At 40.3% G+C, this 144,179-nt stretch overlaps 3 protein-coding genes across 4 annotated transcripts; 2 read left to right on the plus strand and 1 right to left on the minus strand.

Annotated features, from left to right (window-relative positions):
* Positions 1-1,307: 1,307 nt before the first annotated feature.
* ABCB5 (ATP binding cassette subfamily B member 5) lies at positions 1,308-87,277 on the plus strand (the record flags this gene model as incomplete). Its single annotated transcript, XM_080665507.1, has 26 exons — positions 1,308-1,349; positions 3,071-3,221; positions 6,859-6,913; positions 11,411-11,602; positions 11,684-11,855; positions 16,049-16,173; positions 16,258-16,435; positions 18,437-18,550; positions 18,832-18,942; positions 20,992-21,117; positions 22,333-22,536; positions 25,984-26,154; positions 42,139-42,300; positions 44,080-44,217; positions 46,549-46,692; positions 47,578-47,682; positions 50,203-50,280; positions 55,431-55,514; positions 66,323-66,526; positions 72,161-72,261; positions 73,293-73,433; positions 78,902-79,058; positions 79,863-80,060; positions 82,577-82,783; positions 85,357-85,503; positions 87,080-87,277. Exons 2-26 carry the CDS (start codon positions 3,104-3,106, stop codon positions 87,275-87,277), a joined length of 3,630 nt encoding a protein of 1,209 aa, XP_080521633.1. The 5' UTR covers positions 1,308-1,349; positions 3,071-3,103.
* Positions 87,278-109,238: 21,961 nt separating this feature from the next.
* On the minus strand, positions 109,239-111,826 carry SP8 (Sp8 transcription factor; the record flags this gene model as incomplete). 2 transcript variants are annotated; one of them, XM_080664618.1, is made up of 3 exons in its annotated part: positions 109,239-110,731; positions 110,890-110,986; positions 111,745-111,765. In XM_080664618.1, the coding sequence occupies 3 exons, from the start codon at positions 111,763-111,765 to the stop codon at positions 109,239-109,241; spliced, it is 1,611 nt and encodes a 536-aa protein (XP_080520744.1). The 2 variants fall into 2 exon arrangements, with proteins under 2 accessions (XP_080520744.1, XP_080520745.1); XM_080664619.1 differs by lacking the exon at positions 110,890-110,986 and having other exon boundaries at positions 109,239-110,735; positions 111,745-111,826.
* A 21,934-nt stretch (positions 111,827-133,760) lies between these two features.
* Positions 133,761-134,318, plus strand: LOC308246885 (nuclear transport factor 2-like; the record flags this gene model as incomplete). The annotated part of the gene is made up of 1 exon (XM_080665214.1): positions 133,761-134,318. The coding sequence occupies one exon, from the start codon at positions 133,761-133,763 to the stop codon at positions 134,316-134,318; it is 558 nt and encodes a 185-aa protein (XP_080521340.1).
* Between the last annotated feature and the right edge of the window lie 9,861 nt (positions 134,319-144,179).

Consider the following 144,179-nt stretch of genomic DNA (forward strand, 5'->3'; position numbering starts at 1 on the left):
ATAAAACAGAAAATAGTAAGTATTGGTGAGTATGTGAAGAAACCTCCTTGTACATGATTGGTAGGAATGTAAAATGATGCAGCTGCTATGGAAAACAGTATGATGGTTCCTTAAGAAGTTAAAAATAGAATTGAAAGCAGAAATTGAAGATATATTTGTACATCCATATTCATAGCAGCATTATTCTTTTTTTTAATATATTTTGTTGATTTTTTACAGAGAGTAAGAGAGAGAGAGAGAGAGAGAGAGAGTTAGAAACATTGATGAGCAAGAAACATCAATCAGCTGCCTCCCGCACACCCCTACCGGGGATGTGCCCGCAACCAAGGTACATGCCCTGACCGGAATTGAACCTGGGACCCTTGAGTCCGCAGGCTGACGCTCTATCCACTGAGCCAAACCGGTTAGGGCCATAGCAGCATTATTCACAGTAGCCAAAAAGTAGAAGTAACCCAAGTGTCCATTGATTAAAGAATGAATGAATTCGTTTTAAAAATGTGGTATATACATACAATGGAGTAATATTCAGACTTAAAAAGAAGGAAAATTCCAACATTTGCTACAAGTTGAATAAACCCTAATGATATGCAAAGAAATAAGCCCATGAAAAAAAGGGCAAAATACTGTAGGATTCCACTTATATGAGGCTCCTGGACTAGTCAGATTCAAGAGACAAAAGTAGAATGGGTCCGCTGGTGTGGCTCAGTGTTTGAGCATTGGCCTATGCACCAGAAGATCCTCGTTTAGTTCCTGGTCAGGGCACATGCCTGGGTTGATCGATGTTAATGTTTCTCTCTAATGGATGTTTCTGTCTCCCTCTCCCTTCCTCTCTCTCTCAAATCAATAAAGACATTAAAAAAAAAAAAAAAAAAAGTAGAATGGTGGTGGCCAGAAGCTGGCAGAGTTTCCGTTTTTCAAGATTCATGGTATTCTGTGGATGGTTAGTGGTGATGGTAACACAACAATATGAATGTACTTGATACCACTGAAAAGTACACTTACAAAGAGTTGAGATGGTAAATTAAATGTATTTTACCACAATAAAAAAAATTCACTCCAGATGTGTATCTTCAGTTGTTACTCTTATGTGACCAGCCAGTGACAACTTATTTTTCCAGGGATTATACTAAAAACCTTTGTATTGTCTGTGATTAAATTTGTTTTTAAAATTGCAGTGTTGGTATAATTTGCTACCCTCGGTGAAATTTGACTCTTCAGCACAATTATAACTAGAATATGTTACAAATTACATTCACATTGTAACGTTACCTTTTAAACATTTACTTTCCAGGAAACTGCCAGAACAACTGCCCAAAGTAAGAAACCAAGTTGTTGGACCTTTTGAGATAGTAAGTAACATCTGTTAGAAAGTATGCATATCAAACAAACTTCAGGGAATTGTCAGTAGTGTATAGAATGTTTGTTTGATAGTTTACATCTATTTTGGGGAAAGAGGAATTTAAAAAAAATTCATCAAAGTATTATTTCCAAAAGGAAAAATATATAATCAACCCAACAGGTCCACAATAAGGCATGGAAAAAACCAACACAAGAACTAGACAATGATTCTAATTTTGAGGGGAGGGAGTGTGTGTGTGTATGTGTGATACATAAATGTTATCAGAGGTTATTTCTGAGTGGTATCCTATATAATAAAGAGCTAATATGCTAATTAGACCAAACAGCAGAACATCCATCTAGACGACCTGACCTTCGGGATGAAGCCGGGCCTGCAAGGGCCAGCCGAGGTAGGCGGGGCTGCAAAGGCTGAGCCCCTTGCACAAATTTCATGCATCGGGCCTCTAGTGGAATTATAAATGACTTTTACTATTTTGTTTACATTTCAATATTTTCCAGTGATATTGACAAAATTTGCTTTTATTTTTAAAGTTGTATAAATCATTTTTAAATAAAAAAATAATTATCTAAATGTTTTGTAAAAGTTATGTATGCATCAGAGTATATTTCAGCACAATTCTTTAGCATGTTGAAGGAAAATTTTCAGAAATGCGTTCTCAAAACAGCTCCTCTGCTTAATCTCTAAATCAACCTATCAGATCAATATCACTAAAAATACACTTGAAACTACCTATTTTTTCAGAAGTCCATTTTTTAAGAAATCTGGGAAGTAGCAGAACATGAGAACTTTATCAAGGAGATAACACACTACTCTGGGGATGGTGGAGGAGCAGATACCCTCTTATCATCTGTAGTAATGAGTACAATGGTATAGCAGTTAATTCATAAATATTTATTAGCTAGTGAATGAATGAAGGGAAAACATTAAGTTTTTTCAGTTTCCACTTATAAAAGATGTACTAAGTTCCTGTTATTCAAATCTAATTTCATTTCAATAACATTATACATTTTATCTTGACCTCTCTCAGTAAAATAAATAATCCACATTTTCAAGTTCATGTTTTGGCTTTGGAATAGTTCAGTTCCTGGTCAGGGCACATGCCTGGGGACTTGCTATAGAATAAAATGTGAAGCAATCAATATTTGACTCTCAGTTATTTCTTTCTTCTAAACACCTTTGCGAATTATTGTAGACCTTAATTTACAGAATAGATGTTGTCCCAAGTAGAAATAAATCTGAGGAATTTAAAATAAGAATGAAAAATATAATGTATTACATTTGGTGAAGGGATTTTTAGTAGGTTCATTGCACTTAGTTTTCATTGCTATGATGTTGATAAGCCTCGGGAATTGAAGATCATTGTCCATCAATCAAGATATTGTCATTGCAGTCTTTTGAAATATCTTAATTTATTCCAGAATTAACCAAATGAAGGAAATTTCTGATTCATATCCACATCTGACCTGACTTGTGTCACAGGTCTACAATATTTACTGATTTTGCTACTTTATATTTTTCAATATACATTGTAATTCCTTTAAATTGATGACTATTTTTTTTTACTTTATAAATACTTTTCCATTGTTTTATTCATTTATTTAGTCAATTAATTTATAAAATGACATTTACGTGGTGGCAAAAACTGTAGGTTGGTTTTGGGTTTTAATTTTTTACAGCAAAATGCTACCCTGTTTTGTTTATTTTCCTCAGTTTCGCTTTGCTGATGGGCTGGACATCACACTTATGATCCTGGGATTACTGGCATCAGTGGTAAATGGAGCATGTCTTCCTGTAATGTCACTGATTTTAGGAGAAATGAGTGATAATCTTCTTAGCGGATGTCTACTCAATAGCAACACAAGTGAGTACAATATTTACTTTTCTGCATTGCTGGAGACTCAGAGGTGTTAAAATAGTGAGCTCATAATACAGATTATTGTATTGTCATACAATATCTACATGGTATGTATTAAAGTCATTTATTTTTCTATGTTGCCAGGGACTAAAGAACCAAAATCTGTATTCATCATTTTTCAAAGAAACAGAACCAATAGGATGAGTGTGTGATTGAACACATACATACACACATTATATGTGTGTGTGTATAGAGACAGAGACACACATATGCACACACACACACACACACACACACACACACAGGATGTCCCCAAAAAATGTATACACACTTTGAATGATTATAAAATCAGTATTTATTAGCATACAGTTCATTTTTAAAATTTAAAAGGATCTACAGAAATGAATAATTTTTCTGTCAATGCCTGTTTTCAAACTGATGACCATTCTGGTCCAGGCACTGCTGATAAAATGAAGCAATGGAATCATTTTATTTAGTATTTGTGCACCCTCAATTTGTCAATTGTTGCTGGTTTTGTGCCATAAACTTTATCTTTTATGTATCCCCATTAAAAAAAAAAGTCTAGTGGCACTTTAGGATAAATTTTCTTTGTTCAAAGCTTAGTCTAGCTTCACCATTATTTCAAATCAGTTAAACCTGAAAACGAGTGAAAATTAAGTGAATTATCAGCTGCTAAAGTGTGCATACATTTTGGGGGACACCATATATATATATATATATATATATATATATATATATATATATATATATATATGGAGAGAGAGAGAGAGAGAGAGAGAGAGAGAGAGAGAGAGATGAAAGATGAGATTTCAAGGAATTGGTTCACTCAATAATGGAAGCTGGCAGGTCCAAAATCTTCAGGGTGGGCCTGCAGGCTGGAGACTCATGAGAGAACCAGTGTTGCAGTTAAGTACGATGGCCATCTATCTGCTCGTGGTATATAAAAATAATCTGAGACTCAGTATAGCTCAGCTTGTCTTTCAAGAATTTCAAATAATTTTCTATCTAAAGTATGGCATACGGAATATAGTCAATCACACTGCAATAACTATGTATAGTGTCAGATGGGTACTACATTTATCAAGGTGATCATTTAAGAAGTTATGTAATGTCCAACCACTGGGTTATACGCCCGAAACAAATATAATATTGTATGTCAACTATAATTGAAAAATAAAAAATTATTTAAAAGGGAAAAAACAGTGATGATTACGTCAAGATTTAATCAAAGGCTTGGGCCATTCCAGGCTATTTATCTGTAATTCAACCTTTAAGAAGAAAAAAATCAAGAATGGCTAAATCTTTCAGAGATCAATTTAGAGTTTCATTAATAGTATATAGACATACATGGCACTATAGAACATACTATAGCCAAGAAGCAGAAAAGAACATGCAGAAAAATTATAGTACTAGAAACAAAAAGCCTGAATAAAGCTAGGAGGGGAATCTAGCAATCAGGTGTGGAAAAAGTGTTTTTGTGCTTCCACAATTATAAATATCCTTCATGTATTGTTACCTTTGTAGAATCCTATTTTAGGGTTGTGTCCTTCAAGGTGACATTCTTTAGATATAATTTCTATCAATTCTCCTATGCACCAAATAGTGAATATCCATTTTTTTTAATCTGGTGGATATTATAAATATTAATAATTCCCTGATATGTTTTCCACAAATTATACAGTAGGTAGTATCCTAATAGCTATCTATATATATAAAGAGGTAATATGGAAATTAGCCAGACGCCGTAAGGCATCAGGACCACCTCAGGAGGCATCTGCATCATGACCGACTCAGGAGGAGCTGCATGCGCAGATGGACGGGAGGGGACTATGTGCCACCTCCAGCCCCAGTGGACACACACCAGGGGTGGGTGGCGGTGGCAGTAGGAGCGAAGCAGCCCGGGTCCTGGGTGCCAGAAGGAAGCCGGTACTGGCAGCCAGGGGAAGGAAGGCCTATTCTTGCACGAATCTTTGTGCATCGGGCCTCTAGTTTATTATAACTAGGATAAATGTCTCAATAAAATCTGACTGTCTTTTAGACATAAGCCTAGTTTTATACAGTGTACTTCCCTCTGTGCCCTATTTGACTTTAAATAATAATTTATAGCCTCTTGTTTTCTACCCGAAGGCTGATCTTTCTAGTGTCCCAATCTTGTTTGAATGGAGTAAAGCCATTGTTTCTACCTCTGTCTTTGCATGTGATGATCTCCTGTCTACACAGTTAATAATTTTTTGATATTTTAATGATAGAAGCTTAATTAAGGATGTCATTCTGTTTGTTAAATAAAAGAAACAGCCAATTCACTGAACAAATATTTATTGATTGCCAACTATGTGTGTGTGTGTGTGTGTCTCTCTCTCTCTCTCAAAATGAGTGAATGAAGGAGAAAAGGAAGGAAAAACCAAGCAACCTAAGGCAGTATCCTTAAGAGTATTTCTTCTGTTAGATCGACTCAATAATTGATCGCCTTACCAACTTTAGATAGGCTGGGCCAAACGTAACTGATTGATATTACTTGAATTTTAATTTTTGTTTTTGTTTAAGGCTTCTCCAGTTTTTCTGAGTTTCATTGTGGAGTATACAGTAAACCTAATATTGATTTTCTCGGGGATAATAGAGGAGGATTATTTGCTCCTACAAATGAAAATATAAATGTAGCTATTATTGATCAGGGGCCCATTTTTGTTCCAACACTGAGCTTTTGTACATGCTATCTCTATTAATATAATCTCCAAAATGAGATGATGCCATTTTTATGTGTTTCTGGGTACCACTTCTAGAAGTGTTTGTTATTTTTATTAATTGAGTTAATCTCATTAAAACTTTATACTGGTTTTTGATACTTATATGTCAATTCTGAAATTTGGAATAGCTGCTTTAAAATTGTTTCCTGCCATAATTTTATAAATAAAATGAGAGGAAAATGGTTGTTTGCATATAAATAATGATCATAGACAAGCATTATTACATTTTGGTTATGTAAGAGATGAAGAGTTATGATGTTTGTAATTCACTTTAAATTTTTATTATAGAGGTTTAATAGTAAATATTGACCACTGTTTTGTGCTGTTGGTGAAATCATGATCTTGGTATACTAATTAATGTTTGATATATTTTTTACCAGATGACATAAATAAAAGTTTATATAGCAAACTTGTAACTCAAGGAGTATTTTAAATACTGATTTATTATGTTGCTATCCTTGTTATACTCAACATATTTCAATGAGCTTTATTTACATTTTTCCCATGACTACTGCTTCTAGAACTTTTATGTGTTCTTGCTTTTCTTGGACTTTCTAAATCATTCCTTGGGGTATCTCAAACTGAATTCTAAATGCGTGATCTCAGAAATAAAGGAGAGCTTTATTACTATTAGTTACACAATTGTTCTCTGAAATCAAAGATGTCCTAAAGAATTCTTTCCAAGTATGAGTTTCATGGTTAATATTAACTCATAATTTTTCACATTGCATGAGCATTTCTTGAGACCAGAGGTAATTATTTCAAATTTTATCTTAAAGTCATTAAGTTTCTTTTCTTAAGAATGCACTATACTTGGTTTGGAGAGTATGGCCAATTATAAATTAATTGCTTTTATAATTTTAAAAACTTTTTTACAGCAAATTATCGGAACTGTACTCAGTCTCAAGACAAGCTGAATAAAGACATGATTGTGTAAGTCAAAATGAAATGTTAATATCATGGACATTGCATGCTGCTTTATTCAATACTTATGAGGAAAACTGAAAAGTTTGATCATCAACATGACATATAAGGGATTAAAGCAAACATATCCTCTGATTTTTTAGGTATATAAAATATTATTACATATTTTTTCTATTTGAAAGTTATGTAGGTTCATATGCTTTAAATTTTATTTGACAAAATTGCCATCAATAGAAAAGTTGTTTTAGGATTTGCATTTTTACACAAATTTTGCCTCCTAGAACTGAAGGTACATATCCTAGAGACTAAAGACTTGTTTTTCCTTTTTTAAAAAATTATTTTTCTTAAAAATCTTATAAAAAAGAATGTCACTTCTATAGAGTTTTAAAAAACAAAAAGAAGTGTGCAAAAAATAGTAAAAATAGTTGTAAAATGGTAAAATTTTATTGACTAATTTTAGAGACTATTTCAGATTATTATAGTTCTTTTTAGACTAAAAATTGTAAAGACTGAAATAAGTAAATTTAAGGACATTTTTTGTTAGTAGTTTTATGTACTAAACAGCATGCTTTCCTCTCTCACATACAGGGTGTCCCAAAAAATGTATACACACTTTGAATGATTATAAAGTCAGTGTTTATTAACATACAGTTCATTCTCAATATTTAAAAGAATCTACAGAAATGAATAATTTTTTTGTCAATGCCTGTTTTCAAACTGATGATCATTCTGTTCCAGGCACTGCTGATAACTCAACACAATGGATTTGTAAACATCAAGGATCATTTTGTTCTGTATTTGCAAGCGCTCAGTTCGTCAACTGTTGCCATAAACCTTATCTTTTATGTATCCCCATAAAAAAAACCTAGTGGCACTTTAGGATAAATTTTCTTTGCTCAAAGCTTAGTCTGGTTTCATCCATTATTTCAAATCAGTTAAACCTGAAAAAGAATGAAAATTAAGTGGATTATCAGCTGTTAAAGTGTGTTTACATTTTGGGGGATACCATATTGAGTTCTTTAGTTAAAGAGACACTACTGTACAGGGTATAATCACTGGATTTCAGTAGTATCTCACTAAAACTATGAGTCCTTACTATAGACCAAGGGGATTTCTCATGTTTTCACCCAAGGGTGAAGCCTCTATGTTGCACAACCATAGTGACACCCTCTAGGCCATCATTCTTTTTTTTTTTAATTTTTAAAAACATATGTTTTTGTGATTTTAGAGAGAGAGGAAGGGAGAAGGATAGAGAGATGGAAACATCGATGAGAGAAAAACATCATCGATTGGCTGACTCCTCCACACCCCCTACTGAGGATTGAGCTTGAAACCCGGGCTGATCAGGAATTGAGCCAGTGACATCTTGGTTCATGGGTCAATGCTCAACCACTGAGCTACACTGGCCTGGCATGGCTGCATCCACTTTAGCTAGGCATGTTATCACTCTATCTCTGTCTCCATCTCTGGAATGCCAGTATAACTTTTTCAAATGAAAGTATTAAAAAATTCTGAAAGGAGATACAGGCAGGCCTCGGGTTACGTCGGACTAGACATACATCATTTAGTGGTTATATCACCATCTCCCATTTATTTATATAAAAAAAAAAAGTTCGGTCATTTCGCCATATGTACATATGTGCTTTGTTTTTTATTATTTATGTACCACAAGTAAAGGTCAGGAATTGTTATCTTTCTTTTAAATGTTTTTTACTGTTTCACTTTATTACTGCTGTGTATGTGCTCCATGTGAGTGGCGTAGGTGCTTATGTAGGTGGGTTCCGATTTGCGAAAATCGCGTTATGTCGCACCATAGGGACAGATCTCAGACGTAACCCGAGTACCTACTGTATGTTTAAATACTAATTTCTGCCCTGGCCAAGGTGGCTCAGTTGATTGGAGCATCATCCTGTGCACCAAAAGTTTGTGGGTTTGGTCCCCAGTCAGGGCACATACCTAGGTTGTGGGTTTGATCCTGGGTCGGATACCTATGGAAGGCAAACAATCGATGTTTCTCTCTCTTTTTTCCTCTCTCCCTTCTCCCCTCCCTTTTCCTCTCTCTAAAATCAAGAAAACATATCCTTGGATAAGAATTTTTAAAATACTAATTACTGCTAATAATATGAGAGACATACTCTAGATGTCTTATTAGGGAAACCTAAATTTTTACTTTAGTGCACTTCATTTTTTCTCATGGAGATTTAATTTTGGTTATTTTATAGGTTTTAGCAAAAATTCTCTCAGTCGAGAAGCATCAATTAGACCGTCAAACCTCAGAGGGAAGGTAGGGGAGGGTGGGGGTAAGGGAGAGAGATCAACCAAAGGTCATGCATGCATATAAGCCTAACCAATGGACGGACACCAGGGGGGTGAGGGCATGAGTGGGGGGGGTGGGCAATGGGGGAATCAGGACACATATGTAATACCTTAATCAATAAAGAAAAATAAAATAAATAATTAAAAAATTCTGTCAAATATTGTGATAGGCTATATATATATATGTGTGTGTATATATATATATATGATTAAAAAATTCCAATTTAATAAATTTTGGGAAAGCAAATGTAAAATGACTTGGGATTATAAAACCAGAATTTGCAATTATCTGTGAATAGTCAAAGACAAATCATAAAACCGTTTTGATTACAAATCCAAAGCAATTCTAATGGTTACAGAACCACTTTTATTCCCCGAGTGAGATTACTGTTGTTAAATTGTAAGCATTCCCACTGTTACTCACACTCCTTCAGCTCCTTCTCCTAAGACAGTGTTTTCACACCCAAGTCATATCACACAGACCAGGCACATTTTTCCTTTCACAAAGCTTAGCAAGATAGTTCCTTTTGACTTAGACCAGTGGTCGGCAAACTCATTAGTCAACAGAGCCAAATATCAACAGTACAACGACTGAAATTTCTTTTGAGAGCCAAATTTTTTTAACTTACACTTCTTCTAACGCCACTTCTTCAAAATAGACTCGCCCAGGCCGTGGTATTTTGTGGAAGAGTCACACTCAAGGGGCCAAAGAGCCGCATGTGGCTCGCAAGCTGCAGTTTGCTGACCACGGACTTAGACCAACAACTTCTATTTATAAATAACCCCTATTCCCCCAGTGCCTAAATCCATCCAAGTCTTCATCCTCCATAGGTTGTCTCCCCTTAGTCCCAGTTCCAGTAGGACAGGTCCTCCTCCAAAAGCATCAGTGAGGCCACACCAGTCACACATTGGCTCCTGCCTGCACCAGTGTTGACTGGGGTCCTAGTTGTCTAGCACCTTTATGCCCAAGAAAGTTATTGTGTTCTCCTCTCTCTCTTCCTCATTCTTGCCACTATTCTCCTGCCTTTTCATGACATCTGTGACAACAAGATATATGGTTATTGCTAGTCCTTTCTGTCTTGCACAACCCTTCATTGATAACCAAGTAACTGTAACTATCATTGCAATGCTGAAAATCTCTTGGTCTTTTTCCCTCTCAATCTGTATCTACCTCAATGAAACAGTCTCTTCTAGGAGCCAGGAGTCTTAAACTGTGACTCCTCTCTCCACACGCTCTGCCTCCTAACAGACCTACCTAATAAGAATCTGGAACTTCAAGATGTCCACTGCTCTGCAAGATCTAGTCAGAACACCACAGCCTCTGTCAATTGCAAGTCTGAGGGAAGATGCCAGGCCCATCAATTCTCACCAATCATTTTGGGTTGAATTAAATTAATATAGTACCACACTCTGCTCTTTACTACACTTCTTAACACACATATAACATCCACTTTAGTAGTTTGAGCACAAAGTTCTTGAGAGCTATCTTCCCCCCTTTTTTCAATATGCCTAGACACCATCCCATTGGGGCTAGGAAGCCTGTGCAGGCCTTCTGAGTGTCTCTTAGAACTAAGTATCTAACTGGTTAAAGAGTTACCCACAACTAGTTATGTTTTATGACCTCTGTATAGTATGTGTTGCAGCATCACTCAATTTGCAGTCAGTGAAATTTATCAGGGATCTATGTTCTCTTAAATCTGATTTTAAGTGCTAATCACTTACTAGTATTAAAAATGCTCCACTTTTAGTATGTCTCTGTTAAATGCTCAATGTAGAAGTGCTACTGAGAGAAAACATGGGCTGAAGACCTGTCTCTATTCTCCTCCCCAGTCTTTCAGCACAAATGTGATAGGCTCTTTTTGGTTTGGGGGTGTAGTAAGGAGGTGTTGGGGTTTCTTTGGTGACAAGGGAAAAGTTGTTCTTTTTTTTTTAATATATTTTATTGATATTTTACAGAGAGGAAGAGAGAGGGATAGAGAGCTAGAAACATCGATGAGAGAGAAACATCGATCAGCTGCCTCCTGCACACCTCCCACTGGGGATGTGCCCGCAACCAAGGTACATGCCCTTGACCGGAATTGAACCTGGGACCCTTCAGTCTGCACTCCGACGCTCTATCCACTGAGCCAAACCGGTTTCGGCGAAAAGTTGTTCTTGTATCTCACTAACATTTCTGATCATCTTTTTCAGGTTGACCCTATATTATGTTGGAATAGGAGTTACTGCTTTGGTTTTTGGCTACATACAAATTTCCTTTTGGGTTATGACTGCAGCACGACAGACCAAGAGAATTCGAAAAGAGTTTTTTCATTCCATTTTGGCACAGGACATCAGCTGGTTTGACAGCTGTGGCATCAGTGAACTGAACACTCGAATAACTGAGTAAGAGTATGCATGTATAGCCTATCAACTTTGTTTTCATATCTGACATATAAACAAATCTGCTGCATTTATTTATTTCAGTGACATCAACAAAATCAATGATGGTATTGGAGACAAGATTGCTCTGTTGTTTCAAAACCTGTCTACATTTTCCATTGGCCTGATGATTGGCTTGGTGAAGGGCTGGAAACTCACCCTAGTGACTCTGTCTACATCTCCTCTTATAATTGCTTCAGCAGCCATATGTTCTAGGGTAGGTAAGATGGCTAATGTGTTGACTAGAAGTGGGAAGTGAATGAGGTGTTTTACTGAGTTTGTCAGAAAGGCATTTCTGTGCATTTTTTATGTCTCAAATAGAAAGGGACATTATACATCATAATTACTTTTGATTTTGTTTACTGTTAATCACCATTCTATCCTCAAGTTATTTGGCTATGGTGAGGCTGGTTTTAGTATCTTACTAACATTAAAAAATATTCATCTTCATTTAGCAGCCTAATGCAACTTCAGATGATAGCATGGATAAAGTATTGTGCCTGGATACATCAGATGCTGAGAGTGCCTTTGTCTTCTAAATTCCCAGATAAATGTAGTTTATTTCACTAGAACAGAATGAGAAAATCCTAAAACAGTAAATATTCAAATACTTTCTTATGTCAGCCATTTAAAGTTTAAAATATTAATAAGGCTCTGAATTATATTTAAAACTAGAGGCCCGATGCACGAAATTTGTGCACGGGGGTTGTGTATCGCTCAGCCCAGCCTGCACCCTCTCCAATCGGGGACCCCTCGAGTAATGTCCGACTGCCTGTTTAGGCCCGATCCTGGTGGGATTGGGCCTAAACGGGCAGTCAGACATCCCTCTCACAATCCAGGACTGCTGGCTCCCAACTGCTCGCCTGCCTGCTTTCCTGATTGCCCCTAACTGTTTCTGCCTGCCAGCCTGATCACCCCCTAACCACTCCCCTGTCAGCCTGATTGATGCCTAACTGCTCCCCTGCCAGCCTGTTTTCCCCTAACTGCCCTCTCCTGCAGGCCTGGTCACCCCTAACTGCCCTCTCCTGCAGGCCTGGTCACCCCTAACTGCCCTCCCCTGCAGGCCTGGTCACCCCTAACTGCCCTCCCCTGCAGGCCTGGTCACCCCTAACTGCCCTCCCCTACAGGCCTGGTCACCCCTAACTGCCCTCCCCTGCAGGCCTGGACACCCCTAACTGCCCTCCCCTGCAGGCCTTGTCCCCCCCAACTGCTCTCCCCTGCAGGCCTGGGTCCCCCTAAACTGCCCCCTCCTGCAGGCCTGGTCACCCCTAACTGCCCTCCCTTGCAGGCCTGGTCCCTCCCAACTGCCCTCCCCTGCTGGCCATCTTGTGGTGGCCATCTTGTGTCCACATGGTGGCAGGATCTTTGACCACATGGGGGCAGCCATCTTGTGTGTTGGAGTGATGGTCAATCTGCATATTACTATTTTATTAGATAGGATAGAGGCCTGGTGCACGGGTGGGGGCCAGCTGGTTTGCCCTGAAGGGTGTCCCGGATCAGGATGGGGGTTCCCTTGGGGCGTGGGGTGGCCTGGGCAAGGGGCCTATGATGGTTTGCAGGCTGGCCATGCCCCCTGGCGACCCAAGCGGAGGCCCTGGTATCTGGGGTTTATTTATCTTCTACAATTGAAACTTTGTAGCCTGGAGCGGAGCCAAGCCTTCTGCTTGCTCTGTGGCGGCAGCCATATTTTTTGGATTTATGTATCTTCTATAATTGAAACTTTGTAGCCTTAAGCAAGGCCTGGGCCGGCCAGAGTGAGCTTGACTTCCTCCATCACTGGGGGCAACCCTAGCCTCCTGCTCTTTCCAGCTCTGTGGCTGCCACCATTTCTGTTGGGATTTATGTATCTTCTATCATTGAAACTTTGTAGCCTTGAGTGGAGGCCTAGGCCGGCAAGGGCAGGCGCAAAGCTTGGCTTCCTCCATCGCCGGGGAAACCCAAGCCTGCCTCCTGCTCTCTGTGGCCGTAGCCATCTTGGTTGGGTTTATTTGCATATTCGCTCCTGATTGGCTGGTGGGTGTGGCTTGTTGGCGTGGCTTGTTAGTGTAGCAGAGTGATGGTTAATTTGCATATTACTCTTTTATTAGATAGGATGTTTGCTAATGTCTATTTTTATGTACTATGTAAAGCTCTTTAAATTTTTTAATAAATTATGTAGGTGCATTTTAAATTATAGTTTTAGCACTGTTATACTGTGAGTATACCACAAGATATTAACCTATTTACAGCCAAATCTTGAAACCAATGTTCTTTGTGAAGTCTGAAAACAACCAATATATCCCTAATAGCTCTCTCCAAATCATGTTTTTGGCAAGTCTACCAATGTACATACTCATCTCCTCGATTTGAGGCATAGTGTACTCTTAAGGTTTGGATAGAGTTTTTAATTTTGCAAAGCTAATTATTCATTATGAAAATCAACCCTATAAAATTCACTGAGTGTATTTTCTAGCAATATACAAAGTCACCCAAACAAGAATTTTTAGCAATGATAATATTTTGTGGTTAATAATTCCTTAACAATAGACCCAAATGTTTACATAGCAAATCTTTATTTAGTGTGACTTCGAGTGTTGACCTGGTGACCCTTGTCAAAATTTTATTTGAAATTAGAACCTCTTGGGAGAAAGATTACCCACAGTGTATTGCTAAGATCAAATCTTTAACTTAACTGCCCAGGGAAGTGATGTAGACAAGTTGTTTAAAAGGAATAGCAGTGGAGAATCTAAGTTCTGCTATTGTTGTATTAACTGATTATGAAGAGGAAGCAAGTAAAAGTAAAAGTTATCCAATTGACTAAAGAAGTCAGGTGGATAGTTTCTAGCTTCCTTCAATTTAATTTATTTAGCAAAAATTTATTAAATAAATACACACTATGCCCAAGGCTTTTTGCTGCTTCCCTTCTAGTGATATATCATAGAAATTATAATCTTTTATAATAATTCATAAAATAATGGGTATTGCTCAGTTTATGCTACCTTCTGAGTTTAACAACTGTCCAAGCATGTCTTACATAAAATCAGCTCCAATGATGTGAAATGTACTTTGAAAGTGGATAGATCTGCTATGTGAGTAGGCAGTAGTTAGACTCAGACTCACATCACAGAGGACAAATTTCGTTCCCTTTCATTGTGCTAATTACTAAATTAAATCCTTTACTAATTAAAGGGGTAATAAGTGCAAATAATAGGGAAAAGGGCCCATTCTGATTTTAAAATTTTGGGAAATCACATAAACCTTCCTAATATGACAAAGAGTGATATTCTCCTCTCTTTGTCTATGGAATCTCACCTCTTAGTGTTTGGAGATACAGCATTTTCTTAGAAGGCTGAATTACGCAGTAATAGCTTCTGGGGTCATAACCCAGGCATATGCAGGATCATCTTTTCCTGCCACAACCCTGTGGCCAATGTCCTCTATAAGCCTTGCTTTTTACATAATAACAAATCAAATCAAGTTAAATTAAGCTTACTAATTTCCAGAGTACACCCAAAATAACTGTATTCCTAATATCCTTCTCCAAATCAAGTCTTTATCAATTGTATTATATAAACACCCAAGTTTTTAAAAATACAGAGGAAAAAAACCAGTAAAACTCTACTAGTAGAAAGCAAAAATAGAGATTTAGATTCTAGGTTATGTTAGGTGTAAGATCTTTCACTGCCGTGAGACTTTAAAAATCAATTAAGCCTGGACAGTGTGACTCAGTGGTTGAGTACTGAACCAGGAGGTCACTGTTCAATTCCCGGTCAGGGGACATGCCTGGGTTGTGAGCTCAATCCTCGGTAGGGGAGCATGCAGGAGGCAGCCAATCAATGATTCTCTCTCATCATTGATGTTTTTATCTCTCTCTCCCTCTCCCTTCCTCTCTGAAATGAATTTTAAAAAATCAGTTAATATATCTGGCCATTGGTTTCCTCATTTGTAAACCAGCAAGGTTAGATTAAGTGATATTAAGTACCTTAGCAATAATCCTATATAATAAAAGGCTAATATGCAAATTGATCGAACGACAGAACAACCAGTAGCCATGATGCACACTGACCACCGGGGGCAGATGCTCAATGCAGGAGCTGCCCCCTGGTGGTCAGTGTGCTCCCACAGGGGAAGCGCTGCTCATCCAGAAGCCAGGCTCACAGCTGGCGAGCATAGCGGTGGTGGCGGGAGCCTCTCTCGCCTCTGCGGCAGCGCTAAGGAACAGCAAGCTGGCAGGTGGACATCCCCCTCGGGTCCCAGACTGCGAGAGAACGCAGGCCAGGCTGAGGGACCCCCTCCCCCAATGCACAAATTTCGTGCACCAGGCCTCTAGTAAAATTATGTTTTTCTAGATTCTACCTGAATTAAATGCTCTGTGCATTGTTACTACCCTTGGGTCATTGTTTGGTTAACTGTGGTTATGGTTTATTACAGATAGTCATCTCATTGACCAATAAGGAATTAAATGCCTATTCCAAAGCTGGAGCTGTGGCAGAAGAAGTTTTGTCATCAATCCGAACAGTCGTAGCCTTTGGGGCCCAAGAGAAAGAAATTCAAAGGTCTGTTCCTTTAATTACGACAATATATGCTTGGTTTTATTTTTTTCCCCCAAAGGCTATTATGTTATGTTTTGTCTTTTAAAGATATGCATACAATCTAAAAGATGCAAAGGATGTTGGCATTAAAAAGACTATAGCTTCAAAACTCTCTCTTGGTGCTGTGTACTTCTTTATGAATGGAACCTATGGACTCACTTTCTGGTATGGAACCTCCTTGATTCTGCGTGGAGAACCTGGTTACACCATCGGAACTGTCCTTGCTGTAAGTTGTATGTGAGAACAAAAGTAACTGACCTAGATACATTTTTTATTACTTAAGAGTATAGTAAAAAATTCTCTTTGAATAATATTTAATATTCAAATGTGAATATTTTTAGTAAACATAGGAATACTTGTTTCCTATATAGCTTTAAATTTTACTTATGAATGGTAGGATATATTCATCCAGCATATCTTCCAAAAGCATCACACTTTTAGAAGAATCATAATTTAATTTTCCACTGGGAGATAGAGTTTTCTTAATCTAGTAGTCAAAAAGGCCAGTGTTTAGTGAGACTTTTTCCTTTCAATCTTGCTGAGATAAAATGGCACTCTACATTCACCTTGCTAAATGTCTTCCCTCTGGAAATATTCTATAGATTGGACTCTCCTATCCTTCTCTGTTCTTTCCACATATAGGAATGCTTAAAACAGACTAGCCCTGGCCAGTGGCTTAGTTGGTTAGAGCATTGTCCCATACATGAAGAAGGTTGCAGGTTCGATTCCCAGTCAGAGCACATTCCTAGGTTGTGGATTTGATCCCTAGTCGGGGCGCACATGGGAGGCAACTGATAGATGTTTCTCTCTCACATTGATGTTTCTCTCTCTCCAAAAACAATGAACATATCCTGTGAGCATTTAAACAAACAAATAAAATCAGACTATATAAATAATTCTAAATTGTCCATATCACAATTTAGAATTATTTAAACTCTTAGGGGTTATGCATTAAATTTGAATTTACTCAGTTATCCTCTCTGCTGGACGTTGGGTGTCATTTAATGCCGGTGGTCTTGATCCGGCATCTAGAAGGGTTCTGGAGAAGGGGCTGTGCGTAAATTAAATAAGAGTCCGGAGACAAAACATAACTTTGAGAGGCATAAGGGGGTTGGGGGGGGGGGGGTGGGCAGAGGAGCATGGCTGAAGAAACCAAATTCTCCTTGTCTCAGGACCCTTTGCTTTTTATTAACACAATTTGTCCTAAGGCAAGGTGGAGATATACACTTCAAAGGGTAGGGTTTCCGTACAGAAGCATTGTCAGATTGGGGAATTGCCTTTGGCTGTTCAGGTGTTTGGCCAACAGGAGGCAATAACATGTAGATTAAGATGCTGCTGAGCGATCTGGCAGCAAATAATCAATTTAATGCATCCTTTTCAGGTTTGGGGAAATGCCCTTAGCCATTCCCAGATAATTCAGTCCTTGCTGACAAGCTGGAATTGGCTTCTGGCACCTCCCAAGTTTCAACAATCAACAAATCATTTCAGGATTAAGAACTATTTGTCTTGCTGAACTGAATTGATCTGGTCTATATATCTCAATTTATGTATGGCTGTCCTATTCTATATAGATTTCTATTTTCCTCAGCTAAAATCATCTTCTGAATTTGAGACTTCCATAATAAAGACTTTAAGCTATTCATTTATTTCATATAAATGAAACTTCAGCATGAAGAATTTATGTGTGACTTGGGCAAATGACTTGCTATACTTCAGTTTCCTCATCTATAGGTAGGGAAAATAGCACCTAGCTTGTGAGGTTCTTTCCTTATTTGAATTTTTGCAGAGATGTGTCTGTCTGAAAATGTTCAGTAAGACAAGAGTTCATAAGAGTTTGGACAGAAATAGTATAATGTCTCTAAGTTAGCAAAATCAAACACATCCTTCTCTTTAAAGATCAAGGGGTCGACCAACAAGGAGGGAAGTGCAACTCACCTCCTCACTCAACCAAGTTCAGGTATGGCAGGCACTCCTCTGTAAGCCAATTTTTCTGCTCATACTTCCCTGGTGATAATGACAGGACTATGGGACAATCAAAAGTTGTTCCACATTAGGAAAAGGCCAAATATACTTGGATTAACTTGTTTCCTTTATATTTAACAGCAGCTTCTATCATCTCCTACATAATTTTTCTGATATCTGTCTGAGTCTTAACCAACTATATACTTTGTTCAGTTGTCTCTCTTATATAACTGAGGAAAGATAAATATTATTTTTTTTCTTTTAGGTTTTCTTTAGTGTAATTCATAGTAGTTATTGCATTGGAACAGCAGCCCCTAACTTTGAAACCTTCACTATAGCCCGAGGAGCTGCCTTTAATATTTTTCAGGTTATTGACAAGGTAAGACTTCTCATTGCTTTGAAATGTAACTAGTATTGCTGCAATAAGGAAACAAAACAAAAAGATGGGCAGAATTCATGTTGGGCAATTGACTAGGGAAAAATTGTTTTAATTCTTCTACAAGGAGATTGTTTTATTAAAACCTTCATGTTTAATCAATGCCCTTCAAGCAAAAAGGAAAACATTATAAAAGAAAATCATCTTTAAACTATACTGTAGAAAGTAGTGATTTGTCAACTTATTCCCTTGAAGATTTATAGCATTCTTTTTGTTTTTCTAAGGAACCTGCTATAGATAATTTTTCAACATCAGGTTATAAACCCGCATGCATAGAAGGAACTGTGGAATTTAAAAATGTTTCTTTCAGTTATCCATCAAGGCCATCTGTCAAGGTGGGTTAAAATTAATTACAGAATTGTACAGTTTTCTTATATTATCACCAACTGGCTAAGATCTCTTCTTATAAAATAATCTGGGATCAGTTTGGCTAAAATTAGCCACTTTGTTCAGAGACTTGAAAAGAGAGACAGAGAGAAAGAAGAAAGAGGTGTTGGTGGGGAGGAAGGAAAGAAAGATCAGTAATCGACAGATAACCCTGGATGAACTAGTTAAGTTTTGCAGCCTCTTTTCTATACTCAGTCAGCTGACTAAAGCATTTTCAACTCCCTGGGATTCCTTCACTCTGGATTTGGGAGCACACCAAAATATCTTGGATTGATGGTGCCACCTATTGGTGGTCCCTGGATGTTATCCACCCAGCATAACTCATTTTAATCTAGTTTCTAACCTGGGAGAATTATGCATGGGTTGTGCTTTTCACTTCTCCCTTTCCTAGGGCTTTTACTGCACCAGCATTTGTGCCTCAGTTACTTCCCCTCTCACTTTTACGCACACACAAACACACTCATGTATGCACACGTAGCACAGTTTATCCTTCTTATGTCATTCAGCCTTTGACAAGTTCTTGAGAAAATGTCTCTTCTATTGTTTTCCTCCTTTCATTTCATTGTGAATTTCCCCAAAAGAGTAGTTAAAGAATGCAAAGAGTAACTACTAACAAATACCTGTTTCATAGAAAAAGAACATGATTTTAAGTGAAATTAATAAAATTGCTCGTTATCAAACTATACTAGTAATGCCTTTTAAAGTATGTATACAAATGTCCACTGTATAATTTGCCTCAAAAAAGATCTACCTACTCCTGTTTACTTATTTTTCTCTAACTCTTTGATTGAAATTCTCTTTTCAAAGCTTTTTTTTTTTAATTTCTTGTTACTTAATTACCATTATTACAGTAGTACTGTCTTCTTCCATTTTTCTTAACATAAACAGAGGATTAACTCCATTTTGCAACTACACTTGGGTTGTCTTCCTGGAAACAAGCATCGATTGTGCTATTATATTGCAGAGTAAAGTGCTCTCTGGGTTTTAAGCAACTGTTTTTGAAATGAACTTTCGAAACATAGCTCTGTTCGTTAAGCTGAAGAATTTAAAAAAAGAAAAAGTTCACTCATTTTAAATAAAACACAAATTCTTCTAGGGAAAGAACAGAAACCTACTCTAGAGTAAAAGTGCAGGTGGGGCAGGAGGTCCTCCCTCTGGGGGGTCCTGATTTCTCACCTCCTTTAAAGAATTTTTCTCTGCTTGGCCCTTTGAAGGTTTTATGTTTGGCTATTTAAAGGGTCTGTTTCTTTACAAATGGGGAGATCAAAGTGAGGGAATCCAAAGAAAGATTCCCATACTTGGGGCTAAATACATACAAATGCAAGCAAAGATAGGTGAGAATTTCTCAACAGGATTGCTATTGTCATTTGGGAGGTTTCTCTCAATTTGCAGGTTCTTGGAACACTACCAGTAAATACTGGTTTCAACCCCCAGTCATTGAGAAAATTTTAAAGTGCTTCCCCTAAGCTGAAATGTCTCCATGGGATCCACCACTAGGAGAAGGAGGGTTTCTATTGGTGGAATCTCATTCAGAGGAGTCCCTAAGAAGTTTCAACAGTTGTTTTACTTTGGAATATATTTTGCAATAATGTTAAATATATTCTAAAAAAGAAATTACTTAAATAGCTCACCAAGATATCTGGCAAGATTTCATTCAGTTGTTGCAAATTAAAAGTGAAATTTTCACTAACTTTGTAGTCATGAAATTCATATAAAGTATTTCAGCTGAAAATATAGTTTGCTGTGGCTAGTTAATATTTAATAAGTACTCTTAATTTATATTTCTTCTTTATATAGAGAGATGATGAGAGATTCTTTTACTATTATTTTCCAAAATTATGTAGGTTATTATTATATATGTATGTGAAACAAACAAGATCTAAATTTGTTTTTAAGAGCCACTGAATAATTTGTTTTATATTAAATTTCTGAAAATATGTAAACCATATTTTCATTTAACCTAGTTTTATGGAATTTCTTCCCATTCATTCCAATAGATTCTGAAAGGTCTGAATCTCAAGATTAATTCTGGAGAGACAGTAGCCTTGGTTGGCCCCAATGGCAGTGGGAAGAGTACAGCAGTCCAACTTCTGCAGAGGTTATATGATCCCCAAGATGGCTTTGTAAGTGCACCTACCAATATTATGGACAATCTGCACAGTGAGATTTGGAAATACCACCTATTACAAAGATCTTACAGCTATGCTAACTTTTAATTTTTAACAGTGGAGCTCCAAGAGAAGCAATATTGTTTTCTTTCCTACATATGCATTCATTCAATAAATATTTCTGAGCACTTACTATGTGCCAATCACTATTGTAGGTCCTGGGAATACATTGGTGAACAAAGCACAAAAACCTCTGCCCTCATCAAGTTTACATTCTAATAAGTAGAGACAGACAATAAATATAATAAGTTATATAGTAGGTATTAAATGCTGTAGAGAAAAATAGCATAGTAATTTGTAGTACCCAGAACTTACCAAGAATTTCAGTTTCTCATAACATCCCAGAAGAATGACATCTGTAGAGAATATGCTCTCTCATTTTTTTCTGTCACCCATAATGTTGCACTTAATTTTCTCACCCTTGTACATGGCATATAGAATGAGACTATGATAGTCACAGGACCATAATTTTTAATGCTTCTATTCAAATTTTCAATTGTTCTTTTAAAAAGAAAATCTACTCTCCAATAGCCTGATTTCATTTAAATTTGACTTCTAAGTTAGTCTTCATTTAGAATCTTCAACACCCAACTCATGTATCCATGCTAATGTTGAATAAATTATTGGATAATTCTGTATATAAAGCAGTTGCACAAAATACCAGAGTTGGTGAGAAAGAGAGACTCTATAAGTTATATTTATTAAACATTGGCTTCTGTCATTGGAATATGTTGGGGTAATAGGTAATGGTACTATCTCTGGATAAGACAATTTATTATTTTGCAATGAATGGCGTGTTGAAGAGAAATAAGGAAGGATATTTCCTAGAAAAAAATGAAAGATCACATCAGTCTTAAAATAACAAAACTGAAGTTTGTTACATGTATCTACACAATGACAGGGAATATATCTAGCTTGTGGATCTTAAAATAAAGATATTTAGATGAGATGGCAAGATTTTAAGCTAGTGTTTTTATATATATTCTGTTTGTTCCTATCTACCAAAAAAAGTCTCTTAACAATATAAATGCTATAAATATTTTATCAAAATATAGTCAGTCTTTGACTCCTGAAAAACTGTTCTTCTCAGCTTATGTTTTAGACTAGTAAAAAAGACTAAAAACAGAAGTAAAAGGTATCACCACATGATTCATTCCTTTGGATTGGCAGATCACAATAGATGGGAATGACATCAGAACTTTAAATGTGCAGCATTATCGAGAACATATTGGAGTGGTCAGCCAAGAGCCTGTTTTGTTTGGGACTACCATTAATAACAATATTAAATATGGTCGAGAAGGCGTGACTAATGAAGAGATTGAAAAAGCAGCAAAGGAAGCAAATGCTTATGATTTTATAATGGAATTTCCCAATGTAAGTACATTATATAGCCTGTATCCTTAGCTTAGAGCTAAAGCACTATAATATTCCAGTATGAAATAAAAAAGCAATAACTTCTACAGAGCAGGAAAATGTGATTAATTTTTTAGTTGTCCTAGATGAAACATCTATAAATGAGAAAGCATGGTAACAGCCAAAAAAATGCATCATTGAAATTTTAAAAATCGTATTTTGTTCTAATTGGTTCTCACTGTAAATGAAAATATAAAATAAAGATTATATGAGACAAAGCAGAGAAATGATGTCTCAAAAATGTTGATTTGCAAGGCCATCTTGTGGCTAAGAGTAGGAATGTCACACAAAACGTTCAGATTGGTTCTGTGATTAGGCAAAAGAATAAGATTGTTTTTTAGAAGCACATAGAGCTAATATTGGACATGAAATGTGAAATCATACTTGGAAATAGACATAATTAACTAATATCTTGGTATTAGGACATTTCTTAATGGGTATTTAGAATTGATTGCTGTAAAACCACTTATTTGCATTTTCAAAGTATTTGTTCATCAGTATCACTAAAATTGTTGTGGGGAGTACCCTGTGAAATATGAAAGGATAAGATTTGAAATTAAAATACAGACAAAATTCCACCATCCCTGAAGGAAACAATAACAAAAAAGTGCATTTTAATGAGTATGTTTTACAAACTGCCCTCCATAAATCATCATAATTTTGTTCATTTTTTAATAAAAATTTTTGTTATGCTAGTAAGTACCTCCTATCCCCATTACTTAGTATCATAATTAAAACAAAAAACTCATTAAAGACTTGAGGTCATTCTTTGCCTTATAGTTCAGGAAAACACAGTTTTCCTTTCTTTGACCTTTTGAGATTTACAATGATTTCCTTTTCTCAAAACACCAGTCATCTTCAGTTTCCCACTTGGAATTAGGGAGCTTTCTGGTGCCTCTGAAATTATACCCTGGAAGTTACTACTGTCTTTTACTAAAAGTCTCACAGTTATACAAAAACGTCCCTTGCTATAAATAGAATAGTAAATCCTAAAGATATAATCCAAAGAACAAATTAAAGATATTGGCTTATGATGATGGAAATTAAATTTCACAGCCATGTTAATCCAGAGAAATAAGGATAAGTACAATACTAAACAAAAATTCCAGAAGTGGTTAATTTATATAGGTGAAATATTTGAAAAAGTTATGCTCAAAATAAAACCACATTACTTTTGTGATACTTCTGTGATATACATATATTTTTAATTATTATATTAGGATTAACTAATACTTGCTAGCCTTTTCCAATAAACAAGCATAAGTCTGGCTAAAATAGGACAGTTGTTTCCATGCAATGGATGAAAGGTAGCATAAAACTGTGATTCCTGAGAGAAAGGAAGCTCATGAAGAAAGTCCATGATTTTGCAGCACTCTGCCTGAGAACAAATTTCTGACCCCATCTCTGGGAAGTGGAATCCAGACAGAGCTGAGAGCTCTGTGGAGTTGAGGTGGGGTCAGAGGTCCATGTAGATATCGCTGGGGAATCTTTGTCTGAGTATAAGACTATCCAAGGCTTACCAGAGAGCAGCTGATACAAAGCTGAGAGGAGAATGGAGATGCTAGAAGTTGAGCAGGATGGTGGGGAAGTTGAAAGCACAGCACAGCCAGAATGGAGAGATCACATTAACACCTATTAAATACCTCAGGCATGTAGCTGAGACACCAATAAAAGCTACACCTTAGGAGTAAAGACCACACCTTAGAGTAAGGCTGACTCTAGACCTGCCCTAACAAATTCTAAAACCACGCCATAACAAGATCCCCAGAGTAGACATAACTTGGAGGTTGGGTCCTGCCAAGTTTCAAGACTTATAACAGATTTACTCCGAACAAATCATAAAACCAAGATTACACAAGTTCAAGGTGCTAAATCAATATTTGAATTACCTACTAGAATGAAAATGAACATTTTTTTCACAAAAAACAAATTCAGAGTCTCTCCAACATATGCACAGAATTGAGTAAATGCTTCAAAAAAAACTAGACATGCAAAGAAATAGAAAACTATAATCAACTGGCAAGAAAACATAATTTAAATGTTTATGCACCTCAGAAAAGCTTCAAAATGAATGAGGCAAATATATATATGTATATGTATATATATATATATATATATATATATATATATATATATATATACACACACACACACATACGTACATACACCTGAAAGGAGAAATAGACAAATCCACAATTTTAGCATAAGTCTCCAGTACTTGATAGAACAAATAGACAAAAAGTAAGGATATAGAATGACTGGAGTAATACTGTCAACCAGGTAGATCTAACTGACATTTATAGAATACTCTATCTAATAATTACAGAATGCATTCTTCTCAAATGCACATGAAATGTTCATTGAGATAAACAATATTCTGGGCCATTAAAATAATAATTAATAGCTTTGCAATTTCAAAGACAATATATAAAATGTGCCCATAATAGAATTAATAATAAAAATCCACAAATATTTGAATTTAAATAACCCACCTCTAAATAATCTGTAGCTCAAAGAGGAAATTTAAAGGAAAATTTTAAAAATCTTTTTATCTAAATAAAAATGAAAATGCAGTGTATCAATAGTTGTGGGATACAGTTAAAGCACTGCCTTGGGAGAAACATAGCATTAAATATTTATTTTAGAAAAGAAACAAGATCTAAAATCTATAAACTAAGTTTTCACTTTTAGAAACTAGAATAAAAAAAGTAAGTCAAACCCCAAGCGAGCAGAAGGAGGGAAATAATAAAGATTAGAGCAGCAATTAGTAAAATAAAAAATGGAGAAACATTAGAAGGAATCATTAAAACCAAAAGCTGGTACTTTGATAAGATCAATAATATCAGTAAAACTATATCAGGGCTGATGAAGAAACTACAAAAAAGAAGAGTAACTACCAATCTTGCCAGATTAAATATGTATATACCCCAAAAAAGTAAAAGAAGATGTAAATTGAAAAAAGTTTTGAGGGGAGGTTTATTTTTGCAGTAAACTTTTTCATACTCTTTTTCAGAATATCCAGGACAGAGGTTGTGTGTAATGCATGAAATTGCTAGTAAACATTTTTAATAGTAGTTAAGTATGTTTTTGTATTACAGTGTTCTTTTAAAGATAGCAATATATTCTAAAAATTACCTAAAACTTTGAAAATTCAAATTATTAAAAATCCTTGATATATCATATATTCTCATTTCTTTTATCCATAGTCAAATTTTTCTTAGGTCCTCTCTTTACTCGACTTTTTAATTTAATAGTTGTTTATTTTTATAAAGAATAAATCGAAGGTCAAAACCAGCCAGACTGGTTATTAAGCTGGTATTAAAACATAACTGATTATTTGTCATTTCCTTTTCTAATCATTTGATCATGCTATCCTCTGTTTCTATGCTCTTTCCTATTTTCCATTAGAAATTTAATACCTTAGTAGGGGAAAAAGGAACTCAAATGAGTGGAGGACAGAAACAGAGAATCGCGATTGCTCGAGCTTTAGTTCGAAACCCAAAGATACTGATCTTAGATGAGGCTACCTCTGCCCTAGATACAGAAAGCGAATCCGTTGTTCAAACTGCACTGGAAAAGGTAAGTGAGCAGACATATTTCTGATTTTTATATTCCTGATTCAGCATTGTTTTTAAATACAAGAAAGTATAGTACCATAGTACATTATTTATTAAGTTTAGTACGCTCCTTAACATATGCGTGCAGTTTGTTCACCCTTTTAAACATTTATGTAATGGTTACAGGAAATGATATGGAGAAGAGAAAAAGATGCTATAATTGTTGCTAAAATATATTTGAGACTGATATCCAAGCAGTCATCCTATATAAATCTTCATTCCAGTGGGTCTGCATTTCTACCTCCCCATAGTAATCCCACACCACTACTACCATCATGGTTATAACTATGTTCACCTTTGCCTTTTCCATAAACACTATGGGATTCTCTTCTCTGACAGTTTTTCTTCTTTAGGGCAGCCCTGGAGTATCATTTTAACTTAATTTCACCTCAAGTAGAGTGTGGTTTGACCTGCACTTGAACCATCCTACCCCTACAGCCCTGGGCCCTCACACCTCATACTGACCTGCTTACTACAAGCTGCTGCACATGGTTCATGGCTACAGTGCAGTCATGACTCTTGACCAAATTGTATTGCATCTAGAAGGGTGGTTAGTGGGGGATCAGATAATTTTTCAATGGCCAAACCTTCTTTTTAATCATGGCCTCAAACCCTTCAGAAGGCTCCGTGTCAAATTTTACTTTGACCTTGTTTGAAAACGTGCTGTGTTTTTTTCTCAAGAAAAGGATAAACTTTTCATTTTAAATATTGACTTTGTGGGAGCAGAAATGCTTGTTGGCAGCCAGAGTGCTCACTGCTTATTGAAAAATTTATTACTTACTATTATCAACTTGCAAATCAGATTGTATATGTTTTTAACCCTTGTTTCCATCACATGATGAGTATGTCACATGTTGCATGTGATATTTTTTATTTTCATAAAATAAACAAGTGATAAGGAAATTCATGTTTATTGTGGACACTTTGCTAATTTGGTTCATTTGGGTGAAGAAGAAACAGTGATTCCCTCAAGGGCATGACTAATGCTTATTCATTTTTTATACTTATTATCTAGGACAGGGCTTTTATCTATAGAATGTACTCAAATTATGTTCAGAATTGTTGATGTTTCATTCCTTAGGGCTTGAATGTACTAAAAAATGATTACACTTAACATAACTATCTAAGTTACATAAGAGTTTTTTCCAGGTGTGTTGAGGTATAGTTAACATATATAAGAATTTTAAAAGCATAATAGGCTCTGGAATTGTTAAAAAGTTAAATATCTCCATTGTCTTTTCATCCAGTATATTAATCACTTCAGGCAATCAAAACTTGTTTAAACTTTAGCCCTAGCCAGTGTTCTAAGTAGTTAGAGCAACGGCCCTTGAATCAAAGGGCCATGGGTTCAATTCCGGCTCAAGGGCACATACCTGGGTTGCAGGTTCCATCCCCAGCCCTGGTCAGGGTGTGCGGGAGGCAATCAATTGATGTGTCTCACATCAATGTTTCTCTCTCTTTCTCTCTCCCTCTCTCCCATCCACTCTCTCTAAAAATCAATGGAAAAAAATATCTTCTGGTGAGGATTTTAAAAAAAATTGTTTAAACTTTAAAAATAAATAGTTGCTTGGCAACATGATAAACTAATACACAATTTTTTTCCTTACTGGTTAAAATGAAATCTACATCATAAGTAAAAAGAGAACAATGCAAAATATTTGTAAACTATGATTCCAATTACATAAAATAGTTGTATACGTGAACAAAAATGAAGGCAACATATATGAAAGTAATAACAGTTGAGTGGCAGAATTATGGGTTTTTTAAAGGTTTTTAAAAAATTCATTGCTATTACTGTTTTTCAGTTTATAAAGCACGGTATTAAATCAACATTGTAGAGATGTATACATGTGAAACTTCTTTAATCAGTGTTTGTTCTTTTGTGGGGTAAGGGTAAATGGTAACAAATGTGTTGATGTAGCACAGTAAATTGGATTAATTATATATGCCTCAATTTATTGGAAAATGACTCCTGGCGAAGAGGAGAGTTAAAATGTAGGTAAGTTAAAATATCCCTTCTTACTGATGCATCTCTCCATGCCCAGCCTTCACATATTCCTCCCAACCCTTTCTCTCCATTACCCCATTGTCTTCCTTTTATATGAAGTTCTAGAACCAGTAAAACTAATCTGTAGTGACTTTTAAAAATCATATCATTAGTTTCCTGGAGCAGAAGATGGGTTTTTATTAAAAAGGGACATAAGGGAACTATCACTCTTGATCTCACTAGGATTATTGCAATATCTAACTCTCTGCTTCAGCCCATGCCCACTTCAATCTTTTCTCAACACAGACCCACGTAATGCTATTAATGTGTAAATTTGATTGTGACATGCTTCTGCTTCAAATCCTCCAGTGACTTCTTATCTCACTCTTCACTCTAAATAAAAACCTAACTCCGTACAGTAAGCTACTGTAAGTTCTTTGGAATTAGGTACCACACTCCTTCTGGAAACTCACTTCCCTCCACTCTCCCCCACATTGGCTGCTCCTTAAACATGTCATAGCACTTTTCGTCAGCTAACATACTGTGTATGTATGTATTTATTTATTTTGTTGTCTCTCTTTCCCCACTGGAATGTCAACTTTCTGGTGGCAAAGGCTTTGATTGATTAACTGTATTGTCCCCAGCACTAGAACCATGACTGGCCCTTAGTAGACAGGTAATAAATACTTGTTGAAAGGATTTTGGATGAGTATGATACAGAATAGTTCCAAGACCTGAAGTGCCCTTTTCTGGATTTCTTAATTGCCCCAAACTAGTTTTGATTCATCAATCTTGTTCAAGAAGAGAATCTAGGGCCCATGGATAAAGGTTAATGCCACAGGCTATGGGTTCCACTCTGCTACTGGTTTGGACCATGCCAATGCAGCAAGCTTCCAGGCTGTCCCACTGTGAGGAGGCACAGCATGTATGTCTCCAGATTAATAGGGAAGCAGAGGAAGCCCACACTGGTTTTGGAATAAGACCTGTAAAAGCGCTTTGAAATATTAGAAGTGGAATGCAAATCTAAGGAATAATTATTAAGAAAAGGTCAACTATACCACATCAATGGAGAACCTTTAAAAGGGCCCTTTACTAATTATGAGGGAAGTGTTTTCATCACTGTTTTATTCTTAGAAGAGATAGAACTGCTTCTATTGCAACCTTCTTGGGCTTTTCTTTAAGCCCCAAGAAATGGTTATCCAAAGTTGAAGTTAGCTTAATTATTGTGCACGCGCGGGCATGCACACACACACACACACACACACACATGTTTTAGTGTGTCTACTGTATGTCAGTTACATATTTTGCTATCTATGATATTGAGGATTTTTTAGATATTTTTCTTTCTTTTTTTTCTTTTAACCATTTGTAGCAACACTATAATAATTGGGAACAGAAAGGGGATTTCTGCAAGGGAATTTCCTTGGCTGGAATTTAGCCAGGAAAACAAAAGTAACAAAGAAACTACCTCATTCCCAAAGCATCATGGCATATTTTATAAGCCTACTTAATCAAGCTCACATTTGTAAGGCTTGGTGTTAATTTATAAGCCACTAACTTCTTTTAGGGTAGTGCTTCTTCCTTTTAATAGATCAGTGCCCCACTGAGACTCTTCAGAAAAATCTACAAATGCACTTATACACAGAGCTTTACCAATAATATTGAAGGGTTCATAGATTCCCTGGAGCCATTCATATATCATTATTTTAGGTGTAATAAAGGAATAAATGGATAATAATAGCTAAGAATCCAATGATCCCAGTCAGTGTGGCTCAGTGGTTGAGCGTTGACCTATGAACCAGGAGGTGACAGTTCGAATCCCAGTCAGGGTACATGCCCAGGTTGTGGGCTCAATCCCTAGTAGGGGGAATGCAGAGGGTAGCTGATCAATGATTCTCTTTCTTTCATCAATGATGTTTCTACCTCCCTCTCCCTCTCCCTTCCTCTCTGAGATCAATAAAAATATTTTTTATAAAAAGAACCCAATGAGCCAAAACCGGTTTGGCTCAGTGGATAGAGCGTCAGCCTGCGGACTGAAGGGTCCCAGGTTCGATTCCGGTCAAGGGCATGTAACTTGGTTGCGGGCACATCCCCAGTAGGAGGTGTGCAAGAGGCAGCTGATCGATGTTTCTCTCTCATCGATGTTTCTAACTCTCTATCCCTCTTCCTTCCTCTCTGTAAAAAAATCAATAAAATATATTTAAAAAAAAAAAAGAACCCAATGAGATAAGAACATGTATTCTCCTGCTTTACTGAAGTACACATTGAAGTACATTTGTGCAATAGTGAAGTCAGAACCTGGACCCAGACTGTCAGCCTTCATTCACATAACCACCATGCTATATTGCATCAAAATTATACATCTGCCAGGGACTGAAGCAAAATCTGAATATAGATCACTGTTCAAAACTAGCCTCTTATTAAATACTAGTGGCCTGGTGCACAGATTCATGCACATTGAAAGGAAATTAATTAGAAGAAATATTTTAATAGCGCTATTTGCCCTTTCTCTATAATAGAAGTGTCAGAAATGAAAAAAAAATAGTAAAATGTATATGATAATATATATATAAATTGATTAATAAGTAAACAATAACAACATGATATAACAACAAAGACATGATATAAAAATAACATTGATAAAAACAATGACTGATAAATTGATAAAAACAATGGCTGATAAACTTATTCTAATATCTCCCTGTATACCACATTAAGAGTAAAAACACTTTCAGAGTGTTTGACTAATTTCCCTTGTGATAAAGTATTTACAACTTTAACGTCACACGCTCTTCAAACTTGAGAGAAAGCAACATATAACTGACCATGTCCGAAAACGGGTTCAGGTAGGAATATTCCTACTCTGTCTAGAGTTTGTCCTTGTGATTTATTAATAGTCATCGCAAATGCTGGCATCACAGGAAACTGTCTTCGAATTAATTTAAATGGAAGACCAGTGTCAGACGGGGACAAATCGATTCTTGGAATCAGAACAACCTTTCCTTCTGAAGATCCTGTTAATACTTTAGCTTCGATTATGTTAGGTCGCAATCTTTTGATAATAAATCTAGTACCATTACAAAGATCCCATTTACTATTAAGATTTCTCAGTAGCATGATGATGGCACCCACTTTCAATTTTAATTTATGACACAGCATTCCCAAAGGAGTAACACTATTAAGAAATTCGATGGGGTAATTTTCTTTTTCAGTATCATCCATTGAATTGATGGAATCGTCACTCAAATAGGTGTGAAAATCTCCATCGAGTATATCCAAAATTTCTCAGAATGTCAACAAAACAACCAAATTCACAATCAACAATGATAGATCAAAACACACTCGTGCGATTGGCTCCAGCAAGAGCTTTATATGTATCATGCATGTATGAGTCAATGTTTATTTTTAAATTGCCAGTGCATGTTATTTGTACCGGCCAATCAGTCAGTCAGATGGTTGGATGGCTGGTCGGTCACTTAGCCTTTTATATATATAGATAGAATTACTATATGAACAACAATTTTGTTTCTGGACATATACCACAAAAGAAAAAAAATTGAAAGTAGGGACTCAAACAGGTATTTCTATAACAATATTCACAGTAGCATCATTTACAATGGCCAAAAGGTATAAACAACCCAAATGTCCATCAACAGATGAATGGAATAACAAAATTTGGTGTACACATATAATAGAATGAAATTCTGACACATGCTACAACATGGTTGGATCTTGAGAACATTATGCTAATTGAAATAAGGGGGATGAAGAAAAACAAGTTTGTATGATTATTACTTAATGAGATAGAATAGTCAAATTTATAGTCAGAAATAAAATAGAGGTTACCAGGGGCTGAGAGAAAGGGGGAATAGAGAGTTATGGTATGAAGGGTACAGAGTTTCAGTAAGGGATGAAGAAAAAGTTCTTAAGGTGGTAGTAGTGAATGTACTTAATGCCACTTAATTATACACTTAAAAATGGTTAAAATTTTATGATATGTATATGTTACTACAGAAAGAAAAATAGCTAGCTAAGCCTGAGTATAAAAGAAAAGTGATACAAAAGAAATTAACCTCTCAGATCTGGGAGGACCCTACCATTAAAAATGGTTAGAATCAGAAATTTCATGTTATACATATTTTACCAGCATTTAAAAACAACAACAACAAAACACTCTGCCCTTTTGGGAGAGAAACTCAAGCCATAACCCAAATGAGGCTCTCATGTAGGCTTATAATAGACTCACTTTTATTCCCTTAAGCTGCTTATTTTTTATCGTATTATATATATACTAGAGGCCCAGTGCACGAAATTCGTGCACGGGGGTGGGGGGTGACCCTCAGCCCAGCCTGCACCCTCTCCAATCTGAGACCCTGAGAGAGATGTCCGACTGCCCTCTCACAATCCAGGACTGCTGGCTCCCAACTGCTCACCTGCCTGCCTTCCTGATTGCCCCTAACCGCTTCTGCCTGCCAGCCTGATCACCCCCTAACCACTCCCTTGCCAGCCTGATTGATGCCTAACTGCTCCCCTGCCAGCCTGTTTGCCCCTAACTGCCCTCCCCTGCAGGCTTGGTCACCCCTAAATGCCCTTCCCTGCAGGCCTGGTCTCTCCCAACTGCTCTCCCCTGCTGGCCATCTTGTGGAAGCCATCTTGTGTCCACATGGGGGCAGCCATCTTTGACCACATGGGAGCAGCCATCTTGTGTGTTGGAATGATGGTCAATTTGCATATTACTCTTTTATTAGATAGGAGGAGAGAGGCCTGGTGCACGGGTGGGGGCCAGCTGGTTTGCCCTGAAGGGTGTCCAGGATCAGGGTGAGGGTTCCCTTGGGGCGTGGGGCGGCCTGGGCAAGGGGCCTGTGGTGGTTTGCAGGCCAACCACGCCCCCCAGCAACCCAAGCGGAGGCCCTGGTATCTGGAATTTATTTATCTTCTATAATTGAAACTTGTAACCTTGAGCAGAGCCAAGCCTCCTGTTTGCTCCATGGCTGCAGCCATTTTTGTTGGGATTTATTTATCTTCAATAATTGAAACTTTGTAGCCTTGAGTGGAGGCCTAGGCCGGCCAGGGTGTGCGGAAAACTTGGCTTCCTCCATCGCCAGGGGCAACTCAAGCCTCCTGCTCTCTCCAACTCCATGGCTGCTGCCATTTTTGTTGGGATTTATTTATTTCCTATAATTGAAACTTTGTAGCCTTGAGTAGGCTGACCAGGGTGTGTGGAAAGCTTGGCTTCCTCCATTGCCGGGGAAACCCAAGCCTCCTGCTCACTCTGTGGCTGCAGCCATCTTGGTTGGGTTAATTGCATACTCACTCCTGATTGGCTGGTGGGCATTGCTGGTAGGTGTAGTGGAGTGATGGTTAATTTGCATATTACTCTTTTATTAGATAGGATTAGAGGCCCGCTGCACAAAATTCGTGCACTTGTTGGGGGGGTGTTCCCCTCAGCCCAGCCTGGACCCTCTCCAATCTGGGACCCCTCAGGGGATGTCCGACTGCCAGTTTCAGCCCGATCCCAGGGATTGGGCTGAAACTAGCAGTTGGACACCCCTCTCACAATCTGGAACCGCTGGCTCCTAACTGCTCACCTGCCTGCCTGCCTAATCGCCCCTAACTGCCCCTCCCCTTCCAGCCTGATCACCCCTAACCACCTCTGCCTGCCAGCCTGATTGCCCCTAACTGCCCTCCCTGCCAGCCTGGTCACCCTTAACTACCCCCCCAGCCAGCCTCGTCACCCCTTAGTGCCCCCCCTGCTGGCCTGGTTGCCCCCAACTGCCCCCTTGCTGGCCTGGTCACCCCCAACTGCCCCCCCTGCTGCCCTGGTCACCCCAACTGCCTCCCTTGCCAGCCTGGTTGCTCCCAACTGTCCCCCGCCCTGCCGTCCTGGTCACCCCAACTGCCCCCCTGCCAGCCTGGTTGCCCCCAACTGCCCACCCCCCCGCCAGCCTGGTTGCCCCCAACTGCCCCCCACTGGCCTTGTCATCCCCAACTGCCCCCCCTGCCAGCCTGGTCGCTCCTCACTGCCCTCCTACCAGACTTGTTGCCCCACACAGCCTGCTGGTCAGTCGTTTGATCATTTCTCACTAACCCCCCTGCCGACCTGGTTGCCCCATGCAACCTGCTGGTCAGTTGTTTGGTCATCCCTCACTAACCCCCCTGCTGGCCTGGTCCCCCCACGCAGCCTGCTGGTCAGTCGTTTGGTCATCCCTCGCTAACCCCCCTGCCATCCTGATCACCCCACACAGCCTGCTGGTCAGTCGTTTGGTCGTCCCTCGCTAACCCCCCTGCTGGTCTGGTCACCCCATGCAGCCTGCTGTTTGGTTGTTACTGTGAGGGCATAGTGACCAATTTGCATACTACCCTTTTATTAGTATAGATACTTACTGGATTTTTCTTTTACAAATGAGTTTAAATTATTAATTAGCAGGATATTTCAAAGTCTTAAAAATAAAATGAAAAGCTTTAAAAATATAGCAAAATATTTTCCATGATATGAATAAGTATCTTAGTGATTTCTGTAAATTTAAATTATTCCTAAGTTTTGTCCTCCCTCACAAATAAGGAAAACTCCTATATATAAGATATTGATTTTATATAATTGCTACCTAATCATTACCAAATAAGATTATTTATAATGTATTATTTATTGGTCATCATTCTGGCATAAGTACAATATTACTGAAAGAAAGATGAGCTATTTTAGCATTTTTCTCTTCTTGCCCACCACTTCGTCATTCTTTTTCTTGGAAATTTATCCACAAATATTAGTTTGTTAAGAAAGTTAAATGAAGGAGAAAGATATTAAATGACTATAGATTATTTTTATTATTGCCAGTTGCTAACTAAGTTATTTAGAAGTGAGATTTCAAGCTAGAAAAAGAACTACAGAGTATTAGTCTTTGTACACATGGTCTCCTCTCAGCAAAGAGTTTAGATATTGAATGTGTTCTCCTTTCTAAAGGCATACATGAGTAGTTTCCTAGAAGTTGAAAGGAAGGGTTCAAGGAGTAGATGAGTCACTTAAGTATGGTGGCTTTAAGTGCCTGATATTTTGCTTTTTGTCATCTCATTTTACAAAAGAGAAAATATTCTTGGGAAGGTGTAGTGACCTGACAGTAATTTGACATTGGAACCAGTGTTGACCAAGCCAATGGGCTTTGGACATCATAGTGAGGTACTTAAAACACCAGAAAGTCCATGTTTCCCATATAACTACCATAGAGACCTTCTCATAGCAGATGGCCAATTAAAATTTGGTAGCTAAAAGAGGTGGAAATTTGTAAAAAAAAAAAAAAAAAGAAAGAAAGAAAGAAAGAAAAGAAAAGAAAAAAGAAAGTAGCAAGAGGTTTTTCAGACTGTATTCTTGGAGTAGTGGGAACTAGGGTTTTCCAGGAGCCTCTTGAGGAGTAGAAGAAGGTGGGGAGATGGAGTGAGTTCCCCCACAGTCAGTTCAAACAGAGCAGCCAACATTAATTGGAATGGTTTATTTAAATATATCAAGTTTCCACATGTGCTTTCACTTGGTGAAAGGATTTTGCTTAAAATCTTTTAAAAAGCTTTAAAAAAAAAAAAAAGAGTTTGAAGACCACAGGCATATGTTGTCAATGGGCCCCAATTCACCTGAGGCAACTTTTAAGTGGAATCAGTGGGAACTTGTGTTCTCATAGGTTTCTCACCCCCACACTTGCTGTGGGACATCAGAACTCTGTGCTTACAGGCTTCTCCAGAGAGTATATTATCCCTGTTAATTGACCAAGCAATCAAATGCAGACGCTCTCAAATGCTCACTGCTTTGCATTGTTCTTTCTTTTCCTGTTGCCCACCTTTATTCAAGGCCCATTACCACAACTGGTGAGAAGCTGGCTGGTCTCTTCAGACCTTTAATTCTGCCCTAGCAATTCTTGGAGGGCTATTGTAAAGCACCCTCTGTTTCAAAGTCCACACTAATTACCTGGTGAATTATGGTTGTGAATGGAGTTGTGAAGTAACCTGAAAAATACCAGCAAAATGTCAAGTAGAGACCTAGCTTCCTATTGACGTTTCTTTGGTCAAATGCCTAATTACTTGGCTTTAGCATTATGAACTGTGAAGGAGAAGAGGAGATGCTAGGAAATTATTTCAAATTGGTATTTGCTAGAAGAAATAATGGCAACAAAAACATATTGAAAATCTTCTACACCGACTTTGAGGAATTTGGGAAAAAGAAAAAAAAAACAATAGTGGAACGGATTGTACTACTTCTCTTATCTTTACAGTAATTCTTGCTAAAAGATGAAGAATCAGCTTAGATTTCTTTGATTGGTTTTCTAGGAGACACTGGCTTTCAAAATCTCTTTTGTTTTAAGTTTGAAACAGTTCATGTTGAATTTTTTTGTTCCCTGTGGCTAGTACATCAGTTTTAGGTCACAATTCTGATGCAGAGAAGCTGTGAACAATTTTATGGCCAGGGGGAGGGGACATGGGCAGTATCTCAGGGATCACCCAGGCTTCTGTGTATCTCAGGGATCACCCAGGCTTCATTGCCTAATAATGTTCAGTGTCTTGAAAACCATTTTTCCATATATTTTCCAGGTATTTTCTTGGTTTCGGGCGAGAGAGTAAATCTTATTCTTGATACTCCATCATAGTTGACAGCAGGGCCTGTCTTTTATTTTATACAACTGACACTTCAGTTTTTGAGGCAGCTGTAGTATTTTCCTTTTTCAATATATTTTTTAATATTTTTATTTTTTATAAAATTCAGAAATCACCCATTTTTGGAATCATACATATTAAACTATCAGAGGATACAGTTTATAAATATTGTTTAAAGGAAGTATGTAATATAGAGGTAAAAACAGCTCTTTAGTATTATAAGATCACTGTTAGGGACCAGTCATTCTCATCATCACCTGCATTTCAACAGAGGGAATTTAAATAGGTCTACTTTGTTCATATGTAAAACTTTTACAGACTTGTACTCTTGCATGAAAGCCTGTCCTTAGTGCCAGTATAAGGCACAGGACAAGGTATAACTAGTCAATGCAAAGTGCTTTAGTCACATTAACAGGAAGACATCTCACAGAGAAGTGGCCGGGTTGGTGGACTTTGAGTATTCAAAGGACTTGGGTTTGTGTTTCAGCTTTGCCACCTACCTGCTATGTGGACTGGCAACCACTCCTTAACTGCTCTGAGCTGCAGTTTCCCTCTCTCTCTCCGAGGGAAATAGCATACTTTCCTAATCAGTTCACGGGACTGTGTACGCAAAACCAAGTAGAGAAGGGTTAGTTAAAGAGCCTTGCAAAATCTAACATTCTTGAAAATACAAGATATTCTCAAAAGTATGAATTTTTTTGCCACCTTACTTAATAATTAACCTGTAATATTATTTGGCTCATTGATGGATGACTATTTTTATAGCCTTCCTACTTATTTTTAAAAGATAGCAGAACTGACTAGTGTTCATTACCTGAAATTAAACTTCATATATATATTTAGTTGTCTTAAGGAGCAAAAAGAGAAAACCCGCAATAAAAACAGTTCAAACTAGTATGTCTAAGGTTATTTATTACAACATCAATCATTTTTAACTTGATCATTTTACAACCTCTTAAATCTCAAAAACATGATAAGATCTGCCTGTATGAAAAAATAGAATCTAATAGAAAAAGACAGAGTGATGGGTAATTTTTAAAGAACAAATTTAATTTATATACACTATTCCCCTGTTCAGAAACCTCCAATAAATTCTATCCTATTGTTTTTAATGGTTTCAAAAAAAGTTTTCTTTACTTATAGATTTAGAATAGAAGAGTTTGAAATAAATACTCATCTGCCTCATCAAGAATATATACTGCAATGGAGAGGCCTTTTTTAGAGAACACAATACCAGATTCTAGTACCAGTCCTTCCAGTGACTAGATGAAGCCTTGAGCAAGCTTCTTAATTTTTCTGAGCTCTAATTTCTTTCTCTGTAATAGATAAGAATAAAAATAAGAACAATAAAAGTAAACAGTGCCCTGACCGGTTTGGCTCAGTGGATAGAGTGTCGGCCTGCAGACTGAAGGGTCCCAGGTTCGATTCCGGTCGAGGGCATGTACCTTGGTTGTGGGCACATCCCCAGTAGGGGGTGTTCAAGAGGCAGCTGATCAATGTTTCTCTCTCATCGATGTTTCTAACTCTCTATCCCTCTCCCTTCCTCTCTGTAAAAAATCAATAAAATATATTAAAAAAAAAAAAAAGTAAACAGTAATATACACTGAGTGGCCAGATTATTATGATCTTTGAACACATAATAATCTGGCCACTCAGTGTGTGTATACACACACACACACACACACACACACACACACACACACACACACACATATATATATATATATTAGAGACCCAGTGCATGAATTTGTGCATGAGTGGGGTTCAGCCAGCCTGGCCAGGGGGAGGGGACATGGGCAGTTGGCTGGCCTACCTGCTGGTCGAACTCCTGGTCAAGAGGACAATTTGCATATTAGCCTTTTATTATATAGGATATACACTGAGTGGCCAGATTATTATGCAATCAGAGATCATAATAATATACTGTACATATACTAGTGTATAAGTACAGTAGTATTAATAATATTAGCTACCAGTTCTTAAGTACCCAGAAAATTTTTAGTGTGCCTATAATATACCCAAAGTATCAGATATTGTGCTAAGCATTTACAAAGCTATAGTACCTCAAGAATAACAAGACAATTTTGTAGAGGAGCAATAAAGCTAAAAGACCTAGATTAATAGATATGAAGGGCTATTTTAAATCTATGGTAGCTAAGACAATGTAGTATCCTATATAATAAAAGCCTAATATGCAAATTGACAGAACGGTGGAAGACTGGTGGAACGACCAGTCGCTATGATGCGCACTGACCACCAGGGGGCAGATGCTCAACGCAGGAGCTGCCCGCAGGCCCCAGGCCAGCCAAGGCAGGTGCCAGTGGGGGGGCCCCCCAATTGCCCTGCCAGTCGCCCTGCAGAGGGAGGCGACTGGTGGGGGGGGGCGACCAGGAGGCAGGGCCATCTGGCTAGTGGGAGGTGCCAGGCCAGCCAACGTGGGTGCCAGCAGCCTCCCCCCCCAATTGCCCTGCTATTTCCCCTGATTGCAAAATCAGATCAGTCCTGATTGCTGACCAGGCCTAGGGACTCTACCCATGCATGAATTTTGTGCATCAGGCCTCTAGTTAGTGCAATAATAGACAAACTACATAGAACAGTATTCAGAATACCAAAACAGACACAAATAATGGTCACCTGATTTAATGACAAAGACAGCTCTGCAGTGCAACAGAGAAAGGATGGTCTTTTTAAAAAATGCTGCTGGGACAACTGGTTAACATACATTAGTCCCCTTATCTGCATGGGATATGTTCCAAGACCCCCAGTGTATGTCTGAAACTGCAGATAGTACTCGGCCCTATATATACTATGCTTTTCCTGATATATACATACTTAGGATAAAGTTTAATTTACATTAGGCACAGTAAGAGAGATTAATAACAATGACTAATAAAATAGAACAGTTACAACAATGTACTGTAATAAAAGTAATATGAATGCGGTCTCTCTCAAAATGTCTTTTGAACTGTTTATTTCTGGAATTTTCCACTTAATATATGTAGACCACAGTTGACTCAGGGTAACTGAAACCATAAAAAGTGAAATCTTCAATAAGGGGTACCACTGTATGGGGAAAATGTACATTGATTCCTACTTGACATCACATACAATTCATTTCCAATGAAGTATAGATCTAAATATGAAACACAAATGATAAAGATTGTAAGGTAAAAGATAGAAAAACACCCACATGACATTGGAGTAAAGATTTCTTAAATAGGACACAAAAAATCATAAACTGATCACTAAAATTTTTTTAATTATATTCATCAAAAATACCATTAAGCCGAAACCGGTTTGGCTCAGTGGATAGAGCGTCGGCCTGCGGACTGAAAGGTCCCAGGTTTGATTCCGGTCAAGGGCATGTACCTTGGTTGCGGGCACATCCCCAGTAGGAGGTGTGCAGGAGGCAGCTGATCGATGTTTCTCTCTCATCGATGTTTCTGGCTCTCTATCCCTCTCCCTTCCTCTCTGTGAAAATCAATAAAATATATTTTAAAAAAAATACCATTAAGAAAGTGAAAAGACAACCATTTAGAGGGAAAAACATAAGTGTAAAAACAAAGAATCTGACAAGTACTCATATATAGAATATATAAACAATCCTGAAAACTGATGAGGAAAAGACAGTTCCAAAAAAAAAAAAAAAATGAGCAAAAATGTCTACAATTTACAGGAGAAAATATCCAAATTGTCACTATCCAACTAAAAAGTTGTTCAACTTTATAAGTCAAAAGGGAAATGCAAATAAAAGCCACAATATGATAGCACTTGTCTACCAGACAAAGACAGAAATTACTAAGAGTTAGTGAGAATATGGAGTAACCAAAACTCTCCGCACTTTTGGAGGTTTATAAATTTGGACAACCACTTTGAGAAAAGCTGTTTGGCAGAACCTTAAAAAGCTAAACATATGACTCATTTGTTCTTCTAGGATATAACTAGTAGAATTGTGTACATATGTTCACCAAATAAACATGTATAAGAACCTATTTATTATGGGGAAAAAATCTGAAACTACCTAAATGTCAATCAGCATAGGATGGGTAAATAAATTGTGGTATATTTGCACAATAGAATTCAGCAATAAGAATGAATGATTCACAGTTATATACAACAAAATAGATGAATCTCAAAAACATAATGTTAAACAAAAACACCCAGTCATATAACCTTCTATGACTGGGTGTTTTTGTTTAACATTATGTTTCCATTTATATAAAATAACAAAAGAAATGCCTTGACCAGTTTGGCTCAGTGGATAGAGCGTCGGCCTGCGGACTGAAGGGTCCCAGGTTCGATTCCGGTCAAGGGCATGTACCTTGACTGCGGGCACATCCCCAGTAGGGGTTGTGCAGGAGGCAGCTGATCAATGTTTCTCCCTCATCGATGTTTCAGACTCTCTATTCCCTCTCCCTTCCTCTCTGTAAAAAATCAGTAAAATATATTTTTAAAAAATAACAAAAGAAATCAAAACTAATCTATGCTGTTAGAAGTCAGGATCGTGGTTACCATTGGTGTGTGTGAGCTGGGCAACAGTGACTGGAAGAGAGCCTGAGAAAATCTCAGCTGATCTGTTCCTTAATCTGGGTACTATACATCTGGATCGATTCAGTTTGTGAAAGTGCATTGATCTGTACACTTACAGGTACTTTTCCATATGTATAGGATACTTGTAAAAAAGTTAAAAACATATAACCTTAAATCTGTACCCACCTCATTAAGAAATATCCCCATTCTAGAGATGAAGAAAATGAGAAATAGTGAGTTTAAGTTATTTAGTTACTTTTTAAATTTTGTTAAAATATATTTTTATTGATTTCAGAGAGGAAGGGAGAGGGAGAGAGAGATAGAAACATCAATGATGAGAGAGAATCATTGATCAGCTGCTTCCTGCACACCCCCTACAGGGGATCAAGCCCACAACCTGGCAGCATGTGCCCTGACAGGCATTGAACCGGTCAACTCTTGGTGCATGGGTTGATGCTCAATCCCCTGAGCCACACTGGTCAGGCTACTTAGTTACTTGTAGTTACTAATAACCAGAGAGCTGTTAGGTGACTCAGATTAAATGGTTTTTAGTTTCCTTTCTAGTTCTAAGATACCATGGTTTTATAAATCCACCAATTTAGAATCTAATTAACTTTATGACTTCCTTCTTATTTTCATTTTCATTGGCCTTCCTTATGTATCAGTGTTTCCAAATTTCTATATCCAAAGTAACATTCTCTGACATTTAAAATATATGACAAGTAGTTTTCTTGAATATTGAAGAGTTTGTTATTCTATTAATTTTATATTGTTTCTGTATTTATTGTTTTATAGGCAAGCAAAGGTCGGACTACAATTGTGGTAGCACACCGACTTTCCACTATTCGAACTGCGGATCTGATTGTGACCATAAAAGATGGGGTGGTGGTGGAAAAAGGAACACATGCGGAACTAATGGCAAAACAAAGTTTGTATTATTCACTTGCAATGTCACAGGTAATGTTTACGTGACATAATGTTATGTTAGCAGGGTTTTTTTTTATATTTTATTAATTTTTTACAGAGAGGAAGAGAGAGGAGAGGGATAGAGAGCTAGAAACATTGATGAGAGAGAAACATCAATCAGCTGCCTCCTGCACACCTCCTACTGGGGATGTGCCCACAACCAAGGTACGTGCCCTTGACCGGAATCGAACCCGAGACCTTTCAGTCCGCAGGCCGACGCTCTATCCACTGAGCCAAACCGGTTTCGGCAGCAGGGTTTTTTTTAACCAGAATCCCAACTCTTCAATTTAATAATTTTAGGACCTTGACTAAGTTATTTAAACTTTTTTTTTGCCTTAGTTTTCTAATCTCTAATGAGGAAAATAATAGTAACATATTCATGAATTCCTATGAGTACTAAATTGATTCATTCATATACAGTGCTTTGAATTATTATTGACATAAATTTTATTATATTATGATCACTAGCATTAGCATTATCCAGTGAAACTTTTCAGAAAAGTTCAAACCATGGAGATTAATGCTGTAGTTATTTGTCTTGAACATGCATGATTATTTGCAGAAATACTCATTTAGTGAGTTTCTACATGAAAATGAAATAAAAACAGATAGAGATACCAAAACTTATTTTGTCTAGCAGCCTTCTCAGGAAAAGAAGTTGTCTTTGTCCTGTTAGAGCACCTTCTTAGAAAAATTTATTATTAGAAGAGGTCAAAATGTTACTTTAAACTTGTCACAAAGTAAATATCTCCTGAAAAAAGCCAAATAAAAGATTTCTTTCTTAGTACAGAAATTTATAGGGGGGAAAAGAAAGTGATAGCACAAAGGAATGTCTGATTAAAGATGTTAGGATAGTATAGGACTGGTTAAAGTTCATTGTACTTTGAAATGACTGATTAACAGTTGTTAAGCTTGTCAAAGAATCAGTGTCCCTGGGAAGCCTTTCATGTGTATATTCTCCTTTGTACCTAAATCCACCTATGTCTTTCATCTCCACTCCCCACCCTGATCTGGGCCACAATCACCCTGACTCGGCTCCTCATTTCTGTCTCATCCCCTTCCTCTCCTCTCTTCTCAGGGAAGTCAAATTTATTTACTCACACCACTCAGATGAGCAGACAATATCTAGCTCCTTTATTTCATTAAAGCTGGTCTCATTTCTCTGAGTAGCAAGAAAAACAAAACTAGACTTAGAGCATTCTGGTTTAGAACTTCATCCTGCCCTATGATTTAAACAGTTCCATTAAGTTTAACTTGATATTTGTGGAACTCCTTATGGTTTATGAACTGGTCCCACCACTTTTGCTTTTTAATCAGTTTGGAATGGGCAGCAGAGGCAGGCCTGGAAAGTATTATTCTCCTGAGATCTTCCTCAGGCTCAGGACCAGCCTCACATTTAAGTGCCTAGCTACATGTTAGAAAATTATCTTTGAGTCATCTCCCTCACAAAGCTCCTTTAACTAAGATCTGCCCTGCTGGTGGAATAATTGTTTTGGATTAAGGCATTGTTTTCTCCAGTTAATTATACAGATCTTTAGGGAGAGACGGGGTGCGGGGAAGGCACAGTAAGTCATTGTCACTCACTAACGAGGGCGGTTTTAGTATAAGTTGGACTTGCTCTTTATGAAGCCTGAAAACTTCAGCAAGACCTGCATAAGAATATACCACTTTCAATAACAGAGGCAATATTGTTTAGAGGGATGTTTAATAAAGTTTCTTTGAATTTTTAAGGCATTAGTCTAATGATAACCTGTATGTTCGTCATTTAAGGATATTAAAAAAGCTGATGAACAGATGGAATCAGTGGCATATTCTGAAAAAAATACCAGTTCAGCATCTCTGTGCTCCATGAATACCATCAAGTCACACTTTACTGACAAGTCTGAGGAATCTACTCAACATAAAGAGGTAATGGTTCAGCTATCAACAAGTTTACCCACATGTTCTCCAATGAATTTTTATTCAATCCTTACAATATTTAGAATGCATTTTCGATAAAATGTTACTATAGCATTAAATTTATAAAACATAACTCTTTCCCAAACTTTACTCTAGCATCACCGGGACACTGTCAGAAAGAGGACCTCAAATAAGCCGGCACTTTTGTCAGAAGCCATTGTGCAGACAAGAAATCTCATGAGAATGTTACATTATTCTTTCTTTCCTCGGAGGCAAACTGTGGTTAAAACAGTGGCTCAGGAATTGTGGTACAGATACTATCAGTGATGTTCAAAATTAATTTGGGTCACATAAAGACCCAGATCCACCCCACTACCAGGACACAGATAAGCACCAGCATGTACAGGGTCTAGTCCTCTAATCCCAGGGCACAACCAGAGAGAGTGAGGAAAATGTTCAGAGTATGCGTTGAGGCCAAAGTGCGTCCTGGGCATGTTAAGAGAAGGGAGGCTGAAATGAGTGAGGTAAATTGGAAATTGAAGAGAGTAGTACTAAGTGGTATGAGATGTAAAGAGGGTTACAGCAGGGTGATCTGGACTAGGGGAGAGCCTGGGGGTAGGAGTGGGGAAGCAAGCATGAGAACAAGTACTCCTTGCCCAAGTGAACAAAGCTGTGTGCAGAAGGGTGCAGGCATCAGTGATCTGGCTGAAACATAGGCCCGTGTTGTCTGGTCCTCATGGTTACACCTTTACTGGCCAAGCGAAGAGCAGGAGAAAGCACTTGGTATTCAAACACATGAGAAAACAGGCACCTAGCTCTCAGAAAACTGTAGGCAGAACAATGAAGAAAAGAGCTCACCCTGCAAGAATGTTTTTGGTGAGCCGCCAGAAAGAGCAGGAAGAAAAAATGGAAGTATTCTATTTTCAGGTTCTGAAATGATATATATTAGTTGAAGATAGACTGTGATGTTAATGGCAGTCAAAGTAAATTTCAGAGCAAAAAGATCAGTTTGTCAAGAACTGAAGAGAGAAATAGATAAATTTGCAATTATATTCAGAGATTTCAACACCCCTCTCTTAAATATTGATGGAACAAATAAACAGTTGTTCAATAGAGATAGAAATGGCATTAATAGTACTGTCAACCAACTTGACCTAATAGACACTTATAAAAGTCTAGACTTATCAATAGAAGATACACATTCTTTTCCAATGCACTTGAAACATTCACCAAGATAGGCCATATTCTGAACTATAACACAAGTCTCAATAAACTTTTAAAAATTCAGGTAATTCAAAGTATATTGCCTGACCAAAATAGAATTAAATAAAAATCAAGAGCAGAAAGTAGATAGGGATCTTGTAAGTTAAATAACTCAGTTTTAAATAATGCATGGATCAAAGAAGAAATCAAAAGAGAAATTCAAAAGTATTTTTAACTGAACAAAATGAAAATTTCAAATGAAGCACAGAAGGATACTAAGAAATGTATACTACTAAACACCTATATTATATATAAAAAGATCTCAAATTAATAAACTAATAAACTTCCCCCTTAAAAAACTAAAAGGAAAAGAATAACTACAAATAAGAAAAATCAGTGAATTCCAAAGCTGGTTCTTTGAGAACAGCAATAAACTGAAAAACCCTTGGACTGACTGAGCAAGTAAAACTTAGAAAGAAGACACAAATTACCAATATTAAGAATTAGATTGATGACTTACCACAGAAACTGCAGATATTAAAATAATAATGCAATCAGATGAAAACATTTCTGCAAACAAATACTACAACTCTGATGGAATGGACAAACTCTTTGAGTACCAAAGCCTACTCAAAAAAATGTAATAGCTTGAATAATATTATATCTATTAAAACGAAATTAAATTTGTAGTTAAAACCTTTTTTATAAAGAAAATTCCATGCCCAGGTGGCTTTACTAGTGAATTATACCAAACAGAAAACTGAAGAGAAAGGAATTCCTATTCTCTGAGAATAACATTTCATACAGTTTAATAGGAGTAAAGAAAAATATACATGTTATTTCCTCTGTGAGTCTTAGCTATCAAAACATGTGGGTTAATTTGTACTTTTTAATGGTAGCAACTGAGCAAAATGCCAAAAGGAGAAGTTCACAAATAGTCACTTTTAAGCACAATTCCTTTGTTTTGAGGTCATCACCAGTAATATGGGCAGCGAAATCTTTCTAAGAAAAATTATTTCTACTGATTCACCTATTGTATTTGATATTCTACATTATCAGTCTGTTAAAGATGGCTAACTTCTCTAGGTTCCATTATGCTCTCAAACTGGGGTTTTAACCAAGGTATTTTATTTATAGACAGGTCTCCCTGAAGTTTCACTATTAAAAATTTTAAAATTAAATAAGTCTGAATGGCCTTCTGTGGTTCTGGGGACATTGGCTTCTGTTCTAAATGGAACTGTTCATCCAATATTTTCCATCATCTTTGCAAAAATCATAACTGTAAGTAAAACTAATTTGCTAATAGTTTCAACAATTATAAACAAAGTGTGACCTGAGAGAACAGACCTGTTGTACTCTGATCCAGCAAGAGGAAAATTGGGGTCCCCTCTACTGTGGGATCCATGACCGAAAGGTTAACTAATGCTCTCAGGGAACAAACCAGCCACTATTGTGAAGTTTTTGGCTGGGACTTGTTGACTGGGCAATCAGTAAATAAATTGCTTTGTGTTCTAATTTTGACTCCAGTGCTGTATCAGCATTCCAAAGCATTGAAGCAATAAAATAGACAAATACGACTGCTCTTCTTTCAACTGTTCAGAACAATGGCCATTTTTTATTAACAGCTAGATCAGGGAGAGGAAAAAAGAGTTTTAGATTGTGCTGAGGGACCTAGGAAAGTTGATGGATTCAAGGATTTTACTAGAGCTATGTTAAGTTTTCAGTCTCCCAGATTTGCACAGTTATTCCTTATCAACATAGATGCCAATACATACATGTATAATTACCAATTTTAGGAACAATTTCTAGGGACATGTGCAAAGTTCTCATATTGCAGGTAGTGCTCTAAATAGAGGAATACTAAGAAATCTGACTTACTGAAAATTATTGGAAATAATTCAAACTGATAGTTTCTTTGACAATATACTGTGAAAATAATAACAGGTAGAGGACTCATTTGTCTGATTTTATAAATACATAGCTTAAGTGAGAGAATTAACAGCAAATTATGCTTTTATCCCATTTAATAAACATAGAGGATAAAACAATGGTACACCTTACTATGTTGAAATTCATTTTTTAAATCCTTATGAATAGACATTTTAGTTTTTTCTCTTTCGTATTTTCTTTCAATCACCTGATTTTTAAAAATCTATTCTTTTTCAGATGTTTGAAAAAGATGATAGAACCACATTAAAGCGTGACGCAGAAATTTATTCCATGGTATTTATCATTTTGGGTGTTATTTGCTTTGTCAGTTATTTCATTCAGGTAAGATTTCAATGAATTAAACAAGCTTTAATGTGATTGCTTATTTATGTTATCTTCTCTATTTGAGATAAAAATAATAACTAAATAAAATATAAATAAGTAAATATAGTAACTGTTACAAAGAAATAGAAAAGAGTTAAGAATAAATGTAGGGGAGGATCCAAGATGGCGGCATAGGTAAACACCTAAACTGCTGCCTCGCACAACAATTTCAAAACTACAACTAAAAGACAAAATGTCTATCACCCAGAACCACAGGAAAGCTGGCTGAGTGGAAGTTCTACAAATAGAAGGAAACAGCAAACAGCATTGAGAGGTGCACAAGCGCTGAAAAGCTGAGGTATGGAGGCGCGCAAATCGGGCTGGCGACAGGCGACTGGGAGCACTGCTTTTTTCAACCTGAAGGGAGACAAGCTCCTGATTACTCCGAACTCCAGTTTCTGGGGAGACGCGGGGGACCCAAACTCCTACGGGGAGAAGCTGGACTGTCTGCCGTGGGGTTCGGAAAGTGAGGGAGGCTTGCTTAAGGGCTGCATGCAGGAATAATTGTTTACTGTGCTGGGGCGCTGGACGCGGGGACAAGGTCAAAGACACAGAGCCGGCTTACTGGCAGCCATCGCTGTTTGCCGCGCCCTAGCCTAGTGATGCCCTGAGACCCCGCCCTGCACAATCTACAAACCCACCCAAGCTCCAAGCAGCGGCTTTAGCATATGAATGACCTGCCCTATCACAGCTTAACCTAGCAAACTTGCAGCCCGGGTCAGACAGCTCCAAAACCTCCAAACCCCAAGCAAAGAGGAGAAAACTGTAGTTCTCGCTGTAGTGCCTGCTGGGTGGCCTCAGACAGTAGCTGACCTGCACCCCATTAGAGATCCAGAAGCTAGTGTACCTAGTGGTCAGTGTGAGACACCAGATTTCAACGCCTCACATCCATAAGTGATACATTCAAGAGGCAGACTCAGTGAGCACCAAAGCCCCACTGAAACAAGTCCTGCACCATAAGCGTGTCTCCAGCGCAGCAGTTCTTCCATTATAGACGCAGCGGGTCCTCACAGCCAATTGGCCTGGAGGTCAATTCCTCCCAGTGTACCAATAGCAATCAAGGCTTAACTACACCAAGACTTTGCACTCAGCCCACAAAGGGGTATACCAAAGGCGTCCACCTCAGGTGATTGGGGAGGCTGAGCTTCTGGCCCCTATAGGTCACCTACCACACAAAGCCACTCCATCAACACAGGGAAGCAGCAAAATGTGGAGACAAAGAAACATGTCACAAATGAAAGAAATGGAGGAAAGCAAACTACTGGATGATGTAGAGTTCAGAACCACATTTATAAGGTTACTCAAGAATCTTCTAAAAACCGCTGAGAAACTTAGTGAGACCTTTAAGGATCTTAATGAGAATGCCAAAAAAATGGAAAAGGACCAATCAGAAATTAAGCATACACTGTCTGAAATAAAGAATATACAGAAACTCAACTGTAGATCAACGTACCCCAAGAATCAAACCAAAGATCTGAAATCTGAGGAAACAAAAAACACCCAACCAGAAAAACAAAAAGAAAAAAGAATCCAAAAATATGAAGATAGTGTAAGGAGCCTCTGGGACAACTTTAAGCGTACCAACATCCAAATTTTTGGGGTGCCAGAAGAAGAGAGCGAGCAAAATATTGAAAACCTATTAGAAGAAATAATGACAGAAAACTTTCCCTACCTGGTGAAAGAAATAGACTTACAAGTTCAGGAAGCACACAGAACCCCATACAAGAGGAATCCAAAGAGGATCACACCAAGACACATCATAATTAAAATGCCAAGGGCAAAAGACAAAGAGAGAATCTTGAAAGCAGCAAGAGAAAAACGGTTAGTTACCTACAAGGGAGCACCCATACGACTGTCAGCTGATTTCTCAGCAGAAACTATGCAGGCCAGAAGGGAGTGGCAAGAAATATTCAAAGTGATGAACAGCAAGAACCTACAACCAAGATTACTCTACCCAGCAAAGCTATCATTCAGAGTTGAAGGTCAGATAAAGAGCTTCACAGACAAGAAAAAGCTAAAGGAGTTCACCACCACCAAACCAGGATTACATGAAATGCTGAAGGGTATTCTTTAAGAAGAGGAAGAAGAAGAAAAAGGTAAAGATAAAAATTATGAACAACAAAATGACATCAAATACATACCTACCAACAAGTGAATCTAAAAATCAAGTGAATAAAAAATCTGAAGAACAGAATGGACTGGTGAATATAATAGAATCAGGGACATAGAAAGGGAGTGGACTGACAATTCTCAGGGGGGAGGGGGCATGAGGGGTACGGGAAGAGATTGGACAAAAATCTTACACCTATGGATGAAGACAGTGGTGGGGGGTAAGGGCATGGGGTGGGGTGGGGAATCAGGTGGAGGGGAGCTATGGGGGAAAAAAAAGAGGAACACCTGTAATAATCTGAACAATAAAGATTTATTAAAAAAAAAAAAAAAAAAAGAATAAATGTAGGTTTTCTTTTTGTTTTCCAGGGATTCTTTTATGGCAGAGCAGGGGAAATTTTGACCATGAGATTAAGGCACTTGACATTTAAAACCATGTTATATCAGGTCAGTGTTTAGTTGATTTTTTTCTTATTTTATTTAAAATGTGCTTTTAAATATTCTAGCTTTGGGTATTTCTTCAAGTCAATTTCTTGACATAACCTTTCTTTTGCTCATTTAAAAACATGTTTTTTGTGTTCCAAGTGGCTTCTGATGTCAGAATTCTTATAGTGTATTTCTTTAAGAAGCAAGTTCAAAATTGTATTCAAAAATACGACTTATAGAAAGCAGGGTTTAAAGTCTACTCCTCATTTCTTGACAAATCTTTATTTAATGTATAATGTAGTGTTCTAGGATCAGAATGGAAGCTCAAATTAAAACTGAAAAGGAAAGTTAAGAGCTACGATATCTTGAATAACATATGTGAAAAGGAGTTAATTTCCCTTGTTCTCACCCATGTGCACAGCTTAAGTTTTTTCACTTCATACTTTTTTTATTTTTATTTTTAAATCTTTATTGTTGGGAGTGTTACTGATGTACCCCTTTTCTCTCCCATTGCCCCCCTCCACCCAGTTTCTACCTTGCCCCAAGCCTTCACGACCTTTTGTCTCTGTCCACTGGTAATGCATATATGCATAAACTAAACAAACAAGGAATCTAATGAACAAAATAAACTGATGAATAAATAAAACCAGAGGCATGGAAACAATCACTTCATATTTCTTAAAGCAGAATTCAGATAACATCAGTCTAGCTGGCAGATCGGCCTGCTGAACACTGGTGATCAATCACACTTGTGAAATAAATAAAACTAGGTGGATTAAGTAATAATCTTGAGAAGTGAGTCTTGGGGGCAAATGATAGGAATGTCTCTGTTTGGCACCTCAAAAATTCTTTCAGGAGGCTGAGGTATATTGGGTTTCCCTGAAAGCAGTAATCACTGGGAGCTGTTCACCACACTTTGTGTCACGAGAACTCACTGTGCAGGAACAAATAGCTTCCTGCCAGGTCATTTCTTTTCAGAAACAGAGTTTCTGTCACTCCAGCCAAGTCATCAAAACCAGATTTTACATCTTGTGACTTTTAGCAGTAGCGTTTGAAGGGCTGCTGTATAACAAAACTCCTTCACTTTTGTGCACTTAGGGAACTAGGAGATACAAAATGCAGCAAAACAAATGGGAGGTTTCCCAGAGCAACCTGATGCTCCAAAGCAGTTGGTGCCTGACACCCTCTGTGCAAAAAGGTCCAGAGGCGGGAGACTCTCCTTAATCCAGAAAAAGGAAAATCTAAGGGATCATAAAACCATATAGTGCCTGCACGTCTGGCTCATGTCTAACTTGGTATTTAGTTTTGCTTTTGTTTTTTTGTTTATGAACGCAATGTCTTTAGTGCAAGTTTCTGATGATATAAGGTGGAGTTTTAACTAACTATGTTTCACACTAGTTGACAACATTTGCTCATTTTTGTTTTTTCTTTATGATTTATGTTTTTTCATATTCAAGGATTTTTAGTTTCTGGAAATTTTTGAAAATGTTCCCTGATTGAATGTTTTAAACAAAAGAGTATACATTTTAACCTTTAAAGCATTACTTTGAAATTCCTCTATAGAGGTTTACAGTATGCTTTTAGTAGAAGAGACTCAAGGTCACAAGCCACTTCAACTTATAGATATTATTAATCCAATATCCTGATTGTTAATAATGGACACTGATGCTTTGCCTAGCACTAGTCTTGTGAACATAAGGATAGTAACATTCATGGATAAAGTAGCTTCTGCCCATAAGAATGCACCAATCTCTAAGCCATAAACTCTGGCCCTTCAAAAAACATGCATGTACAGAGATACACACAGAATCTCTATGCTATTCATGTTTTTAAAATTCCCTCATAAACTTAACTCAGCCCTTTCAGCTTAGTGTTTGTTTTCCCTTTTCATCCTTCAGCATTCTTTTTGGTTCTTATCTTTGTTGTGTGTGTGTGTGTGTGTGTGTGTGTGTGTAATTGGAAGAAAAGAAAATAATAGTAATTTGGGTTTCTTTGTAAATATCTTTCCCAATTTCACTTTTGTCTACAGTGAGGGAAGCTCCTAATGTTCAGTTTTGCCTAACTCTTATTACCTGGTTTTTGTCCCAAGTTAAGACTTTTTAAGGCTTAGAAAGCATGCTGAGACTTGCAGTGCTTTTTATAACCATTTTGAAACCTCATTTGAGGTAGAGGTATTTATGGAATCAGGTGTGTCTTTTTATAGGTATAAAATCCATATTTTATTTGATTACTTGCGCTCCTTTCAGTTAAAAAGAATGTTCTAATTGTTGCTGACTTTAGTGGTTGTAAATAATTCATTGCTAATTGTGTTTCAAAGCTAAATTTATACAGAGTGTCCCAAAAAATGTGTATACACTTTCACAGCTGAGAGCTCAATTTTGAAAATGAAATGTATTTTAATAAACACTGCCTTTATAATTATTCAAAGTGTGTATATATATTTTTGGGACACCCTATATTTCTTAATGATAAATATTGATCTATAGATCTATTGGGTTTTTGAACAGATTTGAACTTTATTTTTGCCCATTACTCTCTAAATTAGATTGGCTAAATCTTCTGTGGGAGTGTCTCTAAATCGTAAGATGATGGCATTAAATGGTGATCCCTAAGGGATCTCAAAGGACTAATTCCAAAAGTATTTGAGGTAACAAGTACTGAAGCAGGAGAAATAAGTAATGAAACTCAACTATAATACTTCAGTTAGATGGGAGGTACTTGTTTAAAATCTCTAGCATCTAGTTGCCTAAGTTCAAATCCTAGGCTCAGCACTGGCCAGCTGTGTGGCCTGGGGCAAGTCATATTTAATCTCTCTGTACCTCAGTTTCCTCATTTATAAAATATGGATAATAATATCTACCTCACAGAGGTGTGATAATTAAATGAAAAAGTACATAACAAGTATATACATAGTGTTATTTATTTCTAGTAAAATTTTTGGCAGGAAAAAAAGTGGATTTGCTAGTATTAAAAAAAACTGATAGCCTTACTTATTTTACCATCAGAAATAGAAGAAGCAAGCTAATTTTTACTCAACACCAGCTATGTTCTAGAAACTCTAGGCCAGGGGTCCTCAAACTTTTTAAACAGGGGGCCAGTTCACTGTCCCTCAGACCGTTGGAGGGCTGGACTATAGTTTAAAAAAAAACTATGAACAAATTCCTATGCGCACTGCGGGCCCAGGATGAGTCGGCTGCTAAGCAGGACAGGCAGCGGCACCTGGCAGGCTGGATAAATGTCCTCGGCGGGCCACATGTGGCCCGCGGGCCGTAGTTTGAGGACGCCTGCTCTAAGCGTTTGAGCATATATTGCCTATGCTAGAAAACAATCCCTAGAGTGTACAGCTGCTGACTTGAAAAGCAATTCTGGACATCTTGCTGATTGAACACCAGATAATGACTAAGACTAGTCACTTATGTATCCTATGCTTTTTGTTACTATAGAATCAAGAATGGAATATTCAGTAATGAATTCTCTTTCTACATTTTAACATACTATTGTATATAAAAATTCTCTATGCAACTCATGTCATATTGCAATATAAAAATAATTAGAAAATGTACAGTATATCTTAAATTGTTTGTGTCTACAATAAAAAACAGGCAATGTCTTCCAGTTCAAGAGTACTGTAGTATTACTGTTGCTGATGTGAGTTCCCAATATGTTAGGCTCTTGACTGGGGTTGTTTTCAAAGTGACTGTGTAGTGCAGATCATGATCTCCATAGGATGCCCTCTGAGTATCTAGGACCCTAAAGTCTTTGGGACACTTTCCCAATTCAGGGGCTTAGAGAGTAGTGCTGTCATGCCAGGGTTGTACACACTCTGCCTCCTGCCTTATTCCCTCTTGGGAGCTTTATTCTCACGTGACTTCATGATTACTGCATAGCCTTCTATCTGTTATGCTTTCGTTTCGTTAGTTGACCGAAATCTGTATGTAACCTAGGCATCAGGTTCCTGGCTGGGTTGTTGTAAGCCCAGTTATTTAACTCACTAAAAACAAATCATTTTTCAGAGATAGTCTCCTGTAGTTTTAAGCCACAAGAGATACATGCTTTGAATGAGTGGGAGGAAACACTCAATAGCTAATAAAATCAGAATTCCTTGGGTTGAGAAGTTCTAAGTGCTGTCTCTATTTGCTGTTGAAAATGAAATTGGTTATAACATGTTGCTTTTATAGCTTATATTTTTTGACCTGTCTCCTTCTTCAGACTGCATGCTTCTTGGCTGCAGGGGTTTCATAGCAGCCTCTCTGCCTCCTTAGCTTCTCACAATGGCCAGTGCTTGTAAAATGTAGGGGGTAATCTGAAGTGTCAGAGAAAGCCTTGCTTATGTGGGTCCTAAAGAGAAAAAGATAGACTTTTTATTACTAATTGGTCTAAGTAGAAAGGTCTGGAAATATTTCCAAATTCTGTGGTGCATTACCTTGCTTTTTAAATAGGGTCTGCTCTCCACAAATTACTTGTGGAGTAAAATTACAAATTACTTAGTGGTTCAAACTGATCATTTTTAACATTGATTATTCTAACAATACTAGAGGCCCAATGCACAAATTTGTGCATCAGTGGGGTCCCTCAGCCTGGCCTACAGGATCAGGCTGAAACTGGCTCTCTGACATCCCCCGAGGGGTCCCGGATTGTGAGAGGGCGCAGGCCAGGCTGAGGGACCCCACCGGTGCACAATCGGGGCCAGGGAGGGACGCAGGAGGTTGGCCAGCCGGGGAGGGACTGCGGGAGGGCTCCAGGGTATGTCCGGCCCGTCTAACTCAGTCCTGATCAGCCAGACCCCAGCAGCAAGCTAACCTACCAGTCGGATCGTCTGCCCCCTCATGGTCAGTGCATGTCATAGCGAGCAGTTGAGCTGCCTTAGCATATCATTAGCATATTACTCTTTGATTGGTTGAACAGGCGACTGGACACTTAGCATATTAGGGTTTTATCATATAGGATTGTAGCATGGCAATAAGTCCAAGCTGTTGGACTTAACTTTTCAGTTTATATCTAAGTGTAGATCTTTGTGAAATAAGAAACAAAAGTCATTTGATCTATGATATTTACAAAAATTAAGGACCTGTGAGTGAGGAGGCAGGTAAATGCCTTGTGACATACTACAGCAAAATAATAACTCAGAGAATCTTTTTGATACTCATATGTTAATTCCCTTTTTTCTCTAGGATATTTCCTGGTTTGATGATAAGGAAAACAACACAGGAGCCTTGACAACAATATTAGCCACAGATATAGCACAAATTCAAGGAGTATGTATATTGCTTTTATTTTTTTAAATGGCATATGTATGTGGTATGCATGTATGTACATGTGTGTGTGCATATATGTGATCTATACTGAGATGACCCACATCTTTAAGGAGACCAGGTAAGTCCTAGGGCTAAAAAGAGATCTCAGTAAAAGATGTAAGGAAGTTTTAATAAAAGAAGAAAGTTTAGCCCAGCCATTGTGGCTCAGTGGTTGAGTGCCAACTCATGAACCAGGAGGTCACAGTTTGATTCCCAGTCAGGGCACATGCCTGGGTTGTGAGCTCAATCCCCAGTAGGAGGCAACTGATTGATGATTCTCTCTCATCATTGATGTTTCTATCTCTCTCCCTCTCCCTTTCTCTCTCTGAAATCAATAAAAACATTTTTTAATTTAAAAAGAACATTTAGTTTTTTCTTCCCCCCAATAAATAAGATCTTATTTACCATAATATCTAACGAGTTAGATTCATGTGTACATCTGGAAATAATTCTGTACTAGTTATTATACAGATCAAGTTAGAGATATGTATAATAATGACTGGCCATGTTATGCATAAACAAAATATTTATGCACCATATTCAAAATTGATGACAGAATGACCAGTATAATGTATGTCAAAGTGATGCTTAAATAAGTATGGGGAGTACAGTAGTATGGAAGAGATAAATAATAATTTATTAATTTTCTTCCAGTTATTTTAAGAAAATTAACCTTTGATCACAAGTGGGATTTCAACTATGATTGAGAAAATGAGTGCAAAACAAGTTTTCACACTTTTAACTTAAATGAGGTAAAGCTTCTAATGTCTTTGTTAAAACAAGAACTCTAGCAGTTATAGTCTCATTTTTCCTTATCATCAATGTGGGAGAAAAGGAAAATTAATGATGCACCTCTCTCTGAATGACAGAAAATCTTAAAAGTATTTTTATTTACAAACTAGAGGCCCGGTGCACGAAATTCATGCACAGGGGGGGGGGGTGGTTGTCCCTCAGCCCAGCCTGCACCCTCTCCAATCTGGGACCATTTGAGGGATGTCCGACCACCCGTTTAGGCCCGATCCTGCTCGCCTGCCTGCCTGCCTGATTGCCCCTAACCGCTTATGCCTGCCAGCCTGATCACCCCCTAACCACTCCCCTGCCAGCCTGATCGACGCCTAACTGCTCCCCGGTCGGCCCGATTGCCCCTAACTGCCCTCCCCTGCAGGCCTGTGTCCCCCCCAACTGCCCTCCTTTGCCAGCCTGGTCACCCTCAACTGCCCTCCTCTGCTGGCCCAGTCATCCCTAACTGCCCTCCCTGCTGGCCTGATCACCCACAACTGCCCTCCACTCCAGGCCTGGTCCCCCCCCCCCAACTGCCTTCCCCTGCAGGTCTGCCCCCCCAACTACCCTCCCCTGCAGTCTTGGTATCCCCCAACTGCCTGCCGCTGCTGACTTAGTCTCCTCCAACTGCCCTTCTTTGCCACCCCAGTCACCCCTAACTGCCCTCCCTGCTTTCCTGAACGCCTACAACTGCCCTCCCCTGCAGGTCTTGTCCCCCTCAACTGCCCTCCCCTGCAGGCCTGGGTCCCCCCCCCCCCAACTGCCCTCCCTTGCTGACCTGGTCCCGCCCAACTGCCCTTCCCTGCAGGCCTAGTCACCCCTAACTGCCCACAACTGCCCTCCCCTGCAGGCCATCTTGTGGTGGCCATCTTGTGTCCACATGGGGGCAGCCATCTTGTGTCTTGGAGTGACGGTCAATTTGCATATTACTATTTTGTTAGATAGGATATTAAAATGTCAATTACAGCATTGCTACCAGAGTAACAAATTATCAGCTGAAATAGCCCGTCAAAATTGCATTTTATGGAGGCTATTTCCACAGGATATAGCCATTATTCTAACTTATGTAACTTCTGCAAGACCTCGTTCAATATATACATACAAGGGCAGATTTCTTTTTTTTTTTTTTTTTTAATATATTTTATTGATTTTTTACAGATAGGAAGGAAGAGGGATAGAGAGCTAGAAACATCGATGAGAGAGAAACATTGATCAGCTGCCTCCTGCACACCCCCTACTAGGGATGTGCCCACAACCACGGTACATGGCCTTGATCGGAATTGAACCCGGGACCCCTCAGTCCGCAGGCCGACGCTCTATCCACTGAGCCAAACCGGTTTCGGCAGGGCAGATTTCTATTACCAGAGAATAGAACAAGTTGGTTACAGCTGTGAATATTCCAATACATCCATATTGGTTTGGAAAAGTATTTTAATCATATAGAAAGAGCTCAAGAGGAAAGGGACATCACCTTTATCTTTTCCTAAAACTCTTTTTGATAATTTTGAAGGCAAGGCTCTAAATTTCATTAGATAGTATTTAAATATTAAGATAGGGTTGAGTAGTTAAATTTTACTGACATAGTGGGGAAAATGATAGATAGAATTTCACTTACTAAAGTAATGGGCATAGCATTAATAGCACAAATAGAATTATGTAAATGACAATGTCTTTTTTTAGAAATTACAGGGTTTAACTCTTTAGACAGAAATATCATTCTCTATAATTCCATTTGAATCCCCATTCTACACAATTTGCTGTTTTCTTCTTTACTGTGGGAATATTTTTTTCTTACTATCTATCATTTAGATCTTTTAAGAATTCAGTGAAAAGGCATTCTTACTGGCAGCTGTATTTTATATGTGAGCCATCTTCTCTTTTAGCAAGTATTTACTTTAACAAAAGAACAGATTAGGATTGAAAGACCAACATTATTTTCCTTAAATTCATTAGTTGTTTCTAATAAATAGTGTTGTCTCTCATCAAGAGAAATTAATAAGAATATGTGTGAGCCTAATTCCTTATAAGCATCTGACTAATACAATTTGATCACTTGAAACTTTGTTGCAATTGTAAATGTTGGTCTCATAACAACTTTTGGACAGGTCATTTTCATTGAATGAGAAGAAGTAGCTAAAGAAAAAAATGGTTGGAATACTGATGGTAGATTTTAAAATTGTTGAATTTAAAAAGCAAAACAGCCAATGAAGGATTTCAAGAGTGAGACTATGTCTACTAGCATGTAATTCACATAAGTCCTTGCTTTGCCATATAAAGATAAATTCATGTCTAACTTGAATGGATACTCTTTTTATCTAAGGAAGAATTATTTATCAGTCCTATTTGTCCACTATTTCTTTTCTCACAAAGACACACTACCCTATGAAATAATTCAGGGTCATATTTCCTATCATAGCAATTTAAGACATATTTATCTCAGTTTCTTCATCATGTAATTTCAGTTATATTTTATTTTATCAAATGTGTTAGGGTGAATATTGATAAAATAGTTCCTTAATAATAATAAATATTATTTTGAAATCTTTACTAATGGACCAAAAAATATATGCCCCTGGCCATTTTTAGAAACTCTGATACTTTGAGAGCCATGAAAAACACATGTTAGTAAAATAAAGTCATAGGACAACATGATTCCTGAAATAGTTCAATAAATACAACTAATTTAGCTGGTATTATTTCAGCCTGAGGTCATGGTGTATTGCCAGTATATCTGTCAACAGACTATTTTCTATGTAAAATGTAGCTTTACTAAAGGTATAAGGCCATTTTAGATCCTTTGGAAGACTAGATTCCACAAAATTACAAAGGTATTATTTCTGTATCTTTTAGCAACCCCTTTGCATCAACCAAAAGTCTTACCTCGTTTTTGTCCACAAAAAAGTGTATTATTGACACTACAGTGTACACTTGATGTAATACTGACAGACATAAATATTAGTTACAAGAATTCTTCTCATCATAAATATGATTATACTGCCCAAAGAAATAAAATAAAAAAACTCATTAATTCCAAAAGTCCAACGAATTGATTAGGTATAATTAGGTTATCATTACATGAACAATAGTGACGTCATTTCTTGATTTAACTTTTTTACATGGGAAATGTATAAAACAGCTTGTCATTATTTGTGATTCAAAGAATGTTAGTAGCGGGGAGGGGGTGGGAGAGGGCAATGGAGGGAAAAATGGGACATATGTAATACTTTCAACAATAAAGATTTATTTTTTTTAATGTATCTTTATTGATTTCAGAGAGGAAGGGAGAGGGAAAGAGAGATAGAAACATCAATGATGAGAGAAAATCATTGATTGGCTGCCTCCTACACATCCCCCACTGGGGATCAAGCCAGCAACCTAGGCATGTACCCCTGACCAGAATCGAACCTGGGACCCTTCAGTCTGCAGGCTGACGCTCTATCCACTCAGCCAAACCAGCTAGGGCTGCAAAAATAAATATTTATTAAAAAATGTGCCGTAGCCAGTTTGGCTCAGTGGATAGAGTGTCGGCCTGCGGACTGAAGGGTCCCAGGTTCGATTCCAGTCAAGGGCATGTACCTTGGATGCGGGCACATCCCCAGTAGGGGGTGTGCAGGAGACAGCTGATCGATGTTTCTCTCTCATCGATGTTTCTGACTCTCTATCCCTCTTCCTTCCTCTCTGTAAAAAATCAATAAAATATATTTAAAAAAAATGTTAGTAATCATCAAAATAACTTTACTATAGTATAAGTGTGGCATATAATCTAAATGACTTTATCATAGCGTAAATTAGACATATAATTTTTGTTTTGCCTTCATTTAGAGGCATTATCAAGTCTACAGCAGCAGAAGCTAATATCCAAAGCCATAATGGTTACAGGTGATTCCTCTTGTAAAGAAAAATTTTAATCTCAGCTCTGAACTCAAAATATTGCAATGAAACTATCACCTGCTAACCCCTCGAACTGTTGTGTGGTAAGGCAAGTCAGGATAGTCAGCTTCTGTTTTTGACAAAAATGGAAATAAAGATGGTTAAGTTTATAAGAGCAAATGAACATCATCAAAATGGTCCAATAAAGTGTGATAAATTCAATAATTTTCCACTAAGTAGTTGCTGATGAATAATACACTGAATAACAATATTAAACACCTTATATTTTCACATATATTTGTCCAACTAAGTCTTTTTTGTGCTCTACAAATATTTTTATCACCATCCGTTATAATACATCTTAGGAGATTCCACTTCAGGTGTACTGACTTAGTTTTTTCTCAACTTCTTTGAAAATATTCTCACCTTGTAGTTGTTCCATGCAGATTACTCATTGAAGTTAACTTTTCAGTCACTTCAAACTCAGCATTGGCTCCTCAAAAACCCACAATTGAGCAATATCAGTAACATATGTCAGCCCATCAAGAGCCAGGTAAAGCTAATCAAAATAATCCACCTTGGTTTTTAATTGACTGTTATTAATGCTGACAAAGTTCTCAGCTTTTTGGGCAACTTTTCTCACCAAAACACTAATTGTCTGATGTATGTTTGTGCTTTCTAAACAATTTTTTTTCCACTGCAGCAAACATGATTTAACTAACTCACTATCCATAAATGACTTTATTTGCTTAGTTAACAAATGAGCCACTCAGAAACTTAATTTCAGCCTCATTTTCACTTTTTAGTTTTATGAAGAAATTATGCTAAGATGAAATACTTCACTTAAATTTTCTAATTTTTCTGAATGTTGCTTTTCTATGAATTAGAAATATTGTGATGAGTGCTTAGTCTGGTAATGTTGATGTATTTTGTACATTTTTAGTACTATATAATGTCATGGCATCATAAACACAATGCTATGGCATCTAATTATATCACAAAGTAACCCACAATCCATTGTTCCTTAAAAGCAGGACATTCAAAGTCTTTTTTCTCTTCCTTTCTTGTTTTTAGATGTTGAACATGCACTAGTAATTTTTTAAAATTAGGATAAAATGTCAGTATAGCAATACATGTGGTACTCAACATGCTGTCAAATTGTAATCACCTCACAGATTTGTCACACGCTGAGCAGCAATACAAAGTAAGGAGAGTGACACATAAGGTTTCTCTAGCAACTACTCAACTCCATCATTATAGCACTAAGACAGTCACAGGCAATAGGTTCCAGTGAAAGTTTATTCTAAGACACTGAAATTTTCATTTGTAGAATTTGATGTGGGTCTTTCTGATATCTGCATTCTCTCTTAACTTTGAAATATATATTATCTATATATATAAAAGCCTAAGCGACCGAACAACTGAACGACCGGTTGACCAGTCACTATGACGTGCACTGACCACCAGGGGACAGACGCTCAACACACAGGATGGGGCTACGTCCTGTCTGGATCGGCCTGTATGGATCAGGCTAAATCCAGCTATCCGACATCCCCTGAGGGGTCCCAGATTGTGAGAGGGCACAGGCCAAGCCGAGGGACCCCACCTTGCATGAATTCATGCACCAGGCCTCTAGTACAATAATAATAACTTTTAACATCATTGTCTGCTAGGTCTAACATTTGTGTCAATTTTGGGTCAGTTTTAATTGATTTGTTTTTATGCTCATTGTGGGTTTTATTTGACTGCTTTTTGCATACCTGCAATTTTGACACACTGTAAATTTAACATTTTTGAGTGCTGTATATTTTGTATTTTTATATATCTGGTTTAGTTCTGAGATGCAATTAAGTTACCTTAGAAACAGTTTGATCCACTTGGGTCTTGATTTTAAGGTTTATTAGGCAGGATTACAGCCTACTATTCAGGCAAAATCCTTCTACATATTATATTCAACATTGTGAATCGTGAGGTTTTCCGGTCTAGCTGGTATGACCAGGCACTATTCCCAGCCCTCTCACATACATTACTCAGCTGAGTATTGAAGGAAGACCTTCTGCAGATATCCAGATTTCTCTCTCTGTATACCTCTCTCTGGTGTTCTGTGCAACAAATTCTAGCTTCTGTGACCTCTCCAGAGCTCAGCTACATTTACTCAAGTTAGGGCTCTACTCTGTTGGGCTCTGTTGTAATTAACAATTTCTACTCTGAAGCCTGGCTGCTCTTTCAAGGGGTAAGCTAGGACAATCATAGAGCTCACCTACTTTGTTCCCCATCTCTACCGTTGGTTGCCTTAAGTTTAGTACCTTGAAAACCATTGGTTAATAGTTTTGTCTATTTTTGTTTGTTTTAGTTGGGAGCATAAAACCATTCCATTACTCCATGTTAGCCAGAAGCAGAAATCCAAATATATAGAACTTTATTTCTACAATTGTTTACTGAGTTTCCTTCCCTTTATTTTCTTACGTTAGCCATTCCTCTTTGTATACTGTAATTCTCTTAGAAAAGTTGTATTCCTCACATTTAGCATAGTACCTAAGAATTGAAATCCTCCTATATAATAAAAGAGTAATATGCAAATTAACTATCACTCCGCTACACCCACCAGCCACGCCCACCAGCCAATCAGGAGCAAATATGCAAATAAACCCAACCAAGATGGCTACGGCCACAGAGAGCAGTAGGGAGTCTTGGGCTTCCCCGACAATGGAGGAAGCCAAGCTTTGCGCCTGCCCTTGCCGGCCTAGGCCTCCACTCAAGGCTACAAAGTTTCAATGATAGAAGATACATAAACCCAAACAGAAATGGCGGCAGCCATGGAGCTGAAAAGAGCAGGAGGCTAGGGTTGCCCCTGGCGATGGAGGAAGCCAAACTTTCCGCACACCCTGGCCGGCCCAGGCCTCCGCTTAAGGCTACAAAGTTTCAATTATAGAAGATACATAAATCCAAAAAAAAATGGCTGCTGCCAAGGAGCAAGCAGAAGGCTTGGCTCCACTCCAGGCTACAAAGTTTCAATTGTAGAAGATAAATAAATACCAGGGCCTCCGCTTGGGTCGCCAGGGGGCATGGCTGGCCTGCAAACCACCACAGGCAACTCGCCCAGGCCGCCTCATGCCCCAAGGGAACCCCAACCCTGATCTGGGACACCCTTCAGGGCAAACCAGCTGGCCCCCACCGGTGCACCAGGCCTCTATCCTATCTAATAAAAGAGTAATATGCAGATTGACCATCACTCCAACACACAAGATGGCTGCCCCCATGTGGTCAAAGATCCTGTCCCCATGTGGACACAAGATGGCCACCACAAGATGGCCTGCAAGGGAGGACAGTTAGGGGTGACCAGGCCTGCAGGGGAGGGCAGTTAGGGGCAAACAGCTGGCAGGGGAGCAGTTAGGCATCAATCAGGCTGGCAGGGGAGTGGTTAGGGGGTGATCAGGCTGGCAGGCAGAAGCAGTTATTGGCAATCAGGAAGGCAGGCAGGCGAGCAGTTGGGAGCCAGCAGTCCTGGATTGTGAGAGGGATGTTTAAGCCCGGTGGGATCGGGCTTAAATGGGCAGTCGGACATCCCTCGAGGGGTCCCAGATTGGAGAGGGTGCAGGCTGGGCTGAGGGACACCCCCCTCCCCTGTGCACGAATTTCGTGCACCGGGCCTCTAGTATACTCCATAAATAATTATCTAAAGAAGTATTTAATTATGATTTTCTGCTCTTAATTTCCAAGAAAAAACAAATGTATCTTTGTGCATGTTTCTAAAAGATCTAAGGAAGTTTCATTACACTTATTCTGATTCCAGTTCTAAATTCATTCAAGAGGTACATTATTCCTCTAAGACCGTTTCCCATTTTCCTTTAGTTCTTACAGCATTTTTCAAAGCCAAATGTCTGTTATTTTCTATTAATTCTTCATGGAACAGGACAAATATATTCAGACTTTTTTTGTCCTACCTCCATCACCAAAAGGCAAGGTTTGTAGCCTGTTCTTAGCTGAAATGGCTAAATATTTCAAGAAGTTTCTGGTAGCTTAAACTAAAATACCATGTAAAAAGGTATATAATCTTATTTTTAAGCAGCAGATTAGTACACAAATGGATAACCAAAATGCAAAGATATGCAAGTGCAAGTCACTTTGTAGAAAGGGCTTTTTATTATTGTTTTTTTTAATGACAATACTAATTTGGTAGTACTTGAGTGAACATTTATATGATTTTTTAAAATATATATTTTTTATTGATTTCAGAGAGGAAGGGAGAGGGAGAGAGAGAAACATCAATGATGAGAGAGAATCATTGATCGGCTGCCTCCTGCAGGCCCCCAACTGGGGATCTGCAACCCTGGCATGTGCCCTTGACTGGAATCAAACCTGGGACCTTTCAGTCTGCAGGCCCACGCTCTATCCACTGAGTCAAACCAGCTAGGGCTGATATGATCTTTTAGATAAGCAATTTGACACTAGCTACCAAGAATGTAAGAGCACATACCATTTTACATATGACTTCATACTAAGAATTTAACAGTAGAAAATAAAATATAAGCACAAAGACTTCACACAAAGGTGCTCATTATATCTTTATTATTAATAGTGAAAACCAGGAAACAACCTAAATATTTTTGAAGACTAATTATAATGACGCAGGAAAAAGTTTGTAGTGTAACATAAAGTGATAAAAGCAGGATAGAAAAAGCTACATACATATAATAATCCTAACTTGAATATGTATCTATTTATGTCTAGAAGGATGTAAGTTTTAGCATTATCTAAATCTTTTCCAATTGTAATACTTTCATGATCAGAGAAAAATATGTTTTAAAATGTGAATTGAGCCCTGGCCAGGTAGTGCAGTTGCTTAAAGCATAGTCCCAATCGGCCAAGGTTGCAGGTTTGATCCCTGTCAGGGCACCAAAAAAAGAAAAAAGAAAAAAAAAAGTGAATTGATATCTTGGTCGATTATAGTTGTGTTTCTAGGTAAATATGGATCTCATTTTTTCGGAAGAATTTAACATTGTGTTAATTATGTTTCATGTGTCCTATTGGAAGTTGATTCATAAGGCTTTAGTTCCTAGAAAATATATTTGTATTTATTTAAATTTTTTAAAAATTTCTTTTGTTACCTTATACCATGATGTTTCCAACTCCTTTCCTACTTTGATGTTATTTCTTTAGACTTTGCATAGTGAAACCAAGTTATAAAGTGCAGAAAGGGAATGTAGACATCATATCCAAAGTGTACGTTTTAATGAATATCCTCAGTTATTCCATTCAACTCTATCATGGCATAGTGGCTGAGAGTATCAGCCTTCCATCAGTGCAGGGGGAGGACAGGACTGGGGTTACAGCCCACATACCATGAGTGGGCACCCACGTGTGGCAGCAGCCTGGTGTGGGGATGCCGAGCCGAGCAGAGTGAGGAAGATGCCCATGCAGGGCAGAGGCAGGGGCCATGGTAGCAGAGTGGTTACATACTGAGGGATTAATCACATGAGTCTATTAAAGAAAATGAGAGTCAGGTTTCTCACTGTTGAAAGGGGGACAACAAATGTTGGAAGGGGGAATGCTGGAAATAACCTTGTGGTGTTGCATTGGAACTGTAGGTATTGATGTGAACTCATGCATTTCAAGAAATATAACTAGAGAAATAAATGTAGATTTCAATGTGTGCATACATCTGTACACACACACACACACACACACACACACACACACACGCACTCCCCAGTTCTAGCCACTGACATTTCACTAATAATGAGCACAATTGGCACCATATATTGACTTCTAAATCACATTCTCCACTAAAAGGAACCAAGACTCCTTAGAGAAAAGACAGATTCCAGGAGTAGGGACTGGAAAATCTTTTTGTGTCAGGAAGTATTTAAAGCATGACAGGAATATGTCAAAGAACAACAGTATCGGACATAAGGTAGATAAATAAAGCATAAAGAGTCCATAGCACAGCACATTTTAAAAATATGTCTATTACTTAATCCCTAAGTATAAATTCAAAGTTAAAATCTAAGTATAAATCCTAAAAAAGAAAGCCTACCTTGTTTTTCAAGAAACTATAATAGCAATTCTTATAAATTTTAGATTAACTGACTTTTTTTCCAAAATATGTCTGATTATAGGCAACAGGTTCGAGGATTGGTGTCTTAACACAAAATGCAACTAACATGGGACTGTCCATTATCGTGTCCCTCATATATGGATGGGAGATGACACTCTTGATTCTGAGTATTGCTCCAGTACTTGCTCTGACAGGAATGATTGAAACCTCAGCAATGGTTGGATTTGCCAACAAGGATAAACAAGAATTTAAGCATGCTGGAAAGGTAAAATAAAGACTGTTATCATCATAACATTTTAAGAGAAAACAATCAGAGCTCCCATCTTTACAATATGCTAAACTTCTTTCCTTAGGAATCTGTAAAGTGTTATGTATGTATTGAAATGCACATATACAAGTCAAAGATGGGGTATAGACCTTTTATAGCAATAGGGTACATGATTTAGACCATGGACTCTGGAGTCAAATTGGCTGAATTAGAATCCATATTCTATCATTAACAAATGTGTGATACAAGCAAGTATGTCAACATTTCTGGACTTCAATTTCTTCATCTGTAAAGTGGGAATGATAGTATCCACTTATACATTTTTGAATTACACAAAACACTTACCATTGTTATATGCAGAACACTTAGAATAGTACCTGGACCCAGCATGTCAAACTTGTGGCCCGTGGACCACATGTGGCCCACAATGAATATTTTTGCAGCCTAGCCAATATAATGATATGTAAGAAATGTTTTAATAAAAATTTCGTAACTTAATTTTTACAATATCCTGTTATGCATAATTATTAATAACGAACTACAACATTTGCTAATGACTGGTTACTATAATTGTGTTGCATTCATTTTCCTTACACACTGGCTCACCATTTCTCTCCACTAATAATAGCAGCGAATATTTTAGCAGCCGATTGCCACATCATTAGTCTTGTACTGCAAGCATGTCAAACTCAAAGGCTAACAGTCCAAATAAACAAGGTTTAAGTTTACGTGAGCCACAAAAAAACAAAAGCTTCAATGTTCATAGAAACATAGGTTTATTTCGATAGAGACATGCTGAATACAAAGGGCTGAAATAAATGAGTAATCGTTGACATAAAATAATAGAGCATTTTAATAAAAAGTAATATTTTTTTCTTGAACATTAACCTGCCAGACACTGAATAACTGCACAAATTAATAAGCGTAACGCAAATAAACCTATTTTTCTTGTTCTCCGAAAGTGAAATATTTCCTGTTGTGCACACAAGTCAGTACAAGACTAATGACATGGCAATCGGCTGCTAAAATATTTGCTGCTAGTATTAGTGGAGAGAAATGATGGGCCTGCGTGTAAGGCGCATAAGGGAAATAAATCTAACATGATTATACTAATCAGTCATTAGCAAAGGTTGTAGTTTGTTATTAATAACTAGAGGCCCGGTGCACAAAATTCGTGCACGGAAGGGGGGGGTGGCTGTCCCTCAGCCCAGCCTGCACCCTCTCCAATCTGGGACCCCTCGAGAGATGTCCAACTGCCCATTTAGGCCCGATCCCTGGGCAGCCGGACATCCCTCTCACAATCCAGGACTGTTGGCTCCCAACTGCTCGCCTGCCTGCCTTCCTGATTGCCCCTAACCACTTCTGCCTGCCAGCCTGATCACCCCCTAACCACTCCCTGCCAGCCTGATTGATGCCTAACTGCTCCCCTGCAAGCCTGATTGCCCCTAACTGCCCTCCCCTGCCAGCCTGGTCACCCCTAACTACCCTCCCCTGCTGGCCTGGTTGCCCCCAACTGCCCTCCCCTGCAGGCCTGGTCCCCCCTAACTGCCCTCCCCTGCCGATCCGGTCACTCCTAGCTGCCCTCCCCGTGCCAGCCTCATTGCCCCTAACAGCTTTCCCCTGCTGGTCTGGTCTGCCCCCCAACTGCCCTCCCCGTAGGCCTGGTCCCCCCAACTGCCCTCCCCTGCTGGCCTGGTCACCCCTAACTGCCCTGTTCTGCAGGCCCGGTCCCCCTGAACTGTCCTCCCCTGCAGGCCTGGTCCCCCCCAACTGCCCTTCCCTGCAGGATTGGTTGCCCCCAACTTCCCTCCCCTGCTGGCCATCTTGTGGCAGCCATCTTTGACCACATGGGGGCAGCCATCTTGTGTGTTGGAGTGACAGTCAATTTGCATATTACTCTTTTATTAGATAGGATAGAGGCCTGGTGCCCGGGTGGGGGCTGGCTGGTTTGCCCTGAAGGGTGTCCCAGATCAGGGTGGGGGTTCCCTTGAGGCGTGGGGTGGCCTGGGCAAGGGGCCTGTGGTGGTTTGCAGGCTGGCCACGCCCCCCAGCGACCCAAGCATAGTCTGGAAGCAGGTATCTGGGATTTATTTATCTTCTATAATTCAAACTTTGTAGCCTTGAGCGGAACCCAGGGCAGGCCAGGGCAGGGGAAGCTTGGCTTTCTCCATAGCCGGGGGCAACCCAAGCCTCCTGCTTGCTCCAGCTTGTGGCCGCAGCCATCTTGGTTGGGTTGATTTGCATACTCGCTCCTGATTGGCTGGTGGGTGTGGCTTGTGGATATAGTGGAGGTATGGTCAATTTGCATGTTTCTCTTTTATTAGATAGAATTATATATAACAGGATATTGTAAAAATTAAATTATGAAATTTTTATTAAAACATTTCTTACATCCGTTGTATTGGCTGGGCCGCAAAAATATTTGTTGTGGGCCACATGCAGCCCATGGGCTGTGAGTTTGACATGCTTGTTGTACTGATTTGTTTGGTGTACACAACAGGAAATATTTCGCTGTTGGAGAACAAGAAAAATAGGTTTATTTGCATTATGTTTATTAATTTGTGCAGTTATTCAGTGTCTGGTAAGTTAATGTTCAAGAAAAAAATATTAATTTTTATTAAAATGTTCTATTATTTTATGTTAACGATTACTCATTTATTTCAGCCCTTTGTATTCAGCACGTCTCTATCGAAATAAACCTACGTTTCTATGAATATTGAAGCTTTTGTTTTTTTGTGGCCCACATAAATTTAAACCTTGTTTATTTGGCCCATATTATCCTTTGAGTTTGACATGCTTGATCTGGACAGTAAGTACTCAGTAATGTCAGCCATTGTTACTGTTACAATCTGATGGGGGAACTTGCTAACATGTGATTCCTTATTCTCTGATTACTGAATAATTACATATTCTTGAACAATTCCGGGTATTTTATTTTTCAAAAGAAAGAAGAAATATAATAGTTACTGCATACATAGTGGTGCACTTTTTTAAAATTGATAGTGACTAAGACAAGGTTTTAGACAAGAACCATTTTTATGCTGATCAAAATGAGCAATTTAATTTCTTAAAAAAATGCTTTGATATATTTAAGCTTCTCAGGATCAATTATATCCATAAAAACAGTAACTATATTGGGGATTTAGGGAAACATTAGTACTATATCATAACCTCTAACAATTGAAAGAGGTGTCATTTGATTTAATCAGGCACCCAAAGTAGGACTGACTCCCTTGTACAACATCCCTGTCAACCTGTCAAGTGTCCATCCATCTCTACCCACCCATTCTCTCCAGGGGCAGGCAAGGCAGTACATTACTTTCCCAATTCTTTTTTTTTTTTTTTTGTGGGCCTTCTAGCCTACTCTTTTTTTTTTTTTAATATATTTTATTGATTTTTTACAGAGAGGAAGGGAGAGGGATAGAGAGTTAGAAACATCGATGAGCTGCCTCCTGCACACCTCCTACTGGGGATGTGTCTGCAACCCAGGTACATGCCCTTGACCAGAATCGAACCTGGGACCCTTCAGTCCACAAGCCAACGCTCTATCCACTGAGCCAAACCAGTTAGGGCCTTCTATCCTACTCTTCGTGGCTTTCATTTTGGTACAGGTCCAAAGCCTGTTTCTTATGACAGCCTTTTGGAGGATGCATCATGTAAACAAGGAGTCTTATCTTGGCTATCCATCCCCAAGTCTTTAAGCTGTTCTCAAGATATGGTTGCAGAGATCTTTATCACACTGGTAAACATCCTCTGAATATGAAAATGATTTTAATATCACTTATGGTTGCCCAACCAGTGTGGCTCAGTGGTTGAGCATTGACCTATGAACCAGGAGGTCACGGTTCAATTCCTGGTCAGGGCACATGCCCAGGTTGTATGCTCGATCCCCAACAGGGGGCATGCAGGAGGCAGCTGATTACTGATTCTCATCATTGATGTTTCTATCTCTCTCTCCCTTTCCCGTCCTCTCTGAAATCAATAAAAATGTATTTATAAAAAATACATATCACTTATGGTCTGTAAAACTGACTGTGTTGCAGTTGGCACATTATAAATAGCATGAATATTCATGAAGAGGGATGCCAAGCACATGACTCATCTAAATCTGGTTTGTATGACCTTGGGGCTTTTCCACCATTCTTGTACTAGATAAGGACCTTTGGAATGTATGCTTGGGCAGTACAGACTGAAATACTTACTATATATTTGCCTCAGACATAGTGAAAAGTTGTTTGCTTAACTCTGCCTGTATGCAAATGATCACAACTTCCAAATTAATGGGACCCTAACTAATTATATTTTACTCATCTTAATTTTTATGTCATGAACTTTAGTTGTATCTGTGCCTTTTGACTTTTGCTTTTTATATTATTAGAGTAAGCACAGAATATATAATCAGTAACTTCAATCAAATAGGCAATAGCTTTCCCAGTACCTTTAAATCAGTCAATTTACCAAACATTAAAACTTCAAATATGGACAATAAAACATATTATTCCTTCTTTGGTTGCATGTGTAGATTTTGACAAATCACCGAATGTTTTATTTTCAGACTTAAAATGGCCATATTAGTGTTTTTTTTTTTAAGACTATTTTCTAAGGTTCTAAATTGATAATAGTCCTTTCTCCATTGTGAAAAATGATCACCGATTTTTAAAATCATTTTTATTTTTTTCTCAAAGTTTCAGCATTCTTCTCCATTTATCTTGCATACCACAGAATGTTACAAATTGAGGTTTCTTTGAGTTCATTTTGAAATTAATGAGAATTTCAAACAGAACATCAAAATTGAGAGTAGAATCCAGGTTTCCTGACTACAGTCCAGAAACCTAGTCTTTTCCTGTAACCCAAATTCTCCTTCAAAGACCATTTGGTGTCCACCTAAATCTTGCCCAGTCTCATAGCCACCTCTGCCAATCTGGAAACAGAATGCAAAAGCAGGAAGGTCCTCTTCCCAGCCAACATGTGTTCTCATGTTCCAGAAGTTGGTCTAAGCAAAAAGCCTCCTCCATTTTGGATCCTACATGATTACTCCTTTTTAAAACTATATAAATATGGGAAAGCATTCATTATATTTGAATTAAGTATTTTTTAAGTTCACAGATATGAAAATGAGAAATGACTATAGCTTATAAAGAATTCTGTAGCCATACCCCAATCTTCCTTTACTGCAATGTTCCTGGGTCTTTTGATTGCTATTTGCCTTTCTGTGCTAGAATAAAATAGTTATTTTATTCTCTCTACTGTCTTCTCCTTGAATTATCTTGTAATTCATAGGGCAGTTCCTTTGCATAATTACATATGAACATAATGCTCACTACTGTTTGATCCTATCCTTCTGCCTATGGAACCAGTTTAAATAGAAGTTCAGTGAAGACTTGACAGGAGCTAAATTTAGGTCAGTGGACTAAATCTTTTTAAAAGTTTTCATTGAGGCTGTTATCCTGAAATGTTATTTTCTTATCTTATTTTGGGGAAAGAAAAGAGGAAGCTAAAAAAACTCATTAGGAAAACTTACTGCCTTGATGTACTCAATATATCCCCTGTATAAATGACTGAAATTCACAACCAGGAGAATTTTAACCATTATTAATTTTATTTCTCTCTTTTATTGTCCTATTTTATAAGATAGCCACTGAAGCTGTGGAGAATATACGTACAATAGTATCATTGACAAGAGAAAAAGCTTTTGAGCAAAAGTATGACGAGACGCTTCAGACTCAGCACAGGTGATTGTAGATCCATACTGACTCCATTAACTAGAGTTTGCTCCTATAAAGGCTGTACTCCTGATGACCCCAGTGATTTGCCTGCCAATCCATTTTCTCTGGAATCTTTCCTAACAATGACATATCATAATTTCTCATTTGGCTTCACCAAGAGGAGACTAAAAGAGGAATAAAAAATAAGCACGGTTAGAATATGTTTTAGTTCCTCCCACATTGCCATGTGCTTTTACTAAATGTGTACCTTTTTCTTATTTTCCTAAAGTATGACTGGGGAAATATATTCAAAAAAAAAAAAAAAAAAGAGTGCTCAGCCTTTTAAATTGAATCTCTAAAATGGTTCACATTTTTAAAACAAATATGTACATAATAAATGTGATCACCCCTTTTAATTTTAAACTAGTCATCCTAATTACATTTACTCTTTGATACTCTTTGTATTACTTTATCAGAGAGAGAGTTTTATACTCTGTTATGTACATGCTTGTGGTTGGTACTGACCTTTAATTTCACCATTTAATCTCCTAGTGAAAGATTAGGATAGAAAATATTTTAACTTCTAAACCAGATCTCCTTAACTCTTTCATTAACTGTCCTCTGACAGACTTATCCATTCATTTGAAAGTAAATAGAGGCAACTTGTTATTCTGAATTAAGTGTATGGCTATAAGCCCTCTCCGGGTAGCTTAGTTGGCTAGAGCATCATCCCAATACACCAAGGTTGTGGGTCTGATCCCCGGAAAGGGCACATACAGGAAGCAACCAATGACTGCATAAATAAGTGGAATAATAAATAGATGTTTCTCTCTCAAATCAGGTTTTTATTTTATTTTAAGTGTATAGCTATAGAGAAAATCATTACATTTTCTGTTTTCTCTATAATAACTTTTAGTAGTTAAAAAATAACTAATTCTTAGAAAAATGTATGTCTCCTAAATAATATGTCTAGTCTCCTATATTCATTACTCTACATTTATTAAAATGTGCTTGGTATACCTTATGACCCATTATTTAGTAAACTTTGTGCATTTCAGAAATACCCTGAAGAAAGCACAGATCATTGGAATCTGTTATGCATTCAGCCATGCTTTTGTATATTTTGCCTATGCAGTGGGGTTTCGATTTGGAGTCTATTTAATTCAAGCAGGACGAATGACCCCAGAGGGCATGTTTATGTAAGTTGTACAAAAATATAAACCTTGTAAATGAATCATGTACTTAAAATGACCAGAAATGTGTGTAGTTTATAGCATTATCATTTTAATCATATATGTGGGAAAGGCATGCTGTGGAAACTTTTTAATTTTTTTTTGTTTTTTTATATATGTAAGTGTAGTCTAGCTCAGTGGTCAGCAAACTGCGGTGTGGCCGCCCTAACCGGTTTGGCTCAGTGGATGGAGCGTCGGCCTGCGGACTGAAGGGTCCCGGGTTCGATTCCAGTCGGGGGCATGTGCCCTGGTTGCGGGCACATCCCCAGTAGGGGGGTGTACAGGGGGCAGCTGATTGGTGTTTCTCTCTCATCGATGTTTCTCTCTATCCTTCTCCCTTCCTCTCTGTGAAAAATCAATAAAATATATTTTTTTAAAAAAACAAACAAAAAAAAACCTGCGGTGTGGCTCGCGAGCCGCGGTTTGCCACTCTGTTGACTAATGAGTTTGCCGACCACTGGTCTAGCTGATAAAATACTGATAGTGATATAATACAGGTAATCTAAATTCAGTTCCTAACTAAATTGCTCCTGTTTCAGTTTATTAGAATTTGGGGATGTGAGGAGGGGTAAACTATGCCTTCTGGTCATCCATTCCTCCAGAATCTGTGAGGCTTCATGGAACTCTCAAAGTGGATATGGTTTTATCAAATACTAGCGGCCCAGTGCATGAAATTCATGCACAGGTAGGGTCCATAGGCCTGGCTGGTGATCAGGGCCTATCAGGTTCCTCACCTCCCTGCTTCCTCCTTCCCTCGCTCCCTCAGTGCCCCGCCACCACCACTGGTCACCCAACATGGTCTGTACTGCCCCCTGGTGGTCAGCACACGTCATAGCAAGTGATCAAACTCCCAGTCTCCCCGTCAAACTCCTGAGGGGACACTTTGTATATAGCCTTTTATATATATATATATAGATGACTGTAAATCAGTCTTCCTTCTGTCTCATATAATAACTCCCCAGGTCTTTGCAGAGTTGCCTCTTTCTCACCATCCAGGCCTCTGCTCCTAAGTGCATTCTTCAGAGAGACTTATGCTGATGGCCCTAAGTAGTCCCCTTGCCCCTCCTCATCATCACTCTCTATTACATGTTTTATGTATAACACTTACCACAATATAAAATTATCTTTTTTGTTTCCTTATTTATTGACTGCATAGACTGTAAGCTTAGGGAGAGCAGAGCTTAACCTGTTTTGGTCACTAATGTTGCCCTAGAACCAAAAACAAAAGCTTGGCACATAGTAGGCACATAATAAATATTTATTGAATGAATGACTAAATCAAAAATAAAAGGGGAAATTTGGATCGCATAATTAAGCAGTCTAGTCATTCCTGGAAATGTGCTTCCAGAGTCAATGTTTTCACATTACTCCTGTTTTTCACAGATTCTTCTGTTTTTCTTCCCTTCTATATCCACACGTCTAACACCAGGTACTTTGATAGCAGGACTGGGACTAAGTCAAAGACAACTATTTATATAAAAATAGGATGTTTGTAATTGGGAGTCTACTTCTACATATTGAGATTCGTTTAGATTAAAACTAAGTAAAGAATTTTCTTAGTTAAAGGATGATACAACCTTGCCCTGGCTGATAGTTCAGTGGTTAGAGCATTGGCTGAGTGCCCCAGTCGCCAATTGATGTATCTCTATTGATACATCTCCGTCTCTGTTTCTCTCTCTCTCTCTCCCTCCGCTCCTACCTAAGGCCCTCCCTTTCCCCCTCCTGCCACTCTCTAAAAAAAAAAAACAATGGAAAAAATATCCTCGGGTGAGGATTAACAAACAAAAAAATCATACAACCTCAACATCATGCTGATCACTATCATGCCTGCAAGTGAAATTAGGCAGGATGTTTCTTGAAAAGGGCCTTTGAAGATGCCAACCATTCTGTTCATATGATAATCACGATAATAACAAACCTTACTCAGGTATTAAGGATTTTTCATGCATTATCTGACTAGTCTTCTCAACTACCTTGTGAAATATTATAATGCCCATTTTACAGATGGGGAAAATTAAGACTCAAGAAGGAAATTACCTAACTTGGCCCAAAGTCACTTAATCAGCAAGTGCCACAGCACAGATTTTAGTTCATGATTCAACATGGCAGAGGCTTTGCTTGGTAGACATTTTTTATTATTATCATCATTATTATTACTATTGTTACTAATTCTGTAGACAATTTTGCATAGAATCTTTCTGTAAAATTATATTTTTAAAAACTTCTGGCATAGCTTTGTGAACATTTGAATATCTAGGACTGGATTGATTCTTAACATAAATGGAACAAGTAACTTGTTTAATGTTATTTTATGACCCTAAAATATAAGAGAATCAAAAGGCCCCAATACAAAACTTTCTTCTCCTTCTGGTGTACCACATTTCATGAATTACTTACATTAAATTCATAAAAAGGTTAATTTCTGGAGACAAGCATTTTAGCTCTCAGAACATATATAGAATATTAACATAAGAGTAATGATTAATGAACACTATCACATTGGTGTTGCCCAGTGTCCTGAGGAAAGAAACAGGGAGCTCTCTGAGCTAAGGCAACTAATATCACATTTTGAGTTTCATACACCAGTCTACAGTCAAAATAAGGCTACCCATACTTTTATAGTACGGGCAAAGGAAAGAGTCTCTGGGAAATATGGGTACATGGCTGTGCAAAAAATGTGATCAGATGAGGTTTGTCTTCAACATCAAAGTCTCCAATCTTCTTAGAAACCCAATGTAGCCCCCAACTACCATGAATATGTCACAAGTGTCTCTTTACACCTGGCCTAGAAGACTGTGCCTTCCAGAATCTAGAGTGATCGACAGCTTTCTATCTAATCAACTAACTGAGTGGAAGAGATTACAAAGAATCCCTCCTACTAGAATCCCCCTTAAGTAAAAAGAACTTTGTGTCATTCTCTAAATCAACAGTGTCCTAACTCACCAATCATGGAGCTGATTAAAATGCAGCCATCTGAAGCTCCCCCCACAAATCTAACCCAGATATTTGTAGATCTGGTATAGGGCCAGGAATCTACATTTTACCAAATATTCCAGATTATTCTGAGGCACACAATCTGAGGATCACACTTTCTTTAAGAAATAGGGGTATGGGACCCTAGCTGGTTTGGCTCAGTGGATAGTGTCGGCCTGTGGACTGAAGGGTCCCTGGTTCAATTCCGGTCAAGGGCACATGCCTGGGTTGCAGGCCCGATCCCCAATGTTGGGCATTCAGGAGGCAGCTGATCAATGATTCTCTCTCATCATTGATGTTTCTATCTCTCTCTCCCTATCCCATCCTCTCTGAAATCAATAAAAATATATTTTTTTTAAAAAAATTTTTTAAAAAGAAAGAAATAGGGGTATGGGGACTGAATCCCAGTCTGCTCTCCATAGTTGCTTAAAACCTTAGAGTTTTCTTTTGGCCACTACCAGAAACCTCCTAGAATTATATAAAAATTGGGGAAGTCATATTTTAGTTTATTGTTAAATATAAAGATGTTTTACTCACCCTATAAAATGAGGATGTATTTTCATGATTTATAGCTATAGGAATGGATAAATTGTCTCTCTTTCAGAAATAATAGTGTTATTTCAGAAATAATAGTGTTAAAGCCTTAAAGGGAGAGGCACAAAGGAAGTTTTAACAGCAGAATGCCTTGATGTGCTCATAATATCAGTTTATCAGCATGGCTAATATAAGCCTTAACTTTTTCCTCAAAAAAAAAGGGGGGGGTGGGGCAACATACATTTTCTATGGTAGAAGCTATCTTTATCTCTGTTGTTACAGAAGTTTCTCTGAGATGAGCATTTTTTAAAAGGTGATTCCATTTTCACTCTGCTGCCTTGCAACGAATGCACAGGCATTTAGACAATCTCTTGTTTACGTTCTCATACACATGTATGTTTAGTAAAACTCTCCCCTCTGCCTCTGTTAGCCCAGGTAACACTTTTGACTCACTTCCCTATAATTGTGCACACTTTGAAAAACACAATATAATTTTCTCCTCTCTGATTTTTAGTGCCTCTAAGTTAGTTTCTAGCTGACTTGCCCTTTGCAAATTGGTTCAGAAACCATTACTGCCTAGCAGAGGTTTCTGTAAATCTTCATATCCCCACTACTGAGCTTTCCTCTGTTTCTCCTTCTTTGCTATACGATATGTATTAGCAGGAAGCTAAGTAGAACACATGGCTAAGAAAGAATCAAGGCCTGACAGCCTTCAGTACAGTAATAATAAAAGCCACAGCTTTGAAAACTGCCTGAGAGACAGAACCAAAGTCTTTACTGACCAAAACAGGCAGGTTTTCAATAAATATTGATAGCAGGTTGATAGCTTGCAATAATAAGGGATAAAGATGCAAGCTAGGCCTCCACCACCAGCTTTGCTCTGCTAGGCTGGGAAGCCCTGGAAGAACTGTGAGTCATCATTGTAATCAGGAAAGCAACCTTAGTTAGCTAAAACAAGGAGAACAGGAAAGTCTTCTTTTAGTGTTCACTGCAATGGCAGCCACCCAACTCCTGCCCCACCCCTCCCAGAGATTATCCAGAGGAGAGGAGGACAAGATAAGAAGTCTAAATAGAGGGATCAATGACTGAAGGGAAGTAAAGGAGACAAATCAAGTGAGATTTGATATTTAGGGCCTTCTGAAGATGCTAATACGGAAACAAGTGATAACAAACTCCAACACGCAGACATCTAGAGTTCAGTCCAGCTTTCCATTGGAAACAGCACCATGTAAGGGAAAACAATGAACAAGGAAGTTCAAGGTCCAGTCCTACGGTTTCACAGTTATGTGACCCTAGGCAAATGGCTTGATTTCTTTAGGCTAGAGTTTCTTATTTGTTAAAAAGTTGTATGAGTTCCTGCCCTCCTTATCTCCTAGGTGATCAGATGGCATCACGTATATGAAAACATTCACTAGTTAGGACCTTTGATCTGTATCTCTTATCTGGAAGAGAAACTTTTTTTTTTTTTTTTTTTTTTTTTTTAAAATATATTTTATTGATATTTTACAGAGAGGAAGGGAGAGGGACAGAGAGCTAGAAACATCGATGAGAGAGAAACATCGACCAGCTGCCTCCTGCACACCTCCCACTGGAGATGTGCCCGCAACCAAGGTACATGCCCTTGACCGGAATCGAACCCGGGACTCCTCAGTCCGCAGGCCGACGCTCTATCCACTGAGCCAAACCGGTTTCGGCTGGAAGAGAAACTTTTAACATTACCTGAACTTCAAAGGTTATTGTGGTGTACAAAGCAAGGGACAATAACTACGTGTTAGAAAATTACAAGAAAGCTCATTATTGGGCCTTCAGCATTAGTGGTGTTGTCTGGATCAAAAGATTATATTCCTGTGCCTGCTTTTTCCTTTACTTTTAGAGCCCCATTGTTTGAAATGAACCTAACTAGATTCAAATGCTTTATCTTTTGATAGAGTTTTTACTGCAATTGCATATGGAGCTATGGCCATTGGAGAAACACTTGCTTTGGCACCTGAATATTCGAGAGCCAAATCCGGGGCTGCACATCTGTTTGCTTTATTGGAAAAGAAACCAACTATAGAAAGCTATAGTCAAGAAGGGAAAAAACCAGTAAGCACAACTATGATTTTCAATGTCCACTGATTGTTAATTGTCCGTATTAAGCTAATCTCTAGACTGGACTATGCCTGGGTAGTGAAGCTGATGGAAACCTGGGCTTTTAAGCAACTTTGTGAAGTCCAGTAGTGAAGACAACAAGAAGCGCAGATATAAAAATCTAAACAAAAGTAACAGAAACTAGCCCTGACTGGTTTGGCTCAGTGGATAGAGTGTCGGCCTGCGGACTCAGGGGTCCCAGGTTCGATTCCGGTCAAGGGCATGTGCCTTGGTTGCAGGCACATCTCAAGTGGGGGGTGTGCAGGAGGCAGCTGATTGATGTTTCTCTCTCATGGATGTTTCTAACACTCTCTTCCTCTCCCTTCCTCTCTGTAAAGAATCAATAAAATATATATTTTTAAAAAGTAACAGAAACCAATGTGCAGGCAGCAGCTCCACAGAGAGGAATATGATGTTTAAAATTAAAGTAGTGTGGCCCTAACCGGTTTGGCTCAGTGGATAGAGCATCAGCCTGCGGACTCAAGGGTCCCAGGTTCGATGCTGGTCAGGGGCATGTACCTTGGTTGCAGGCACATCCCTAGTGGGGAGTGTGCAGGAGGCAGCTGATCGATGTTTCTCTCTCATCAATGTTTCTGACTCTCTATCCCTCTCCCTTCCTCTCTGCAAAAAGTCAAAAAAAATATATTTTTTAAATTAAATTAAATTAGTGTGGAAACATGTTCAATTGTCAGAAAGTGCTAAGCCAATGTGCTATAATGTGTTACAACCTTTCTAAACACTGCCAACTTTCTTTCACAGGACATATGTGAAGGGAATATAGAGTTTCGGGAAGTCTCTTTCTTCTATCCATGTCGCCCAGATGTTCTCATCCTCCGTGGCTTATCCCTCAGTATTGAGAAAGGGAAGACAGTAGCATTTGTTGGGAGCAGTGGCTGTGGGAAAAGCACTTCTGTCCAACTTCTGCAGAGATTTTATGATCCCATGAGAGGACAAATAGTAAGACTTAATTTAAATACAACTTATCTGGGGATTAGTGGTGCTATTCTTAAACATTCTCTTGGGTTTAAGTATCTTCACTGGTAGGGCAAACAGTACAGTAGTTAAAAGAAAGAAAAAAACTATCCCTTAACTAAGAGGACAAGCAAACCAATAATAGAAAGATGGATAGGACTTTGATGCTAAGTGTAAAGACCCAAAGGTTCTTCAGCCATTATGGTGGTAGAAATTTTCATCTTATAAGCCATGGAATTCTTTTAAAATACAGGTGTTGTTGCCAAAACCGGTTTGGCTCAGTGGATAGAGCGTCAGCCTGTAGACTGAAGGGTCCCAGGTTCGATTCCGGTCAAGGGCATGTACCTTGGTTGCAGGCACATCCCCAGTAGGAGGTGTGCAGGAGGCGGCTGATTGATGTTTCTCTCTCATCGATGTTTCTAACTCTCTATCCCTCTCCCTTCCTCTCTGTAAAAAAATCAATAAAATATATTAAAAAAAATAAATAAATAAAATAAAATAAATAAATAAAATAAAATACAGGTGTTGGAGGACCAGCCTAATATCCATACCCGGGCTCTTTATTTTGTTTTGGTTTAAGACAGAGATAATAGTTTCCTCTGCTTCTCTGGCTCAGGCTTTTGCTGTTCCCACTGACCATCTTCAACCCTTCCACCTCCAATTCCCAAAACTTTGTGCATGATTAGGGCTAACCAGAATCAGTTCTATTAAGTTCTGCAATCTGATCTCAAAAAAAAAAAAAAAAAAAAAAAAAATGGCCCTAGCCGGTTTGGCTCAGTGGATAGAGTGTCGGCCTGCAGACTGAAAGGTCCCAGGTTCGATTCCGGCCAAGGGCACATGCCTGGGTTGCGGGCTCGGTCCCCAGAAGGGGGCGTGCAGGAGGCAGCCAATCAATGATTCTTGTCATTGGTGTTTCTATCTCTCTATCCCTCTCCCTTCCTCTAAAATCAATAAAAATATTAAAAAAAAAAATGCAACCTCTTCCTCCTTTGAACTCCAAAGACTGTTTTTCTCACCTGGGACTTTTCTTACTCTACAGTATATTCAGGTTTTCACTAATCCTCTCCCCCCAACCACCACCACATACACAAACACAACCTCCTGTTCTGCCTCTTTCTTCTCACAAAAAAGCATAAGCCTCTAAAAGTCAGACTTCTATCAGTCCTTATTAGTCCTTATTTTCTTGCAATTTACAGTCTTTTCCCTATCACAGATTCTCAATGACTGTTTGCAGAATGGAATGGTCCAAAATGGCTCCCTTTTTACCAATAATAAGTCCACAGTGAGTACTAGTATTAGGTACCATTCATCTGTCTGCACATAGCATTTGACACTCCCTCCTTTAAAACCCCCAATGGTTTCCCATCACAGTTAGAGTAACCCATAGTCCATAGCATCAGTCAAGGTCCTTCATGATCTGGTACCTGCCTCTCTCTCCAAACTCCTTCCCTATCACCCTCCCCACACCCAGCTCACTGTATACTGTGTGTCTATGTTCTTTAAACTTACTTATGGGTCTTTGATCTTCCTATTATGCTGGTTAGAATGTTTTTACTCTTCTTTGCTGGCTCCTTCTCATCATTCATGTCTCAGTCTAAATCAGCCTTGGGCAAACTACGGCCCGCGGGCCGGATCTGGCTGTTCTATCCGGTTCTCTTGCTCTCCCCTCCGCTCCTTTACTTTGAATTTATATTAGTTCACACAAACACTCCATCCATGCTTTTGTTCCAGCCCTCCGGTCCAGTTTAAGAACCCATTGTGGCCCTCGAGTCAAAAAGTTTGCCCACCCCTGTAAATGCTGCTTTTAGGTAGGGCTTCTTACATAACCCCATAGAAAATAATGCATCCACCCACATTCATTCCACATCCCCACATCCTCAATCATTCTCTCTCCCATTATCCTGTCTTCATGACACTTTCTTTTTCTAGTTTGAGTTCTTTGTTAGTGTGATTATTGCCTGCCTCTCTCCACCAGAATATAAGGTGCAAGAGGGCAAGAGCTTTGTCTTATTTACCACTATTTCCCTGGTGCCTAAATAGCCCCCTCATAGAGTAGGTTGATTGATGTTTTATGGACATATAAATAAACATGGCTGTGTGCAAAATGACATATTTCTACATGTGGGCTACTATATCAGTCTATACATACTCTCTTTCTGCGCTTTAATAAAGTGGGGTCCTGTTTACGGTGGAGGTTGGTCATTTTCCACGGGACTTTAGTACAGAGCAGCAGGCTCTATTCTAGACTGTGCGTAGGTCTCTAGGATATATGGCCATTCCTAGAAATGTCAAGTAAGTTTAGGAGTTGGCATTTTAGTCATTTACTCACTGTCCGCTTGTGTGAGACATATGATTTATGAGCCTTCCTTGAGTAACATTATACTACTAAATAGCTTAAATGCCTAACCTTCTTGTTATGATTTGTATGTTTGAATACAGTGAACTGTAACATGATACAGTGTTGGATCTTTACATACCATTCTCCATTCTGGTTTTGGCAGCTATTTGATGGTGTGGATGCAAAGGAATTGAACGTACAATGGCTTCGTTCCCAAATAGCAATCGTTTCTCAAGAGCCTGTGCTCTTCAACTCTAGCATTGCTGAGAACATCGCCTATGGTGACACCAGCCGTGTTGTGCCATTAGATGAGATAAAAGAAGTAGCAAGTGCAGCAAATATCCATTCTTTTATTGAGGGTCTCCCTGAGGTAAGAAAATATCTGAAATCTTGAACTTCAAAGCTGCCAACTTAGCCTAAGTAGTTCAGTGAGGTTAAATGGTTGTTTTATGTGCTCTATGTGTTATACAATGTATTTATTACCAGCGTCTAATGTAAAGTTATATATAAAAGCAAAGTTTGAAATTTTTTTTTTAAATATATTTTATTGATTTTTTACAGAGAGGAAGGAAGAGTGATAGATAGTCAGAAACATCGATGAGAGAGAAACATCGATCAGCTGCCTCCTGCACACCTCCCACTGGGGATGTGCCCGCAACCAAGGTACATGCCCTTGACCGGAATCGAACCTGGGACCTTTTAGTCCGCAGGCTGACGCTCTATCCACCGAGCCAAACCGGTTTCGGCGCAAAGTTTGAAATTTTTATGTGACTCTTTTTCCAAGACAAAACTATTTTAATATTCACTGAATTATTATTTAATATATTTATTATTTATTATTCTTCTTCCTCACAGCAACTAGAGGGATCCTTTAAAAACATTACTTTTTATGTTGAAAAACTCCTAGTTGAAAACTTCTTAATGGTATCCCTTTGCACTTACAATAAAGTCCAAATTCCTCATGTGGCTGGCAAGGCTTTCTGTGATCTGGCCCTGTATACCTCTCCAACTCCTTCCTCACCATGTGCTGGCTCTGCTCTAACCACACTGGCCTCTTTTCTATCTCAGGAACACGTCAAGTTCTTCCCTACCTCAGGACATTTGCACTTGTTTTTTCTTCAGCTGGGACCTCCCTTCCTCTGGCTCTTTGCAGAACCAGCTGCTTAACTTTCAAGCTCTTTCAAATGTCACCTTTGTAAATGCCTTCCTGGACACCTTATATAACCTTTGGGGATTCAGGAGGGTGAATACCAGGGAGTTAATTTGAAGGGTGCTAAGGGTAATACATCTGTGGTATATGCCATGCAGATGACCTTCAGGCACTTGGAAATATCAACCTGGAGCATGGGAGATGAGTTGCAACACCACCTTGGTCTTAAGGCTCCTCTGAGAAACAGACCAGGTATAGATGCGCCATAGTCCCCACAATATCACACAGTGGCAGCTCAGTGAAGCCACACCGTGGCTTCTTGAATAGGGCTTTGACCACTGGAACCACCCTGCAACTCCACCCCAGGGCCCCCATGGATTTTCCAGAATGCAATTGATTTAGGATTAGATCTTTTTTATGTTCCCTCCAGGACCCAAGTGGCCTTTAGCCCCAGGTCCATATTAAGAAGCCATTTGGTTTGAGGTTAGATCTCTACTTTAGATGGGAATTTTGCAGTGTGTGGAAATGAATGACATTGTTTTCAGATTGCCCTACCCTATAATTCCAAATTTTACAAAATATTTTAGGAGGAAGAGGTCCAGCCTGCTGGCATTCCCAGATAAAATGTCAGAGGAGATAGGTGAAGTCTGTTTTCTTTGTACAGCATTTCACTTAAGAAAAAACACTTCCACTGAGCTTTAGCAATTCAGACATCCATTGTTTGATATAAAGAAAGCAACTGGGCATTTTAAATTAAAAAATGAGTTTTGAATGAAGTAGACATATTTGTCATAAGGCTGTGTCACAGGCTCTCTCAATACCAGCTTTGCCCCAGTGACAGTCAGATGTGAAGGGAAAGGTAATTGATTCAAGCATCTCCATGGTACCAAGACAAAATGAACAGCATATAATCACATGCTGCATCTTCTCTGTGGTGCGGCTACAGGATCCACCTTTAGAAGGCTGTACACTTGGACTTGCTTTCCAGTAGAACAGATCCATCCTCCCATTCCTGTTGGGGTACCATAGACATGCATTTGTTAGATAAACGGCAACCACTTCTAGAAAGCAGTGTGAAACCCTGGAGGGAAGAAGATTCAATAGGACAAGCTAGAAAGCAAGCAGGAGGCTGCTTTCACCAACTGAACTGACCACTCGTGATTTAGCAGCCTCCAAAGGCTGCAGGATATGAGACATTCCCTTTACCCATCTACAGAGGGAAACACTGGAGAAGGGGTAATTCATTAGTAAGCAGGAGAGCTGTGGAAACACTGTGAAGTGCTAAAGGTGAGGCCACCCTAACTTATTGCCAGGCAGCACCCTGTCACTGAGTACAGCATCCTGGCATCTGAAGAGATATGCCTGTAGAGATTTAACAAGAGCTAAAATGAAGGGACCCAATAATTTCCTTGTGTTTAGATACTTTAAATCATGTTGACCTGAAAATAGAAGGTAATGTAACTTAATGGAAAAAGATTTGTGTTTACTTGGAACTTCTTTTTTTTGCCAATTGTTTTTTCTCTTATGCTTTAATTCAAACAATTCCTTTGTAGGAGCATAATGGCAAAGGTCTGTTGCCTGTGACTAGATTTGATATGTAAATAAGATGGTAGTGTTTACTGCTGGTTTAGCATTCATTTGCAACAAAGCACAAGAATATATTTCAGTAGTTGTTGGAACACAAATTTTCCAGAGTAGCAAAATTTGAAATATTTAGATGGTTCTCACCCACAGTTGCCATGCTAATTTAAATAACCAAGCCTTACTTTCTTAATTGAATGTTCCTGTAATAGAAATACAACACACAAGTTGGACTGAAAGGAACACAGCTTTCTGGCGGCCAAAAACAAAGACTAGCTATTGCAAGGGCTCTTCTCCGAAAACCAAAGATTTTATTGTTGGATGAGGCCACTTCATCCCTTGACAATGAGAATGAAAAGGTAACATCCTCTTTTTTCATCACAGAATATAATATTACATATGAGAGTGGAGAATCATGGAAAAATATAAAGGTCAGTTTAGAGAAAGAAAGGCCTGGAGATAATTGTAGTCATAGGGTCACCAGTTCTAATTAAGGTTAGAGGCTGGTGAAGAGATGGGGGAAGTGGGAGGGAATTGGGACACAGGGCATCTCATGTTCTGGAAAGGTATTCTCTCTTGAATTTGTCTCATTATCAAAAAAAGGGCCTGATACTTGAAATGTTTCTCCATTCAAAGAAAAAGCACAAGAAAATTAACTTTTCTATTTTGTTATTAGTCCCATAAAGCCAAACAAATTAATAAGGCAATCTACCTGTGTAACAGAGTGCTCTACACTTTAGTGTGGGAGCCTGCTAGTTACGCCACCTTCTATAGTTAGCTCAGTTTGGGAAGGAAACCAGGAAGCAAACACGTCATAGACCCATACTGCAAATTCCTTCAGACGTTTAATTTTGCCATGTCCTTGTCTCCTAGTAGTTTTTCACATATTAGGCACTTACTTGTTAAATGAACATTGGTCAAATAAGAGATAATCATTAATACAGGGTAAGGCAAAAGTAGGCTTACAGTTGTTCGTATGGAAAATAATACAAGAATAAACTCTGTGCTTCCCATACTCATAACTGTAAACCTATGTTTGTCCTACCCTGTATTTATTGAGTACTCATTATTATATGCTGTCAAGCCTCATAGCAATTCAATGAATTAGATTATTTTATCATCATGCTCATTTTACAGATTAGAACACTGAGGCTTAGAAAAGTTAAGTGACTTCCCTAAATTCTAATAGAGGGTGTCTGATCTAAGAACTCATGTGGTTAACCCCACTCAAATGCTGTTTGTAGATTATTATCATTCTTGATTTCCAAGGAGACCATGTGTGATGAAAAAACTTTTTTTTAAATCAGATATCTAGGCTGTTATCTTGGATTCATCAGTTACTGGCAGTGTGACCTTGGTCAAGTGACCAGGGCTTTTCAAATCTCGGTTTACTCATCAGAAAAGTAAAAATACCCCCACCTTACAGGCTTATTGCAAAGATTTAAATAAGCTATCCATCATTGGGACATTTTATATATTCAACAAATATTGCTTTTTACCCTCCAGTCTCATTTCCTTTACACAGCCTTATGACCTCTTTGCAGTTAAGATGCTGTTTTAATCAGGAAAGTTTTACAGATAAATTTGACCAAAAAAAAAAAAATACTATGAGAAGAAATGAAGAAAGTAAATTAGGTAATTCTACTTCCACAGAAATACACTTTCTGACTTTGAGTTTGGAACCACTTACTTTTATATACAGATAACCATTTCATTTTTATTCATTGTCACAAAAGCTTGTCTAATTAAGTCTTACTCAAAGTGTCCATAATTGCTTTTTCTAGATTTCTATTGAATAGGATGACTATTTCTCAAAGTAGGGCAACTTCCTTGGGAATAAGCAAATAAACCAAGACTGTTATTAATTGGTTTGACTTGGGCGAGTTTATTAGCATCTAACCTGAGCTGGTGATCACAAGTCCTTCTCTCTTGCAGGTGGTTCAGCAGGCCCTTGATCAGGCCAGTAAGGGGAGGACGTGCCTAGTGGTGGCTCACAGACTCTCCACAATACAGAATGCAGATCTGATAGTGGTTCTGCACAATGGAAAAGTAAAGGAGTGGGGAACTCATCAAGAGCTCCTGAGAAACCAAGACATTTATTTTAAATTAGTAAATGCACAGTCAGTGCAGTGACACTATTGGAGTCAGCACATGTTTTGATGTTTGTGTAATGCAAAGAGAAAGTACTTAGTAATCATGTGGCATGCTTTGATCTCCAGGACCTAGTCCTAGACTGTATATATCATCTCTAGAATCATGCTTTTTAAGTACAGACATGTTCTGTTTACATACCATCTTCCTTCAGGTTTGTAAAAGCAAACAAGAATGTTCTAAACTCATCTGAGGGAGACAATGCCTGTATGCTTCACTTGATAAAAATGCTTGGGCATACTTGCTTGTAAAGCAGTTTCTGCAAAGTGAATCTATTTTCCATTGACTTCTGCATGAAACTGGGAATATGTTCCAAGAGGGAAAATTTTTCCAGTTAACTAAGCTGAAAGATTTTATCAAAGAAAGAGTAAGATGTAGTTGGGCCTGTGGCATTACAGGGGGAAAAAAAATTGACTTTAATTTGGAATTTTCAGCATTTTGTAACACATATTAGAGTACTTTGAACTAGTCCTTTTTTCAGACCTCAGGAAATCCTCTCATAATATCTCTCTCAGTCTTCCTCTCTTAATGAATGTCCACTGTTTCCAGAAAGTATTTCCCTTTGTTAGGGGAATAGGAGGATTACAATGTAAAATTTCTGACAAATTAGGTAGCTATTTCCACTTCATCAGTAAGTGAAATGCCTCACATGATCCACCCTGAATATTCCATTATCCTGAGCTTTGGGTTTGGCAGAGTAAGTCACAGGCCTACCCGTGTATGAACACTTATTTACTTAAAATAAGAGCGACTTTTATTATGGGTGAATGATTAAAAATGCCTTTATTATTATTGAATCAAGTAAATTTGTTTAAATTTTATAGATACCTTATTTTATGTATATATGATTTAAAAGTTCTGTGTAAATAACAATATTGGTCATCTGAGTCGTGTTTTCCATTTACCTAAATATATAATTTCATCTAGTGACTTTATTTCTATTCTTAATTCTATTTCTTTTCATTTACAGTAACACTACAGCCAGCCTCTCTAGAGTGTACTCTGTCAGTCATCCACGGTCTTGTGGAGAAAATTTAAATGATGTGTGTATTATGCCACTTTTTAAAATGCAAAACAAAGATAGGGTTGGGAGTTTGAGAACCAGATGTAGTGTTCAGAGGCATTGGCACTGAAAGCCTTATGGCCACTGTGCTGTGCATGGTGGTTTCTCTTCCCAGAGAGGGCATGCTGGAGGGAAGGGCAGTGTGGTATGACGTGCAGAAGGCCTCCGCAGGGGAACTGGGCTCCGGTTCTGTAATCCCTACACTCCATCTAATTCATAGCCCTACTTAATTTTGATTAGCATTTTATTTAAAAAGATTCTAAAGGATGCTCTACAGGCAGCATTCTCTTAAATGAAGTCACTGCCTTCACTGGAATAAACAAATATACTGAGAATTGTTCAACAGTTTGCCAGGATCTGTGGGGCTATCAGCTGTTAAAGGCAGAAAGTAAGTGGAGGCCAGCTGCTTTTTAGTTTAACAGTTTAAAATGCCGTACTGTTCTTAAATGGTTTTAAAATATATTCTAATTAAAACATTGGTCTTAATGGAATCAAAGCACCTGTCCCTGAAGTTATTTCAACCAGCTATGGAATTACTTTGATGAGCTCAGAGTTTGAGGAAAACTTGTAATAATATTTTCAAAATGAGCAATCATTTACACACACTTTATTGGTTTTATAAGTCTGACTTTTTAATCTTTATACTTTTTCTTAAAGGAGGGTATTCTATAACTGAAAAAAAAATCTAAATTAAGAATTAACATTTTTACCTTTAAACACAAAGAAAATAGCAAATTTAAATCTAGGTTTTAAATTTTAAATCACTCATTAAAACACTTATAAGTTAATTATTAAATAATAATACATTAGGTTTGTAGTTCACAGCTTGGTATTTCCTTAAGGGCATTAAGCAATGAAGGCCAGATTATTCAGGACACCAAGTCAGTAAATTAAAGATATGTTGTCTTCTTAAAGGGCCTTGAATATAGTAGATGTTCAATACTAAATACTATGAGATTCAATTCAAAAAGACAATTATCATAGCAAGTGAAATTATTGATATTAAAATGAGGCACACACATTTACTGGAAAGCAAACCTGGTGAGCTGCAAATTGTTTTGCTTCAACAATCACATATAGATTTCTCCACTATGCTAGCAAGCCAAAATGACATAAAGCAAAGAAGTAGCATTCATTTATATGGAAAAACCAGACCCAACAATAACGTACCAAATCATACCAAATGCGCTTAATTACATTCAGTTTTACACTAAGCATAACACCCTTATGAGCTCTCTTAGGCTTTTCTAGTATCTTAGGACTTATCTTGCTAACAGATGCACAAAATAAATCGAAATAATGCCCAGATCACAGGCAGTTCAAAGCCTTGGCCACTTGGTGCTGAGATGCTGAGTGTAGTTCCGGAGCTTGGCGGTGCCACTCTGGCTGCTCAATAAATGCTGAACACTAATTTTACTTTAAACCTTTTTTCGTAAAATTGAAAATCCTCTTAGGTTTCTTTTGGAGAGAGAAAACAGATACTAATGTAAGTCTTTCCTTAAAAAAAAAAAAAAAAAGTGGCTTAACAGGAAATTTCAGAAAGCAGGGCTACCTGTATCACCATATCCCTGATCATAGTGTGATCAGTCATTGTCGACCATTGGATAATATACTTCTATTCTTGGCTAGCTTAAGTCCATAAAAACTTTTTCTTTCCATTCACATAGTAAATGTAATTTTAATTAACTTATTTTTCATTTAATATTTAGTCTTATCATAGTTCAAGTCGGTTTTATTTAATTTTGAAATAATTTGGTACTAGAACATACATTGCCGAATTTCACATATTTCCCACAGAGCTTATCTAAATTATAATCCCCTAATCTTGAATACTTCCTGGTCTCAGGAAAACACTGATTTCTGCCAGTTATGATTCACAGCCTAATACTTATCCAGATTGACCTCAATTTAAACTCGTCTAAATATTCTTGCCCCCTGCTTCTCCTTTGCCTTTGGGTTTGGATATACAGTAGTAGCAACAGACACTAATGAAGCACCAGTTTAAAAAGAAAGTGGGGGTGTGAGGGGACCTGTAAATAGCTGGCCTAGAAAACCCTAAATTCAACAAAAGGTAGTTCACCAGAGAGGTCAGGATCTATCACACAGTCATCCTCTAAATGTTAGCGGGTTACAGTAGCCTTCAACCATCACATCACATCTTATCCTTTGCACCAACTTCCTTCCTAGGGGGAGTGAAGGAGGCTGTTCAGTGAGTCTTAAAATAATTGCAACACCAATGAAAGTACCAGTAAGGATAAGACATGGCACAGGTATTAGTGAAAAGAATAAAAAACCCTACCATGTCACACCTGTTTTATAACTAACCCAGCCAGCCTACTTTACATCTTGCCACTCCTTAAAATAAGCTGTGCTGTGTTTTCATGTTAAGTCAACTTAGGTTGTAGCTAATAACCTGGTTTTTAGGCATTATTATAATATGTATAGAGTGGCTTTACATATGACCTATTGTATCATCGTATGCATAGAGTATGCACAGGTGCTTTGCACATGACCTGTTGTATAAAAATATTTCCTGTTAGCGTTGAGCTATGTATTCATTGTTTTAGTTTGAGGTTTATTCTAAGTAGGTTTGTGAAGTGGAATCATAAGAACTAGTCAAGGGAGGAAACTGGGAAAATTGAAGTAGAAGAATGAGCATAGAGTGATTGGGAGACATAGCTTTCAAATCTTATCTCCTTACTATTAGCAATAATTACCAGAAATTTAAAAGTTCATTTAAAAGCCATTTCTTAAAAAGAAAGCACAAATCACCAAACATCTCTGCCTAGTACCTCAAGTAACACAACTTTATCTCTTTCTAGCACAACCACACTGATGAGACATGTATTACTTCCCTATTGTTGCTGTAACAAATTACCACAGACTTAGTGGATTAAAGCAACACAAATTTGCCTTACAGTTCTGGAAGTTCAAAAGTTTAAAGTCAGTTTCTGTAGGCTCTGGGACCAAATCTCTTCCTTGTTCTTTCCAAACTTCTATAAGCTGCCCTTGTTCTTAGCCTGCATCCCTCTGATCTCTGCTGCCTTCATCACATCTCCATCTCTCTCTGGCCATGGACTCAGCCTACTGCAAAGGCTATCCATTCAAACTCTTATTCCATAGAGAAGACAAGACAAATTTTCACACATTTGCATTGAGCAAAAGCTCAGAGAGAACCCTGAAAACATCCAGTCCGATGTCATCATTATACCTTGATGAGAGAGCAAAACCCCACATTTCCTGCCTCCAAGTCCTGTACATTTCCATTGCAACCTTCTACCCTCATTGCTAGGCCAGGATTTAGAATGCAATTGTCTTTCTCTTTTTACTTTTGCTGTTGGATGTGCTATTTCCTTTTATTCTGAGACTAGATTTATTAAGTAGAAGTTTATACTAAGTTCTACTTTCCTAACCTTAGTCTCTTTCCACTAAATAACTTTATGTGCAAGCAAGTAAAAACAGCATCCTTAATATTATAAATATGTGTTTTACACACTTCTGCCTTTTGAGTTTCATACACTTTTTAATTTTTCTAAAACCATTTTAAACTACTGCTTTTAATGAGAGCTAACATTTTTTTTTTTTTTTGTAAAATTTTCCACACAGGCTTTGAGATAAGCATTTTATGTACATTATTTTTTTAGTCCTCACATCAACTTCATAATGGCACATGTTAATATTATCTCTCTTTAAAGAGAAGAAAACTGAAGCTTAAGGAAATTAAGTAACTTGTTGAGACTTGGACTCTGGGATGCATATCCTTGTCTAACTCCGAAGCCTTCACTCTCAATCATAGCATAAAGGACTTCTTTCTAAAATTTATTCAGGAAGATATCAGCCACACCCTAAAAATACTCTCTACATTCACATCATTAGTACAAGATTGCATTCAGCCCAAGGTATGAGATCTGTTTTTTCTTTAGAGTTTATTTACCTGCATAAGTGTTGTGCATTTGAACATTTTTTACATGGACAAAATTGCAGAAATATGAGAATTCCAAGCTAAAAAGATTTTTTTAAAGAGGCATACTTTTTAGACAAAAAACATAGTATCTGTGATTATAGTGTTGATGGAAATACACTGAAATATTTGAATTTATTGGGTATATTATCTTAATGATTTATGCTTAATTATCAAGGTCAAATTTAATCCTAAAAATTTTTTTCTTTTTAAACTGCTTTAGTTTATTGAAACTTCAGAAAAACAAAAGGTAGACAATTCGGTGAGTGAATAACTGTAAATGAGTAATCACTGCTGCATTATTAGACTGAGGGAAAGAATGGTTTAGTAGAGGGATCTGTGTTTTTGTAAATGATGTAATGATGGAATGCTATTCTTTATAAGCCAAGAAAATTTTGCTGTTGAATGGAGGTATTTGGCTTGACCATCATCAACTCTGTTACATCACAGTAATCCTATCTAATAAAAGAGTAATATGCAGATTAACCATCACTCCACTACACCCACAAGCCAATCAGGAGTGAGTATGCAAATTAACCCAACCAAGATGGATGCGGCCACAGAGAAAGCAGGAGGGAGGCTTGGGTTTCCCCGGCAATGGAGGAAGCCAAGCTTTCCGCACACTCTGGCTGGCCCAGGCCTCTGCTTAAGGCTACAAAGTTTCAATTATAGAAGATAAATTAATCCCAACAAAAATGGCAGCAGCTGCGGAGCTGGAGAGAGCAGGAGGCTAGGGTTGCCCCCAGCGATGGAGGAAGCCAAGTTTCCACAGCCTTGGCCTGCTTTGGCCTCCGCTTAAGGCTACAAAGTTTCAATTGTAGAAGATAAATAAATTCCAGATACCAGGGCCTCCACTTGGGTCGCTGGAGGGCGTGGCCGGCCTGCAAACCACCACAGGCAACTCGCCCAGGCCGCCCCATGCCCCAAGGGAACCCCCACCCTGATCCAGGACACCCTTCAGGGCAAACCAGCTGGCCCGCACCCATGCACCAGGCCTCTATCCTATCTAATAAGAGTAATATGCAGATTGACCATCACTCCAACACACAAGATGGCTGCCCCCATGTGGTCAAAGATCCTGCCACCATGTGGACACAAGATGGCCACCACAAGATGGCCAGCAGGGGAGGGCAGTTGGGAGGAACCAGGCCTGCAAGGTAGGGCAGTTGGGGGCTATCAAGCCTGCAGGGGAGGGCAGTTAGGGGTGACCAGGCCAGCAGAGGAGGGAAATTGGGGGCAAACAGGCTGGCAGTGGAGCAGTTAGACATCAATCAGGCTGGCAGGGGAGTGGTTAGGGGGTGATCAGGCTGTCAGGCAGAAGTGGTTAGGGGCAATCAGGAAGGCAGGCAGGCGAGCAGTTGGGAGCCAGCAGTCCTGGATTGTGAGAGGGATCGGGTCTAAACGGGCAGTCGGACATCCCTCGAGGGGTCTCAGATTGGAGAGGGTGCAGGCTGGGCTGAGGGACACCCCTTCCCCATGCACGAATTTTGTGCACCGGACCTCTAGTATATATATATATATAAAAGCCTAAGCTACCGGCCAACTGTTTGACCAGTAGCTATGACGCACACTGACCACCAGGCATGGAAACCACAGGCATGGAAACATGGAACAGACTGATGAATCTCAGAGGGAAGGGAGGAGGGGGGAGGGCAGGAAGAGATTAACCAAAGATCTTATATGCATACTAGAGGCTGGGTGCATGGATTCATGCACAGGTGGGGTCCCTCAGCCTGACCTGTGTCCTCTCACAATCCAGGACCCCTCGGGGGATGCTGGAGAGCCGGTTTCAGCCTGATCCCCGCAGGCCAGGCCGAGGGATTCATGCACCGGGCCTCCTCTAGTCCTAATATATAAAAAGCCAGGGGCCGTCACGACCAAAACAACTGGCGGACATGACCAAACAGCAGGCTGTGTGGGGCTTCAAGGCCGGCAGGGTGGTTAGTGAGGGACAACCAAACAACTGAACAGCAGGCTGCGTGGGGTGACCAGGCTGGCAGGAGGGGGGCAGTTGTGGGCGACCAGGCCAGCAAGGGTTGGGGGCAGTTAGTGGCAACCAGGCCAGCAGAGGGGGCAGTTGGGGGCAACCAGGCTGGCGGGGGGGGTGCAATTGGGGGTGACCAGGCCAGAAGGGGGGGCAGTTAGGGGCAACCAGGCCGGTGGGGCAGGGGGTATTTGGGGGCGATCAGGCCAGCAGGCAGAGCTGGTTAGCGGTGATCAGGCTGGCAGGGGGGCAGTTAGGGGCAATCAGGCAGGCAGGCAGGTGAGCAGTTAGGAGCCAATGGTCCCGGATTGTGAGAGGGTCAAGGCTGGGCTGAGGGGACCCCTCCCCCTGCCTGTGCACAAATTTCATGCACCGGGCCTCTAGTATATACAATAAATGGCTAAAATATTTTCTGCCCAATTGAGAGTCAAGAAAAGATTGTATGAAAAAAGATTGAAGTTGATTACCAAAGCATCCTATCTAATAAAGAGGGAATATGCTAATTGACCATCACTCCGTCACAAAGATGGCTGCACTCACAGCTAAAGCCAAGTTCCCATAAGGAGCCTTAATGAGCAATCAGCAGGGACCTGAGGCTACACCCTCCCCCGCCCCCATGGGGCTTGACAGGGGACTTCAGGCTGCGCCCCCTGCCCTGGCACCAGGCCAGGGGACCTGGGCCATGCCCTCCGCCCAGCGGGGCTTGATGGGGGACCTCAAGGTGCGCTTTCAGTCCTGGTGCTATGCTAGGGGACCTCAGGCTGCTCTTCCCACCCAGCACCAGGCTGGGGTACCTCAGGCCGCGCCCCCCACCAGGTGGGGCTTGACAGGGGACCTCAGGCCACACACCCCCGCCCAGCGGGGCTTGACAGGGGACCTCAAGGTGCACCCCCAGTGCTGGGTCAGGGGAACTCAGGCCGTGCCCCCCCACCCAGCAGGGCTTGACAGGGGACCTCAGGCTGCACCCTCAACCAGGTGGGGCTTGACAGGGGACTTCAGGCCATGACCCCCACCCAGCACCAGGCCGGGGGACCTCAGGCTGTACCCCCTGCCCCAGCACTGGGCCAGGGGACCTGAGACTGCACCCCCCTGCCTGGCAGGGCTTGACAGGGGACCTCAGGCCGTGCTCCCCACCCAGTGGGGCTTGACGGGAGACCTCAAGGTGCACCCCCCTGCTGGTGGGGCTTGACGGAAGACCTCAGGCCATGCCCCCACCCAGCGGGGCTTGACAGAGGATCTCAGGCCATGTCCCCCACCTGGTGGGGCTTGATGGAGGACCTCAAGGCACGCCCCCCACCCCAGTCTGGGCTGGGAGACCTCAGGCCACGCCCCCCATCCTGGCGCTGGGCCAGAGGACCTGAGGCTACACCCCCTGCCCGGTGGGCTTGACAAGAGTGGGACTGGCCAGGTCTGGAACTAGCCCAATGGGGGCGGGGGCCGGCCGGGTCTGGGTCTCATGCGATTTTGAGGCGCATGTGGGTGGGCGGGGACTTGACTCTGGGTCCTGTGTTGAGCCCCAGACTCTGACAGGAGGAAGGTTTTCATATACATTTTACTAATTTTCTTTAATCTCTGACACTTCTATTATAGAGAAAGGGCAAATAGCAATATTAAATTATTTCCTGCCCTGACTGGTTTGGCTCAGCAGATAGAGTGTCGGCCTGCGGACTGAAGGGTCCCAGGTTCAATTCCGGTCAAGGGCATGTACCTTTGTTGCGGGCACATCCCCAGTAGGGGGTGTGCAGGAGACAGCTGATTGATGTTTCTAACTCTCTATCCCTCTCCCTTCCTCTCTGTAAAAAATCAATAAAATATATATTTAAAAAATATATTTCCTTTAATTAATCTTCTTTTAGTGTGCACGAATTTTGTGCACCAGGCCACTAGTTGTTAATAATTGGAGAGAGAGAAGAAAATATTTGAAAACAACAAAATGTAATACACTACAGCAATCAATCAGCTTAGTACTTGAAGAACAAAAATATTCCACCATCAAATCCTCAGAAAACCTAAGAAAAGAGGTACAAATTTAAATTCCTAGTCCCATGGCCCCAATTCAGGGAGAATTACACCTTTGCCTACATTAGTTTCATAAATTCCTTTAGTCCCTAATTTCTTAGAGCTAAGTCCCCTGAGAAGAAAGGGGTTAATGAGTGATATATTAGCCAAAAAGGAAGAGAAGGTCATGGAGAATTAGAACAAGGTCAACAGGGCTCCCAAAAATGGAGAAAGGAGAAAACCTCCAAAGTAACAAAGATAAATGCCTTCCATTATAAAATGGAATTTTCCTGGTATTAGTTGTAGCAATAATAAGATTAATAATATTAAATAAGCTAGAACTGCTAAAAACAATTCTTATTCACTGAGTACTCATCTATCAGACACTGTGATTGAGATTTATAGGTATTAACTTACTGACAATAGGACACATCCCATTATTTTTCATATTTTACTAAATGGAAAAACTGAAGCACAGAATAATTAAGGAACTATCTCAAGGTCAAACACCAAGGAAATGACAGAATGAGGCTACAACCCCAAAAATCTGACTCCATTGACCACACTCAGCTGATCCATTCTCCCTCTATGATGGAATTGAAAATGCTAAGGTGCTTTGGAGTTGTTCACTTAGAAAGCAACTTGCTGTTTGCCTCCTCCTTACACTGAAAAAATACAAAGGTGAATAGCTCCTCTTTGGTTAACATTCTGGTGTGAAGCTGGATTTTTTTTCCACCCACGCACACACTGAAAAAATTATCGTACAAAACCCAAGTACAACTTGGAAGGGTTAGAAATGCAGCTGCTTTGGCAGTTAGCAATTTTCCCCACTACTCTTCCATCTCCCCTGCCTTCAGACACACACACAAGTGCAGGGGAAGATTAGGCCCCGGTATCTACATAGGTTGCCTCTCACTGTTGAATCATCCCTGTTATCTTTATTTTCAGGGTGTTTATCATAACTCTTTTGTTCTATTTGCATCCCACTTGCTGGTGCATCATTCCTTTCTCTGGTTAAGATAAAAAAAGATCTTGATAGCTGTATCATGCTGAAACAAAGACAGATTCACAAATAGAGCTGGGAAAAAAAGTAGTGACGTATGCATTGGGCAAGTGTTGACTAAGGTGGAGTCATCAAAACTGGTTCAGGTTTACTAACTATTCTGAGGCTCCTATTCATACAAATTACTTTGGAAATACTGTAAAATAATGCTTCAAGTACAGTAATTAAAGTGAGATGTTTAATGATTGACTATAACATTCTATGTATTGTCAGAAAGCCATTAATCTAGACAAAATTAAAACATTTGGCGTGACCACTAGTAAACTATATCACAGACCCAGCATATACAAAATAAGCAACAGAAGTACAAACATAAAATTTTAATTATACACTTCTGAAATGTGAGGGGCAACAGTCTCATGTTTTTCTCTTATGTTATATATTTCAAGTTGCTCCTTCAGTAAGAATGGAATCTTCACAGAAACTCCAATCCGTCAGACAAGAGTTATCTCTTCTTCTTTCTCCACGTTAATTTTTATCAAGGTAGATTATAGAGCCAAAGATAAGATACTTTCTTTTATTTACTCCAGTAAAATTTTTCTAAAATGTGTGACATTTTAGTAGAAATACAAAGTAAGGACTCAGAGGACCTCTAGCTCTAAATCTAGGGTCCATTTACAGGCGGCAGGTGCTGATTGAGATGAATATATTTTTAAGAACAACAGTCTGTATCAGAGTCTCAAAGGGACTTGTAAACAACAAAAAGGTTGAGAAGCATTGTTATAGACAAAATAAAAAACGTGTCTCTAAACTGAGTCACTTTATATAGAATCCATGAATGAAAGTTGTAAACATGCTCATGGATAGAAATATTAATCGGGACTGGTAAGTGGTAAGTTGTAACTTACTTTCTCTTTCACAGTATAGTTTTTAAAAGGCATAGGCTCTTGTCTCCTTTTTTTGGAGGGTGGGGGATCTCTTTTTAGTTTCATTGTGTTGAGAATTTCTTGTATATGATTTAAAAAAGAAAGAACTTTTCTAAATCTCTATTTACCACCATCAGTGAGCTCTGGTTAAAAAAAAATTATTACTGATTTTAGAAAGAGCGGAAGGGAGATGGAGACAGAGAAAGAAACACTGATGTGAGAGAAACAAGGACCGGTTGCCGCCCACACACACACCCAGACCTGGGCTGAACCCAGGACCAGGGCCTGTGCTCCCACCAGCCAGGGCCATCAGTGAGACACAATAGAATATTTAAATTTACTTAATAATCGAGTAACTTTATTTGGAGGACAAACTAAATTAACCCCTGTCCCCTTGTAACAATTGGAGATAAAAATAGATTAGTCTTAATTTCCAGTAAATATATTTACACTTGCAGACCAAGCTTTAAGTTATTTTAACACACTTTGAACATTTTAAAATTATAATACTATAAGGCCTGCATATTGTTAAATATTTAGTTAATTTTAGAGTCATAAGGGCAGGATGTTAGGGTGATCTTTATTTTTTTCTAACAATATTTTTTCCTTAAAGAAAGAATGCCAGAAATAACTTTATTTTACAATTATGAGTAAGTTCTCAAATTATGACTGTGATTCATGATCATGCTCAAGGCTTATTTTTAACACAAAGTAGATAATTCAGTATTTGTTGATTTGGTATTTTTTAAATTTTTGAGCAAAATCACATATTTAACTTAAAATAGCACTATAAGTTAAACTTTTATCTCTGCTACACTTTAGCTGAGGCTATATTAAAGATATGAGCTAATGTGATACGATCTAATGAGTCCAATCTGATCATATTTGTCAAATCATATTACCTTCATCTTAATCCAAAAACTTTTTATTCTAAGAAACTATATTTTAAAGACATATCCCTGAGTATTAGCTTTCCAGTAACTTACTAATTTAGTACATAATCTCTGCATAGACAAGTGGACCATAAGAAGTTGACCAAAAAGAGGTCAACATTTTGCTAAGCTACAGTCTACCACTGACAGATGTACAGTGCAACATTTATTGCCTTTAACTCTTTTTAAAATTATATACCAATATTGATATCTTAGGGTTGACAAACATACCACTGTAATATAGGATGTTGACAATAGGGAAAACTGCTAGAACTTACTGTACTATTTTTACAACTTTTCAGTAACTGTAAAATTATTCCAAAATTAATGGTTTAGTTTTTTTAAAAAAATGAAGTAAAAGAAAAAAAAATATCAGAGCAGTGGTTGGCAAACTGCAGCTCACGAGCCGAGGTTTGCTGCTCTGTTGACTAATGAGTTTGCCAACCACTGGGATAGGGGCTTAATCAAAAGGAACAACAACAGCTTGTAATTATTGGAATCGAGAGTCTAGAGTATTAAATAATAAGAGTAGTTCCAAAACTACTTCACAGACATAAATACCATTTCTGGAACAGGGGTTACTATTATATCTTTCTTTTGAAACAAAAATTTTCTCTAGAAAACAACAGGTGAAATTTTGAGAATGGAACACTTCACTGACTCTGATTTTCCTGGGTGTACTAGTACATATGAAAACATTCCAGTGAACATGTCACTAAGCAGAATATGTTCACATTTAATAATTATACCATACACTAAGTAAATTAAATCATATGCTTCCTACAAAGTATATTCAACTAAAGAATATATAATGACCAAGGTTGTTTTACCACTCTCTACTCATATTACCACATTTGATTGTAATAATAAACTAAATTATGTCACTATTGAGAGCATGGGAAATATATATGTACCTTACTAGAAGTTACCATTGCAGTTTTTTTAAAAAAAATATTTTCTTTATTAATTTCAGAGAGGAAGGGAGAAGGAGAGAGAGATAGAAACATCAATGATGAGAGGCAATCATTGATGGGCTGCCTCCTGCACGCCCCTATGGGGGATCGAGCCCGCAACCCAGGTATGTGCCCCTGGCCGTAATCGAACCTGGGACCCTTCAGTCCGCAGGCTGACGCTCTATCCACTGAGCCAAGCCGGCTAGGGCACCATTGCAGTTTTAAACCAAATATTTATTTATTAGGAGAAAAAACAAAACTTAGTTTGCTTAATAATGCCTACAAGAAGCTTATTTTCTTGAAGTTTGGAAATGTAATTTAATATTATGAAAATGATTATTTTCCCCTAAATAGAGAATTCATAGATGTATAAATTCTGTTAAAATATATGTAATTTGTTGACATTTTTTAAACATCACTAAATTGATGCGAATGTCTTATATATGCATTCCCACCTGCCACTGAGTTCCCCCCTCCCCCCTCCCCCCGCCTTACAAAGACCATTGTTCCTTAAATTGAAAGGGGAAAGAAACTGCTTATGCAAAAAAGAAAGAAAGGAAGGAAGCCAAAATAAGGGCTAAGTATGTAAGAGAGAAATGAAGCATTGATCAGTGTGAAAGAATGAACACAAAACTTCCTGAGGTGATGGGAAACCTGATGATAGGTTACCTGCATAATTAGGGACATTAAATTGGGTGCAAAATTGAGTAGTACAAATCCTTTAATTTCAGTTGAACTAGACAATCACCTGAACTTTTGAGGGGGGTGGGGGGGTGGACATCTACTTTCTTCTATTTCTGTGCTTAAAATGGAGTGGCTAAACAACTTAAAGCTGGAAGGATTGGTTCCCTCAAGAACATAAAGATAACCCCAGGTGAATTAGTGAGGTTTTTTCCAACATTCTCTTAGAGTGGCAAGGTGAAATGAACATAATGTTGTAAATCAACTCATTGTTTGGGCCCTTTCAAATTAGTTGCCAAGAGAGGAGTGAAAACTTGATAAGCAGGCTCTAGTTTCTATGTGTTGATTTAGAAATCTTAAAGCTTGTGGGAGCTCAATTTATTTAATGGAAGAAATTTAAAGGGAAGAAAAGTAAACAAGGAAAATGCTATGCAATGAAACACTGATGTAAGTGGAGTATAAAGGGTTTTCTTTAAAAAGCCAAACAATGGAGTTCCACTGTGCTTTCAAATTAAAAATTTAGATTTCTTTGATTTAAGTTGAGTCTGACTTCCTTTTGAGTTTCAAGATGTCATGACCCATTGAAATATTCAAACTGTTGATGCTGTTTCTTATCTGTCTTGGGGGGAAATGAAATATAAATAAAAATCTTAAAGCGTTAAGTCCACATTTCTCTAATAGATAGATGACTATTTTGAATGAAGCAACAAATGCATTTTTTTTCCTTTTCCTTTTCACCTCATCCCCATAGAAAGTCTATTCTGAACTGCAAACTAGCTAGGTTCCGAACACTGATCACCGAGGCTTCAGGTCTTGACCCTTTCACTCAGGAATCAAGCAAGAGGAGTAATTCACCAAAATAAGTGAAGAGAGGTGGCAAGGCTAAGTCCAGGTATTTGGAGGCAAATCCCAGGAAATGTGTTTTTTTTTCCGGGAAAACAGGGCCCCAGCTTTTATCAATGTGTACTTTGTCCTGATAGGAATGCGTACTTAAGCACCAGAGCAAATGTTATTTTGCCCTCAAACAAGGTTCTTCAGCAGAGATTTTTTAAGTATTTCAAAACACAAATAAAACTTAAATGAAAAAAGTGACGCAAAACTGCTTTGCAGGGTCAAGAAAGATGAGAGCAGGGAAGGACTAGCTCATCTGCATGGAGATCTGAAAGACACTTGTAGCTTACATGGGAAGCTTCATTTAGCATTGAGCGACCAGGAAATTCTGTTCCTACTGATGGCCCAGTGGGAATTCCCACTCCAACAACCCATGAAATGTTACTGCATAATTATTCACCTTCGGAGGCCCATTAGAACTTATCAGCAGAGCCAGAAATTTAATTTAAACTCACCCTTCTGTGCTAAAGAATGACTGGGACAGAAGATCAAAGCGGGGAAACTTTGTCCTCCAGTGGTTTGCAACACCTAGGCCCAATAGGGTGAGAAAACAGGCATTCCAGCGCTCCCGGCCTTCCGGGCCTGAGGAGAGAGGGGTGGGGGCAGGGCTCCAGTCACCAGCAGAATGGAGGGAGGAGGGTCCTGGTGGCTCAGGAGCTCCTGGTGGCCTTCTTGCTTCTATGAGCAGCTGCAGAGGCTTGGCACTGGAGGCCCTCACTTCAGACCAGATAGGTCAGTGGTGGGCAAACGCATTAGTCAACAGAGCGCACTGATAGGTCATCCCCTTGACTTGTCCGCTACAGGGCTACCAGGCAGGGGAGTCTGTGGACTTAGCCACAGGCCAGCCATAGCTGGAGCCATGCCAGGCGCAGGTGTGCAACTCAGAACACCCTGGATACAGGTGTTGATGATGTTTATGCTCCTGCTCATCACAGGGTGCCTTAAATGCATACAGCTGGTGCTGGCACCACCCTCGGTCAGTGCCGAGTGTAATCCTTGGCATACCTCGAAGTACAAGTGGAACTGTGGACCACCCTGCACTGTGAGCTTCTACGATGGCCTACGTCCTAGAGGCGCCTAAGACATGCACAGGAAAGAGCTTCACAGGCGCTTCCTCGCCTTCCTCCTGAGCTGTTAAGGGAATCTTTAAAGGGAATCTGGCACTTATTTCAGACGGAGGTGACCCACCTCTCTTCAGACTGTCACCAAGATATAGGGCCTGGACAATGCTGCTAGCATTCCCCACATGCCCAGCTTCCCAAAGGGTCCCCAGGCAAGGAGGGAGAAGAGGAAGGCTTCCTAAGAGAGGTTACTGGGGTTTAGGTACAACGTGGTAAAGAAAAGTTGAGTTCTATTCAACAGGTACAGTGATTATACATCTACAGTTATAAAATGCTCCAAGGTGGCTACAGTGTTCTTTCATTCCCGAAATCAAAAAGGGCAAAGATTTTCCACAGCCAATCATCCTTAATTTTGCTTCCTTTATAATGACAGCGTAGGAAAAGGTGTGGAAGTTCCTTCCTTCGAGTCTGGCAAACCCATAATAAAATGACAATAAAACTTCCCACTGATGGAGGACGCAGCACTTCCTTGAAGGCCTTGCGGGAGGGGAGGCAGATGCAAGGGAACTCCGCAGTTTGGACAGGAAGTTAAGGAGGGCAGGCAGTGGTCACTTAGGCCAAGAGAGAACCCCAAACAAATTTGGGAAGAACAGCCTTGGCCAGTCTACGCCCGATGGCACCAGCACGATGCAACATGGGGCGTTCCACCCTGATAGGGTGAGACGGAGGCCCCAGGTCCAGGCGCTCCCAGGATGGCCGAGGGCAGCGGAAGATGCTGGGGATTCGGAGAACTTGGGAAGGGAAGAGGAGGGAATCCTCCAGCCCAGTCCCGCCCCGGGAGGCTCCCTGCAGTGACTGCGCGGGGCCAGAGGCTCGGTGAAGCGCAGGTTGGCCAGCACTGCCCGCCCAGGACAAGCTGCAGAGCAGGCGCGGGGCACAGGGTGGCGCTCGCTGTCCGCGGCGCCTTTGTGTGCGCAGGAAGCTGGACCCCAGACCGCTGTCCCACACTTCTCTGCAAACCAGGGTGGGTGGGTGCGCGGACAGTGCGCATCGCCTACTCGGAGCCCTTCCCGGGGGTTTCGGGGGTCCTTCTGGGAGCAGCCTGCTTGGCACATCGAGGAGCGGGGTGGGAAAAGGAGAAAAGAAGAGGCAGCGTTTTGAAAGGCTGGGGATTCTCCTGGGCTCAAAAGCTCCCCCTGAATTCACTGAAAAGGAAAATGCGGAAACTTTGGGCCGTCCAGACAGACCTCAGCTAAGAGCCCCGCAAGAGAAGCAGAGGGCACCGCCACCGTGCCCTCCGGCGCAGCAAGAAGTGCTTGGCCGAGAAGCAAAGTTAGGGAGTGGGCTTCAGAGAAGCCCCAGTAAATGGACTTAACGGAACGGCCTTCGAACAGAGCGAAACGCGCAGCCTGGAGCCGGCGCTTCGGTCCTGCCTTCTCAGTCACCCCCAAGCGCTCCGCTGTCCCTAGAGCTCTGGAAGCCCCACTGCCGTCAGGAGCCAAAGCAGAGTGTAGACGGCTGCTTCCCCGCCGCCAGGAGACTCGGCAGAAAATTAAATTAAATTAAACACGCGCCCAGGGACCAAGGAAAATAGATCCCCCTCCCCCCGACTAAAGCAAATCAACACTTGTGTGCACAGGGAGTGCAACGAACCTAAAGCGGTGCCCACTGACGCGCATCACCCTCAGCAGCAGCGGCCGGAGCCCAGGAGAGCAAGGGATTACCGGCCTCCCTTTAATCCGGAAACAGGGAATAAATAGGACACAAGCAAATTCTGAATCTTATTTTCTCAACAACAGCATCAATTGTGTATGGAGCAAAGTCTTCAAAAGATGCCACCCAGAACAACAGTCCTAACTTAAAAACTAGTAAAGCTTTAGTCTACCCTTAACGCCTTTTGATTCTTAACATGACTTTCTTTCAATGCAGTGATAGAATTAACTACTGGGCCATATATATATGAAGAGCAGACAACTGTAGAAATCATATTTTTAAAAAGAAAGAGACTTGATCATACCTAAATTTTTCTTAAGAGTATATATAGGGAGAAATAATAATGCCCGTTTGGACAGAAGCAACAAAAAAAATCAGCAGGAAAATAAAACCTTTTTTTTTTTCCTCCAAATTACCTGCACCAAATCAACCCCCCCCCCCCTTTGAGGCTATTTGTATGAAAAATTGAGCAAAATGCAGAACTTCTTTCATTATAATATTTACCTCTACCATTTTAGGTGAGAGGAGAAAAATCAAGACCATATTTTTTCTTCTAAAGTCCCTACCTTAATTTACCAACCTAAAGGATCATCTGACCTTTGAGCTAGTCCTCTAAAATAAAATATTCACTTTAAAGAAATTCCTCCACAGGCCTTCTGTAACATTGCATTTGAGACTCTCACCAAAAGATCTGAGGGGGGATAAAAATTTTGATGGCAGGATTATCGATCTGCCCACTCAGGAGAGTCCAGTCTCATCACCTGCTTGTCTTTAATTCTTAATTTCAGCATTCTCTCCCCCAGGGAAACTCAGTTGAGAAGTTATACCAAGACTGGAGTAAGAGGACAGTGGAAGAAAAGCAAACCCATCCGGGAACTTTTTCAAAGAGGAGTTGATAACAGGAGAGTAAGTAACACATCACATTTGCTTAAATTAAATTCCTATCATAAGATATTTTCCTTGATAGTCCAACCTCAACAAGTCACAGTCATGTATGTCCCTAAGGGAAAGAGAACATTCTCAAAGAAGTTGAGCCAGAAAAGGAGAAAGCAGAATGAGGAAGGAACACTGAAGTTTGGGGAAGAAATGAGACAGGTCGACAGAAAGGCTGGATTGAGACTGGACTGATATACGCTGGCCTGACCTCTGGGTCAACAAGTAGTTTAACTCTACCTTGATCTGCAAGACTGGAAGCTTGTCCCTTGGTTCAAAGTGAAACCCAGCATTTGGTTTCATTTGAGTGAGCCTCCAAGGCACTGTTAGAGCTTTATCACAGACAAGGAAGGGAGAAATCACAATTTTGCACTTCACCCACCATCCATCCCCAAAAGGGAACCCAGCCCACCCTGCAGAACAGCAATCTAGAAATACTGTTCAATAGTCATCACAACAAAATACACCAACACTAGAAGGAAGACAAGCGGAAGAAAGTGAAAGTTTTCCATTTACACTACGGAAAAATCCGTCCCCCTTCAACCACCCCAAGAAATCAAATCTAGACAATATCTCTGCCATCATCCACCTCTTAAATTAAATGTGATCTGTATGTAATGCAACTGATATTATAAATGCACCAAGCAGCTTTACTTACCTGCCACTACATTTAACTCCTTCAGAACCGGTTCCTCCTCAGCACTGCAACTTGCAATAAAAAAGAAACAACACTTAAATTGTGTTCTGCGTGTTATTCCTAGGAAGAAAGTGACAGAAGAGACTATTTTACTTAAAACCAAAGAATCAGAGCAACTTGCTTCCCATAGGAATTGAAGATCACACATATTTGCAGAACAGCAGGATCAAGACACAGTCTGCTACTTAAGCCCAAACTGCAGTCCTAAAATATTTACCCCTAATTGATTTTTCTTCTAAATTTACAATATTCATAGCACTCTGTATTGTCACTTGTTTATATGGGTAATAAGGACTTAATATACCTTTCAATGGAAGATTTTCAGTTTGAGATATACACCAAGACTGAACTTGGGGTGAGGAGAATGCAAACGGAAAGAAAGAAGCTAAACTGAAAAGAATCTGAACACACTAACTTTTTATTCAATTTGATTCAAAATAATATTACTCTAATAGTGAAATAGTTTGATATAATAACAATCAACATTTAAAGTAATTTTTTTTTATGTTTCAAAGTATGGCTCAAGGAACCCATTACTTAAATGCACTTAGACATAACAAGACAATTTTTTATTGGCATCATTGACACCTGTGAACAATAGCCTAGTAAATAGATTAAGGTTTAACCTTCCTTTTCTTTGGTGGCTGTTTAGAGACTTTAAAAGAACAGATAACTCATTTCAACAGGAATCTACTACTGATATTTACCTCTACATAATCTTTAGCTAAGACATGGAATGCCAAAAACAAGCTTTTGTTAGCTTGACCTCCTCCACCCCCTGACAACAACAGTTATCCCCGAACCCATGTTTTTATTTTAGATGCATTGATCTTCCAGTGTAAGTCTTGCCCTTTTAAATACCAAATGCAATCAACCTGAGTCCTTCTGGAGAGTGAGAAGGAAGCAAAACGGGAAATGCCTTTGAATTGTTTTGGTGACTTAGTCCAAATTTTAAGAGGTCAGTAAATCCTGATGCTTTGAGCTAAATCTACTGGTAAATAATTAATTACATTTCTTAGACACTATAATCTTTATCTTGGTAAATAGAGAAAACAGTTTTGCCAAATAAATCATTCTATCTAAGTAATATTAAAGGCGATTATTTAAATATTACCACAAAACAGGATTATATTTTGTTTAAATAGACATTTAACTGAGAACAAAATGCAAATGTCCATAGTTTAAACAGAAAAAAAATACAAATTAACTGGCCTAGTCTTTTATCTGAGTTTATTAATACCATTTAAAATATTACAAATAAATCAATTACATCTCATGCATTTAAAATGCAAGTCTAAAATGTTCTAGAGAAAGGCTTTTCATTTCAATGTGAAATATCCAAATTATTTCAACATTACAATGAGCAATTAGTTTGCAGAATTTGCAAACATTTAAATGTAGTGTCAGGAGTGTTTAACAGTTAACAATATTACCTTCAGGAAATACACAAAGGCCAAAGTTAGTTGAGTTTCACTTGGACAATTTATTTAATACATGGGTTTTGGCAAACCCAGTGATGAAATATAAGAGAACTCTCACTTTAACTATACCTGAACTGTCAGCAAATGCAAATAAGTACATGCTCCATTAAATTAAATGTCACCCCACATTTATCAAATATTGTCTTAATTACAGTTCGATAGCTATCTAAATATTCGAGCAACACTAGGCCCTGAAAGTGCGTCTGTGGCTCTGCACCTCCAGAAGTGAGTTCAAAAAGCCTGCAGTCTTCACAACTGCAACAATAACTCTTAATATTTTCTTGTAACCAAAAAATCAAGTTTACTTCGATATATTTTCAAATATTTACTGGAAGTAATGTACAAGAAAAATACTATACAAAATCGTCTCCTGGACAGCTGCACCTCGCACCCATACACTGGTGGAGTTATAGTTAATTGGTAACTAATCTAGAACGATTCTCCAGTAGTACAAACCATTAGGTTCAGATATATTTTACAAAGGTGTTTCCCCTCCCCCTACTTTCCCTCTTTTGGCATTTAAATTTAAACTACAGCCTCGTCTGATATAAACGACAGCTTCTTCACTTGTTTATAAGTTTAAATCACACAAAAAAAGTTTCACCCTAATCATCTTCAATGGATTGCAAGAATTTACAGATATGGGTACTATACAAATTGATGTCTGGACTAGCAAAAAAAAGGGGGGGGGGAGATTAGGCTCGGGGGTGATGAAAAACGAGGTAGAAAAAGGACAAACACGGAGATAGTGAATCTGTTCTCACCGGAAAGGGATATTTTTGCATAAGAAAGACACCTACCCTCACCCCACCCCCACCCCATAAGTTAAATTAATTCGACCAAAATAACTTTGGGATCAATATTAGCACAGTTTTGAGAGAAAGAAAGACTTGCTCGCTGCTAGAGGAAAAGCTATCTAGATGGGAAACCAAGTGAAGGGATGCCTGTTTTTTCTCTCCCCTTTAGGTTTTCAGTTTAAAAAATGTTACAGAGATGACAGAAGGCTGCTGTAGCGATTCGCCAAGACTGCCCTTAGTTGAAACTTGCATCGGTTCCACCTCAGGGAACAAAGAAAAAGGGGCAGAGCTGAAGTTGGGACAGCTAAACTCAGCAAACTCCGCATCTCGGTGCGGACAGAAGGGCACCGCACAGAGCTCCCACAGCGCGGCGCAGGGCGGGCGGTGGCCGGCCGTTCTGGCACCGAGTCCGCGGCCGCCCCGGCGGGGATGCCCCACGCGGGCCTCCTGCCTCGCCCTCCCCAGCCGAAGCTCAACCTTGTTCCACCGAATTGCTGCTGCCCCGGGGCAGGCCTGTCCCCCAGGCCCTGGAATCGTTCAGCTCCACATCCAGGGCCGCTTCCCTCTAGAAGGCCCTTCACACAATGGGATGGAGGGAGGGGGACAAAGGGAGAGCGAGGATGAAGGCCCGGCGAGGCGCGGGTGCCGGCAGTGCGGGGCTCCGACGGTGTCACCGGGTGGAGAAGGAAAGCCAGGGCCCCGGACGGCAAAGCGTGTTACTTACATGTCCACATCCCCTGTACAGAGTTAAGTCCCGGAGGGAGTTAGAACAGAGGGACAGAGAGGCTGGAGCGGAGGCCAGGACAGACGGGGACCAGGCGGAGCGGGGTGGGAGGAGGTCAAGGGGAGGGACAGGCGCGGGGTGCGCGTCACTCCAGGCCGTTGCGGTGCCCGGGCTCGGGGGGCTGCAGCAGCTCCGGGGAGTGGCAGGGCGGGCTGCCCGCGGCGCTGTGCTCGCTGTCGGTGTCGCTGCCCTTCTTGCCGCCGCTGCCCGAGCCCGCGGAGCCGCCGCCGCCGCTGTGCGTCTTCACGTGCTTGCTGAGGTGGTCGCTGCGCATGAAGCGCTTGTTGCAGACGGGACAGGCGAAGCGCTTCTCGCCCGTGTGGGTCCGCAGGTGCCGCTGCAGCTCGTCGGATCGCGTGAAGCGCTTGCCGCAGAAGAGCCAGTTGCACACGAAGGGCCGCTCGCCCGTGTGCCAGCGCAGGTGCGCCTTGAGGTGCGACGTCTTGCCGTACACCTTGCCGCAGCCGGGGATGTGGCAGCTGTGCAGGCCCTTGCGCCGCAGGCTCGCCCCCGCCGGGCCCAGCCGCTCCGCCTCCTGGCAGTTGGGGCAGTCGCAGGTGGCGCGGCCCGAGTAGCGGCGGGCGGAGGAGCGGGGGGAGCCCCCCAGCGGCGCCGACGGCCCCGCGCTCAGCATGGAGCCCCCCGCACCGGCCAGCGGCGACGGGGCCGAGTCCGGGTAGGAGCCGGGCAGCACCGGCTTGAAGCCGTCCATGAGGTGCTGTCCGGCGGGGCTGAGCAGGTGCGAGGAGGCGCCGCTGCTGAAGGCGGAGTGGCTCAGGCCCGAGTAATCCGAGTTGTAGCCTCCGAGGGGCGAATGCAGCGAGGTTTGGAGCCCCCCGGCGGCCGGGTGCAGCGAACCTGGCAACGCCGCCGCGCCGTTCGGGTTCTGCACGTCGATCCAGCCCGCGCCCACGTCCCACCAGCTGGAGGCGCCGGCCGAGCCCACGTCGCCGGCGGCGCCCAGGCCCGGGTGCGAGGGCTTGAACCACGACTCGTAAGGGTGCGCCATGCCCACGCGCGGGTAGATGCCCTGCAGCCCGTCCACCGAGGTGTGCACCTTGGAGATGAACACGGGCTGGTGCGAGCCGTCCTGCGAGTGCGCCGAGGAGCCGCCGCCGCCGCCGCCACCCCCGCCGCCGCTGCCCCCGGAGACGCCGGGGGCTTGGAAAACCGAGTAGTCGTTGGCGAAGGGCGAGGTGGAGGCGGCGGCCGCGGCGGCCGCGGCGGCGGCCGCGGCGCTGCTGGAGGTCAGGGAGAAGGCGCTGGAGCCCGGCGAGCCGCCGCAGCTGAACGAGTCGGACACCAGGGCTGCGGCCGCCGCCGCCGCTGCCGCCGCCGCCGCCGCCGCCGAGGACGAGCCGCCGTTCCGGGAGGCCCCCGACACGCCGAAGCTTGAGAGGCTGGAACCCACTACATTGCAGCTGCCGGAGGAGGACGAGGAGGAACGTTTCCAGGGGTGGAAGCCCTTGCCGAAGGAAGAGGAGCTGTCCGAGAGGGAGGAGGGAGACGGGCTGGGGCTGCCGATCTTATTACAGGTAGCAGCTAGCATGGCCAGAGGAGTCGATCCCAACCTCGGTTCTTCCTGCGGGAAGGGGGAGAGGAAGAGGGTGGGGGATGGGTGGTGGGCAAAGGGCCGGTGGGGGAGGGAGGAAAGAAATCTGCATCAGATCTCCGGTAGCCCTCAAAACGCCCCGCTGCACCCCATCTCTCGCTGCGGCGCGCCGCCACCAACTCACCTGGCTCCCCCAACAGCCCCGGCGCCCGGCTGCTTCCTACTCTACGGGAGGGGACAAGTTTGGCTGCCGGCGTCTGATTCGGGAGCAAAGCGCCATGCTAAAGAAGAGTTGGACAAATATTCTCACCTAAGCAACACTCTCGTGCCCCCAAGGCCCCAGGCACTTCGAAACAAACAAGCAAGCAAAAGTCCAGATTCGGGAGAAAGGAAGTTTCCTTGGCCACGAGAAGCCTGGAGGGAAATCATGGATTGCTTTTTAAAGCGCTTCCCGTGGAATCCAGAAAGAGTTTTGAAAATCCTGTTCCGGTCCCCAGAAACCCCTCCTGGGTTGTGTCTCCCGGGCCAAAAGAGGTCAAACTATAAGGCGGGCTCACTTGCTCTTCCTGCTGTTCTTTTGATTTTCTTTATTTTAAAAAAAATTATCTACAATAGTAAAAAATAAAATGAGACGGGTTCAACGTACCTGAAAGACAAGGCGGACTGCGGAATTTTTTAAGGGGATGAGGGAAAATCTGCAGTTTGCCCAGGAGGAAAAACTTGCTCTCTTTACCCCCGAAATCGTCGCCTGTAAAATGGGCAGGGCGCAGGTCTCCCGGGCGGGGAGCGACCGGGCGCGGCGAGGTGGCTTGTCTAAATGCCCTTCGAACCTTTTCCTGCGCTGACAAAAGTGACTCTGCCCCCCTCTCCCCCTCTTTCTTTTCTCCAAACTCACTTGTATTTAAAGAAGAAGAAGGGGGGGGGGCGAAACTCTCAATAGAGACTGATAGCCCGTGGCCTGGCCGGGCGACTTTAACCCCCTCCGATCGGCAATAAAAGGAAACTAATTAAACCAGCAAGAGAAAACCCTGAGACTCACCCCTAGAAGTGAAGTTGCCATCACACAAAAGTGCCCTCCTCCTCTCAGAGGATCTTTTTTATATTGATAAATCAGAGGCAGTGTTTTTTTTAGAGGTGTGCAATACAATGATCAGTTCCGCCCATTCCACCACAATTGTAGCTCCCTCTCCGGCTTTGAAGTGCCGCGGAGGCGCGGCCAGCCAATCTGCAGCCTCGCCGGGCCGCGCCGCGCGCGCGCCGTGAGGTCATCGGCGCCGCCGCCGCCGGCCGCCGGGGGAGGTGGGGGGCCAGGCGGGAGGGGCGCAGGGGCGGCGTGTGTTACAAAGCGGGTGTGAGTGTGTAACAATGTAACTGTGTGCGTGTGTGACCGAGCTGGGAGACAGTGAGACCCGGGAGGAGGATAGGGAATGTGAGTGTGGCAGTGGCACAGTGGAGAAGGAGGGGTGGGGGGGGAGGGGAGGGACAGTGCCGAGCAGGGGGGTGGGGGGTTGTGGGTGACAGTATCACTGCTGTGACCAAGGGGGGGAGGGGAGAGGGACAGATCAATAAAGTGATGAGGGGGAAGGTGTGAGTGTACTACAGTGTAACTGAGTGACAAACCCAGGGAGGGAAGGGGGAGGGGGTGTGAGTGTGTTCGGTGCGGGGAGAGGGAGGAGTGTGAATCTGTTTGTGTGAAAGGGGAGGGAGGGTGGGTGCGTGTGCGCGCGCTGGGTGTGGGGGAAGAGGAAGGCTGCTTGAACGTGTGTGTGTGTGTGTGTGTGTGTGTGTGTGTGTGTGAGAGAGAGAAAAGCTGGGGGTGGAGAGCAGGAACAGTGCGGTAAAGGGCTCCTACGTAAGAGAGGGTAGAGATTGACGATTTGAAGAAGGAATCTTCGAAGTTGAGCGAGGGAGGCTGAGTCCATCAATAGGCACAAGCGCCATCCCTGTCGCCAACTTCCTCCGGTTTCTTGTACCTAAAATCTCGAGTGATCTTTTTCTTAACTTCTTAGACATCGTCACTGTAGCGTTTGAAGAAAGTCGTACTGATACCCAGCTTTCCTTTCCCGACTCTATAGCGGAAGAGTGGAAAGGTGGGGAGGCCGGGGGATATTTTTAGGGGTGCGTTAGGGCATGTGTGCGCCCGCGTCCAGGAGTTGTTACTTTGATGCGGTGGTTTTCTTTTCCTTTTTTCCTGCTGAGGTGGGGTTCATCTTTGGAAGTGCCAGTCTCACTCTAGGGGAGGGGGTGTGTTTGTCCCGTGGCGATGAGTAAATTTCAGTACAAAAGGGTTAGATAGAGAAAGGGGTGAGAGTATTGTTTTTTCTTGGGGTGAGAAATTGAGGAGCGTTTTGTGGAATTTAGGAGTCTTCACAGGAGATCACCACTGCCTCTTTCTGAGAGAAAAATTAGGATTTTGATTGATATGTGTGGGTTTTATTTATCTGAGAATAGAGACAAGGTTTTGACAGATCTTGGACCACATATATGGAGGTGTCTGTGTCTAATAGTGTTTGGGCCAGATACCTGTGAATGCGTATGCACGTTAATAGATACACTCAGTTCAAATTCAGTGGGTTTTAGTCACTTGCTTCCCATTTGTGTTATTAGTTGCCTTCAGAAATGTCATTACAATTTCACTGCCACCACAAGGAAACATCTTAAACCACAGAAAGCACCACACCAGTGTAGCAAAAAGTCCACAGCCCTTGGCGCCCTATTGAATATTCATTTGTTTTTTTTACGTCATATTTCTAAGCAGTTATAAATGCCCTCAGAAATCTAATTTTAAAGCAGAATTGATTAAAATGTTACTAGCTGGGAGAATTGTTTGGTTTTTACTGGGTAAACATTTTTATTTTTTTAACACTCCGCAGAGCTTATAGAGGCGTTAAAAAAAAAGAAAAGAAAAAAGAAAAACCCTCCTGGGGTTTACCGAAATCCAAAGTCAGGTAGTAATTTGTGTAAGTTTCATTGAGCAGAGTTGAGGCTGATGTTGTGGTGTAAGAGTGTGTGTTTCTGACCCCTTTTCAACATTGCTGGGATATTGACTGTACATCATATCTATTGATCAAGGGGGTAAGGTACACTCTCCGACTTTGAAGTAAGTGTGAAGTAAATTAATGAACTGCTTTCTTTCTCTGAAGGCTGACGCTTACCATAAATGTCGTGTTTCTCCCTGCAAGCCACTCTGAATGATTTTAGCGTGTTGAGAAGGCGTGACAGGCCAGCCCAGAAGGAGGAAGGGGTGGGGGAAGGAGGGGACTCCGTTTAACAAATAAAAGAGAATTAACTTCATTGCTTTGGTCTTCTTCTATAATGATATTCATTTTAAGGACCCAATACACAGTTGTTCAAATTTGGGGCTTAATTCTAATCAATACCGTCACCCTCAAAGGTGGGGGGGGGGGAAGCTTTGAAGGAAGACTCCCTTTATGAATAGTTATTTAATCTTTTTATCTATCTTCTGGAAGGAAGTGAGGCAGGACTGTCAAAAAGTTAAATGCTGATTCTGAGAGTAAACAGAGGCATTAACCACTGTTTCTTGAAAAATTACTATTTTGAGATACCTACTTCTAAGTCTTTCATTTCTATAAATCTACTTTAGAATCATGAATTCGTCCTATGACAATGGGTCACAACGTGTGTGTGGATTCTTCAGTTTGCATAAGGTTGGCTTGCATTTGGGGGATTTCCTCAGGGGGTTGTATGTGGATCTTTCTTCATAAGAAGATTATATAAATATATATTTATTCCACTTACTCCCGTTTAAAAAGTTAAGGTGTTTATTTCATAGTACTAGTATTGGTCAAAGGGCATTTTTTTCTTCATCTACCCTCCCAATAAGTGGTGAGTGCTTGTCCTACAAGGTAAGACAGCCAGAGTAAAGAAGGAAAGACAGAAAATTATATAATTGACCAAACATTAAAACAGCAATAATGTTGCTTCTGGTTCCAATGAAACTAGTCTAATGGCACCTCTTTCTCTATTTTCCACAAGTGACTCCATCACTTAAGGCCCCCCCCCCCCCCGCCGCCACCGCCCCCACATAAGGGTACGTCTGAAATTCATTGTAGATACAGCCTGTCTAGCAAAACATTTCACATTGCATAGTGCTCAGTTTACCTTTGGTGATATTGATCCTTACTCCTGAGTATTAGACCAGGATACTATAGAGGTCTGGACGGGAAAGGGGGAGGAAGATAAGTGCAGGCTTTCTAACAAATTAAAAGTTTCCCCCACTCCATATGAAGTTTAATGTGCTGGCAGGGAGGGGTAGGTGGCTATTCTGCTGTTTCTTACAAACCTGTGGGATCCACTTTCAATAAAGCTAAGATCTATTAGCATTCTGTATGCATCTGCAGCATAAATTTCATTTGAATTTCAAATTTAATAAACCAGGAGGTTTTTAATCATCCCTGGTTTTATTTGTTTGATATTAACATGCTTATTGACCGGGTCTGGTGACCAGTTTGATCATTACAGGACAGCAAAAAGTTAATTAAAACGACCACAGCCCCTTAATCATATCATCTGTCTCATCCATGTCCTTCTCTTTATTACCGGTGATGATGGATAGTCTCCCAGATTAATTTCTCTGTTTCTTCGATTTGGACAACAGCTTTTGGGACCTAATTTACATCCTGGGAACAACTTGCTCAAGTATATCTAACACCTTGCAGCTACAATATACATCAGCATCTCCTTAGATGGAGCAGAAAAGGAGAGGGGTGTGTGTGTGTGTGTGTGTGTGTGTGTGTGTGTGTGTGTGTGTGTGTGTTTCAGGCGCGTTTGAAGACTAGTCAATGTTGCGATTTGGAGCGCTTATGCTTTCGAAGCCAAAGAAATAGAAGGTCCTAAAAGCAAATTAGAGGCCTCGATCCCTGCTTTTCCTTTTCAGGGAGTGGGGAGTGAAATATGCCTCTGCTGTTTGGTTAAATAGATTAAAATGTGTAGGTACAGCGACAAGTAAATAAAGCCATTTGTAACCATTTAAGTACTAGTACAATTAGGGATTTATAGTCGAAAACATCAAAGTTCTCCAGGCTTTCAAGTGTCCGGCATCACATCTACATCAAATACAGGTTTCAACGTCCGTGTGGTCCGGTCCGGTCCGGTATATACAGAGTACTGAGAAAAAAAAATCGGGGTGTGTGTGTGGGGGGGAGGGGGGAATGCACATGAACTACACAGGCGCGTACCTCTGCTGGGTACGCTTAAACCGGGCTCCTCGCAGCGGGTTTCCCGAGAGGTGGCACGGACGCACAAGCTCTGGAAGCAGACGGGCGAGCCGACCGAGTGGATGCGGTGCTGCCCCGCATCCCTGCCGGGAGCCCCCCTTCCCCCGCCCCCGAAATAAGGACACGACCCCCAATCCCTGGCCACTGTGCGGGGACCTGGCGCGCGGATGTGTTGGCTGCTAAATAAAGCGGGAAGAGGGGTAGGGAGCCAGCCCAGCGCCACCGGCGTCTGCGGGGAGGAGCGGGCCGGGCCGGGCCGATTAGGTTAGGGGTGTCTCCTGGTCCGGAGCTCACTGGACAAAGTTTCTTTCCTGCTGAAAAGAAAACCTGGCCAGTCGTGGACCTGTGGGTTCCTGAGGGGGTGCCCCTTTGCTGTCCACTCCCGCTTTCGGGCGGCTTGACTAGGAAGTTGCCTAAGGTTTGTGGGAAGGGAGGTAATAAAAGCTCTCGCTGGTGGTAGATTGTAGAGCGGCGGGAGGGAAGGGATCAGGCGGCCGGAGCCCAGAGAGGGCTGTGTTTTCCTGATTGGAAAATGGGAACTTCCACGCTGAACAATAGCCCCTATTAGCGAGGTTATTTGGTTTCAAACTGTCCGGCCAATTTTATAGCCGAGTCCTTACTTCCCTGGTCCTGCTTAATTGGATGCATTTGTTGACCACAGCAAAGCAATAGTGACTTGGTCTGTCCCACAGGCTCTCCTAGTGGGTGCAGAGCATTGCCTTGGTCACTCTTTTTGAGTACCTGGGACCCCTCGAAAAGCATCCCCCCCTTTTTTTTAAAAAAAATTGGATCTATATTTTTCTTCCATGTCCCACTGCTTAATATTTTTTATTCTCTGCCACTTCAAAAAATTCCACAGTTAGAGATGGCTTTAACTAAGAGACTTTCTCATCTAACTTAGAATATCCGTGCTTTGATTCACTTTAGGCGCAGTGGTCGGCAAACTGCGGCTCGCGAGCCACATGCGGCTCTTTGGCCCCTTGAGTGTGGCTCTTCCACAAAATACCACGTGCGGGCGCGCACATACAGTGCGATTGAAACTTGGTGGCCCATGCGTAGAAGTCGGTTTTCGGCTCTCAAAAGAAATTTCAGTCATTGTACTGTTGATAGTTGGCTCTGTTGACTAAGGAGTTTGCCAACCACTGAGCTAGGGCATTCAAATTCAGAAGACAAGGAGGACTTTCTCCACATATCAATCATATGAATATGTAGGTAAATTCGTAGGCGTCAGTAGGGGAAATGTGAAGGTGCTTACCTAAACTGGTATTTCTCTCTCTAGTAAAGGAAGAAAAAATTATATTTCCTTACTTGTTCTCTACATGCATAATGTTCATGTCCTCATAGTATGTTGATATGACCGAGTGCTAGTTCTACAGGCAGGCATGCACTCTATGGTATATTTCATATTCATCTCTGCCAGCCCACAGATGAAATTGATAATTAATTCCATAGCACTTCATATTCCTTCTTCATCATGCAAATGAAGAAAACATGTAAGGAAAAGAGAGTTTGCCCCTTTGGGGTGAATGGGGTGTGTATGTGTGTGTGTGTGTGTGTGTGTGTATTCTTGTTTTGCAAAGCAAGAGAGAATCAGAGGCTGAGGCATTCGGAGGAGTTCCTCTCTTTTTTCCGAGAATGGATTTGTTTAGGCTGTTTTCTCTTTTGTTGTTATATATCACTTTCTCACAGCTAACATGCAGAGTTAAAAACTACTAAATTCTTATCCTCAGCCGTATTGATTTCTTTTCATTCCGTTCTGTTACTGGAGGAGGTAATGCTCCCAGATTACCCCGTCGTCTCCTCAGACGGTTGACAATTGCAATCGCAGTTTCGGGAAGATAAATGTTACTTTGGGAATTGTGTTTAATTACAAATAATCTAGGCGCTGCACTGGGTCTCTGGCTTTAACCACACATGTGTTCACATCATTGTACAAGGCTTACAAATGAGTGATTTTTTTTTGGGGGGGGGGATAATATTTTTGAAAGGGGATACAATTCGCTTTTCTAAAACCAGGGAACAAACTAGGATGCACCCACTTGGGGTTTTTCAAGGGACCCTGAGAGGTGACAGATCAAAATAACACCAACAACGAAAAGTGTTGGGCCTATGAATACTTGAAAGCTTAAGAAAGAAAAAAAAAAAATACCACTGGCATTTACCTTTAGGTCAATTTTATTAAAATAAAAACCTGAAAATAAACCACTCTTTGTTGAGTTCTTAAAAACCCCTTATATAAACCCATTTCTGTAGAGAGCATTTTTGCGCGCACGTATTCCTTTTTGTTTCTGACAGAGGTATGTAGATTTTCCCTGAAGTAGCCCAATGGGTGATTTTTACAGTTCCTCTTGTAACTCAGCTGCTACCTTTGTGTGTCTCCTTCTTTGCTGATGTGGCAGCTCAGTTAGTGTTGTTTGTGTGTGCTCGCTTTTTTCCCTCTAATAGTCTTATTAACAAGAGAAAAGGTGGTGAGCAGGTTATTCTCTTAGCCTGACCTGGCTGTAAGAGTAAGATGAGCAGCACTGAACAGATGTCCCCATTTAAGCCGCTCTTTTCCCACATGCCTGCTGGATATTGCAAGCGCGCAGGAAGCTCGCTGCAAACCTGGCCCATTTCAGGCCATAATGGCCACGTTATTTCGGCCCAGTGAACACGAACAAAATCGCGTGCTTTAGAATCATTCGACTCTGAGTCCAGGAAAAAGCGGGGGGTGTGGTGGCAGTGGGGGTGGCTAGGGAGGGGTACGTCTGTGGGGGGAGGGTGGGGAGCCGATTTCACCTCGGATCGCAGGAAGAGAACTTGCTCAAAAGAAATTTTCCCCCAGCAAAGATGGTATAATTTACGGCGCAATTTAATAATCCGAGGGGCAATGCAGAAGCCCTTTGCGTTGTAAACCGCTTCTAATTACCTGCCAGAGCAATTAGCTGACTATCACGAAGAAATTAGATCGCTCAATGTAGCATAAATAATGTGAATAATTTCGTAAGAAGAATGGAAAGCGAGACCTGGTGTTTCTTTATAAGGAAATAACACCTCGTACTGTACGAGCCCTCCATGAACACATATTAATGTCTAGGCATGCATGGCAATGAGTCCGAGCAGGGCCCTCTGGCTGCGGTTCAGCACTTCCCCGCTTACTATGCGGGGTGAAAGTCGGCTTCCAGGCCTCGGATCTCCAGCCTTCCAGCTCACAGTAATTAACACGTAGCGACTTCAATGGGGAAACCTGTTTTCCAGATGATTTTTACAATGCAGCTTTATGTCTCATTTGGCAGTTTAAAGAGCTGGAGTTGTTTTCTGGCTGCATCCCTACTATCATCTGTTGAGCATATTTTGCTTAGACTATTGAATCCCAACCAACACTCGGGTGCAGGGCTTGCGCTAAGTTGCTTTTTCTTAAGAAGTAGGGATATCAGAAGCCACTCTGAGGACACTAGGGCAAGTCATTCCCGTGGGGACGGGAAAGGTACCTGCTTCCTTGAAGGAGGTTGCAGAGTATATTGGAATGTTTTTGTGTGCTTCGCGTTGACTTTTTATTTCAAAAACGACGTCACGCATATTCTGTATGTAACTCGGATCTCTTGACTTGGTGTCTCCTAGAGGGGGGATTTGCATGGTGAGCACACCCAGGCTAGCCAAGGGTTATAAGAGTAAAGCAGCTACTTTTGGAGAGAAACTGCCAGTACGTTTAGGTATCTGATAACACTTACCAAGATCCTTGTAATTTAGTGGGTTTGTAAATTACAAATGAGAAGACAACTTCAAAAGATGTTTGGAAATCGAATGTGTGCTCCAACACCTACACACTCAAGCTGTTGACCACAGCTCCCCACACTTGCCAGTGCCTCCAAAATGAAGGGAGTCCCGGCCCCATCTCCCCGGTAAATGAGATGAATCACACATTTGGGTCGAGTTGAATCAGCCCGCAGTTTCCTTGGGAACCAAAATGGACTGGACCTGTGTGTTGGCCACTGCAAAAGGTGTGGTGTGGGTCCCGCATTTGCTCGGTTCAGCACAGCCTGTGGGGTGAGTCCTGCCCCAGCAGCACTCCTAGTTTAGGGTTAGTGTCCCCACACCCCACTCATCCCTACACACGAGAGCTTCAGCCAGGTCATTTCTAAACATCTTCCACGCCTGATTTCAGGGCGTTTTGCAAGAATTCGCAATGGTCCTGGGCCGACTGGCTGCACACGCCCAGTTTCCTTCTCCAGAAAAGACCGAGAGGATTTTGCTGGGGACCGGGGAGTTCCAGATGGAAACAGAAGGCACCACAGAGATTAATTTCGACAACTCAGGCTACAAATTGGATTATTGCTATTTATGGCCTCACGTCTATGCACCACCTTAGGCTCTTTCCCCCCTTTAAATAGACGGGCACTGGGTTAAGGGGCAGGATATAAGCATACAGAGTGGGACACACTGAACAGACACCGCCCCCCCTTTAGACGGTGTTTAAAATATCTACATCAGCTCTGGGAAATTCCTGACGTGATGCCCTAATCACTGGGTTCAAGGGCATCTACCCTACCCTTTGCGAAGTCCCTCTTCCAAGTCCAGACAGAAATGCCCATCTAGACGGTACAGGGGACACGTTTTTATGTAAGGATTGACAAGTATCGATTCCAGTACTCAGCAGAGGTTATTTAAGAGGGAATAAAATCTTGATTTTGCTTATGGACTCTGGAAAAGTAATAAATGTTGCTCAGATACTGAGGAGGCAATTTCCTACAACCATTACCCACAGCTCCGTTTCTCTCCAACCCTTAGCACCACCCCTCCCCCAGGGCTGCCTTGAGGATTCCCCATCTTAAATAACAAGGACCCTGCTGGCCATCAAAGAAGGCTGCCCCATTTTAATTCAAAACAAGACCCGGGACTGCAGGACTTCAGGGAGGGGGAGAGCAAGGATCAGACCTTTTCCTCTTGAAGTGTCTGCACTTAATCCCCCATAGTCACTGTAGTGCCCCTTCCCTCTCCTTTGTCTTTATTTAAAGGAGTCCTTTTACATTTTTTTTTTTTTTTGCGATGCTCCTTCAGGTGAAGGAAATAAGATGAACTGATTACTACCACGTCTGTAATGGCTCTAAGAACATTTTCCAATGGGGCCTGGTAAAGCAAACACCTGGGTCTTTGATCGACATGGAAGAAAGCAAACACTGGAAGAAGCAAAGCCCACTACTTTGGAGTCTACACTGCGTAAGCATTGACAGCCCTGAAATGGAACGCTTACTGCCGTCCAAAGGGCAGCGATGAAGGACAGAAAGTTCTCGTTGTTCTGTAGATGGTGCTTCAAATAGTTTTCTAGATGATGTCTACTTTAACATAGGTGAGCCCTCCAGTCCCCACCCCCATGAAGCTGGAAAAAGCAGTTGCTGCAAAAATGGAACGATTTCATAGTATTATCCAAAGTCAGTTTACTTGAAGCTTTTCAGATAAAAATGTTGGAAGAGCTTATGGATTCACTTCAAAACCTTGTCTCCTTTGGTTCAAGAAGTCCTCTAAGCTTAGAGACAAAAGAAAGACAAGTGATTTCTACAATTCTGGCATACTAATCAAACTCTAAGAAGAGGTGTGCAGCAAACTATTAAGAGCCAAAGCCAAATCAAAAGAAGCATTTTGTTGTTGCTAAAAGACACCTGCACTATTGATGTTATTGATCTACTGGTATTAGGTCATGAAAGGGTATTTGGTTCAAATTTCAGTCTTGTAATAGGTTTTAGGAGATTTAACTGAAAACAAGCCAATTAACATATAGTATTTAAAGTTTCAAGATAAGCCTTCGATACTTATAACTAGTTTCATCAGGTGATTTGCTGTTGACTTACCAACAAATCAAAACTATTTCTTAAACTCAAGATTCAGTGATTGGAATTTCTTTCCCCATTAGCTACCTGTTATTTAAGAACAGAAATTCCCACACGGTTAGACATAGGTGGGAAAATTGTAGGTTTAGAAGTCGGCGGAAGGAAATAACCACCCGGTGTTAACGTGAAAAAGCCCTGAAATGCCCCAGTTTATGCCTCAGTTGGAGGTAACACCTGGGGGACCGACTGTCCCAGAACCACTTAAAGCATCGGCACCCACCAGGCTCCGCGCAGAAGCAGGCGGGCCGAGGCCACCGTCCGCACCGGAGCCGGGGGGACCCGCGCGTTCCTGCCACGGGTCGTCCCGGCACCCTCAGAGGTTCCACGTCGCCCCGTGGTGGTGTGCGCTGCAGAGTTTCCCAAAGACCTCGAGTCCCTTTCCTGGACCGTGGCCGTCTAGGCCTTAGGGATCAGTTCAGGAGACGAGCTACGAAAACGGCGCGGCCAGAGCCCAGGGCTGGATGGGGCAGAGAAGGAAGAGGCGGGACGGGCGCCCTCAGGCCCGCCTCCCACGGGGGCAGACGCCCGCGCCCTCCGGAGCCGAAGCTTCCCCGGACGTCGGCGTGACGGCTCCCCTGCCCCAGGGGGCCCTAGGCTAAGAGGTGAGTGAGTAGCGGCCGACTCCCCCCCGCGTCGCAGGACCGGGAGGAAACGGAGCGACGGTGTGTGGGTCGCAGTCGGGAAGGCGTCCCAAGCCGGGGCGGCGGGGCGCGCAGGGCGTCTCCTCGGAGCCGGAGCGCGGCTTCTCCCAGCCCCGCGCGCACTCCCGCGCCCAGCAGTCACCATGTTTGCACGCCCCTTCCTTCCCGCTCGCCACTCCCTCCCCTGCGGCCCTCCCCTCGCCCCACCCGCGACGGCCGCCGTCCCAGGTCCCGCGCGCCCTCCAGGGCTGGCCCCGGGCGCAGGCCCGCGCCGCCTCGCACCTTCTGGCCCGGGCGCCGCCCGCCCGCGGGGGGCCCACGCGTCCCCGCCCGTCCGGCCCCGGAGGCAGCGGGCGCGGGAGGCGGGGGCGCGGGAGGCGGAGGCGCTGGCGCCAGGCTCCGCCGCGGCCCGGCCCAGCCCCGCCCCGCCCCACCCCCGGCCCTCCCCTCCGCTTAGCCGCTCTCCCCCTGCCGAGCGCCGCCGGCTCCGCTCCCGCCCGGCTCGGACCCCGCAGGCCCCGCGGCTCCAGGGCTTGGAAGCTGCGTGGGCTCCCGCCAAGGGGGAGGCGCCGCTCCGCCCGGGGGCGGGGGTTTCGCGCGGACTCGCGGGCTGGCCACACCAGCCCCTTCCCGCCGACCGGGCGGGACGGCAGGCGGTGTGCGGCGGGTCCCCACCCCTGCGCTCCGCCGTCCGCCCCGCTCCGCCTCCTCCCTCCCCGTCCCTCCCACTCTCCCACCCCGCGAGGGCTCACACACCCGGCGGGCGGGAAGGTGCCGCCCTCGGGGCGGACTGAGGGGCCGCGCGCCCGGGCCGCTGACCCAACTCCCGCTGGGCGGCCTGCGCGGCGCGGGGCGGAGGGAGGCGGCGGCCGCGAGCGCTGGGGGCGTGTGTACCGGAGGGGGTCGCGGACAGGTCAGGCGGCCGGGGACCACCCCACCCGGGCAATGGTTGAATCTCCTCTCCTGCTGGTCTCCCCCTCCAGAGTTTGACGGGACTGCACTGTTAAAGCATCTCTAGAAAATGTATATTCTCGTTGCTCTGTCGGCGATAATAGCTCAGAATCACTCCAAAGGCTAGTTAAAATGCAGATTGCTGGGCCTGGTCCCAGAGTTTCTGCCTAAGTAGGTCTGGGGTGGGAACCGAGCATTTGCATCTCTAACTAGTTCCCACGTGATGCCGAAGCTGCTGGTGCGGGTACCACACTTCAGGGTCCTTGCTACGCCTTCCTTCTCTCCGCCCCTTTACTGTGTGCGGAGAGGGTCACCCCGGGATCTCAGGTGCACTGCTTGTGTTCTCATTGCCAAGGTAGTTTTACCTCTTTGGAAGGTAACCTGTAGATTGAATACAGACTGGATTTTCTGGCCAGAAGCTCACGATTTGAGACTGACCAAAGGCTGCAGTGTAATTCCAGTGCCAGCGGTGCTTGATAAAGAGAGGCTGCATAGATGTGGACCAGAGAGAGCCCTCGCCTCTCATTCAGTGCCGACCTGGGCAGGTGGGTCTCACTGCTCCCGCACAAACTCAAAAGGGAATCAAAGAATTTGATATAATGATAGTTTCCTGTCTTACAGGTTTTAGGTACTTTTTGGTCAGTTCAATTCTCTGAATATTTTTGCATGTTTTATATTTTACTGAGGGTTGTAAATCATTTTGAAGCAGTGCAAAAAAAAAAAAACAACAAAACAACACCTAGGTTTCAGGGAAGATATTTGAATGAAACTATTTTTAAAAGTCACATTACTGTTGAAAAGTCTCTGTGTTTTTTAAAAAAAGCATATCTATGTATTTAAAGGGAACATAATTAATCGTATCACTTTAAACATCTCTCCCCCCTCTCAAATCTGGTTCCTCAAAACAAAACAAAAAAAATTTTTTTTTTCAAATCTAGTGTGAAATATATTTTCACATTCCAATCCAGTTACTTGAGAAAAGTGGAGAGTTCGTTGCGGAAAGTGGAGCGTTAGTTGAGGAAAACTACCCAAAAAGAGACCCGCTAAACTTTTCTTATTCCCACTGGGCGGTGTTAATCATCTGGTTTGAACCTTGTAGTTTTCATTGTCAAATACTTGGGTTCTCTCAAAGGGAAGAAAGTTGGGGACTTGCATTCACTGTTTTTCAAGAGGAGATTAAACACAAAATCGATTTAATGGAGCATCTGTAATCTTAAATACAAGAAGTCAAGAGCTAAGGCTATAATAGAAAGGTTAGCTTTCCTCCATTGTTCACACAATCTAACTCATATTTTTGGAACTTAATTATCAATGAAAGCTACTGCATCAATGCAATACCGTATAGGCAAATTACAAGAACCTTTTACTTTTCCCAATTGGGTTTAAATTGCAAATCTTAACACTGAACAGTGTGCTTCTGGCACTGAATATTCAATACAGTGAAATGTGTTTTAAGTGAGCCACCCAAGGGCCCAGGAACATTTGCTTAATAATGATACTTTGCAATTCTATAGGGCCTTTCAGGCAAGGATCTCAAGTGGAATGCTCTTTAACTATACCCTGCATGGGAAACCTTGGGAATATTTTAAAGTGCTCACTTAAGGCCTACTGGAAAGAATCTTTAGTATAGATTTCACAGTATGGTTTTAAGAAATGAGGTACCACAGAATTTTCAGTCTCAGGGATATCAAATTCATGGGTGTTTGATGGGTACTGAATATTTATTAGCTATTCTATGTAAAGCTGAAAATGTGTATTTCCCCCAACTATTTATTTTGAAAATTTTCAACCTCCAGAAAAGTTGAAATAATACTACAACGAAACATTTAATTTCAGTGAACACCCACATTCCTTTCATCTGTGTTAACATTGTTACCATTTTGTGCTTAGGTTCTCTTACGATAGATAGACAGATAGATAGATAGATAGACAGACAGATAGATAGATAGATAGATATTGACATAGTATATCTAAATAGATGGGTAGATATAGGATATAATTATTTGTTTGCTTGTTTGTTTAGTCATGCACATACATATACTTCTCTCCCCACTCATTTAGTAAGTTATGAACATCATTGCACTTCACTCCTAAATTGCTTCAGCTCACTTCTCCTGGTTGAAGGGCATTCTTCTACCCAACTATAATGCCAATAAAAGAATATATTCTCATTGTTCATTTAAAAAAATTTCAATGACTTTTTTTTTTAGTTCAGAATTTCCATAAATCTTATGAGTATTGTCTATGAACTTAGGAAATGAGATCTAAGTCAATGCTAGTATAAACAATTCTAAAATGCTATTCTATTTCCTAGGCATCTTGGGAATTTGAAGAACCTGAGATTCTGGTTAAGGAATTGCTATAGAAATAACATATTCTGAGTGTTTTGAAATCAGATTTCAAAAGTAATACGAGAAACCGAAAACCTTTTTGACATGCTTATGGAACACAAACATTTATATTCCAATTCAAGTTCCCCTCCCCCCATTAATTTGCTTTTACCTTAATTAATGTTTGATCTAAATTATCAGAATAATTGTCTTAATTATCCACTTCATTTTGGTAGCCAGTGTAGACTTGACCAAAGTGAAAATAGCATTGGCAGTTATGTACTTTGAGAAGTGTATGTAGACAATTTACATAATTTAGCTAAAATGGCCAATTAATGGGTATCATTATGAATGTCTAGACTTAGCTTTTATGGGTAGGCAGAAGAACTAAACCTCTCCTTTTTCCAGTGGTTGCCCTCCTCCAGCTTTAAAGATTGTATTTTTCCTGTATTGAATATTTTTACATTCCTAATTTAAAATAGTCTCATATTTTTAATAATATAGGCATGTTAATTAAAAGTAATTATCCAAAGACTGCCAAGTATATCTTAATGCTTCTTATAAGTCCTTGAATTATGACATAACTTAATGTGTGGTTTATCCCACTCTTAGAAATGTATATAATTACATATTTACCTCTGCAGTGTTAGTAGTGCCTTATACTTAACATTTACTCATTAGCATTATTCTCTCTTCTATAGAAAGTCAACTTCTAACTGCATGAAATTCCTGGAGCTTAAAGCCATCTTTCAAATAAATGTGGGTATGGTTTTAGGTGTGATATTCATACAGCTTTATGTAATAATGAATGGGAACATTAAATTTTATGCATACAATTACCTCCTTGGGTCAGAATCACTGTTACTTTGACTATTTAAATGTAATTTTATGTTTTATTTTACTCTTATGTAGTTCACATTTTTAAGTATGTTTTTTTACACTATTTCAATAAAGTCTTCATCTTCTGAAGCTATTTGTCAAGGCAAAGCAAATGTGTTGATGGTTGTGTTCATTCTGTTAAAGAACTGCAATATGAATAGTCATCAGAACTTAAGCTTCAGAAATGTATGGCTTAGATATAATACCAAGTTTTTGACAACTACTCACAGTTATTGTCTCTGTCCCTGGGACATTTGTTTTTACTGGTCTCTGAAAGATATTGAGAATAAAAATACTTCTAGTATAATTGATATGCCTTTCCATACACTTGGAGAAGCTGTAAATATAACGACTGAATTACAAATCAGGAAAACTGATTTCTGTTTTCAATTTGACTGATTCTCTGTATGAGGTTAGATAAAATATCACTTAAGCTGCTGGAGCCTCAGTTTGTTCATTTATAAAATAGGGATATTACTTGCCCTGTCAACTCCATAAGATAGCTCTGAGGATCCAGTGAGGTAAGATTTGTGAATTATCCTATTTATCAAGTACCTACTCCAGCCAAACATAAGCACTAGATGCCTATTTCAAGATATTTGTAGTCCCTGAGTAGGAGAGCAAAAGTGCAGGGAGTCACCAACACAACATATGGTTGAGAATTGAATATGTGCTTAATGAGTTGTACAAATCATTACTTTGGATCAGTTGGGAGTTACATGAACACACAACTAGGGGTCTTCGGTGGATTATAAGAAGATACATGTAACAGACGTGGAACATTTTGAGGATTACAATTTTTACTTTTCAGATTTTTGATGGGTAAACCTACGACACACACAGAGCAGCCCTTATTATTGGACACGTTCGATAAAGCTAAAAATGGAGCAGTAGCATACAATACATTTCTAGTAAAATATAGATGGAAGTAAAAGGCAATAATAATGAGTTAAGGAAAAATGAATTGTTGGTGTTTTGCTTGGATTATCAGGTAAAATGATGTTCTGAGACCTAATCAGTAAATACTGCCTTGTACCAGTATCTTATATATAAAGACAGCTGGCTTCAATTTTTTTTTTTAATTGAAGTAAATGGGGCTCCAAGTCTGTCATCCTCTTTTGTTTGTCAGGCTCTGGCTCTGCATCTGTCATTCCATTCACCAATGAGTCTCAAAGTCGGGACACTACAGCTGTCCTGTTCTTTTCAACCTTTTCTGGGATGGAAGAGATGAGACAACTGGCTGGCTGGTCAAGGCCTCATCACATATTCAGCAAGTCTGTACAAGCACTATCGTGTAATTGCATTGTTCTTCCCTTTATTTGTAGAGCAGATCTTTTCCATTTAAAAGGTCATTGGAATGTTTATTTTACTGTGTGTCCCTATTTAATTATTTTGCTATGAATTGCATTTGTTAATAAAACAATGGTGTCAAACTGTTAGCCATAATTTACGTTCCACCATGCTCATGTGAGCATTTGCACAGACAGTAGTGAGTGAATGGAAGAGGAAAGGAGAATCCAGTTGGAAGGTTCTGGTGAGGTTTCTTTCCAAATGAGGACTAAGCTTTTGACTTTCCAAAAGAGACATGTAGCAAAGAGACTTTTGTGTTTGGAAGTAGCCAATTCTATTAATTTGGTATTAATGGCTTGGATCTGTCCCAGGAACTAGAATATAGAGAATCATATGGTTTACCTGTTGGTTGATGCCTGGGTTGGTTCTGGCTAAACTCTGCAGCTTTCAGTTGGATGGAGTTGGTGGAGACAAGATTAAAGTTCATTTGGGCTTTCTTTTCACTGGCTTTTGAGTGTGCTTTTGTTTGAATTAATCTTTAATCATCCCAGTAATCCTGATGCAAAAGTGCTAATGCTAAGGTCACTGCACAGGTGGGTTTGAGCATTTCCGTAGGAACAAACTTTAGAGCCAACAAACAGCACACCAAGTTTCAAGGAAGATACTCCAGACACATATTATGGGAGAGACAGATAATTCTGATGATAGTTTCCATTTGGAAATTCAAGTTTATTTTCTGTATCTAAGAGTATTTTGCCAAAGAATTCCATGCCCAACTAAACTTACCATCGGAAAGTTAATGGCATAAATAATCAAGAATATAAGCTTTCTACACATACTAATACATTAATACACAGAAGTTCATCAGAGTAGCTGGTATTAAAGCTAAACAAGAAAAAAAATTGAAGACTTTTTCTTTTTAATTATGGGGGGGAGTTAGAAGTCTTTTTGTCATTTGGAAGATTAGTCTGCCAACTCTGAGTACTGTACTGTAGATTTTAGCAAGATGGAAATCATTAAATCTAAATCTGGCTGTGTCTGCATCAGAACTTGAGCTTCATGTAATTCTTAGGTTTGTCCATTCCTTTTCTTTCAGCTTTGTTCCCATTTTAAACTGTTAAATGTTCAACAGCAGAAAAAAAAATGAGAAAAATGCCTTATTTACTCCATTATGTTCTACCCAAACACCCAGGAAGCATTGTAATGAGGCATCTCTAAGGGTGCTGTCTGGTAGTCCTTGCTCAGCTGCCATGAAGTTAAATGCATAATCTTGACACATGGTCATTACATCCTTTTGCTTCTCCCTTGAATCTCAGTCGTTTTTAACCCTGGCTGTACTTTTCACATTCTCCTGAGAAGGTCTCAGAAATCCTGTTATCTGGGCCCAACAGTCAGAGATTGATTTCATTGGTCTGGGATGTGGCCTGGGCATTCGGATTTTGAAAGTTCCCCAGAAGACTTTGGAGAAGTGATTCTAACCTGCAGCTGTGATTAAAGAACCATTGACTCAAGGGTGCGCTATTTTGAGTGTGCTCAAGATTTTACAGTTTAGCAGTTCCTCTCCAGGTCTTTCCTGCATGTCTGCAGTGAGGGGTGAGGGTCTTAACAAATATCCACAGGAGAGAAGCAGGCAGGGTAGGTTACAGAAATTGTGAATGGGACCAAAGTAAACAGGATTCAGAGCCCTGTATCCTATACTAAATGCCACCATTGCTGTCAGATTTTTAAACTCATAAAGGGCATTATTATTTCCTACTGTAATACCGTGTACCTCCTAGAAGCACTTAGTAGATTTATTTAAATAATAGCTCTTTTAGCATCCTTTCTTTATACCCCTCCCTCATGTACAGTAGACTCAACCTAATGTTATTATTAAGGGGAAAAGGCCTAAGTTCACTTTTTTCACTGGTAGTTAATAGGGAATCTTCTCTCAAACTTTTACCTGCAGAAACTAAAAACTAAAAGCCTCCTCGTGTATTGGTGATTCTTACATTTTGCTTTATTTTTTTTTTAAGTGACTTCCTACTATAACTTCCTAGTTAATTCTCTGAGGTTTTCTAGGCAGACATTCTACAGGTAATCATAATTTGATCTTTTCTGTAATTATAGTTCACAATCTCTTATCTACAATCCAGTTTGAAAATGGAAAGTTTGTAAGATTGGCACTAAAACCTGACTTGAATAAATGTGAGGCTGTTTACAGTCTTTATGCTTCCATTATGTGTTAATGTTCATACATTTTAATGTAGAAATATTATGGAGTATAGAATGCTGAATCAGTTTCTGTTATTACATGATATACAGTAAATTAACTTTTCTAAAATATGAAAACTTCTAAATTCTGTAATACATCTAGTCCCAGAGGAATGTGGAATGCTTTATCTTGATATGTTCAATTTTGACCTCTGTAGCTAGTCATACTTAATGTCTAACTCCCTATTTAATTTTTTGATCAAAAATATAATGTAAAATTATAACTATTTTGTGAGTGCATATGTCATTAAGTTCTTTTATAGTAATGATGAAGTTGATTTTGCTACTTTTAGTAATGATGAGGTTGATTCTGCCATATTTCTTGAGCAAAAGAAACAGCCATTGATTGCAACAAAAGCTTTATGTGTTGAAGGAAAAAATATTGTATTCGAGTGAAGTTGACTAGAGCTTGCTTTTACTCAACCATATTTAAAATGCTTACACAGATTCTGAAAAGTATCATGGAATACTCTGTCTTCATTTCAGCTAACCGCAGGCCACTGGGAAGTTATGTAACAGACTATCGGGTAGACATAATGATCAAATTATATACATAATCTATTCAGTTACATATTAACTGCTGGTGGTGATTATTTTAAGTTGCAGTTATACTCACCATGATGTTTTGTGTTTGTTTTTTTTTTAATAAATAAAGACAACTCTACTGTCAAAAGCTACATCAATGTAAGTAGTCTCTGAAGAAAATATGATTTGGAAACTTCTAGTTAAATATAGCAGATTGAACATGCATACTTTTCTGTCTTCTTGCCAAAAACTTATCAAAATCATAATGAAAGAATGTGAGAGAGCAAAGTAGAACCAGAAAGTAAACTAAGAAACAAGTAGTCATAGAGTCCAAGAAACAATCCAATCAAAGAGAAGAAGTGAGGGTACTCTAGAGAGAGCAACCATTCCAGATTGAAACAAGAAGCTATGGGAGGTAGGAGAAAAAGAACTAAATGAAATGGAGGTAAGCAAGCTACCAGCTACAGAGTTCAAAACAATTGTTATAAGGATGATCAAGGAAATTAGTGAGAACTTCAACCAAGAGAAAGCAACCATAAAAAAGGACAGAGAGCCCTAACTGGTTTGGGCTAGAGCATGGATAGAGCATCGGCCTGCGGACTGAAGGGTTCCAGGTTTAATTCTGGTCAAAGGCATGTACCTTGGTTGCGGGCACATCCCCACTAGAGAGTGTGCAGGAGGCAGCTGAATTGATGTTTCCCTCTCATTGATGTTTCCAACTCTCTATCCCTCTCCCTTCCTCTCTGTAAGAAAATCAATAAAGTATATATATATATATATATATATATATATATATATATATATATATACTAAAGGACAGAGACCATAAAAAGAACTAGTCAGAAATGAAGAATATCTAAGATGAAGAATATACCAGAAGTAATCAACATTAGGCTAGATCAGGGGTGGGCAAACTTTTTGACTCGAGGACCACAATGGGTTCTTAAACTGGACCGGAGGGCCGGAACAAAAGCATGGATGGAGTGTTTGTGTGAACTAATATAAATTCAAAGTAAACATCATTACATAAAAGGGTACGGTTTTTTTTTTATTTTATTTCAATAGTTTTATTCATTTCAAACATTTTAACAAGAAGAATGTAAACACTGTTATAATTTGAAACTTCAAAAAATGGAGGAATCATAGCACAATAACATACCTTATATTGAAGATGGCAAAGGCAAAATAAAATTGCCTAACAAAGGAAAGGTACAAAAGCCTTTCAAATTAAACTTAAATATAATAAAATAATTTAAAACTAAAACAAATAGAAAAGAACAAAATGTGTAAACAGTAAATTAAACATTTTCTTTAGTGCAACTTCCAAATTATGCCTGGGACGTAGATGTAGATGGCAATGTAGACTGGGTTGAAAGGTTTTCGGTCTTTAAAACATCAACTTCAGTGGGAACAGTGTTGTTGGTCTCCTTTTTAGCTAATGCTCTGATACTGTGCTCTCCAGAGGTGTGTCTCCCTACATCACAACGATAACGTGTCTATGCATTCCCAGGGTGATGTCGGGGGACGCGTCAGCGGGCATTCCAAGGAGCCTCTGGAAGATTGAGAGGTTGTTCCTTCTACTGAATGGACGGATATAAATCCGCCCACTCAGAAGAAGGAGCTGCAGCCGTGTTTCCGGACGTTGCCATGTTAACACTGCTGCTGGTGAAGGAGCAGAGGGGAGAGCAAGAGAACCCTCCGCTCTTTGGGCTCCGCGGGCCGGATAGAACAGCTGAAGGGGCCGGATCCGGCCCTCGGGCCATAGTTTGCCCACGGCTGGGCTAGATGAGGCAGAGGACTGAATCAGAGATTTGGAAGAGAAGGTAGCAGAAAACACCCAATCAAAGAAGCAAAATGAAAAAATAATTTTTAAAATGAGAACCTAAGGGACCTCTGGGACAACATCAAGCATAGCAATATCCCAATCAAAGGGATACCTGAAGGAGAAGAGAGAGAGCAAGGAATTGAGAACCTATTTTAAGAAATAATGACTGAAAGGAACTTTGGAGGGAGGACTTCAAAAAACAAACACACACTCAAAAGTAATGGATTATTTGATGTCCATAAACCTTTAGAAAAATTGATGAGTTTTTTGACAAATCTGTCATAGCATTTGAAGAAAAAATAGTCAGAAGTACATAAACCAGTGTTAAATCAATGAAATTAACAACTTTAGGCAAAACAAAAAGGTTAGTGAGAGGGGAAACATAATCAGAATATAACTGCTGCCCAGCTGGCATGGCTCAGGGATTGCGTGTTGACCTATGAACCTGGAGATCACATTTTGATTCTTGGTTAGGGCATATGCCTGGGTTGCAGGCTCGATCCCTATTCGGGGCGTGCAGGAGGCAGCCGATCAATGATTCTCTCATCAGTGATGTTTCTGACTCTCTCTCCCTCTTCCTTCCTCTCTGAAGTCAATAAAAAATAACTTAAAAAAAAAGAATATAACTGTTGTCTTAATAGTAAACAATATTTACCAATTAATGCTCTAAGTAAACATTTTGATATACTATATTGGGTAAATGAGGAATATATGTGTATTTTTTTTGAAAGAGAGATGAGATGGTATAAGATAGCTCAATCATTATTCATATCATCCATAATAGGAAATCAATAGGTAACATAAAAATATATATTTATAATTTGAAAATATGTATTTAATTACTGAAAAGTGGTTACTTTGAGCTGCAGGATTTGGTGGACATGGGAATGGGATGGGGAGCATTTTAATAGTATTTAATTTTTATATCATTTGCAGGTATTCCATAGATAAACATTAAATTAATTTTAATATATACTTTAAAAGAAAACAACATGTGGTTTGAGGAAACACCCTCAAATTGTTATTTCACATCCAAAACAGTTAACAGGTACATGTGTGATTTTTTTAAAGGCTTCTCAAATCTAAATATTCTTTTCAAGTTGTTACTTTGGGGATGCTAAGGCTAAAGCTCTCAAAAACTCAGTTCTATGGGCTCAATTCCAATCAAACTATGAAAAACAAAACAAAATGGGTTGCCGCCGCCGCTGCCGCCATGGTGCCAGCCCCTCGGGTTTCCGTGAGACTGGGTGATGCTCCAGAATGGGAGACAAGCCAATTTGGGAGCAGACTGGATCCAGCTTCATCCGACATTCCTGCCAGTTATTTGGTAACGACAGAACCCAACTAGGCACAGTTTACATTGACGCATCAGGCCTTACGTGGGAAGGACAGCAATTCCAGGGGGAAGCTGCCATTGTGGAGAAGTTGTCTAGCCTTCCGTTCCAGAAAATCCAGCACAGCATCACGGCACAGGACCACCAGCCCAGGCCAGAGAGCTGCATCCTCAGCATGGTTGTGGGCCAGCTTAAGGCTGATGAAGACCCCATCATGGGGTTCCACCGGATGTTCCTATTGAAGAACATCAACGATGCTTGGGTTTGCGCCAATGACATCTTGAGGCTTGCCCTGCACAACTTCCGCTTACCTCCTCCCAGCCAGGCCGTCCTGCTGTTTCCTCCTCCCCCCTCTTCCAGGTGCTGTTCCCACTCCTCCAGACCTCCCAATAGCATACACAAAGAGCAGGACCGAGGGGGAGCGGGCGCAGTGCGCTGCTCGGTATTGTGCATGATGTTTGGACGCTGGACTAGTTACATCTGACAGAAGTTTGTGTTGTACCAGCGCATGCCTTGGAAAGACTTAAGTAATGCAAAAGGTTGTCTTTTTTTTCCTTCTTTTTAATCTACTGACAAGGTGCTCTAGTAACTCAAAGAAGTGAAGGAAAAAGCAGCTGCCTCACCGTCCAGATATTAATTTGTTCAGATGTTTCAATGCCTCGTGATACAATAAAACCACAAAAATTTTCTTGACAGAAAACAAAAAAACAGGTTATAACAATGGAGGAAATAATTTACATATTTTGGCTTTTATTCCACCTCTTTGATTTCTTAGTGGCAAAGTGCAGTAGAGGCAATATTCCTGGATTTGAATAAACTCCATCACTTACGGATATGTGATCTTGGGCTAGTAGCTTAACTTCTCTAATCACTGGTCTCCTCTATAAAATCAGGTAAGAGTCTCCATCTCATAGGGTAGTTGTGAGGATGAAATGAAATGAAATACATTACTTAGCAAAATGTTTGCAATGTCACAAGCATTTATTAAATTTATCTACTAGTATTACTCTTTATTTCCCCAAACTTTACATTTTTCCTAGAAAAAAAGGGGGGGTGGTATTTAGCTCTGTTAAGTAATGCAAAAGGTTGTCTTTTTTTTTTTTTTATAATTTATTGATTTTTTACAGAGAGCAAAGGAGAGGGATAGAGAGTTAGAAACATCGATTCAGCTGCCTCTTGCACACTCCCTACTGGGATGTGCCCGCAACCAAGGTACATGCCCTTGACCAGAATCGAACCTGGGACCCTTCAGTCCACAGGCTGACATTCTATCCACTGAGCCAAACCGGTTAGGGCTGTTTTTTTTTGTTTGTTTGTTTTTTTTAATCTACTGACAAGTTCTACCCTTGGTAACTAGGCTATTTTTTTTAAAATAGTTCTATTAAATAATTATCTTGTTATCTCTAGCTACATTCATTTGTATGGGCCATGATATGCTCCACAACTGAACTAATTTCTTAATGTGTCTTTATTATATATTATGCAATAACTGGGAACTAGTTTCTAATGTTCTGAGGGAGTAAATTTAATAGTAATTATAATCAGGTAGGACTTTAATTTGTCAAGTTTAAATTGTCATATAAAATCTGATTAAACCTTTGATGAAGTGCGGCTAATTTATTATCCCCATTTGGCAGATGAGCAAACTGAGGTTTGACGACAGTATATAGTTTGTTACAGGCTATGTAGTTTCTGTCTTTAAGAAGCATTTCATTCTGTTCTAAATATAATACATTATATGCCTCAGTTCATTTTAACTTTATTTTAGCATTGTCATAGGTACTGATGAATAGGTAGTGAAACAAAGTTTCAAAACTTGAATATACAGTCAGTAATACCTTTATGCCACAAATTGGATGGCATTTTTAAATTCTAAATAACAGCAGGGCTACCTTTGGTTGCTTCAGGGTTAGTAAAGCTTTTCCCTATTGATTGCTCTGATTGGTTTATTTACATATTTATTAATTCAATAACCACAAAGTGCCCTCTGTGTGTTAGGCACACGGCTTGGTGCTGGATATCCATAGATGGAAAGGTACGGTCCTTATCCTCCAGCAATCTAGTGGGGAGATCTATTCGTACACATATATATGCATATATATTAGACAAAAGTTATGATATATATCTTCATATATGTATCACATTTCATATATTCATTCCCTGTGGATATATTCCCAGAAATTGAATTGTTGGACCATATGGTAGTTCTGTTTTTAATTCTGAGCAACCTCCACACTGTTTTCCATAGTGGCTGTACCAGTTTACAGTCCCACCAACCATGCAAAAGGGTTCCCTTTTCTCCACATCCATGCCAGCATTTGTTACCTCTTGGCTTTTTGATGACGGAAATTCTAACAGGCAGGAGGTGATATCTCATGGTGGTTTTAAGCTGTAAGAATTTTTAAAACAGAATTTGTCATGGGACAGCTCTTAAGAAAGAATATTTTATGGAAATTTGAAATATTTGCTTCCCTTGAAAGTAGGTCTGAAATCAACTTGAGGTCTAAATGACATACAAGTAGGAGACCAAGATGGTGTTCGCAGGATTACTAGGAGGCTGAAGTTAATCACCTCTTAGAACTTTATCTGTCTACCCCATTGGTTTGAAACTTTTTTGAGAGTAATCTTAGGCCTCTTTATTTTCCTTCCATAGAAAACACTAAATGAATACTCAAAATGAATTAAATGAACACCAAACATGATGAACGTGAGGTCTGAAATTCTTGGAATGAACTCTAAATTTGTATTGGGGTCTAATAATTCTTATCCATACCACTTTAAAAGAATATACTTTCTTTATTGATTTTTGTAGAGAGAGGAAGGGAGGGAGGGAGAGAGAGAGAGAGAGAAAGAGAGAGAGAGAGAGAGAGAGAGAGAGAGAGAGAGAGAGAGAGAGAGAGAGAGACATCGATAGGCTGTCTCCTGCACATACCCTGACTGGGGATTGCACCAGAAATCTGAGTATGTGCCCTGACCAGGAAGCGAACCTGATACCTTTTGCTGTGCAGGATGACAATCTAACCAGTGGAGCTACACCTGCGAGGGTTCGATGCCACTTTTATCTATCACTCTGGTTAGGTTGTTAGAAGATCAGACTTTGAATTAATTTGCAACATTAGATAGGGTTTATCATGTTCTTTAGAAAACAACTTAATAAAACAATGGAATTGTGAATAAGATATGCTGGGTGAACTATGATGATATATTTTTTAAAATAATCATTGTGAAATAATGGTTTGGAGGAACATATGGAATCGTTTTTGTAAGGCAGACTGTAATTACTGTGTTTCTTTTAGAGTACTAAATATTGGACATAAAACAGGAGGAAATTAATATTCAAAATACATAGTGTCTTTGGTTCTTTTAAAATCATGATTTCCTTTTTTTTTTTTTTTAGTGGCTCCTATAGCACTTGGAAATCATATACACTTCAATCCCTGGAATAGTGGGATTGCCAAAGCAAAACATCACTTATTTACATATAAATATCCTCATTCAGGAAGACTGAATACCTTCCTCATTTATAATGAAGTGGCAACAACGACAACAATCAAATTCTAAGACATAGATACTAGATTAAAGTGACTGGGCCTATCTCAGGATCAAGAAACAATCTTTCAAAAAATTCAGCCTGGTCCCAATGTATAATCCTTCTTAAAGCTATTTTGAATTGCTGCCAGGTCTCTGGCTATGATTTTGCAACCCCAGCCAAATAATTCAGAAGACTTTTGGAGGAGAATATTGGAATTTTCTGCCTCATCCAATGACTCAGAGGGAGTGTTGATCTGTTTTCACTACACCACCTATCTTTTGCTGAGAGACCAATAGTTTGAACTTATAAAGTGACCCATAGAAGTCAATGAACATTGTGGTTTCACATTAACCACAATATTGTCATTTCAAATGGAATGTACAAATTCATCACAATCCACTTTAACCCTTTTATGTTCTCAAAGCAGCAGGAAGCCAGCTTATGTGGTCAGGTAAATGGCTGTTGACTTTGACTTTTGTACATTGTGTCATGCTCTTCTCATTGAACTTGAAATATGTTGAAAAGACAAATTAGAGCATTTAAAAACTGAGCATAATTTATTCTGCAGATGTTTATTTTAAAATTTAAAGTAATTTATTAATTTATCTTTTGACAAACATCATTTAAAAATCATTCTCACTACAAGTTTAGCACAATATGATATCATTTTCCTCCTTACATTCATTTTTTTTAAAATATATTTTTATTGATGTCAGAGGAAGGAAGAGGGAGAGAGATAGAAACATCAATGATGAGAGAGAATCATTGGTTGGCTGCCTCCTGATGCCCCCTACTGGGGGTCGAGCCCGCAACCTGGTCATGTGCCCTTGGCTGGATAAGAACCAGGACCCTTCAGTCCACAGGCCAATGCTTTATCCACTGAGGCAAACTGGCTAGGGCTCACATGCATTTTTGTATCTTCCATTTTTGAACCTTTACCTGCCCCATTGATGAAGAAGCATGATTCCATAAAACTTAAAGGACTAAAAGCATCTCAAATCAGATAAGCAAGAGGAAGTATCGGTACAGCTGATTTTCATGAAGTTTACAATACTTCAGTTAATGCAGGCAATTATTTTTTAAAAGACTCCATAAATCTTTGATTTCTATACGTGATGCTATAGAAGGAATGGTAAATAACCTGATTGGAAAAAGAATTATTTTTCATGTTTGAATTAAGTTCATTTTTACAGAGTATAAGAAAAAAATAATAATGCTTATAATTTTTGGTTTAGTATAATATTCAATCAGTGTTGCATTTTAAGAATCTAAAACACCTGAGGTTAAGTACTAGTTAAGGATCTACCACCTGATCCATTAGTGTAGCTGATAAGAAGGTGCTCAGATACAAGGTTTAAACTAGGCATTCCTCGCATCACCAAGGTGATCAGGAAGGTGGATTTTCTTAAGCGAGGATGAAGATCTTCTGGGGAGTGTAAGTGGAATTAGTGTCAGCAAGTTTGCCAAAGAACCAAAGATGGAGGCCTCAGGGCCTTAGATAATCCATTCTCATCCCCCTGAGGATGTTGAGGGATGTTTGTGGAGAGCATGGTCACTGTAGAATTGAGGCCACATATATCATCACTATATAGTACATTGGGGTGTAAGCAAAGTTAGTGGCCCTATCCCACTAACTCCAGCCTGAGCTTAGAACTGCATTCAGTCAATAAATTTTTATTCAATCCCTACTATGTGCCAGGCACTGTGCTATGTGCAGGAAATGCAACAGGAAATAACAGCAAAAACAACTAGTTGTTATCAGACCTGGCATATATATATATATATATATATATTTTTTTTTAAACATATTTTATTGATTTTTTACAGAGAGGAAGGGAGAGGGAGAGAGAGTGAGAAACATCGATGAGAGAGAAACATCGATCAACTGCCTCCTGCACACCACCCACTGGGGATGTGCCCGCAACCAAGGTACATGCCCTTGACCGGAATCGAACCCGGGACCCTTCCGTCTGCAGGCCGACGCTTTATCCACTGAGCCACACCAGCTAGGCATGGCTTATATTTTTGACAAATAAAATTCTGATTACTTGTTGAAATGAAAGACAATGCACTAGAGTTAGAAAATTCAGATTCAAATTCTATGCCCTTAGTCTACAATCTCTTGTTATGTAACATTGAGTAAGTGATGGAATTCTTCAAATGTTTTGAATCTGTGAAACAGTCATATTTTCTACCTCATAAGGCTGTGAGGATTCAGTTTAATAATACACATGAAAATGTTCCATCCTATATAATAAAAGTAATATGCAAATTAACCATCACTCTGCTACACCCACAAGCCACGCCCACCAGCCATGCCCACCAGCCAATCAGGAGCGAATATGCAAATAAACCCAACAAAGATGGCTACAGCCACAGAGAGCAGGAGGGAGGCTTGGGTTTCCCCGGCAATGGAGGAAGCCAAGCTTTCCGCCTGCCCTTGCCGGCCTAGGCCTCCACTCAAGGCTACAAAGATTCAATGATAGAAGATACATAAACCCAAACAGAAATGGCGGCAGCCACAGAGCTGGAAAGAGCAGGAGTGTAGGGTTGCCCCCGGTGATGGAGGAAGCCAAGCTTTACACACACCCTGGCTGGCCCAGGCCTCCGCTTAAGGCTACAAAGTTTCAATTATAGAAGATACATAAATCCCCCAAAAATGGCTGCCACCACGGAGCAAGCAGAAGCCTTGGCCTCCACTCCAGGCTACAAAGTTTCAATTGTAGAAGATAAATAAACCCCAGAAACCAGGGCCTCTGCTTGGGTCGCCTGGGGGCATGGCCGGCCTGTAAACCACCACAGGCCCCTCGCCCAGGCCACCCCACACCCCAAGGGAACCCCCACCCTGATCTGGGACACCCTTCAGGGCAAACCAGCTGGCCCCCACCGGTGCACCAGGCCTCTATCCTATCTAATAAAAGAGTAATATGCAGATTGACAATCACTCCAACACACAAGATGGCTGCCCCCATGTGGTCAAAGATCCTGCCCCCATGTGGACACAAGATGGCCACCACAAGTTGGCCAGCAAGGGAGGGCAGTTGGGAGGGACCAGGCCTGCAAGGGAGGGCAGTTGTGGGCGATCAGGCCAGCAGGTGAGGGCAGTTGGGAGGGACCAGGCCTGCAAGGGAGGGCAGTTGGGGGCGATCAAACCTGCACGGGAGGGCAGTTAGAGGTGACCAAGCCAGCAGAGGAGGGAAGTTGGGGGCAACCAGGCCTGCAGGGAATGGCAGTTGGGAGGGACCCAGGCCTGCAGGGGAGAGCAGTTGGGGGGTACCAGGCCTGCAGGGGAGGGTAGTTAGGGGTGACCAGGCTGGCAGGGGAGCAGTTAGGCATCAATCAGGCTGGCAGGGGAGTGGTTGGGGTGATCAGGCTGGCAGGCTGAAGCAGTTAGGGGCAATCAGGAAGGCAGGCAGGTGAGCAGTTGGGAGCAGTCGGACATCCCTCGAGGGGTCTCAGATTGGAGAGGTGCAGGCTGGGCTGAGGGACCCCCCCCTCTCCACCGTGCATGAATTTCATGCACCGGGCCTCTAGTATTATATAACCAGTTACTGTTATTGTTCTTGTAGTAATGCTGGTCCCTATGAGACAGAGCAGGATTGTGGTTAAGAGGGCAGGGCTGCCTGGCTGGAGTTGCTCAGTGTTGAGTGTTGATCCATGAACCAGGAGGTCATGGTTTGATTCCCACTCAGGGCACATGCCCAGGTTGTGGGCTCGATCCCCAGTAGGGGGCATACAAGAGAAACATTATTAATGTCTCTATCCCTCTCACCCTCTCCCTTCCACTCTCTGAAATCAGTACAAACATATTTTTAAAAATTTTGTAAAAAAAAAAGGAGGGCAGGACTTTCTCAGCTGGATCTTTACTCTGCCACTCACAAAGCTGTTGTGAGGATAAAATGAGTTAATATATGTAAAATATTTAGTGTCTTGCACATAATTAGCACTCAGTAAATATTAGTCATTATTTATGAAGGAGACTAATATAGTAGAATCTTTCTCTTTTAAATTTCTATTACTTTTTTACACAAACCCCTTTCTGCTTAACCAATTCAGTATTTACCCTCTCCCCAGTAACCAGAAGCAGATTTCACAACTGAATATAAACATTTCTAGTAGACAAGACTTGCATTGTCACAAAAATCAGGGTCGTTATTTTTTGCAGACCTGTTAATGAATAAGGCTGAAAATGACCTCAATAAGTGCATAACTGTCAGACATGAAATATAAAATATGTTTTGCATCTTTCAAAGCTGCTTTCTGGATAAACAAATTTGTAAAAATCCTAAGAATGAATATTAACTCTGACAACACTTACCAAGTGTTAACAATTTCTAGACAAGGTCCAAATCTCTTCAATATGTGAAACACTGATGATATTTTATTCCCTTTGTTTCTTAGTTTCCCTTAATAAACTGTGTATTTAATTGCTCATGATGACTGAAATTCATTTATTAATATTACTAAAATTTATTAGCATTCATGGGTGGTTAACTTAATTGGTTCACATTAATCATGATTGGATGCCATTATGGATGTGTGAACTTTGCCCCATTTAACAGTTATGACCTATATCCCCTATCCATTATCTATGTCCTCACAAATATATGACATTCATTATCCTGAGAAAAAGCTACATCTTCAAGGAAAATGTATTATTTACAGTAAAGATAAAGTGACATAATAAACAGTTGCTAAATCCGATGGCTTAAAGAACATAGATGGTTTTTTTTCTCTTACAAGGGCAGCTTGGCTCCATGAGATCATTCAAAGACCCATCACTATTTTCCTCCAGTTTGCACAAGCGCTCAGAGCATTACTGCCATCGGCCAAAGCTGCCCCCTCTCCGGTTTCCTTCCACTGGAATGAGAAAAGAAGACAGGAAACATGCGCAGTGTCCTAAGGCTCAGGCCAAGCAGTGGCATTTATCACTTCTCACATTCTATGGCTGCACCTGACACAAGGGACGCTGGGAAATTTGGCCTAGCTGTGCCCAGAAAAAGAAGGAAAATGGATTTTGCAGTTTTCACTAAATATTATTTTGTTGATTTGCAGAACTATATCACCAAGATAATCTATTTCAATAAACTGTTTCTTACAGGGATTTACAGCAACTTAAACCTGCTTTCCTCTTCTGTTGGATTGCTATTTTATCACGCTATGTGCTGAGCAAAACTCGTGGTTGGGAGTGAAGTACTCACTGATTTGGGCTAAGCCTTTTGCAAACTACCTATCCTGATTCACCAAACATTAGCCTAGATCAGTGGTCAGCAAACTGCGGCTCGCGAGCCACATGTGGCTCTTTGGCCCCTTGAGTGTGGCTCTTCCACAAAATACCACGGCCTGGGCGAGTCTATTTTGAAGAATTGGCGTTAGAAGAAGTTTAAGTTTAAAAAATTTGGCTCTCAAAAGAAATTTCGATCGTTGTACTGTTGATATTTGGCTCTGTTGACTAATGAGTTTGCCGACCACTGGCCTAGATCATACTTGGGTTAATTTTATACACCACTCCTATTGTTTTAGGAATGTTTGTCCTGGACCAGAGCCTCTTCTTTCAAAAATAAGCCCACCTGGGGATTATGGTAATCTTTGTTCATGATTAAAATTTCTCTGTCCTTGTTGCTTTGTATTTTACCTTTCCCAGTAGCTTAATCCACATTCCATGGGTTTGTGATAAACTCTGAATATGGAATCTGAGTGTCAGTTTCATGAGCCTCATCTGAACATAAGGCGCGTCTCTTTGTTTCATTTAAAATTTCTGCAGTAGCAGTGATTATCTCGCCTTTAGTTTTGTTCACTGAGCAAAGAATTTTCTTTTGAGTTTTTTTTCTCCCCTTTCTTTCCTAATTGGTGTGCTCTGGTGGTTGATTTTGTGGATTTTTTGGGGGGGAGGAGGGGGATTGGGAGGTTCAAAGTACTGACCAGTGATTCATAAAACTGATTTTCTTTTTTCCTTGCAATTAAAATAAGCAGTGACATTTAGCTATCTACAAACACTAGCCCTACTGTCCTCGGTGTTAAGATAACTGATTAGTTCCGCAGTCACAGCGAACACCTCCCGGCATTCACCTATAATGGGCCATAAACTTGAAAGCCTTCCAGGCCTCTTTCCTTGTGCCTGGGTGAGGCTTGCAGGGTGGAGGAGGGGCACCAAGCCCAGGGGAGAATGAGTGAGAAACACTGACAGAATCACAGGGGAATGGGGAAGAAAGAACTTAAGAGGATTAGACAAGAAAGGAAGCATTTGGAGTCCTGGGAGGTGATGCCAGTCAGGATCTCCGAGTTGCTAAGAAAAGAGAAAATTTCCCCGTCCACATGTAGGCCTTGGGCATGGAATTTGCTTCCTTCTCAGATCCCTTTCCACCTCCCTCCCTGAGAAGTGATGGCCCTGCTCCTCAGGAGGGAAGGGACCGGGCCCACCTCTCCAAAGAAGGAAGCTTCCTGGGAAAGGCGGCTTGGACTACATTTTCATGGGGTAGGAAAAGACAGTCAGGATACGCGTGAGTTTTAGCCTCACAAGCTGATGACATCTGAAAAGGCAGACCAACATGATTCGAGTGGAATGTAGAAAATTGCTATTGAACTGTGGCTATTCAATTTAGGGCCTTTTAAGAAGGGCTTTTCCACAAAAAGCCTTGAACTTTCTGAAGGAAGGTCAGGCAACATGGATCATTTAAATGAAGATTTTAATCTTGAAGTGTGTTTTGATCATATTAGATTGTATAGGTCTCTCCCCTCCACCCCCCCCCCCATGAACATGTGGCAAATATTCAGTGCTAGATAATTTTGAATTTTTAAAAATTACTAGGCTTG

The sequence above is a fragment of the Plecotus auritus genome (genome assembly GCF_963455305.1).
Source record: "Plecotus auritus genome assembly, chromosome: 4".
Taxonomy (NCBI): domain Eukaryota; kingdom Metazoa; phylum Chordata; class Mammalia; order Chiroptera; family Vespertilionidae; genus Plecotus; species Plecotus auritus.